The sequence below is a fragment of the Nannobrachium achirus genome (genome assembly GCF_963921795.1).
Source record: "Nannobrachium achirus genome assembly, chromosome: 8".
Classification (NCBI taxonomy): domain Eukaryota; kingdom Metazoa; phylum Chordata; class Actinopteri; order Myctophiformes; family Myctophidae; genus Nannobrachium; species Nannobrachium achirus.
In genome coordinates, this window is record NC_137817.1 from 55941076 (window position 1) to 56085254 (window position 144179).

The 144179-nt window shown below is 41.7% G+C and overlaps 6 protein-coding genes and 1 long non-coding RNA gene across 7 annotated transcripts; 3 read left to right on the forward strand and 4 right to left on the reverse strand.

Annotated features, from left to right (window-relative positions):
• Window positions 1-7088: 7088 nt before the first annotated feature.
• Window positions 7089-41408, reverse strand: LOC308289268 (transforming growth factor beta-1 proprotein-like). Its single transcript, XM_080730912.1, has 6 exons — window positions 40754-41408; window positions 16733-17005; window positions 12988-13234; window positions 11747-11897; window positions 10143-10253; window positions 7089-9316 (listed from the first exon to the last, which is right to left on the reverse strand). The coding sequence occupies exons 1-6, from the start codon at window positions 41085-41087 to the stop codon at window positions 9269-9271; spliced, it is 1164 nt and encodes a 387-aa protein (XP_080587038.1). The 5' UTR covers window positions 41088-41408; the 3' UTR covers window positions 7089-9268.
• A 9893-nt stretch (window positions 41409-51301) lies between these two features.
• Window positions 51302-54650, reverse strand: LOC308289744. The gene is made up of 3 exons (XR_013962256.1): window positions 54585-54650; window positions 52130-52171; window positions 51302-51332 (listed from the first exon to the last, which is right to left on the reverse strand). It is a non-coding gene; the product is annotated as an uncharacterized lncRNA (long non-coding RNA).
• Window positions 54651-68651: 14001 nt separating this feature from the next.
• LOC308289887 (serine/threonine-protein phosphatase 5-like) lies at window positions 68652-92070 on the forward strand (the record flags this gene model as incomplete). Its single annotated transcript, XM_080731655.1, has 13 exons — window positions 68652-68748; window positions 74209-74450; window positions 76378-76525; window positions 77083-77204; window positions 82129-82194; window positions 82552-82650; window positions 82966-83071; window positions 83651-83793; window positions 84173-84260; window positions 87244-87284; window positions 89444-89622; window positions 90992-91073; window positions 91724-92070. The coding sequence occupies 13 exons, from the start codon at window positions 68652-68654 to the stop codon at window positions 91784-91786; spliced, it is 1476 nt and encodes a 491-aa protein (XP_080587781.1). The 3' UTR covers window positions 91787-92070.
• Window positions 79714-81279, reverse strand: LOC308289413 (zinc finger protein RFP-like; the record flags this gene model as incomplete). The annotated part of the gene is made up of 2 exons (XM_080731103.1): window positions 79714-80292; window positions 80374-81279. The coding sequence occupies 2 exons, from the start codon at window positions 81277-81279 to the stop codon at window positions 79714-79716; spliced, it is 1485 nt and encodes a 494-aa protein (XP_080587229.1).
• Window positions 92071-99085: 7015 nt separating the features above from the next.
• Window positions 99086-107534, forward strand: LOC308289755 (uncharacterized protein). Its single transcript, XM_080731506.1, has 4 exons — window positions 99086-99266; window positions 102334-102517; window positions 104066-104823; window positions 106015-107534. The coding sequence occupies exons 1-4, from the start codon at window positions 99166-99168 to the stop codon at window positions 106055-106057; spliced, it is 1086 nt and encodes a 361-aa protein (XP_080587632.1). The 5' UTR covers window positions 99086-99165; the 3' UTR covers window positions 106058-107534.
• A 2861-nt stretch (window positions 107535-110395) lies between these two features.
• Window positions 110396-115585, forward strand: LOC308290231 (THAP domain-containing protein 5-like; the record flags this gene model as incomplete). Its single annotated transcript, XM_080732006.1, has 5 exons — window positions 110396-110469; window positions 111611-111794; window positions 112032-112747; window positions 114492-114678; window positions 115449-115585. The coding sequence occupies 5 exons, from the start codon at window positions 110396-110398 to the stop codon at window positions 115566-115568; spliced, it is 1281 nt and encodes a 426-aa protein (XP_080588132.1). The 3' UTR covers window positions 115569-115585.
• Window positions 115586-118049: 2464 nt separating this feature from the next.
• LOC308290232 (E3 ubiquitin-protein ligase TRIM39-like) lies at window positions 118050-120646 on the reverse strand (the record flags this gene model as incomplete). Its single annotated transcript, XM_080732007.1, has 2 exons — window positions 118050-118054; window positions 119341-120646. The coding sequence occupies 2 exons, from the start codon at window positions 120644-120646 to the stop codon at window positions 118050-118052; spliced, it is 1311 nt and encodes a 436-aa protein (XP_080588133.1).
• Between the last annotated feature and the right edge of the window lie 23533 nt (window positions 120647-144179).

The window sequence follows — 144179 nt, forward strand, 5'->3', positions numbered from 1 at the left end:
GAAGCAGGCACGTGCACACATAGACATCAAAGGGGGCTTGAGCCCCTGCCCTTTTATCCGTCTGTAAAAAAGTGCCCTCTCCAGACCATGAATGCAGTTTTTACTATGGTGAAAGAAATGCAAATGCCCTGTCCATGCCATACCTGAAGGCAGCATTCAAGAGAATTGCCTTGTTCAAAACTCTCCTGAACTTGACTGCAGCATCGTATACTGAAATAATTGCGCTTTCTGTGTAGAAATCCATGCCATTACGCCACATCTCTAGTATTGCCTTGATTATGTTTAGTTCAGTGTGGTATCAAGGATCGAAAATAGCCGAACTCCAAGCTCACAAGGTCAGCTTGCAGGTCTGCTATTTTCCATATTTTCACCAAAAGGCCCTTTTAGAAATTTCAGCCCCTGCCTCTCTAACATTCTCTGCACGTCCCTGGAAGGGAGGGAGAGAGAGAGGCTGTTATTTGCTGGGATCTTTTCCTTTTCACGTCCAAAACTGCCGCTGTCTTTGTGTGCGTCTTGCGTGTTTACAAACCAAATGTTGTATTGTTGGTAACGGGGAGGTTGCTTTGTGTGTGTAGGACTTCACGACATGCTCAGGAAGTTTTGAGTCTGGAGACCAATTTTCAATGAATTTGTTCATAGCTATCCATCTATAAATCCTATCCATTATATCAATTTGATCATTGATATATCCTATCCAGTATCCATTGATATATTTGATTATTCATATATTCTATCATCAAAAGTTGTTTCTTTTTTTCTTAAACACAGCTGATCTACATCCATTGATGTAGTCGATCATTCATTTGATCATTCATAATATATCTCACTTTTACAGAAACACAACTTTTAACCCCGTTTTAACTTGGTGCACAAAAAGGAGCGCTCCCTAGCTCCGGTTCAGCCAATCAAAAGCACCCATGGGCGGGGTTTGCCCAGAACTCATGTGCGTTTCCAAATAACGCGTCGTTGTGTGTTGTTTTTATTCTTATTTTATTTTTGCTGTAATTGTTTATGATTTATGATGCATCTTAAGCACTTTGTAACACTGCTTAAAAAGGTGCTATATAAATAAAGTTTATTACCGGTATATCCTATCCATTGACATATTCGATAATCTATACTGGATACCTTATCCATTGTTGATATCCTATCTGTCGTCTTGCATATACGGGACGCACGTGCGTGTGTTTATTGTGATTGTAGAATCAAACGTGGGTTTTGAAATGCACGTGTGCTCACTGAGTGCATGTGTTTCTGCTGTGCTCTGTGTGTGTGTGTACGCGCGTGTGTGTGCGTGCGTGCGTGCACGCTGTGCAGTGCACCTGGTGCAACAATGGCTTTGAGCGGCAGCAGCTGTGTGTGTTTGTGCAGGCGCGTCGCACCCCAGCAGGACATCAGAGCGTGTTATTAAGGCCGCAGCCAAAGCGCTGTCTAATTCCACAGGAATTACACCAGCTAGGCCACTTTACTGCCCTGCGCTTTAATGAGACGTTGTGGCCGACAGATCTGTGTCACATATAATTGCGAATGTCATACATCTCCTAATAAGACGGAGGAGGCCTTCGAATGTTATTTGGAGTCCAGAAAGAGGAGCCACCGTGACCCAGCTAGGCTCCTCTGAGCGTATATATATACACCATGATGGCTTTTCATTGTTTGCTTGTAAAACCAAACAATGAGCAAATGTGTAAGGCTTAGAGTTACATGGAGAAGAAAAAATAAAACTCACTTTTTATACGTTTAACAGAGAAAACCAGGCACATGGATGCTATTAAAAGGCCAATTATATGTCAACCCAAGTGCCTTAGTCACTGTGTAACAACAGGACAATTTTGGTGTTACTCAGTGGCACGTGGATGGATGGTGTTAGTGGTGAAACAACACCTGCAAGGCCTCAGGGCTTCTTATGACAGCCATAATGTCATTCAACCCATTTAGGCCTGCGATTATATTATGCTTTAGCTATTGAAAAATCGTGAAATATTTAGCAAGTCTTTGAAGCATGTACCGTTGGTGCCTATTGAGATCGGCAGATTTCACCCAGGTTTTTTCATCTCACTCACTTCTCGCAGTCTACTGTCTTCACACATTTAGGAAAACATAGGCATACACATAACATTAACCGAAAGTATGTAGGCTACTTACCATTGAAATTTGGAATACAAGACAGTAACAAGGCCGCAAATCGCAACTTCCCCTTAGTAGCGGACAGTGGAAAATCATCATCAGTATGTGACATGAGTGATCTGGGCAGCTTTTCCCAGGAAATGTGCCAAGCTCAATAGGCAACAACTGTGTATATTTTTTAAAGTGAACATTTGTAACTCAAATATTTGCTTCTGCATGGGGGGTTCCCCGACCTAAATATTTGGAGATGGGAGTCCATGGCCAAAATAATACATATCATTTTGGGGGTCCTTGACATGAAAAGGTTGGAGAACCAATGATTTTAGAAGAAGGATTTAGAAGACATTTATAGAATCGTGTCAAAACTATTCAAAGACTTGTACAAAATGTTCATGACTTTAAAAAAAATAGCAGACAAAGAAGCTCACAGGGCGGCACTCGGTGCTGCGCTGTGAGCTTGTATTAGTTAAAGCAGGGGCGTCAATTGGGTATGGCAGGGGTATGCAGCTGCCATACCTTGGGTCCAGGGGGGAAAATAAAAGTTACTTTTAAATATAAATCCATGAATGTCTCCTTGTCTATCTGTGCTGGTTATTATGTTGTTAAATTACAGTAAAATAACTACAAATGCAACATTTTACAAAATGGTCACTTTAACAAGGTATTATAATTATATTCTCCACACTTGTATTCTCCCCATCTTGACAAAATGGTATATTCCCAGGTTCTGCAGGTCAGCTGCACAGGTGTAATGCATTATTGTTAATTGTGGCACGTTTACTAACATGCCACGTTCAGCTGCACTTGAACAACCGTTCCAGGCTGCCATATCCAGCCGAAGAAACCAAGAAACGGGGGAAATAAATAAAATGTACTTCTTAAAATAAATGTTTCATGCCTGTTGCTAAGGTATGGCAACATGACTGGTGTATTGCAAGATACCAGTCATGTTGCCATACCTTAGCTTATTCTGAACTGACGCCACTGAGTTAAATCATAAAATAATGGTTAAAGTGGTTCAAATCTTAAGTGGCACAGATTTACGTTCAGGTCTAAATGGGTTTAACCAGCCTGGGCTATAGCTATTCTGGGCATGTCACAATAAGGGCGAAACTTGTTCAGAAATGTTTTGGAGCGTAGTTGATCTACAAGGCTATTTTTTGCCGCGCGACACCATCGTAGTGGTTTTTAATGGACTTCTTGTAGCTCTGTTTCTCTTCATGGTTCACCCATAAAGAAACCCTACCATAAAACAACTCTCTCCCAAAGATGTGCATTTGTTGCCGCTCGTCAAAAACGACACATTTCTTCCAAATGAAAAAAGTTGCCCCCCCTGTTTTTCCACATGAATGTACTTTGCCGTGTGTCAGTGTCGCTCACAGTACAACTTAGGTTTTTTTTACAATAAGGGTTCATGATAGTCATTAGAGAAAAAAGATGAGTGTTAAAATGTTTTCTATTACTTCTTTCTATCATTTGAGTGATTTTAACAATTTTGATTTGCATGCATGCCCCCAGGTTGGGGGCATGCAAGCAAGTGGCTAAATATGTATTTTTAGACACAATAAGCCCATTCCCAAGATGCACCGCAATCTTTCAAGGGCAGATGTGACTTGGGGGCTGGTGTAAATAGCAAAGAAATTGCCAGCTTATTGTGTCTAAAAAGACATATTTAGCTACTTGTACTTGTATGCCCCCACCCACTGAAATCAAAATACTAAAATCTCTACAACAATAGAAAGCAGTAAATCAAAACATTTTAACACTCATCTTTTCTTTTCTCCAATCTAAAATATGAACCCTTGTTGTAAAAAGTTAAGAATTAAAAAAGTAAAGAGTTAGTTGAAAAATCGTCCCTTTTCACAGTCACGCAACAAAGTAAACATTGGAGTCCTGAGGGCTGCAGCCATACGAAGCATTCTGCTGCATGAGAAGCAACACAGGTATAATGTCTTCAGAACGTCTTCCCTCGGGGCTCTAGTAACGCCGTCACCGTGATAGATTTACGAGTCCCCTGACATGCAGCTTTTGTTTGCTCTTTCTGTTTGCAAGGGAAAGCAAAACAGGTGGAAGTTTTCCTGGCAAGGCCGATGAAGAAGAAGAAAAAAAAAGGAGAGTTTAATGATCTTGTCTCCTGCCAGCGAAACTGTTGTTTTGTGCGTGTTTGGTTTCGATAATGAATCTCGTTCCCTCGGCAAACACTCATTCGAGCGCTTTCATCATTCTCCCTTATTACACGGGGGGGGGGGGAGAAGATAAGGCGGCACATTCTGTACCCTGGCACCGGTTTTAGGATGAAAACGCTGGCAGCGCATTTGACTGAATAGCACGGGAGGTGCGAAGGAGAGAAAGAGAGTGAGAGAGAGAGGGGGGATTCAATTATATGCCGATCGCGTTTCATGTTATTTCGCAGCATGTGCTTTTTTTTTTTATTATTTGCATTACAAACGCTGATCTATGTTGGCTCCTCGCACTGCACCGACCCGGAACATTCCGGGTGCTTTCCAAAAAAAAGGCCCTACTGTAGGTAACATGACGAGGCCGCGGAACATGATAGCACAGATCACTGTCACTGTGTGTGTGCAGCCTGGAGCATCTCCCTGAAACGAGCACGCACGCACACACACATACACACGCTTACATATGTCACTGTCGGACAGAAACCTCGTATCTCCTAGTTTCAAATGTTTACGTTTTTTTTCGTAATGTAAAGTCTTGCTTCATCATACAAGACCGTCGCACAAAAGTAGTGAAAACAGCAGGTCTACAATCACACAACGCCTCGCATCACAAGGCGTTGTGTGCTTGTATATCGGCTATTTTCACTAGTTTAAATCGTCTTTAAAATAATAACTAAACAAAAAAGTAAGGTTTTGGACATACAAGGTTTCCACCCACCAACGACGATATACACACAGCTTATGTAAGATGCTCTCTGCGTCGAGCTGCTCGAGCCAGCCACGGTTGTGTCAGTGGGTTCAGTGCACATACACACGTGTGCGTACGTGCGTGCGTGCGCGAGCGTGCACGCACACACACGCACGCACACACGCACGGGTTGTGTGTTTAATTTTCCATGCAGTCACCGCTGCCCTTAAGTCTGGGACTTACCAACGGGTCCAGGCCTGCTCCCTCCGTTCCCACTGCAGCCTCGCAGGGTTTTGCCAGTAATCCTTTGAGTACCGGGGGTGACAGCGTGACGGGGGCCGCGGTGGGGGGCGGGGCGGACGGATCGTAAAATAAAAACAAAACAGAAAATGCAAGAGCAGATATGAGTGTGTCGATCCCCACGGGGCCACAAAGGCATCGTGGGGTCATCGGTTCGCTGCGTCAGACGAACTCAAACGTCACGAGTTGGAAGTACGTTGTTTACTTCGTTCGGCACTTGCTGTAAAAAGGGCCGTAGGATGGATGTATATGACGTATACAGATCCATCGCATAAAATTAGAATAACAATCATTGCAGATGCCATAGCACCCCAAATCATAACTGACTTCGGAAAACTTCCCACTGGACTTCAAGCAACTCTGACTTCAGAAGGTTGACATTTCTCTATTATAAATCCTTGTATTGAGTGGTCTAATATTGTTATATTTTGAAATATGGACTTTAGATATTCGTGTGCTGTATGCCATAAAAATTCAAAGTGTAAACAAAAATGGTTGTGAATAATTCACTGAATGTGCAATGTATCTACAATATATGAAAGTTTCAAGAAATATATGAAAGTTTCAAGAAAATGTACTTTTACACAATATTCTAATTTTTCAAGATGGATCTGTAAATGATTCTGACATCTTGTGGAGAGGGTCACCGGACTGTGTAGCATGCAAATGGGCAGCTAAACACAGCCTCAAGGAGGTTGTGGTGCGTCCAGGAGTGTCATATCACCCCTTCAAGGATGATATATGTGTAGTTGAGTGCTCTTTTTGCACAGCAATAGATCTGTCATTTTCGTTAAGCGACACGACGTGGAACCATGTATAAATCAGGTATGAGCCCCCCTCGTGACGCCCGGGTCATGGTGTGCGTCACTTTGCCGCGAGAGTGAATTTCGTGTATATTTGGTGTTTATGTTTGTTATTAAAGGATCTCCATTAGAGACAAAGAAATAGCCTCTAGCCTTCCTGTGGTCCTGAACAAAGCCAATGCAATACAGATGTTCAACTAAAAATACCAGTAAGACTCCCTAATAGGAAGATAAGCGACCGTCAGGTCTGCCAAAAGTAACCTCACCGTGGCGCTATGTGAGAAATCAGGGGCGGTGGTTGTGGTTTGCCAGCCAAGGAGTGGGTAGAGAAACCGTCATTAGAACACAGAGGGTTCCCAGTTCGATCCCGGGCTCCCCCTGAGTTAGTGCCGAAGAGTCCTTGAGCAAGACTCTGAACCCCTAGTTGCTCCCGGTGAGCAGGTTGGTGCCTTGCATGGTTTCCTCCACCATCGGTGTATGAATGTGTGTGTGAATGGGTGAATGTAATGCACAATCTCTGTAAAGCGCCTTGGATAAAGCCGCTTTATAAATGCACCATTTAACATTTACCTTGAATTCATGGCGAGTTTTTAGTTTTTGTCGTATTACTGCTGAGCCAATTATTTGATGACCGGGTCATCGGTTAGAAGGAGACTCTCCGGCTGGACACTTGGCCGGTCATCAAATTATTGGCTTAGGAATGTGACAAAAACAAAGGAATCTCCATGAACTCAAGGATGTGGTGTGTAATTGATAGACGTTGAGTAATTACTGTATTAACATAAATACAGACACACACAAGCATCTGCACTGTAATATCCCCAGTGTTAATGTATCCATCTGAGCCTCATTTCCCCGAGTCATGCCCATCCCTGATAGCTTACTGAAAAACATATTCGCTTCCAATAAATCTTCCACATTACTGGGCTCATTTAAAACATCACCGTTTATTTCAAATTAAGATATTTACAAAGGAGGGAGGATGACAAGACGAATTAAGTGCAATATAAAAACATGGACAAGCGGATCCAAAGTGTTTGCGTTGTTTTATTGCTAATGCCGGGATCATACTGGCTGAACGAAACCTCTTCAAAGGGGACTGGATTGTGCAAAGAGGAGCATCGCACAACAACAGACAACAAAAAGCGAGGATAAAGTAGCCGATACTTCTTTGTACTTAAATAAAAGGCAGTAAATCGCCCCCTAATGTACTGTGGCAATGTAAAAACAGAGAGTGTGTGCACAGAGTCTGAATTGTGCTCCCTTAAAAAAAAGCCAAACACCACAGCCACATCCCCCCTTAACCCCACAGCCCTCTAAAAACAACAAGCTGGCCATAAAAACCAGAGGGAGAGAAAAACATGGTGTCACCGCGATCACAACCACCCATATATTACTCATCCAGCCGTGACAACAGCGGGACATAAGCTTGACATTCAGCGCACACGACGACGACACAGCACAGCCATGGCAAATTCACAAAACAACGTCTACTATTAATGATAATAATAATAAGCAAGTCAGAAGAAGAAGAAGAAGTGATGGACGATGCAAAGGAAATATTTGGGACAGGGAGAAGGTGAGAGGTTATGACTGAGACTGTGTTGGCTGTCTGTCTGTTTGTCTGTCTGTCTGTCTGTCTGTCTGTCTGTCTGTCTGTCTGTCTGTCTGTCTGTCTGTCTGGCATGGAGTAAGAAGTCCTTTATGGTAATGTTGTTACCTGGGGAAACACCTGGTCCGTTCGTAAAAAAAAAAAAAGAAACACCCACCCACACCGATTTCCCAGATTCAGCACCTTTTTCTTTTTTTTGCGGAAGCATGATGTGGCAGACAAACAAGAATGTCCTGTGTCTGCAGAATTGAACAGTTCCTTCCAGGGCAGGAATTTCATGGAGTCCATGGCCGCCGTTGCCCCTCAGTTTGGCCTTGTGCCCCTCAAAAGAATGGCATGACCCGAGGCCACAGTGGCCTTAATGCCCCAGCTGACTGTACCACTTTCTCCTCTGTCTCTTTCTTGTCAACATGTAGACAGTATACTTACACTGGTGTCTCTTTCTTGTCATGTAGACACCAGTGTTTTTTGTCGAAATTCTGAAATCTTAACTCCCCCATTTTTAAACCATCCAGTGTCTTTGATTGGTGCAGGGCTGAGCATGGATCAGATTGTAAATACCATCATGTATCTATTTCACTGCAGATTAGGTTATCATCCCTAACCCTTAAATTCAACAAATTATTTCAATGGGCTAAAATCATTTTATTTGATGGCCTTCCTGCACTGGCATTTGGCACCAAAGGGCGAAGTAGCCTTGCTCCTAAAATGACAAAATTCCAGGCCTGGTTCCTTCCCTCAGTTTGGTCCCACAGTCCTGATTCTGGTGTCAGAATATCAACCATTTCGTGATATAAGTCATGTTCTGATATACCAGCCATGTCCTGACACCCATCATGTTCTTCATCAATAATCATTCCCATCAACAACCACACATCATTCTACCAATCGATGTCATCGCTGCCTTAAGCCCTACTTTGTTGCGCGCCGCAGTCGTGGTGGGGAAAAAAAGGCGATCTACAAGATCACCAGTGCGAGCTTGCAGGTCGCCTATTCTCGGTGGCGCAATGTACGTCTCCGTCGCACGCTGACGTATAAATTAAGCAAATAACTGTACAGCTCATCAGTCCAAAGGAACAAATAAATTAATCTGTTCAATTCAAGAAGCATACATTCTGGGGCTACAACTAGAAACATGTATATATATATATATGTATATGTATTCACAAATGAAATATTATCTATATCTATATATAAAAAATAAGTCCCTCTTCATGTCTGCTTCAGAGGTCACATGACCGCATGGGGCTCAGTGTCGGAGGAAGGGAACGTCGAAGGCTGCTGTCAAGATAGCCGCGGTTTATATTCTCTTTTTGGTTGTTGTCTTTTTGCTCTTTCCCTTCGCACGTCAACCCCTCCCTCCCTCTCTCTCTCTCTCTCTCTCTCTCTCTCTCTCTCTCTCTCTCTCTTCCTTGCAGGGTGTCTTTTTCCGCCGCAAACATTTCCCCCAAGTTCCTCTACTTCAGAACGTGTTCATTCGATGTCTCTTGAGACGAGCAGCGACCGGATCCCAGACGAAAACACCCTGGAGGAGGCGATCGCTTCTTATCGCCCCTTTTTAGCTGCATTTGCAGGACTTCACGATCATGTTGGATAGCTGCTCCACCTGCGAAAAAAACAAAAAACAGGACAGATCATGAAATGTTTGTGAAAAGCTGTGAACATATCATCCGTGGTTCTCAAACTGGGGTCTGGCGGGGACCCCAGGGATCCTTAAGAAGGGTTACATGGGGTCAACTCCCTTGGGAAACTTTAAAAAGTTTTTACCCCTCACATGCTACTTATGTTCTTACTTTCCTTAAAGGGATATTCCACTTTCAACTGGGAGCAGTGGAAGGGCCTCTCTCCACATACACACCCATTGTAACTTCAAACTCCATTTTAACCATGATAGATTCATTAAAAACACCCATTGTTTTTTCTGGTGACTCAAACTACCCTCCTAATATGTGAGCAGGCCGTGTTTTTTCGACAACTTTTTTCATTTATTTTTAATAATTATTTGGAAAATGGAAAAAATAAAAAATAATTATTAAAAATAAATGAAAAAAGTAATCGAAAAAACACGACCTGCTCACATATTAGGAGGGTAGTATGAGTCACCAGAAAGAATAATGTTTGAAGTTACAATGGGTGTGTGTGGGGAGAGGCCCTGGGCCTGGAGGGCCTGGTAACATTTACATCAAATATCTAAATATTCAATCAAGCTAATTAAAAACTGTTCAGGGTATTCATAAAAGCCTGATTAGATGATAAAATTACCAAAAGCTATTTTGAAAGTGAAATATCCCTTTAAGTCAATGGGACCCCAACTTTGATTGGCTCCCACAAAGTTTCCCAAGGGAGTTTGGATGGGAACAATTTCAGAGCTGTAAACATTGGAGGTCAGCCTAAGGTTTGGATGGCAGGTTGCGGTGCGGTGGTGTAGCTACCTTGTGTTGCCTTCCCACGTAGTAGAGGATTGGCAGCGGGTCCAGGGCCTGGGGGACGCAGCAGGGCTGGGCAGAGGCCCCTGGGTTGTGGTGTTTATACAGAGCCAAGATCTGTGTGTGATTATGTTTGAGTGGGGAGGTGGGGGGGGGGGGGGGACAGAAAAAAATGCCAGAGAATTTAGCTTCAACAATTCCATCATTGTCACCTTGACCTCCTGCCAAAAAGGAATTGTAGCAGAGCGGGGCTACATTTCAGAGGGATAACATATTCGTCAAAAAAGGCAGAACAGAGAAGAGAAGAGAAGAGAAGAGAAGAGAAGAGAAGAGAAGAGAAGAGAAGAGAAGAGAAGACAGTGGCGTCAGTTCAGCAAAAGCTAAGGTATGACAACATAATTGGTGTCTTGCACATGCGCGAAGGCACGTGTGCAAGACACCAGTCATGTTGCCATACCTTATAGCAACAGACATGATGAATTTATTTTAAGAAGTACTTTTCCCCCCCCCTGTAGCCAAGGCATGGCAGCTGACATGAAGAGAATAGTGCACGCACATCCGTGGCCCAGGTGCTAGACAAGCAGAATCATGAAGGACAAAAGTTGTCCTGATGAAGATCTATTCAGATCGAAACGTTGACGAGCAATAAACTTTATGGAGCGTAACCAGTGTGCAGACTCTACTTGTCCTTCATGGCAGCTGACATACCTTGCCATACCAAACAACTGACGCCTCAGTCTGAGAAGAGAGAGAGAGAAGGAGAGGGAGAAGAGAAGAGAGAGAAGAGAAAGCCAGGAGGACATGGCTGTTATTTGCTGACACGCTGCTGTGACAGTGTTACTTCATCGCCAGCCTCCAACTGTCACACAACCAAGATAGGTCACTACCTCATAAGAAGTACCGGTACATGTACGCCACAGAGGAACCAAGGCCAAAGTCAAAAACAGCACTTTGGTAAACAGAGCACCATGGGAGCAAATTATCGAGAGACTGCTATTCCCACTGCAGTCACAGTAGCCTGAGCCAGTACAGTCACTACGTTACAACAAGGTGTAGAAGCGCACGGAAAGTCAAGTTCAGTTATTACTGGTGCTGCCTTGCTTTCAAAACATTTAATTCTCTCTTTAATTTTGCGCTTTAAAAAGCTATGCTCTTAATATATGTATTGTGACAGTTTCAGGTAATTATATGTTTAGTTGATAGAAAGTGTTTCAGTGGATTCATTCAAGTAGACATAATGATGTGCTTTCCATTCCCACCACTCGTCTTTTCGTTTATTTGGTTTTCATTTGGGCAGTTGTACTGCTGTACTGTATGTATCTCTGTTTCTGTCATGTTGTTACTGTGGTGTTTTTACGCATGGTGTGGGGACCAAGGATGGAAATGAGCTTCTCGCTAAATCCGGCAGTAGAATGGGCTTTGTCCCGTCTATTTAAACAAATAAAGTAAAGTAAGTAAAGTCTTAGCTAGCCCAATCCACGCGACAAGGTTGACAAAAGTGGAAATACAAAGTTGACTAAAATAAAAAAGAATAACCCCCTGTCAAAGAGCACAAGCAAACACTATGGTATAACAGCATGTGGACACACTACACACACCTGCTGACTCACCTGGGAGTATTTGTTCTCTGCGTTCCAGATGTAGGTACAGGAGCCCATGCAGTAGTTGGCGTGGTAGCCCTTGGGTTTGTGAATCCATTTCCAGCCAAGGTCCTTCCGGAAGTCGATGTACAGCTTTCTGACGCAGCAGGTCTCCGTTTTGCTGCAGCGGGAGGTGACAAAAAAAAAAAAAAATTTTTTTTCAGAAGACGAAACTTTAAGGGCCCCTTTACACAACGCCACTTTCACGAGAAAATGCAAAAATGAAATGTCAGATATGCCTTCAGTTCAGACGACAACAGCATTTTCGGGGGGTGAAAACGCACGTAAGACTAGGTTTTACAGTGGAAATGTTGACTCCGGTCTCCCCTCGCGTCACCGCCTGAACAGCAGAAACGCAAGAAACGACAAAATGTGATGTCATGGCTCATGAGCAGACTTAGTGCAGCCACGTTATGGTGAATGTAAACAAGGAAAATGGAAGCAGCGTTAATCGTCTATCTGTGCGTCACCGCCACCTAGTGACATGGCATGCACATTACATCATTTTCAATGCTGGTGCGTTTCCAAGTAGACGCAGAATAATACGTGAGAACGCAACGACATTTTGCTGTTTTCTGTCGTCTGCGCGGGGCATAAGAGGCGACCTGACTGTGAACCTCCGATTTGGTTGCAAGTTGTGACTGTTGAGTTCTTCTATACCTACAGTATGAATTCCAGGAATATCTCTGCGTCTACATGTCTGGTCATCTTTTCAACTGAGTGAACGTGGCGAGTGTAGTCACTGAGGATAACTCATTCTCACACCTGTTGGTGTCAAACAGCTGACGAGTTGGGGCAGGGTTTTAACCATGTGTCACCCGTGTGATGCCACGGGACTCCCTGCCCTGCGTCAGACCGTGATGCAACAGGGCTCTCCTCCTATCGTGTTTACAATTTACAATTTAGGCATTTAGCCTACAGTCTATGCATTTAGCAGACGCTCTTAATCCAGAGCGACAACAAGCAAGGTAATACATCAATACAATACCGAACTCTCATTCGGTCTACTACTTTTCAGAAGTCGCGAGGAATATAATTTTATGGTCGAAAAGGACCTTTTGACCGAAATCTTCGGTTTCGGTTGAAGTATGGAGAGTCCTTTAGGGTATGGGGACTGATCACGTGGAGAGAACGCGCCCCCCAGCTTCACCAGCGGGAATCAAACCCAGGACCTTCTAGTGAAATGTGTGAATAATGCGTGCGGTCCTTACTCTGTGCAGGAGTCCTCTGCGCCGGCGGCGGTGGCCTGGCGCTTCTTGCGTGAGGAGGAGGTGAGCTGGCTGCTGCTGTTCTGGGGGATGGACATGGCCAGGATGTAGGGTCTCTGCATGTTCTTGGCCAGGATGCCGATGTCTCCCCTGCTCTCGCCCATGCCAGAGATGGTGAAGTCGAACTTGTTGTCAAACGTGGACTCGCCACACTCACAGTACAGCCTCAGTTGGAGGGCCTGCTCCTCCGCTGTGGAGCGCACAGGAGATAATATACGTTCACTATTATATTACTTTACATAATCGCAATTATTTTGTCAGAATCGTCATAATTGTTTCCATGTTCATACATAAAAAAAATGTGGAAATAGCAGATCTACTGCAAGCTCACAATGCGCATTGTGAGCAGATAGATTGGCTATTTCCACTATCAATGTTTTTTTTTTAAAGAGGTGGTGCCATAGTTTTGTTCTTTTTCTGGTTTTCATGTGTCTATGAGGTTGACAGTACTTCATTAGACCCCCTGGTGTGGTTGTTATGAGCAATTATGTATTCTCTCTGTATTTTGGATTTCTTCCTGGAGGCTGACACCATGTGGGTCAAAAGTGCCGATCCAAAAAGAGTGATTAAATGACATCATATAATCATCCCCTCCCCTTTTACCATTCACCCAACACTGTGGGTGTGGCTAACTTCAGCTGGGTCACCACCCACCTGAACAACCAGGCATACTTAATGAACTGGTGGGTGTGGCCACATAAAAACCTAATTTTAACTCTTTCTGTACACTTTTGGAAAAAAATCCTCCTCCTAGTATAATCATAATACCTGATAATCATGTTTTAGGGGGGAAATAAATCATGGCAGTGCATCTTTAAGTATAACGTTGGTAATGTCATTGTATATTTAGGTTATGTGTCATATCTCCCATGTGCAACTTCAAAGCCTACAAGCCAAACAGAAATGTAATTGAACAAAAAACACTATTAAATCGTTAATCGCAATCATTTGAGTGACAATTAATCGCCATCTAAAATGTCATAATCGTGACAGTCCTAGAGATAATACGTTCACACACAAAATACTTCTGTCGTCTGACCTATCACTATGGCGGATATTGTCGGTGGGTGGAAATCCTGTTTGACTCCAAACTAAAGTGTGAAAACTTTTCAGAAATAGCCAATCTATGAGCTCAAAACATTTCAAAAACAGCGGTCTATATGAGTTCAATCTTGAACACATTGTTAAAACTTTTCAATGGTTCAATATTTTACATTATAAAACCCACAGCCACAACAAGTAACCACTTCCTACCCCTATTTTGAGCATGTCGTTCTAGGTGAAAAAATACAGAATAATGTTTAAGATTTTGGGATTAGTGACATAATATTGTATACGTACGTAATGCTATAGATGTCAATGTTAGTGCATACAATCGGTTACATCAATGTTTTTATAAAAATAAAGCCCTGACGTCTGTAACATCTGTAGGTTTTTATGGTCATAAATCCCCATAACTATTATTGAAACACCAAGAAATAACAGATACTCTATCACATCACATCCCCCATACAATACTAATGGTACTGCTAAATAGGTAGTAATTTGAGTCACTTTTGAGTTGTTTTCTGTGGGATTTGTTTTATCTTTGTATTACAATTATGCTGAGAAGTGTGTGTATACATATTTTAATTCCAAATGTTCCTAATGTAATTGTTGTTGTAATCTAATTCTATCTCATACCTGACTGCTGTAATGAATCAATTTGCCCTCTGGGGTCAACATAGTTTTATCTTAGGTTACATTATATAATATGTTATGTTAGTTTTAACAGATAAACACATCAATAAATCAGTGGTATGATAGGACAAGATACTGTCTCGTGTTATATGATAGTGATCACTGTAATTGCTGGGCGTACATAGGAGCATGGAACAGTCAAACCTCCCGACCAGTGGTGTGTTCTACCGTGATACGGGGTATATACGTAGTGCAGTGTTGTTTTTGACAGCAAATCTTGATTTAGTTTTAGTCGTAGTCTTTTGAATAAAATGTCATTTAGTTTTAGTCATAATTTAGTCATCTGAAAAGTTTTAGTTTTAGTCAAATTTTTGTCGACTAAATATAAGATTTTAGGCGGCTAAATCTACAGTTGATTTAGTCAACTGACATGTGTTTTGGCAGGCCTTGATGGCATCGTAATGACTGATTTTACACTGACTGATGTGAGCTTGTAGATCTGCTATTTTCAGCATGCAACACCTGAGAGAAACCAAATATAAAATGACTCTCTTCTCCATTAGTCCCTCCCTAACGTTTTTGTTGACGAAATTGTCAATATAATTTGTCTTTGTTTTAGTCATCACAGCTTAGTTTTTATTTCGTTTTCGTCAGTGAAAAAAACGCAGTCGACAAACATTTTTCGTCATAGTTTTAGTCGACAAAATCAACACTGACGTAGTGTGCTGTGAGGAAAATAGTTAGAAATAGCGTATGCCCTCGTGAAACTTTCAAAGTAGTGTATCTGATATACACTGGAGGAGGCGCTGGAAACAGGAATGGCAGCGGACCGTAGTTCCGAAGCGATCTACAAACATTAACTGACCTGACACCTCCCAGACTCACTTCATCAGTATATTCAAACTGCGCATCATATTGCACTGTATGAAATGCAAGGTAACTAACATTCGTCTATAGGTTCAGTCTATGAAGCATTTGTTTTTGCAGGTAGCTTTATGGATTTTTCCCCACTTCTTTTGCAAATGTATTTTTTTCTTTAGCTTCAGAGATGGCACAAAATACAAAAAAGTATTTGAAATACATATCAAAAATACTATGTGAAATACTTACCAGGATACTGTCACCAGGATAGTATCTATCCAAGTCAGTATTAGACCAAGTGCTGACCAAGTATTTAGATTTTTCTTTTTCTTTTTTCAAAATACTTTTTTTTGTATTTTGTGCCCAGCTTATTGTTATTGCTGCTGAAATGTGTGAGGACTCTGAGGAGCCAAAAGTAAAGGTACAAAAAGACAGAGTCTGATTATCTTTACATTATGGGCCACACACACACACACACACACACACCTGAAAACCTGGCCATGAATTATAGTATGCCCTCAAAAGAATTCTAGAACACACCACTGCTCCCGACCCCACAAAACATGTGTTTAGGGCCCTAGCTGCGATTGGTTCAGGGTCCCTCTCCCTTCAAGATAATAATTAGTACACACTTTCAACCTGGCCTAACCCTAAACCTAACCTTTTTGGCATGTCATTAAATATAATCAAATAATTTAGCTGCGGATATGCTGGGTTAAGTCAGTGGTTCTCAACCTGTTGGTCGGGACCCCAATGAGGGTCCCCAAATTATTGTGTGGGGTCCCCAGATGATTAACTTAATGTCAATTTTATTTCTCACTCAATGGTAAATGATCCAACATACAGTATAATTGTCTACGCACATTTATAAACTGACAATTTAAGGACTTTCAATACCTTTTTAATACCAAACTGACAAATATTAAGTAAGAAATAGGCGAACATTGTGAAAATAGCCGTTCTACAAGCTCACATCGTGAGGTTGTAGTTCGGCTATTTTCACAATATTTATCAATGGAACGCTAATGTACGCTAAATGTAATACCTACAATTCCAAGCACTTGTCAGGGTGGGGGTCCCCTTCGAATGATATGTTTATTTTGGGGGTCACAGCCTAAAAAGAGAACCACTGGGTTAAGTGACTCACCGGTCCCTTTGAGCCACTTCTGCAGGGTCTCGGTGACGTCGAAGGACAGCCACTTGTCCTTCATGCCGTTGTCGACGAAGCGGGAGGCCAGGTACTGGGCGTCCTGGCCCAGGCCCTCGTACAGCTCCACGCGCTGCTTGGACAGGATCATGGGGTTCTTGATGTACATGCGCAGCTCGGCGCTGGTCAGCAGCGGGTAGCTGCCCACGCTCTGCCGCATCTGGCTGATGTCGAAGAACATCTGGTGGTTCTGCTTGGTGCTGGTGCCGTTGCCTGCATAGCCGCGTGGGAGAGGAAGTTGGAAATAAATATCACAAGCAGGCACGTGCACACATAGAGATCAGAGGGGGCTTGAGCCCCCTGCCCTTTTATCCGTCCGTTAAAAAGTGCTCTCTCCAGACCTTGAATGCAGTTTTTACTATGGTGAAAGAAATGCAAATGTCCTCTTTCCATGCCATACCTGAAGGTGGCGTTCAAGAGAACTGCCTTGTCCAAACTCTTCTGAACTTGAATGCTGCATCTTATGTTGAAAGAATTGCCCTCTCTGTGTAGAAATCCATGCCTTACGCCACATCTCCAGTATTGACTTGATTATACTTAGTTCAGTGCGGTATCAAGTACTGAAAATAGCCAACCTCCAAGCTTGGAGGTCTGCTATTTTTGATATTTCCACCACAAGGCCCTTTTAGAAATTTCAGCCCCTGCCTCTCTAACATTCTCTGCATGTCCCTGTCTCACAGTAGGAAAAGTACTCCTCAAAAGTGGGGTTCCGGGGCAGGGACACCCCCAGGCAGGGTCCTTGAAGGGGTTCCAGGGGGTCCCCAGCGGGATGTGTTAATATGCAGAATCAGTATATGTATCAATATATCAGAATCAGCTGAACCACTTGAAACGTAATATATACATCAGCTATTTTCCAAAACTCTTGAAAGGAATTGAAGAATTTGGATTAGTTTTGAAACATTTCTTAAAATGGGTGTCCCTGGCACAAAACATTTTCAGATGGGGGTCCACCATCAACTAAATACAAATGTGGGGGTCCTTGACATATAAAAGGTTTGAGAACCACTGCTCTATAAGAATCATGAGGTTAAGGGCGCCAGCTGGCCTTGGGTCCTTTCGGTTGGATTTCTATATTCTCAGAGTTAAATTAACACACATTTTCAGTATAGATTCTAGTGATCAAATCATGGCCTAATAATGAATGCATATCACACTGGGGGCCTTGAAATTCAAAGGGTTTCAGTAAGACCCTGACCCCGACATGCTTGCAAACTGAAAGTAGCTCTGGATAATAATAGGCTCAGCTCTATGCTTCAAATGTGAACAAAGATAGTAGAAACCCCTAGAAAAACACTAATTGCACATCTATTTGTTTAACTACAGCATAGATAAGCATAGCTCTCTAAACGAATTAGGTGTATAGGCCTAGGGCTTGCTATTGAGAAATGACTCTGGAAAGATATTTGCTGAATATAAATCCTCAGCAACATAAACCTCTGCTTGAAAGTAATAGTCAATGGAGCAGTCTCATCTCATAGAGCCCTGACACTTAAGAATGCCTTGCCCGAGGAGATACAGTATAAAGCTCGCTGAATCTGTGCCCGGTTTAAATCCCTTCTGAAAACTCACTGCTTGCAACCCACAGCACTCTTCATTTTATTCCTCATTTATTTGTTGTTATTGTGATGCATTGTTTTTGTAATGTGGATTCTTCTGTCAAGCACTTTGTTCTTAAATGGTACTATAAAAATAAAGTTTACTATTATTACCCTTATTACTATTATTATTATTATTATTATTATTACTAGTAAGACGCCTCAGGGCGACATGCGACCTCGCTCTAAAGGGCGAGGTTGCGCCAATTCTTGGCCAGTGATGTATATCGGACCAGTTACCCATAATATGGAGACCCCTGCATGATAGTCAACAATGTGATGTCAGAACATGCCCATATATGGGCATTACCAAATATGGGCATTCCCAAATATGGGCATTCCCAGATATGCCCTTAATATTGATGAAATCGGGACAGGGATCTCCAAATATGGGCATGAAATGGACAAGAACGTAATTAATTTGCAAGTGTGACTCGCGATGACATCAGCGATCTCCATATATGAGCATAAAAGGGACATCAAGCCAGAGCGTGATGCAAGTGTGACTCGTGATGACATCAGCGATCTCCATATATGTGCATAAAACGGACATCAAGCCAGAGCGTGATGTCAGAGCGGCAAACCCATTCTGTTAAGAGTGGTTCCCATGACATCACAGCGACATCAGAGCATAATGTCAGAGCGATAAACCCATATAACCACAGACAAACCCATAAATAACCACAGTGTACATACAAGTCTACACACATGTCTACACGGACACGGACAAGCTGTGACATTTCTAATGGTAAACTGCAACCTTCAGTCGCAATTATATGATGAAATAGATTTGAACACAACCGATGCAGCGTTCTCATCCCTGCCGATTTCAGCTGTTATTTCCTACAATTCCCACGATGCAGTTTTGCATGTAAGCTATGGTTTAATTATGAAGTCTTTAAGACGGCACATTTTGTTTCCCTAGCCTGGAGACTGGAGTAGTCTCAGCTCTTCAAATAGTAGCTTGAATGTTAAAGTTGGTTATTTGTTTGATCATTATTTATGTTAATTGTTATGTCTGTGAATTGTTTTTGTTAAATGAAATGTAAAAGTGTCCTGTAAGTCCATATGGGCTGGGCTTCCATGGAAGCATGACACTAAAATAAAGAAAAATCAATCAAAAAAAAATATGGTCTATTCATTCAACTAGATTGATAATTTATGAAGTCAAAATCACACTGTACACGTATTTTTCACACATACATGAGACTCTGCGGGATGGTTGGTAGAGCCGTGGTGTAAAGAGCGGCCTCCTTATTAACCATACACAGCCATGTCACAGTGTCGTGTATGTGTGAACTACGTGTAGGCTACACGTGAGCTCCACAGGTTCCAGTGCTCCGTGACCGCATGTAGAGCAGTGGGTTCCCACACTGTAAAATATTGTTGCTGTCGGACAGAAGCGACCTTTCGTTTGCCAAAGGGTCTGAGCTACGTGTATCTATTCTGTATTTAGCTTAAGGCAAGACCAACATTCAGAGAGACATTTTTAAGGCAAATATTTGCTTCTGGGGGGTGCCTGGAACGAAATATTTTGAGATGGGGGCTCACATATAAATACCTTAACCACTGATATAGGCCGATTCTAGTCTAGACAGTTTACTGAAAACACTTATGTTGCTATATCAGTGGTTCTCAAACTTTGTCATGTTAAAGGGCGAGTTCACCTCTGGGACAACCAGATCTTATTTTATTGTTGTTTGGGACACGATCAACACAATCCTGAGTTATTTTTTTGTGTTCAATCTGTGTTTTGAGATATTTTAGTATTTCAGCATGAATGATGCAGCATGATGCATGATACAATAAAATAAGATCAGGTTGTCCCAGAGGTGAACTTGCCCTTTAAGGACCCCCAAAATTATATGCATTTGGCTGCGGACCCCATCTCAAAATATTTTGTTCCAGGGACCCCCAGAAGCAAAGATTTGAGTTAAAAATATTCATTCTAAATGTGGTTCTATTCTGCATCTATCTAGCTTAAGGCCTCAGACCCGCACACGACACGGCAGGCAGAAACCTCCTACCTCCATTCTAGCTTTCTGTGTTTTTTCCGTAAATGAACCTCCTACTTGATCATACTAGTGTCACACCAAAGCATAAGCAGTAGCAGATCTAAAAGCTTGAAATGCGGTGCGAAGCGACAACGTTTAGAGCTTGTAGATCCGCTACTGTTGATGCCTTCGACCGACAGGCAGTCAGGCACGATATTTTACTCTGTAACTATTTTACTAGTGTAACTGTGTATTAACTCTGATTATACAAATGTAACTTTTGTGGTTGGTTGCGTTTGTACACACTCAGAGTTACACTTACACCTAGATAAGAACTTTTACTGTGTAGGTGTTGCCTGCGGAAAGAGATTCAACGGCAACACATCAAACTCCTTTTATATTGAAGTGTTTGCCAAAAGGACTAACAAGGGTCAGTTTTTACAATCTCACACAAGCAACACACAGGATTTTGCCGTGTTTTACAACATGCTCTCACTTGCTAAACATCCGATGACGTGTTAAAATGAAGGCCAGAGGATTATGTCATAACCGTCCTATCTTTTCCATTACTTACTTATTACATGCTGGAATTCTTTCACTTGGAGAGAATGTGTGCGAGGAAAAACTATTCTATTCTACTATTTTCTCAATACGTTTGATAATAATGCAACTACATTAAAATAACTACATTATTATAATATTACCAGTAAGACGCCTAAGGACGAAAAGCGACTTCGCCCTAAAGGGTGAGGGCACGCAGGACAGAATTAATTTGTGATTGTGTGATTCGAGTTGCGGTTGGACAAAATATTTTCCCAAATATGGATATGACTGACGTCTGACATCATAGATGTCTTATGTTATACACACAATATGTCCATATATGGCATTCCAAGCTATGGGCTTAATATTGATGACATCAGGGATCTCCATATATGGGCATACAAGGGACAAGGACGGAATGTGATGTCACAATGTGATGTCACAACGATGTGGTGTCATAGGTCAGCTATAGACATTAGGCGTTACCCTCTGACAGGCGTTACTGACAAGATGTGTACGGTTTTCATAGTTAACTGCGACCTACATAGTTAACTGCGACCTACTAGTATAATAATGTATATTATTTATATATTAATAATAGTTAGTAGACAGTATTGTAGTAGTAGCATTTGGCCGCGGACCCCCAGAACAAAATATTTTGTTCCAGGGACCCCCAGAAGCAAAGATTTGAGTTAAAAATATTCATTCTAAATGTGGTTCTATTCTGCATCTATCTAGCTTAAGGCCTCAGACCCGCACACGGCAGGCAGAAACCTCCTACCTCCATTCTAGCTTTCTGTGTTTTTTCCGTAAATGAACCTCCTACTTGATCATACTAGTGTCACACCAACGCATAAGCAGTAGCAGATCTAAAAGCTTGAAATGCGGTGCGAAGCGACAACGTTTAGAGCTTGTAGATCCGCTACTGTTGATGCCTTCGACCGACAGGCAGTCAGGCACGATATTTTACTCTGTAACTATTTTACTAGTGTAACTGTGTATTAACTCTGATTATACAAATGTAACTTTTGTGGTTGGTTGCGTTTGTACACACTCAGAGTTACACTTACACCTAGATAAGAACTTTTACTGTATAGGTGTTGCCTGCGGAAAGAGATTCAACGGCAACACATCAAACTCCTTTTATATTGAAGTGTTTGCCAAAAGGACTAACAAGGGTCAGTTTTTACAATCTCACACAAGCAACACACAGGATTTTACCGTGTTTTACAACATGCTCTCACTTGCTAAACATCCGATGACGTGTTAAAATGAAGGCCAGAGGATTATGTCATAACCGTCCTATCTTTTCCATTACTTACTTATTACATGCTGGAATTCTTTCACTTGGAGAGAATGTGTGCGAGGAAAAACTATTCTATTCTACTATTTTCTCAATACGTTTGATAATAATGCAACTACATTAAAATAACTACATTATTATAATATTACCAGTAAGACGCCTAAGGACGAAAAGCGACTTCGCCCTAAAGGGTGAGGGCACGCAGGACAGAATTAATTTGTGATTGTGTGATTCGAGTTGCGGTTGGACAAAATATTTTCCCAAATATGGATATGACTGACGTCTGACATCATAGATGTCTTATGTTATACACACAATATGTCCATATATGGCATTCCAAGCTATATGGGCTTAATATTGATGACATCAGGGATCTCCATATATGGGCATACAAGGGACAAGGACGGAATGTGATGTCACAATGTGATGTCACAACGATGTGGTGTCATAGGTCAGCTATAGACATTAGGCGTTACCCTCTCTCTGACAGGCGTTACTGACAAGATGTGTACGGTTTTCATAGTTAACTGCGACCTACATAGTTAACTGCGACCTACTAGTATAATAATGTATATTATTTATATATTAATAATAGTTAGTAGACAGTATTGTAGTAGTAGCAGTGACAGTGGTAGTAGCAGTAGTATTATATCGTCTGTTGGGTGATTCAAATTTAATTACAAAACAAAACTCAAAATTACAAAACAATTATGTTGTTGTATACAGTACATAGCAACAAGAACAACAAGAACAACAAAAACCCCAACAAGGTTCCCTTCTTGTAAAAAGACCCAAAGGGAGTTCCCGTCCTAAATGGCAGACATACCCCTTTGAATGGAAATGTTTTTAACATGCAAGAACTCTATTGAAGACAAATCTTTGTTATTAAACTCATAGGTTTGATTATTTTACCACTATTGTTGTCATTATTATTTTTGTTATCATAAAGTAATGGATTAATATCAGCGGATGTCATGTGTTGATCTACAGTGACTTGGATTGTGACTGGAGGATGTAAACCTACAGTGCATTACTGTATATTGTATATGTTTACATACTGTCCAGTGTCCACAGGAATCACCAGGGAATTCAAAACTTCGATTTTATCAGAACTCTTGGGACATTTTGTCCTGTCTGATGAGCTAAACTAGTTCAGGTTTGGCAGGAATGTCTGTGTGTAAAAATGATTGTCATTCTTGGCAATATACAATAATATACAGTTTGTGACAAAACGGAATCACGATCTTATGCCGAATCGATTCCTCGCCTCCCCTACTAATTATGAGTGTTCATTTAACTGCTAGAGTATAAAATGAACCGGTAAGGTCCTGTGTGCTGTGCATGCACAGGGGCGTCACAAGGGGGGGAAAGTGGGACTGACTTACTAGGGCCCAAGGTGGAGGGGCCTTAATTATTTAGCTATTGAAAAATAGCAGATCTACAAGCTCACATCATGGCACCGCGATGTGAGCTGCGAGCTTGTAGATCTGCTATTTTTGAAACGTTGTGAAAATGTGTGCAAATCTTTGAATACCGGTACATGTATTTTTTTAAGCGAACTGCTTCTGCAGGGTCCCTGGAACTAAATATTTTGAGATGGGGGGTCCGTGGCCAAATACATATAATTTTGGGGGTCCTTCACATGAAAAGGTTTGAGCACCACTGACATAGAAACAGGTTTTTCAAAAAACCTTAGAGGATTTGAGACAAAAAAGAAAATAGCAGATCTACAAGCTTGCAGTGCCGTGCTGTGAGCTTGTATATCTGCTACTTTTCAATAGTTGAAGCACAAAATAATGCGTAATAATGCGTTCCTAGCCTAAATGGGTTAAACCCCCTCCCCCTATTAAGAACATTCATGGGGGGCCCGCAGTGAATCCTTGTACCCAGGGCCCAGAATGTGGTGCATTTCCCTTTGTGGGAGCATCATAACAATCCTTGCGGATCACACTGTAATAATGTTGGTCTGTGTTCAGACAGTGATAAAGAACCGGGCCCATTATAGAGGCCCGTCCACACCAATAACCATAGCTATAAACTATGAAAGCTATTACACTAAGATACACTAGGACAACTGATGTGGTTTGAAGAATCCTTCTAAATCAAGTGGAGGGCAGAGTCCCCGCCACAACTATGACAGTGACATATTGTTGGCAAATCCCTCAAAATGTACAGGGCTTTTACAACGTGTTGTTTACAGAACGCTAGAAGCTCACATCATTATTAAAGGAGTAGTTCACCCACAAAATGATGCCATAGAGAATTGGGTTCAATAATATTTTTTTTTATATGTGTCGCATTCCTAAGACAAAGATGTGATTATAGTAAATTTACCCTGATGGTTTCCCCATCCAGTGCCATGCATTCGGGTCCCCATCCAGGGCCATGCATTCGGGTCCCCATCCGGAATCAACGGGGTCAATTTACTACAATCACATTTTTGTCTTAGGAATGTGACAAATACAAAATAAATAATATTGAACTCAAGTCTCTATTGCATGAGTAATCAATATAGGAAAAAAGTAATTTTGGGGGTGAACTACTCCTTTAATATAGTTTGTTTTGATAGTTATGATGCTTGGTATGGATTAACCATTAATGGGTCATCCACACCAAGCAAGATAACTAAGTATTTAATAATAAAATCACACCTAGTGTGAAGTGAGCGGTGCTATTTATGACATAATTTCATCAAGCATCCCGCGCTAGCCAATCACAGCGGGTCCTGCGAGGCTTGGCCAATGGGACCAAGCCCCCAGAACCCTGGGGGCGCTTTGAAGCAAAAAGTACATGGTGGCCGTTTGAGGTACTGCAGTTGGGTCAACTATTCATACAGTTAGTTCAGTTGAGGCAGATAGCCCCCCGCTACCCCCGCCTCCCCGTTTCTCGCTCCCCGACCGTCGTGATTGGCTCAGAAGCCAAATAGTTGACCCAATACGTCACTTTTCAGAGGCTTTTCAAACGCGGAAGTACGCTTCATGCGCTGGGTGAGCAACTTAATGCAAGTGGACGGGCGGGGATATCAGTTGCCCTCTCTATTCTTATTATAACTCTATGAATGGGACCCTGGCATACAACAAACGTTGAGCGCCGGACATTTTTGAACACGTTTTTTTTTCCCCCAGCTTTTGACCAGACATTTTACAAAACTAACTTTGAGCCGTTTGTGCCAGGATCCAGGCCTGATGTGCAGATCTACAAGCTCACAACTCATCGCATCACATTGCGTTGAAAGCATATAGATTGGACATTTGCTGTCTTTTCTTTAAATCAGGCTAAAGTTGTTTTGTCATCTACAGTAGTTATTACGTTTATTAAATCATGCATCTGCTTCATAGTCATTGATTGACTAATGTCACATCACACACACGTGCACACACAGAGGCATGCGGGGAGAAGGAGTTCAGAAAGGAAGGAAGATAACAGGAAAAAGGGAGAGGAGGAGGAAAGAAAAACAGAACATGGCAAAGTGAAGTGAAGAATGCACCCGTATGAACACATCACATGACACACATGTGAATAATGTGAAGGGCGAAGGGGTACACCCTTCGCCCTTCACATTATTCACAGTACTATTATTCACATGTACTGTATGTCTATGCGTGTGTGATATATGTGTGTGTGTGTGTGTGTGTGTGTGTGTGTGTGTGTGGGTGGGTGTGTGTGTCAGGAGGTATGGAAACTGGATATGTGCACTGTATCAATGGTAGAGAGAGAGAGAGAGAGAGAGAGAGAGAGAGAGAGAGAGAGAGAGAGAGAGAGAGAGAGAGAGAGAGAGAGAGAGAGAGAGAGGAGAGAGATTGGGGTCTGGCTGGGACCCAGAACCTCCTACACCACTCAGGTCTGCTGTGCCCCAGCCTGTCAAAGCTAAGACACTCTCAGCGTCAATAATTACCTTTCTGACAGCAGGCCAGAATGGAGGCAGAACCACCACCGGGCTTAATGTACTCTTACTGTAGATAATTGTCTCTGCAGGGTGGCAGGACTCATAATGTACAAGACTACTTACTTTTACTACTGTTACTTTTCAGGATTCAAATTCAAAACGTAGCAATAGTAGCAGATCCACAAGCTCAGAGTGCTTCACTTCGAGCCGCGTTTCCAGCAGTGTTGATTTCGTCGACTAAAACTATGACGAAAAATGTTTGTCGACTGTGTTTTTTTCACTGACGATTCTTGACGAAAACTAAATAAAAACGAAATAAAAATTAAGCTGTGATGACTAAAACTAAGACTAAATGTATTGACAATGTCGTCAACAAAATAAAAACTAGACTAAAACGTTAGGGAGGGACTAGTGGAGAAGAGAGTCATTTTATGTTTGGTTGCTCTCAGGTGTTGCGTGCTGAAAATAGCCGATCTACAAGCTATCTGCTATTTTCAGCACACAACCAAGTGTAAAATGAGTCATTACGTAGCCATCAAGGCCTGCCAAAATACATTTTAGTTGACTAAATCAACAGTAGATTTAGTCGCCTAAAAACGTAATGATATTTAGTCGACTAAAATTAGACTAAAACTAAAACTTTTCAGGTGACTAAACTATGACTAAAACTAAATGACATTTTATTCAAAAGACTATGACTAAAACTAAATCAAAATTTGCTGTCAAAAACAACACTGGTTTCCAGCTTGCGGATCTACTTCTGAGGCTTTTGTGTGACGCACAGCAGTACGATGAAGTAGGGGGGTTCATTTACGAAAAAAAGAAACAGAAAAAGGTTAGAATATTGGAGATAGGAGGTTTCTGCCCGACAGCGACGATATGCTCCTTTGCAGGCTGATCCAGGCCGTACCAGGCAGCACTGCTGCTTTGCCTCGTTACCCAACAACATTCATCACATTTTATCTGTGTATATAGAAGTGATCATTTCCTACTAACGCTATGGTGGCGGGTTGGGCCGTGTGGATATTACGTGGAAGTGGGCCGCCAAATCATTGGCAAAATTCTTAAGAGCGTGAGATTTTATTCTGCTTTTTTTTTGTATGTTGTTCCTGGTGACTTCATAGAAATGGTCTGTGAAGAAACAGATTCTGTTATAATTTCTACCAGGTCAAAAATGTGCCAGTTTGCCTGCACTGTATAGACCCTGGTCCAGAAAAGGTTGAGAACAAAGGTAACCCTTACGGGTCCACTTAAATTTGAACACAGCCAGAGTTCAATTAAACTGCTCAAACACCTTCCAGAGTATAGGATCAGGGCCGAGCCAAAGGTAGAGCGAACGGTGCGGTCGCTCAGGGCCCCACCCCTGCAAGGGCCCCGCGCTAGGCTTGGTTAATTGATTTAGTTTTGTTTTCATATTAAATCTTCACACAAACCCACCGCAATCTGAAGGACGGAGACAGAGCCTGTCAACCGATTGGCTGTGATATCTCCCTGACAACCAGCAACAACCAGTGAAACGCTGACTGTCCCTTCGGGCTATGGGATTTAATGTATCTAGTCTTGAGACACGTACCGGGAGCGATCAACTCGATTCAGCGTTCCCTTCCCTTCCGTTACTTATGAGAGAGTTGAGAGAGAGAGAGAGAGAGAGAGAGAGAGAGAGAGAGAGAGAGAGAGAGAGAGAGCATTATATCTGCATGAGGTAAGGCCAGGGTAATATTCTACAAAGTTATGAGGAATCCCCTCATCTGACTTATCTGACGATCTTGTCAGTGTCTGATTGATAGCCAGGGCCGGATTTATAATAGCTTGATGTGGGGGCACCAGGGGGGCACCAGAGGATCAACTGTAAACAAAAGATATTCAAATGAGCTAAGCTAAGTTAAGCTAACGTTGCTGTCTGTAATGACTGGATACACTTAAGGGTTTTGAAGAAACATTAGTGGTTAAATAACTGGTGCACTATTGTGTTGGAGTGCCTCCATGCAGCCCCAGAGTTAAGGTGCTATCTATCCCTGATTGATTGGTTGGTTGATTGATTGATTGAAGACTTGAGAGGTTTGCATAGGAAAAGGTTCATGACAGTACAGTTCACTGGTACAAGGTCAACTAAAAGGAGATCCGAGTAAGCTTTTCGGCTTATTTGCACAGGAAACCTTTATGTATCTCATATAACAACTGAGACCACGCTATTGATTCATTATGCTATAAGTGAGCGGTGGTGTGTGTGTGTGTGTGTGTGTGTGTGTGTGTGTGTGTGTGTGTGTGTGTGTGTGTGTGTGTGTGTGTGTGTGTGTGTGTGTGTGTGTGTGTGTGTGTGTGTGTGTGTGTGTGTGTGTGTCCTCATAATGACTTTATCCGTTGTGGACAATAAAAGCAGCAGAATAAACATGCTACTGTCTTACCGTTTTAGAGGTAGAGTAGCTGCATAATTCCATTGCATTTATAGATGAGCAGCGACTGAAATTCGTGTGCGCATATACGCAAACAATCAACCTCGCACAGGACTTCGCACAGGGCCCCGCATTTCTACGGAACTGCTTGTTTTGTCTTTTTACGGGGTGAATGAAAGAATCCAATTCGACATTGAAGAGCCGCAGACAGAAGACAGTCTACTCTCTTGTGTGTGATAGATATTTTTGGTTGTAGTTAATATTATCCCTTGAATTCAATAAATATACAGTATATATTGTGCCATGTTTCCATGCTTACAGTATGTCACTGCTAGTGGAAAGTTACCAAGACCCTATACGTGTCTCTGTCTTGTTATGATCTGAGAACCAATCAAAGAGTCCCACGCCTAACTGTCATATACTGTATTCTTTTATATGAATGTCTGACCACCATCTTGTCAGAGAGAACTCCAACCGTGAAACGGATTGGATGTGTTTTTTGTACTGTTCAAATTTTGTCCGTCTCTCTCAAAATATAGTAAATTCTCCAATTATACACTGACTTCTCTGATGTCTTATTTATTTGAATTAAGGGAATAAGAATCTTTGAATTTTTCTATTAGTGTGTTGTGCTTTTGGCTGCATTGCTGTTTGTTTGGTGGGGTTTTCGGACAGTTTTCCATGTCGTTGTGACATGAGGTGAACTTTCACTTCTTTAAATGGCCAAGACCAAGCAAGTGAAAGGAGCCGTGGTCAAGCGAGCGCAGAAGGAAATGAGGTAGCTGACATTGTGCCGGATCCGCCCAGAGTGCATGATGAGAGAATGTCAACGGCAAGGACGTGCAGAGAATGTTAGAGAGGCATGGGCTGACATTTCTAAAAGGGCCTTTTAGTGGAAATATCGAAAATAGCAGACCTCCAAGCTCACAACGCGTTGCAGCGCGACACGTTGTGAGCTTGGAGGTCGGCTATTTTCACTGCTTGATACCACACTGAACTAAGCATAATCAAGTGAATTCTGCAGATGTGGCGTATAACGGCATGGATTTCTACACAGAGAGGGCAATTCTTTCAACATAAGATGCTGCATTCAAGTTCAGGAGAGTTTGGACAAGACAATTCTCTTGAATGCTGCCTTCAGGTATATGGCATGGAAAGAGGGCATTTGCATTTCTTTCACCATAGTAAAAACGGCATTCATGGTCTGGAGAGGGCACTTTTTACAGACAGATAAAAGGGCAGGGGCTCAAGCCCCCCTTTGATGTCTATGTGTGCACATGCCTGATGATGAGAGAATGTCAACGGAGAAATAATTAAATCAAAGTGAGGAGGAGGACAACAGTGGCAGTAACAACACTGACTAATGCTGGGCTCAGGGACGTGCTGGCCATTGGGAAAAGCGGGACAATTCCCGAACGGCCGGTTCATTCCCGCCCGGTCCAGGCCGGCCATTAGGAAAAAAATAAAAATAAAATGTCGGCCTTCGTTCCATTCTCCTATCTCCAAGTTTCAAATTTGTCGATTTTTTCGCAAAGCAAATCCCTGCTTCATCATACAAGGCCGTTGCACAAAAGTAGTGAAAACAGCAGATCTACAAGCATACAACGCCTCGCGGTGCGAGGCGTTGTGTGCTTGTAGATCAGCTGTTTTCACTAGTTTAAATCATTTTTAAAATGATAAATACAAAACAAACGGTTTTAGACATACAAGGTTTCCACCCGACAACGACGAAATATAACTCATGTAATTGGCCCACTGGCTTGTCACTTGTCATGATCTGAAATGGCAAATCTAATGAAGGCCTCTCCAACTCTTTTTCCCGGGCTGAATCAGGGGCCCAGCACGTCCCTGGCTCCTATACTACAGCCAAGGAAGCCATCGCCCCAAAGTGACGTTAGACAACACGAGAGATATGAGGTAGATACATCTGGGGGGTTGATGATGGAGTGTTTTTCATGCAAGCAGGAAATTAAGTCACTTCCTCCAGTTCCTCAAATGAAACCTTACCGGTTAGCGTTGCCCATAATTATTACGGCGTGACTTAGTAGCACTTATACTTTCCAATTAACTCAGCCCCGAATTGTTTCCGGAGGCCATGCTTTTAGTGGCATGTCTTGTTGAGCAAGCTTTCATAGCGGGAGATGGAAATGCATGGCCCGGAGGCAGCCCAGAGAGAGAGAGAGAGAGAGAGAGAGAGAGAGAGAGAGAGAGAGAGAGAGAGAGAGAGAGAGAGAGAGAGAGCGTAAACCTGGTTCCACATGTACATATAGCAGAGTTGCCAGATTATGTGAGAGAAATGAGCAAGCAGGTCTTTAAAAACAAGCCCAAAAGAAGTGACAACTACTGTATAGGCCAAATATGCACTTTAAACCTATTTGGAAATAACCGATCTACAAGCACACCTATTATTTGGAGGTCCTTGACATGAAAATGTTTGAGCAAGTCCAACAAACGACACTTAAAAATCAAGCCCAAAACAACACAACACACAATTAACTATCAATATTATATTTACAAGTAACTTTACAAGCCCAAAGTTGGCTTATAGTAAGCAGACATGGCAACACTGGAACATTTCTCTTAAGACTGGCTGACTGAAGTGGCAACACATGTGGCACTGAGGGGACTCTTGTTTAAATACACTGGGGGAAAGAAAGCCAACGGCTCTGTCCTTCATCACAGGCCTTTGTTATTGCACAATGGCGTTTGCTCAAAGTGGCGTAGAACTGAGCTTCACTTTGGTTTAACCCATCTTACCCTCTTTGAAACGTAACCCTTTATTAAAGACCTGAGGCTGATTCTGCAAATTAATTCTAAATCAGAACTTCTCAAAGTTTTTCCTTGCCGCTAACCGAATGGACATGGTCAACCAAAGTGCTGCACAACATACAAGAAAAAAAACAGTAGAACATAATATGCAATAATTACAGATAAAAATACAGTGCAAAGAAACAAAACAAAAAACATCAATGTTACACAAGTAAAAATGGGTCAATATGTGGTATATATACAGAATGTGATTTAAAAGGCCAGGGAAAACAGATACGTTTTTAACCTGGTTTTAAAAATGGCCAGGGAAGATGCTGTTTTTACGGTCAGGGGCAGGGTGTTCCATAGGATCGGTACGGCAACCGAGAAGGCACGATCACCTAATTTCAGGTTTGTGAATGGAACCTTTAGGCGCATAATGGTCTGCTGATCGTAGTGGCCTGGTGGAATCGGGGGGTTCGATGAGATTTGATATGTAGGGTGGTGCCAGGTTGAATTGGGCTTTTTGAAGGATTTTGAATTGTATTCTGAATTTGACTGGCAGCCAATGAAGGGTGGATAAAACGGGGGAGATGTGGTCCCACCTGCGGGTGCCGGTCAGGAGCCGGCAGGTGAGTTTTGAACCAGCTGTAGCTGTAAAGTTATATATGGGGGTCCTTGATTTTATTTTTATATATTTTTATTTTTGAGTTTGAGAAACACTTTTTTTTTTTAAGTTATACCATGTAACTTTTTTTTATAAAACAAATCTTAAAATTGTCCTAACTGTTAAACCGCTAAAGTTTTAGAGCACCCACTCCGTTATTTTCAGCTTCTAAAGCCTTCTCTTTATATGTTTTCTATGATCCTTGCCGGGGTCTGGTTTTCGTGGAAAAATAACGTCATCTGCGTCATCTGTATACGTTGTGTATACGTTGGCCAATCACATCGCAGATCATACACACATGATACACTACCGGCCAATCACAGCTCTCACAGGCCGTCTTCAGGAAGTAGCCTCGCTCAGCTACAGTGTTTACCATGGTGAAGGATTCTTAACCTCTTAATCCCCAAATCCTGGCCAGAAAATTACGTTCTACCATGCGTTCTACCTCTCCACGGATTTGTATCGGTCGCGGTGGTTTGCGGCGCCGCTCCTGTGGTCCGCGGCGGTGGTCCGCGACGACTCCGGGCGAAAAACGGCCGAAAAAAGCAATACCGCTACTGACCACTAGTTTAGCAACTTATAGCTTTAAGGCTATGTTCACCACTGGCAGTCCAAATCAGATCTATGGCCAATCCAGAATCAGATCAGGAATCGGGTTTGATCAAGTCAGAACTGTGTGCGGGCACTGTCCTATACAGCACTGTTTCCCAAACTTTGTGTCGGGACCCATTTTGTGGGTCGCAGACATATTGTTATGGCTCCCTTTGTTTTTTTTGTTCCTACATTATTATTATTTCAAAAATATTTTTCACAAAACATTCCCTAAAAAGCATTTTATTTTTTCATGAATTGTTTTCAGTAATTTCATGGAGAAATCAAAGAAAAATCAAAGAAATTCCATAAATTAGACAACAAATCTTTAAGAAGTAGTGAAAATAGCCACTCTGCAAGCTCACAACGTGGCGCGAAGTGACATGTTGTGAGCTTGTAGATCTCTGCTATTTTCACTAGTTTGGGTCCCAGGCAAACGTCTAATTTCTCTTTTGGGTCTTGAGCTAAAACGTTTGGGAACTGCTGCTATACAGTAAATGAGCCTCTATTCAGTAATTACAGTTGAAGGAAGGTGTTGTGTTTCCAGCAGTGTACAGAGCCTGCATGTGCTTCTAAATATCGTCGTTGTCGGGTGGAAACCTTGTATGTCCAAAACCGTTCCTTTTTTTATTATTTTAAAAAACGAGTTAAAGTAGTGAAAATAGCCGATCTACAAGCACACAACGCCTCGCGATGCAAGGCGTTGTGTACTTATAGATCTGCTATTTTCATTACTTTTGTGTGACACTTTTATATGATGAAGTAGGGCTTTAATTTACGAAAAAACATACAAATCTGAAACTTGGAGATACAAGGTTTCTGCCGGACAGTGACGATATGGGGGGATTAGCATGTGTGCACGGAATAAAGCAAAATAAAATCTCATGACTGAAAGTTTAATGATGATGTTTAGGTATTATCATTCTAAACCTATATGTTGCTGCTATTCTGCATACAACCAACCAGTTCCAGAAATCATAGATTTATTTGAGGTATTAACCTTTTGCTTTTATGACATTTCTGAGGCCAATGCCATTCATGTTTATGGAAGATGCTAGTTTGACCACTTCAAAAACGCTTTAATCTTAAAAATAACTAATAACCTGGAAATAGCCTGCGATCTTACAACATGTCGTGGCTTGCATATCGTGCTATTTTCGGTGCGCAACATGCTAGAAGACATATTATCTGGGGCTTCTATGGAATCCGAATGACTGAAATCAGTCATGGCGACTGAAGAACTTTAATCCGTGCATGTGCGCGGCGTCCCTGCATGCTAGCTATGGGTGTGGGGGGGATTTGTGTGTTTAATCAGTGCCTATCCCCAGGTAAGCCAGGGACAGCTGTTGTGACAGGCAGGGAGACAGCTCTGTAATTACCTAGCGGGAGGATCCAGATTCCAGCAACAAGCCTAAATACCTGCCTCCTCCAGTCCGTACCATCAGCTCCACCCTCCCATGCTGCACCACCTTCAACATGAACCCTACACCGGCGGTGTAGAGAGCTGATCTACAAGCTGATCAAAAAAGATCAATAGCAGTTCTGCATGCTCAAGGTGTTGGTTGACTGACGCACTTGTAGATTGGTGATTTTGCTGCTATTCACACCTTTGTCTGATTAAAAACAGAGCTCAAGTGGTTTATCATACAAATTGATTTTGTTGATTATAAAGAAAATGTGTTCGATTTTTTTATATAGTTTAGTTTTTTTTTAAACACACTTCTTGATTATTTGCTTAATTGATATACGGAAATATTCTATAAACGTTCATTCAGCCTTATATAATATTTCTAAATAATTGTATAGGTTCTCTCAGTTGAAAGATTGAAATATGCTTGGTTTAATAGCCCAAGGAGATGAAACTAGATGCGAGTAATTTGTTCACAGCAGCAGTGACAACAAGGCCACATGTCATTTTCAATGGAAGCCGGCGACATGAACATACAAAACTGGCGCCCGACACTCATCACGTCGTTGCGTGATGAACCATTAGAGCTACACAAAAGAAATCTGAGCTGGCTTAAAAAACAACTTCAGCGCACCAGTGACACGGTAAAGCGATCTCTCGTTTGACGCTCCCACGTGCGGATGCTATCTTGATGACGCCAACGAGTGTGTTTGAGCAACACTTTAATGGCAACTCAGCGATGCGCATCGTGCTGCTAGTGAACGCATGCGGCATAATTGGCTAATGACAGACCCCACACACTCACACACAAACCTTTTTCATCGCATGGTGGTAGGCCTATACAGTATATGCCGCGTCTTAATCTTCACAGATTAATGCTAAATAAAACCACTCTTCTCCCACGCAGAACCTGTTGCCTAGTTTCTCTCCTTTTTTTTTTAAATACATGAAATTCACTTGATTTTCGTCTGAATACTGAATAAGTCTATGTTCAAACAAAGTTGAATTAGCTTTCGGTCGACACGCCACATTCTAAGCGGGAGAGGTGAACTTGTGCGTGCAGCGCTTCGAGGGAAGGACGTCTCCATTCATCGGCTGGCAGGGATTTGATCTAATTCTAACTCACCGCACAAGCTGCCGTAACTGAGACAAAAAGTATTCAATTATAAAATGATCCTGCACACGAATAATGCATGCCTGCTAGGTTGCTTAGGGGCAAGCTGGCGTTTCTTCCAGGAAAATGAACAGAGATGACTGAGGGGGATGTTTTGACTGAAAAATACAATCCTCGTTCTGCCATTTGTCGCGCTCATTTGACAATGGAAATACTTTTTAGAATCGGTTTCAACTGGTTTGTGCCCCCCACACACACACTTGTCAGTCACATAATTCTCATGGAGGAAAATAATACTGCTTTTTTCCACCCACACTTTCTAAGAACTGACACACGTTACATGTCTTTTTTTCTTTAGAAAAAAAATTGTTCTACATTCTGATAATACGCATTGGTATAGTGTGTGTTCATTAGCGGTTTCCCCTTCTATCAAGCTCTTTAGTAAACAGAAAAATATTTTCCAGGTGGGACACCAATTTCAACCAATAAGCTCCAATTTCAGTTGTCTATCCAGTATCCTGTATTGAGTTCTCCTGATTGACTGGAGAAAATATTGCTATCCCGGCCCAGAAAATATGTATTTTCTTTTTACTAAAGCTGGAGAGACAGGGAGACCCCTGTTACAGAATAAACATATTAAAGTATAGCATGATTACAATGTTAACATAGAGCTATTTAACCGTTATTTTAACAATATTACCACTTACAGCACCTTTAACACTCTGGACTTTGGCAGTATGGTTCTCAAAGTGGATTTCAGGGACTCTGTGGGTTCCTTAAAGTTTAGGGGGTCTAAATTGACGTCTGTAACTCTGACAGTACACAAATGGAACCAAATGAACCCGTTAGAGTTGGAAGTTTGAGAAACACTGGTCTAGAGAACTGTTAGGGAAGGAAGGAGGGTTAAGGGGTTAAGAATGTGTTTGGTAAGACTGTGGTATTTGGTTCACCACAGAGATAGGAAACACAGGCTCCCTATGGGCACCGCTTACACCGGACCTGACTCAAAACTCAGCGGCTATCGCCTCGCCGGGCCTGGCCTTTCCTTCCTGCCAAGCTGCCATGTCACAAACACGCTGATAATAAGCTCAGGAAGATGGAGGAGGAGGAGGGGAGGGGAGGGGGGGACAAAGAGGGGAAGGGAGAGAGAGAGAGAGAGAGAGAGAGAGAGAGAGAGAAAGAGAGAGAAGGAAAAAAGATATTAGAAGGAGATAAGAGTGGAGAGGAGAAGTGACAGGGCGAGGAAGGGAGAACCCAGTGCTCGAGTTACAGGAAACCCCCCGGTTCCCCAGAGGGAAGGCCAAGGGGACGAGAGAGAACGAGAGAGAGACAGACAGACAGACAGACAGACAGACAGACAGACAGACAGACAGACAGACAGACACAGAATGAGGGCGAAGAAGGAGCGTGCTGCTGTCTTTCTCTTGTGTTCTTTGGCACCCATCAAAGCAGAACCAAACCATTGCCATCGTTTTCTGAAGGTTTCTTTTGTTGTTGGGCTTTTCTGTGCGCCCCCTGAGCGAGCTCTGTCCGCTTTTTTCTTCTTCTTTTGAAGTTGTGGTTAAAAAGGATAGGGATAGGGAGGATGCCAGGGTGCTGAAAGAGCTGCGCTCTATAGGCCTACAGCACTGGTTTCTCAACCAGTGGGCCGCGAACTGTGTTTTTGAATTATTTTAATAGATATATATCGTCGTTGTCGGGTGGAAACCTTGAATGTCCAAAACCATTGGTTTTGTATTTATCATTTTAAAAATGATTTAAACTAGTGAAAACAGCAGATTACAAGCACACAACGCCTCGCACCGCGTTGTGTGCTCACGATCTCCCGATTAGGGAGTCTTACTGGTATTAACATACTCTACCATACAGATTGTATACGTTATATTGTATTAACATACTCTACCATACAGATTGTATAAGTTATATTGTAACATACTCTATCATACAGATTGGACACAATTAAAATGTATCCATTTAAAAAAAATCACACCCGTGTGAACTGAGCGGTGGTTTACCCACCTAACTGTACTGTACATATTCTGTGTTCTATATCTATGAATTCTATGTGTTCTAGATCTATGAATTCTGTCACCTCCCCCCCCCCCCCCAGGCTAGTCTCAACAGCACCCTCTTACCCACCAACACCCCCCCCCTGTGTGTGTGTGTGTGTGTGTGTGTGTGTGTGTGTGTGTGTGTGTGTGTGTGTGTGTGTGTGTGTGTGTGTGTGTGTGTGTGTGTGTGTGCGTGCGTGCGTGTGTGTGTGTGTGTGTGTGCCTGGCCTGGCCTGGCCTGAAAACAGCGCCCCTCCCTTAACATGTGTGGTCATAAAAGGTACTGTAGGGCAGGCTACATACAGACCCACCCACATACACGGACACATACACGGATACACGGATACACACACGGCCACTCTATGGAGACGGTGTGACCACCGCTCAAAAATAGTTACATAGTGCCGCTTTGATGTCCTACTTGATCATAATCACACAAACATGTCAAAAGCAGCAGATCGGCATGCTCGAAACGTGGCGCGAAGCGACGCGTTCCGAGCTTGTAGATCTGCTACTTTTGCTGTTTTTGAATTTGAATCCTGAAATGTTAACAGTTTTGGACAGAAAGAACAAAAAAAATCTAACCAAGTTTGACGTGAGCGGTGGTGCGTGTGTGTGTGTAGCAGTCAATTTCAGGGTCTCGCGTCAGTCGCGTGTGTGTCTATGTGTGTATGTGTGTGTGACTCAACAGCGGTATATTGCAGCTCAGGCTACAAAGTAACATAGAGAGATAGTAACACACTGACAAAGTCACTCTAAGGAGACGGTGTGACCACCGCTCAGAGAAAGGCTGAGAACCACTTGAGAGAGTATTGCATATAGGCTGCACTCGACATGTCAGAGTACAGAAATGGAACCCAGCAGCTATAAAGGTGTTTAGTATAATACCTCCGAGAGCTCATTCCACAATTAGAGGCCCAGGAAAAGTTGGCCAAAACACCGCAAGCCAGCCGAGTAAACAATGGAGCAGTAAAAATGCCACAGATACCATGGGAGCCGTTGCATGTAGAACAGCATCACAACAGATGCAAGCCAGAGCCCTACGCTGACTGCATGCGGCTGTGATCTCTGATCCCCCCACCAGCTTTCTGCACGGTGGTGCGTGTGCGCGTGCGTGCAACACATGTTGAGAGCAAATTTACGGCCATATAGAATCCAATGGCAGTGACTGCATGTGGTGGAAGTGACTGTCTGTTTTGCATTACGCAGGTTGACTTCCAGCATCGGATGATACAAGACTTGAACCATGACCAGAGTGCCTTCTCGCGCTCCAGTGGCACACATGTGTGCGCGCGTGTTAGGGCTGTCACGATTATGACATTTTACATGACGATTAATTGTCGCTCAAATAAATCGCGATTAGCGATTTAATTGTGTTTTTGTCGTTGACAGTTTCTGTTTGGCTTGTAGGCTTTGAAGTTGCACATGGCTGATATGACACATAACCTAAATATAGAAACTTACAACTGACTGACAACTTTATTATACTTACAAAAAGACATTGAAGGTTGAGAAATAGCTGATCTACAAGCTCACAACACGTCGCATCGCGACATGTTGTGAGCTTGTAGATATGCTATTTACACTATTGTTTGAACATTTCTCAACATGTGAACGATTATGACAAAATAATTGCAATTATGTCAAATAATTGCGATTAGACGATTATGTAATAATTGTGACAGGCCTACGTATGTGCGCGCACAAGCGTGTGTGTGTGTGTGTGTGTGTGTGTGTGTGTGTGTGTGTGTGTGTGTGTGTGTGTGTGTGTGTGTGTGTGTGTGTGTGCCCCTCTTCGGATGAGTGGTAGGTTTTGTTACCATCCATGGATTTGAATCCAGGAGTTTACAATGTGGGCTCACTGCCTGCAGACCAGGACACTAATCTCCCTATAAAAAGAACAACTCATATGGCAACCCCTTTGAGTTTCTAATAATAATAAGGGAGGGGTGTTCCCCTTTGAAATAGCCGTGGTACAGTATATGTTTGGGTTACTGTGGTTCAAATCCACTTGGATGCAGGTTTTGATGTGCATGTCTGAATGCATAATGTGTGCATGTGCATCGCTGTATGTTTGCATACAATCATTTTCAATCATATTCAAGGGCTTTTGGAGAGAAATGAGACTCCAGTCACCTTTAGAGCAGAGTGAAGGTGTGTGTGTGTCTGTGTCCAGCTGATGCCAGTAAGTAGTTGACGGCCCCTCGTTAATGGATCAAGGCAATTATGTCTCTGCAGTCTGCACTGTCAACTGGCGCTGCTGTTATACAGATGCATACTTTTCAAGTAGACTGGTTAATTGGTTCTTAACTTCTTTTGTTTCAACTTTAAGGAGTGCATTTCTCATATTAAGTATAATAATGGTGGTATAAGAGCAGCAACAACGCTAGTATATCTGAACTGTCGCTGGAGTAGCGGCAATTTTCATGGCTACTTACTCAATTACTTGTAAGACGCCTCAGGGCGACAAGCGTTGTGCCATGTCTTGGCCATATGGCCAGTGATGTATATCGGACCAGACGTCCAGTTACCCTTATATGGAGACCCCTGGTACCCATATACTGATCCATGTACTGTTTATGGATATATGCTGTGAAAGCCCTGTCCCTGTCTGGAGATCCCTGTCTGCAGAACCAGCCACACAGATATGGGCTGTCTTGGCCATATATGGATTCTGTTAGTGTGGTATGTGGCCGCGATGTGGCCTCCATATACTGTATGGGCATTCCCTTATGAAGTCCTGCTAGATATGGGTTTACTATTGATGATGACATCGGGGATCTCCATGTATGGGCATAAAAGGGATTCTGTTAATGTGACATCACAGTGAAGTCAGAGTGTGATGTCAGAGCGGCCAAATTTGCCCAATGTTTGCCCCCACACAACTAAGGGGACTCAAGACTAAGGGGTTCTCAGAGTTGACCACTTGAACCCATATTCCCATATTCTGAGAACTGCGAGGCGTTATTTTCGGCTAAAGAGGTTTGGTGTAGAGGGGAAAAAGAGCAGACTAAGTACAGAATGAAAGGTCAAGTTTATTAAGTATTGATGCAGTTCAAGTGGTTAAATATCTGAAAACACAAATTGACACGAATCCAAAATACACTGACAATTATGCTGTCAAACGATGAAACTAAGCGGAATCTATGAAAAGGTCGTGGGTGTCCCTGCTTCATCTCTCTCTCAACTAACCCAGCGAGCACGGTCAGGACCTGGACCAATCAGTGACGTCTCGATTGGGGCCAGATCACAGCCCATATGGGGATGATCTTGACGTCATTACCAGGACGTCATATGGACTTTTTTGTTTGACAGGATTATTGTTATTGTTTGTATTATTAGTTGAAATATGATCATATAAGGTTATATTCTGGGACATATCTAACTAGTTATATTTATCTGGCCTAGAATATCACCTGATTTCAACCAACATCAATCCTGTCAAACAAAAACAAAATCAATCCATATGATGTCCTGGTAACGACGTCAAGATCATCCCCATGTGGGCTGTGATCTGGCACCAATCGAGACGTCACTGATTGGTCCAGGTCCTGACCGTGCTTGCTGGGAAGGGGTCCTCGGCCTGAAACCATTGAAGACCCCTGGCCTAAAATTGTAAGAATTTGTAAATTGCACCGAGCTCATCGTTGTGTGACCAAACTCACCTTGCTTCATGATGAACTTGTGCAGCTCCTTGGCGAAGTACTCCTCCTCCTCCTGCTGCGTGGAGACGGGCGGCGGCAGCGCCTGCTGCTCCTTCAGCATCTCCTCGGTGCTGTTGTAGAGCGAGAGCAGCGCGTCGGGCACCTTCTCCTGCTCCTCCTCCGCGTCGGGCTCCTTGGGCAAGCGCAGCTTGCTGAGGATCTGGCCGCGGATGGCCTCGATGCGCTTCTTCTTCACCAGCTCCAGGTCCAGCGTCTTGCACGTGGACATGGCGCTCGCATGGCCCGCCATGCAGCACACCGCCACCGCCACCAGCGCCAAGTAGGCCAGCCTCATTGTGATGTTAGAAGAGCCTAACCCTCTCCCTCTCCTCACTCGGCTACACAGGAATCGACTGTGTGTTTGCCTTTGCCCGGCCTTCCCCTCTGTCCCCCTGTGGGAACGGTGAATCACCGGCTTTGGGAGAAGGTGCGACTGACGCGACGAGGTGTTTACAGACGAAAAGGGGAAACAATCGGGGCAGTGTGGAGAGTCCCGGACCGTTTTTTTTTAGTGGCTCCCAGAGACTAAAACCGGTGCCACGGCTGTTGCTGCCGCTGCCGAGAGGAGAATCCCCAACAAGCGCTACTACACAAACTGTGACTCAGCGGCAGGTAACTCAATGTCCTCCCCCCGCCCCCCCCAGAGGCTGCTCTACGCCGAGCCTCTCCCCCTCCCCGATAACAGAGCCCCGTCCAAAGCAAACACAGCCTGAGCTGACGGTCTGCAGTCTGGAGCGAGCCCCCCGAAGTCCACCGGAGCAGCAGCAGCAGCAGTTCAGTTGCCAGAGCCCACGACCTGGTGTCAGAGTGGAGTCAAATATTATGTCAGTCCTGTCTCGGCCCAAGAACACCAATCTAGTGACAGTCTGGTCCAGCGGTCGGCTCACTGTGTAAATCACACAGCCGGCCGGTATGCGCTTTATACCTCCCTGGAGATGGTCAGAGTGAGTGTGAGGGGAGTTGCCTGTTTAACACTCACAGATCTCGACTCTCACTAGCGTCTGACTCAAAGACCACGGGCTTCCTGTCCTCCGTGACCCCGCAAGGCCTCCGTTCGGCTTCGAACTCCTTCCTATGTAGCTCAAGCTCGCTCGCTCGCCCCTCTTGACAGCCTCTTCTTCTCCGACAAAGGGAAATGAACAGTGCCGTGTCCTGTGCTCCGAGTGGGAGCGAGGAGGGTCCGTCCTATATCTCTGTGTCTCTCAAGTTTGATCAGACGACCTCTGGGCTTCCTCTGCCGGCCTGATAAATCTCTCTGCGGATTTGACTCAGCCCTGGAGTCGATCAGATAGCTGAGGGGCAGAGAGAGGGAGAGAGAGAGAGGGAGAGAGAGAGAGAAAGTAAAGTAATTCTGACCCTCAATTATTCTCACTTCAACTATACAGTTCAGCCCGGTAAACAAGAAGTCATAAATCAGTGAGCAGAAAGAAAGTCTGACAAATGGTGTGACTACCTCTTTTCGACGGTGCGAACATGTGATGAACGTCGAGCCGCTCGCCAAGAATCGCTTTCAACACCTCAAAGTCATTCTCACATCACATCGCATCACACATCTCTCACACACACACACGCGCACACGGAAAGGGAGTGAACTTCTTCTCACAAGTGTGACTATTTGCTCTTCAAATCCCACGCTGCGGGCGGCGTGATATGCTGCTGATAACGTTTCCACTATCTTTTGCACAGGGCCTGAGGTGGGAGAAGTTCAAACAGGAACAGCAGCAGCAGCAGCAGCAGCAGCTATCAGCACTAGAGGAGGAACCACCATGCAACCCTGCTTCCAGGAGCCACTCAGCCCAGCCAGGCACGCTCCTCGTGTAACAAAAAGTGAGAAGTTGAACACAGCCAGTGTCAGTTAGTGAGAGGCACCGACCAGACCCAAGCAGAGAGTTTCCTGACAGCGGCGGTTTATCAGGAGTAACTCCTCTCTCTCTCTCTCTCTCTCTCTCTCTCTCTCTCTCTCTCTCGCTGTTCTCCTGGAGTCAGATTGCAGCGCTCATCCAATCCATCCAATCCTCCTCCTCACACCTTTTCTCCTCTTTCTGCGGTCGCTCCTCTCCTCTCCTCTGACACAGCTCTCTTCTCACACTATCCCTCTGTTTAGCTCTCTCTCTCTCTCTCTCTCTCTCTCCCCTGTGTGTGCTCCTCTTTCTCTTCCTCACTTCTCGGTCAATTTCTCTTTCTCAGCAGCGGGGCTCTCTCTCCCTCTCTCTCTCTCTCTCTCTTGGTGCTTGTCAGAGCTTGCTGGTGACAAAGTGATTTGTGGAGAGCTGCTCTAGTCTGTTGGAGCTCAGGCTCAACTTTTCCCTCCCTCCCTCGTTCTCTCTCTCTCTTTCTCTCTCTCTGTTACTCTTGTTTTTTTCTTCTGCTTTTCTGGGTTCCTGTTACTGGTCTAATAGAGCGGAGGAGCTGCTCTCTCCGCCCAGGAAATGAGGGTAACGGCCTCAGTTGCAGAACATCTGCTGTTTAACAGCGAAGCTCCACCGCCTGTCCACACACACACACACACACACACACACACACACACACACACACACACACACACACACACTCACACTCACACACACTCACATGCATGCACACACACACACATGCACGCACAATCGCACATATGCACGCACAATCGCACGCACGCACACACACACGCACCAGGAAGAAGCAGCCAGTGGCAGAATGCGGTGAATGACTGGCTCAGTATAGTGCCACCGGTCTCCTGCTCCCCCTTACACACGCACACACTACACTACACTCACACACACACACACACACACACACACACACACACACACACACACACACACACACACACACACACACACACACACACACAGACAGACAGACACATGCACGCATACAGGCACACACGCACCCCTCCTGTCTGTCTGTCTGTCTGTCTGTCTGTCTGTCTGTCTGTCTGTCTGTCTGTCTGTCTGTCTGTCTGTCTGTCTCTCTCTCTCTCTCTCTCTCTCTCTCTGTCTATCTCTCTCTTTCAATTAAAAAAAGCAGAAAGTCAGTCAATATAATACAATCAAAATGAACTAAAATTTAAAGGGGTGGAACAGTTTTCATGTATCGAGATTACTCGATGCAGACAGATCTCGATCTTTCTCTCTCTCTCTGTCTGTCTGTCTCCTTTGTCTGTCTCTCTCTCTCTCTCTCTGTGTCTCTGTCTCTCTCTCTCTCTCTCTCTCTCTCTCTCTCTCTCTCTCTCTCTCTCTCTCTCTCTCTCTCTCTCTCTCTCTCTCTCTCTCTCTGTGTCTCTCTGTGTGTCTCTCTCTCTCGTCCGGCCCGTCTGGGCAGTGCAGCCGGGATGAGTGACATGTCAACAAGCCTTCCATGGGCACCAGTGTCTGGCCCAAGCGACCGCTGCATTTAGCAGGTGCCAGCCAAGGTAAACGGCTGCCCGGGCCAGGCCAGAGGGAGCGGAGGAGGCACAGCCACACACACACACACACACACACACACACACACACACACACACACACACACACACACACACACACACACACACACACACACACACACACACACACACACACACCAGCCATGGCAGCCCACACCGTTCTGCCCCTGAAAATAAATAAAAACAAGAAGCGGAGGGAGCAGTGAATTTCACAGCATGGAGAGTCAACAAGGCTGACCGTGTTGCTGTAGGCTTTTTGGGGGCCTGAGACTTAAGTCGATGATAATAATAAAGACTCTAATGGATCTGGTAGGAGACCAGGGGCGTCAATTGGGTATGGCAGGGGTATGCAGCTGCCATACCCTGGGTCCAGGAGGGGAAATAAAAGTTACTTTTAAATATAAATCCATGAATGTCTCTTTGTCTATCTGTGCTGGTTATGTTGCAATATTTAACAAAATGGTCACTCTAACAAGGTTTTATAATTATATTCTCCACACTTGTATTCTCCCCATCTTGACAGGTGCAATGCATTATTGTTAATTGTGGCACGTTTACCAACATGTTAAGTTTAGCTGGACTTGAACAACCATTCCATGCTGCCATATGCAGCCCAAGAAACCGTAGAAACCTGTGCAAAAAACTGACAAAACTTTTTTTGTCAGTGTGAAAATACATGCTCACAACGCCTCGCAGCATGTAGATCGGCTATTTTCACAATAGAACTGTGTTATACAAAATGTAATCTTTGCCATACCCTATAGCCAGTGATCGAGTTAGAATAGGGCTCCCATAGCTCTGGGGGCCCTTCTTTCGGCGGCGACGAAAAAAAATCGGGTAATTGCGGATATAAAGTCGCCTAAAACGGGTACTTTCCTATATTAAATCATATTAAATCGGGTATTTCGCGGATATAAAGTCGGCTAAAACGGGTATTTCCTATATTAAATCATATTTTTCCTTTCACAATATTAATTCGGGCTTCACATTGGCTATGTTGACAACTCCAGGCAGTCTTTTCTGTTCATATTAACTCACCATTATTGCTCAGCCTCCAGTTCCCAATTCCTCCATCTGATGATCTGAGCTCTGAGCCATCCAGCCAAAAGTTCCCGTTCTGGTAGCATAAAGTCGGCTAAAATGGGTATTTTTCTTTCTCAAAACAAGGCGGGTCGGGTTCATATTTATTTACTAAAAAAAACAATGTCACGGGCACAGGCTACAGTCTTGCTCACAAGACAGCGTTGTTTGGTTGTTTGTTGCTGTCCGAGTGTCCGCCTTCCTTTGCCATCCGGGCCGTGGCTAGAACAGACACTCGACGCAGTGGTTCCTAGCTTATGGGGAAAGAAAGCCTGGTAGGCGAGGTTAGGGGAAAGGTAGGAAGTAGGAACCATTGCAGCGAGTGTGTTATAACCCGGACGGTAAAGGAAGACTCACACCCCACATTAAATGCGCCTGATTTATAATAATAAAATGAATAGTAGGATTAAACGGTGTGATGTCATTGTTTAGTCTTACTGTCTAAGATGTTTATTTAGTATATCTAGTTAACATAAATAATATAAATTCTTCCAATGGAACATAAAAAAAAAGAAAACGAAAAAAATAAATAAAAAAAATACACACTTAGAAAAAAAGAGACCCCAAAGGGGGTTGTTGACTATGGGGTCCCAGACTTTAACTATGGGAGCTAAGCCCCTACTGGCTCCCACATAACTCGAACTCTGCCTATAGCTTTTGCTGAACTGACGCCACTGTAGGAGACACAAATGAGACTCTTTGTGTCTCCTATGTATCAAATTATGGGCTTAGGAATACGACAAAACCACAAAATATCCATGAATTCAAGCCTCCACGAGGTGAGTAATCGATAGAAGAAAAGTCATTTTGGAGATGAACTATACTCATTTAACCCACACATACTGTACATGTGTGAAACAGGTTTCAAAGTCACTATTTTAGCACATAAACGAATGCAAATGAAACAGTTTCTGCCCAGTGTAGTTACAACATTCAGCTCACTATTTGAAATAGGAAGAAGATCCGGACAGGATAGTCGCATCCGGAACAAGATCTTCAAATAGTAAAATCAACAGGAAGTTGACATTTTTATAAAGAAAGAAAGAAAGAAAGAAAGAAAGAAAGAAAGAAAGAAGTTTTTGTTTTGTTTGTGTTCCTTTATGTGCTAAAAGAGTGACTAAACCTGTCTCACAGTGCAATGTAACTAAAATACAGAAGACATTTCAGCAAGATTTTACGCTATAGGCTACATCATGGCATTAACTATAAACCCAAACTCCATACCAAAGCGGCCTTTTGCTTTAAATCCTCTGGATCCATTCAAGCTCACAACTAGGGGTGTAACGATACATTTTAATAGCGATTCGATACATATCACGATACATGGTTGACGATACGATACATAAACGATATTGGTTCTTTCATTATCGATACGATACGATTCGATTCATTGATTTAAAATCGATATAGTAACTATTTAGCAAAGAAATTTAATCTGTGTGAAAGGTGTGGATAGTGCAGGTTTTTAAGGGAAACATGTATTATTATGGATATAAATAAGTAAACACAGTGATTATCTGCCAAATACATGGATATTGTATATTGACAAACCTGCACCTTGACATGAACACCAAGATTACACACATTTATCGATAGACCAGTATAGTTATATGGAAAGGAAAAGTAATTAAACCCCTCCTTTTAATTTTTTCTTCCTAAAAATACTAAATACAATGCACAAGTAGGTAGTATCGATACAATCGATTCTTTGCACTGCCGATTCGATACGATACAAAATAAAACGATACAATTCGATTTTAGCTGTTTTCATTTCGATATACCTCGATTTTTTAAGTTAAAAACGATATTTCGATGCAGTTACTATATCGTTACACACCTACTCACAACACATCATGAAACACCTTGTGAGCTTTTAGAACTGCTATTTCTGAGAATGTTCGCCTATTATGATCAGAATAGGGACGATATGTTTTGTGAATGTGGTTAAGCCTCTATTGTGTCTGGTTTATGGTTGAGATCGACAACAAACCACAGTTTAGATGAGGAGGAAAGTTATCCAAGTATAACCTATTCATACATTTCTGGCAAACAGCTCTTAAACTCCTTAAAATACCAAAACACCACTACTACAGACGCTCTGAAAACATGTTTGACACAGTGACACAGTGCCGTTTATCACCGATTTTCTTGAATGATAGGAGGGTTGGATGTAATGAGGATGACTATCACATATCACCATTTGTTTACTTTTCGTTATGCAGGCTGCTGAGAGCTTTAACAGGTATGTGATGCCACATGGTGGCGAAAGCAAGGATTGTTGAAAACTAGGAACATTGCACACACAAACTCAGACTCAAAAAGGTTCAGTGAATGTGATAATAATAATACAACCGATCTCAAGAGTAAAATAAGACAATTTGATTGTTTTTTTTTATTTGTATGCTTCAGCTGTGATAATTTGGATTGGAGCATTTTCCATTTAGCGGGACTGTGCTGTGCACTGTACGTTCATCCAGGATTATATTGAATTGCTATGTTTGCACATAATAGAAGTTGTGTTTGTTGTCGTTGGTGCCTTACACTGAATAGCAGTATTATGAAATATTTACATGGTCAATTCTCAAATTATATAAAAGGAATGATAAGGATAGCAATGCAATTATTATGCAATATACAGTCTGATATGCGCAAGACTCTTAGATAACGTTTATGAATGATTGCAGTTGTTGTATTGTGTAGTCAGGGGTAAGCATCAAATACATTCACATAAGAGGTCTCAACAGATGGTGAGACACGTGTTTTAAAAGTGACATAACTCTTTAAGTGTAATTATAAAATAAATGTGAGAAAGGCCTCAGTACTTGTTGGATAGAAGGTGAACAATCTCTTTCTACACTTCCTCCTGTGTTCATCTGCACACACCAATGGTTCTCACACTACTTCAAGTCAACGACCCCCACATTAATATGACTGTATCATCTGAAAATACACATGAGCTGTGTTGTTAAAACCATTCACATTAATATGCTTTTATCATCTGAAAATACACGAGCTGTGTTGTTAAAACCATTCAGAAAATATATGAATATCTACAAGCTCGCAATGTGACGCATTGTGAGCTTTTAGATCGGCTATTTTATAAATGAGAAGGCCCGAGAAGGCCCGCCAAAAATATATTTAGTCGACTAAATAAACTGTAGATTTAGTCGCCTAAAATCCTATATGGTTTTTAGTCGACTAAAATGTGACTAAAACTAAATTAATTTTAATTCAAAAGACTACGACTGAAACAAAATAATAGTGTGTGTGTGTGTGTGTGTGTGTGTGTGTGTGCGTGCGTGCGTGCGTGCGTGCGTGCGTGCGTGCGCGTGTGTGCATGCGTGCGTGCGTGTTTGTTGGCTGTTTTTTATTTTTTTTTTATTTTTTTTTGGTGTGTGTGTGTGTGTGTGTGTGTGTGGGGGGGTTGTGGTCATGGTCTGAAAAGGCTGAGAACCAGTGGTCCACAGTACAGAAGGTCTACAGTGGGAAGAGCAGGAAGCCACTGAAAGAAGTGCATTTGTCTCCATCTCCAAACACTAGAAAACTGCCCCCGTGAGTGTACATTTTCACAACGTCTCCGGCATCGAGTGACAGAGTCGCTGCTCCGGCCGTGCTGTCGTAGTTTTGTTTACTGGGCATCTTCCAGGTGCTGACTTGAAGCCGGCCGTTCTTCACCAGCTGGGCCCCGGTGTAGTGGTTAGCCAAGCCCATTATCATAAAGGTGAAGTGGTACGCCCCCCTCCGTGGAGCAGTGAACTCACCTGAGACACAACATGGAATCATTAGAGCTCTGTCCGTTCTTACTGTCTTATTGATGAATTGAGTGCAATAATAATGGACCGCCATGGAAACACCCTAAAAAGGACTTATTTTCTATCAACTACACAGCCCATGAATCCATTAATTGATAGAGATTCATGTGTTTTTTTTGTTCTATTCCTAAGACAGTAATGTGATGACTGTCTCCTACTGAGTCTCCTGTTGATTAATGACCCGTCAACAAATGATTGTCTCAAATGAATGTGACAAAAACTAAGAATCTCAATGAATAAGTAATTTTTTGGGTGAACTACTCCTTTAATCACTTGAAACCTTACAAAATGTCAGATCTACAAGCTCTCAAGTTAGTGTGAGCTTGTAGAACGGCAATTTTTCGAGGTTTGGTTTGAAGGGAATAAAGAGCGAACCAAGTGGAGAGACAAAGGTGATGTTTATTAAGTATTGACGGTTTAGGTGGTTGTCTGCTTCATCTCTCTCAGCTATAAGGAGTCCCTGCTTCATCTCTCTCTCAGCTAAGGGGTCCCTGCTTCATCTCTCTCTCAGCTAAGGGGTCCCTGCTTCATCTCTCTCTCAGCTAAGGGGTCCCTGCTTCATCTCTGTCTCTCAGCTAAGGGTTCCTTGGCGTGAAAAACATCAAAGACCAGTTCTCTGAGGCTGTCAGTACCTGTGGAAGGGTTGTAGGCGTTGCCGTGGTTGATGATGACATCCCTGAACACTACGTTTTCACGTGAACCAGTAAATCTTCCACTTGCCAAAACTGCTGAAAAGGCCACTTTCGGACCAACTGAGGGCAAAGGAGAAAGAAAGCAGGGAGAAAATATTACAATTCATCATTATTTCACTACATTTCCTTTGACATTTGTTAATCCATGAATCAAGTTCAATCAGTGAATACCATACAAATAATCCAATCAGATTTGCATTTAGTCTAATCCATATTGTCTCCGGCCAGGTCGAGGGCATGGCCGAGACTGCACCCTGTCAGTGTGTGTGTGTGTGTGTGTGTGTGTGTGTGTGTGTGTGTGTGTGTGTGTGTGTGTGTGTGTGTGTGTGTGTGTGTGTGTGTGTGTGTGTGTGTGTGATTCCAGAAGTCTCCATGGTGTGAGTAATCAATAGAAAAAAAGGCATTTTGGGGTGAACTACTCCTTTAACTTACTTCCTCTTGTAACATCTCTCTTGAGGTTTCCCAGGTCTCTGTTGAAGGTGGTCAGTTGTGCTTCAGTTCCTCGTTGCTGTGTTGTCACCTTAGACGTGAGATCTGTGGACACATTAAGGCATATCCAGTAAAAAGACTTCGCTGAATGCTTTGTGTTGAAGCCCCACTGCACAGTGAACACTAAAATGATGCCTAACACGTTCAGGAACGTGATAAGGGTGTGGTGTGCCACGGCCCTGTTATCTCGCCAGCGACGAGTTAAGTTAACTGGTTACCATTGTTACCAGGTGAAGAGGTGCCGCGGTAGCGGCTGGTAAGCGAAAACACTACATATCCCATGATGCAACTCGGCCGCCAGCATCATGGACACAGATATAAAAAGCTAGATGCCTCATTCGCCTCTGCAGTTCATTGGAGCGACGTGCAACAACTGTAGTCCGGGCTTCCTGGAAAAAACTAAGGGACTGCTGCCAGTCAAGTGACTACTGGCAAATCACAGCTCATCTTTTCCGGGACTTATTCAAGGACTACAATTCAATTCAACAATTTACTGACTCACCCACCCACCCACCCACCCACCCACCCTCATGTCGGACAAGATGTGCCGCTTTTCATAGTTTACTGCGACGTATGGTCGCAAGAATCAGTGTTGTTTGCAAGTGGTAAAGCCCAAATGACTGTGCATAAGAACAATATTTCAGTAAATGTTAGTGGCAACAGAAATGTTTTTATAGGTTTTAATTAAAATAACTGAGAGTTACGAGTGATCTTTATTGTCACATCACAGGTTCACAGGTGGAAAGAAGTGGGTGAAATTATTAGTTTTTGTTCTAATGTTTTGTTCTGCTGCCAACATGAAATGATAAATATTACTAAGTAATATTCACCTTATTCCTCTCCAGTGCGCCACCATTGCATTCAACATCTTTTCACTTCCTCCCTAGTAAGTGAACAGGGAATCGTGTGTTGCCAGATTTTGCCAAAGAAACAAGCTGTTTTACATAATTCAAGGGTGCTGAATCTGAAAAGCCGCCTAGACTGGGGCCGTAACAACACGTTATTCTAAGATATTAATTCACCTGAGTTCTGTGTCTTCAGGGCTGACACAGCATTCTTCAAGGCTGACACAGCATTCTTCAAGTCTGTAAACACATGAATGAAAACTTTTACATTAATTTCACATTTATATAGTAAATATAATCTAGGCCCCATGCCAAAAAGTTTGGATGCACATAATGTTTCTACTCTTCATACTTACATTTTGATACCAACTCAAGTATATTTTTAAAAGCAGACCTTTACTTCTACATTGCAGTATTGATACTTTTACTTAAAGAGGTGGTGCCATAGTTTTGTACTTTTTCTGGTTTTCATGTGTCTAGGAGGTTGACAGTACTTCATTAGGCCCCCTTGTGTGGTTGTTATGAGCAATTATGCATTCTCTTTTCATTTGGGTTTTTAGCTGGAGGATGCCACCTGCTGGGTCAGACGTGCCGTTCCAAAAACACCCATACTTATTACATCATAGAATCAACCCCTCCCCTAATTACCATTCACCCAACACATGTGGGTGTGGCTAACTTCAGCTGGGTCACCACCCACCATGACAACCACGCATACCAATGAACTGGTGGGTGTGGCCACATAAAAACATAATTTTAACTCTTTCTTTTCACTTTTTTGGAAAAATTCTTCCTCCTAGTATAATCATAATAGTAGATAATCATGTTTTATAGAGGGGAAAATCATGGCACCCCATCTTTAAGTAAGAAATGTGAGTATTCACTTTAATAAAGATCAATCTATCATATATTTATATTCATTGTCTGTGGTGCTTTCAGGTTCTGACATTATACATAAAGTTTTTAGTAATTATAGAGAACCCACATACATTTATTACACATCTATTAAAGTTTACCTGAGTTCTCTCTCTTCAGGGTTGACACGTCATTCTGTAATGCTGTAAACACATGAAATGAAAGGTTTACATTCATTTAAATATTTGTATATGGTAAATAGATCGAGGTCAAAAGACTGTATACACATAATGTTATTCTCAGCAGAACCATCTATATAAAGTGTATGTGAGATCAATCACCTGAGTTCTGTGTCTTCAGAGCTGACATGTCATTCTGCAAGACTGTAAACACATGGATTCAAACCGTTATAGTCATTTAAACCCAGTGGTGTAAAGTAACTAAGTACATTTATAGTACTGTACTTAAGTACAGTTTTGAGGTATTTGTACTTTACTGGAGTATTTCCAGTTTTCAGTTCTTTTAATTTTTCTCCACTACATCTCAGAGGCACATTTTGTACTTTTACTCCACTACAATTATTTGAAAACAATAGTTACTAATTTTATTCTGTGGCCATTTGAAAATAGCCGATCTACAAGCTTACAAGGCGTCGCGATGCGACGCCTTGTAATCGTGTGAGCTTGTAGATCTGCTATTTTCAAACAATTTGTACTTTTACTTTTGGTACTTTAAGTATATTTTGATGCCAATACTTTCGTACCTTTACCCAAGTACATTTTTAATTCCAGACGTTTACTTGTAACGGAGTATTTCTATATTGCAGTATTGATACTTTTCCACCAAACCAAACAAACATAGCGAGGAGACACATTAAGCAGATCATAAACAAGAAAAGTGAGCTCTTTGGAATGAATGTCTCCGCCAGGCCGGGTTGCCTACGCAAGGCCCACATAATTGGAATGCCGTTAGACAACTGAAATATATGAGGGGAAAAGGTGTTTTTGAAGATAACCATTTTGTGCCAGACAAGATTTCCTGCTAGTGCTATTTAATGGCAGGAAATCTAGTCTGGCACAAATGGACACAGCCTCTATCTGGGAGTTGTGTCAAGATCTGAAGTGGGCTTTTACAGCGCCACCATGAGGCTGATTTAAAAACGTTGAGGTAATACTTGTATCCACAACTTTCCAACATCCCATCGTGCAATGTGCAGAAGGCGAGCGGCATTTCCGGTGTCGCAGCCGAGTGAGCCGTGTGATCTACAAGCTCACAACGGTTGCATCTGCGACGCGACGTGAGCTTGTATGTCTGCTGCCCTGCAGATAATGCTACAGTAAAGTCTTAAACAGGTGGATACAGTTCACATAACAGAGCAAGCTCACAGGCTTTATTCTCTGTCACCTTTTACCCGCTGTTCGTGGGTTTAGGGTGAGGATAAGGGGTAAGGCAACTTGCCTATTCCCTAAATTGTATTTTGGGGACACTATATCCGCTACCCATTATGCCGACTCCTTTATTTGCGCATGGAGTTGTGTCCGTGGGTGTGTTGTTGCTATTTCCCTAAAATTTGTATTTTGGCAACGCAGATTTAGGAAAGCGGATTTCGGATGATAAATTCAGCCGCTATCTATGCCACACGCTCTGCCGCAATGGAATACACAGGCGCGCTGGACATTCAGAGGTCTCCCTCTGACCTAATTATCCACAAATCTAAGTGGTTCTATTTTTACCATAATCATCAGAAGTAAGTGTCAATTCCTTTTGTCATTTGTGTTATAGCATGTAAAATGATAATTTAATATTAAAGACAATGATTTGCGGTGCGCCTCGGCATTCGCTCTGTTCAGTTTGATTAATTCTTCATTATGCAGGATATAAAGACCTGATTACAATTATATAATGAAAGTAATCGTGGGAGGTGATAGCTATACCTACCAAATATGGTTTTATATTAAGCCAATCAAAGCTCAGAGCTTTTAGAATCAAGGTCGGGAAATGGCCACTTTGTAAGGGAGCGCACTGACGCAATGACAAGTTGGTAGATCGGCTATTTTTAAATAGCCAACGTTTAAATATTTATAGATTTATGTGCCGGCCAAGGTAATGGCATCTGGTACGGTGATTGGTTTGATTGTTGTAACGCCCAAACCACACCTATCAATAATGTAACGGGTAGCACAAGTATTTTTAGGGATTCAGCACGTCGCCAAAATAACAACTTCTTCGTGGGAACAACATCCTAAATACCAAACCCCAAAATCTAGGAAATAGCATCTCCTAAAACCCAATCGCCAAAATAGACCCCCACATGTCACAAAGACTGGATACACGTGTTACGACCCTGGGGTCTTTGTAGCCTTTGTAGCCTATGTAGCAACAGTAATATTTTCTAACCTTCTTTCTACCTCAGATGATCTGCTGAGAGTGGTGTGTGTGTGTGTGTGTGTGTGTGTGTGTGTGTGTGTGTGTGTGTGTGTGTGTGCGTGTGTGTGTGTGTGCGTGTGCGTGTGCGTGTGCGCGTGCGCGTGCGTGTGTGTGTGTGTGTAACCCTAACCACCTAGACTGGGGCCGTAACAACACGTTATTCGACTTAGACAAACTTTATGAATTCACCTGAGTTCTGTGTCTTCAGGGCTGAAACATCATTCTCTAGGGCTGACACAGCATTCTTCAAGGCTGTAAACACATGAATTAAAACTTTGAGATTTATTTAATTAATACATTTATATAGTGAATATAATCTACCGGTAGGTCCCATGTCAAAAACATTGGATACACATAATGTTATTCTCAGCAGAGCAGTGGGGGTGAGAATGAGTTGACACAGACAAATATACTTTTACTCCACAACAATTATTTGAAAACTTTAGCTAACTAGGACTACTAGTTAGCTCTTAGTTATTATTACAAAACATACATTTACCACTTCTGCCCTGTATACATTTGGCCATTTGAGCCGATTTACAAGCTCATGATCTACAAGCTCATAATGCTTAGTTGTGAGCTTGTAGATCTGCCATTTTCAAATGATTTATGAATGTGAAAACTTGTGTGAAATGGGACATTCTGTATAACAAGTACTTTCTACTTTTTAAGAATATTTTGTCTGTGGTGTTTTGGGGTTCTGACATTACAGTTTTTAGTAATTATAAAGAACCCACATTTGTTACACATCTATTAAAGTTTACCTGAGTTCTCCCTCTTCAGGGTTGACACGTCATTCTGTAATGCTGTAAACACATGAATTTAACGTTTTGCATTCATTTAAATAATTTCATATAGTACATCATACCAGTAAGACGCCCTAAGGGTGAGAAGCGGCTTCGCCAAAAATGTGCTTCGGCGTGTGCACGCATCTGAGACTGACACAATATGTCCATATATGGGCATTCCCAGATATGGACTTAATATTGATGACATCAGGGATCTCCATATATACCGGTAGGCATAAAAAGGACAAGGCGGAATTAATTGGCAAAAGTGACTAAAAGGGATTGTATCAGTGTTTGGGAATGCCCATATATGGACTTAAAATTAACGTTTTTGGGCCCGGGTAGGGGGCGTAAAATGTATGCTAATTAGTAAGGCCAGACGGGGCCTCGGAGTCTCGGACGGCCCAGTCATAACGAGTAATTTTGGTACTTGATAATCGACTTTTAATTCTTTAAAGGAGTAGTTCACCCCCAAAAATCTGATTCGAGTAAATTTTCCCCCATTGATTCCGGATGGTGACCCGTTTCAAAACGGGTCACCCATCCGGAATCAATGGGGGAAAATTTATTGTTATCACATTTTTGTCTTAGGAATGTGACAAAAACCAAAAAATATTATTGAACTCTAGTCTCCATGGCATGAGTAATCAATAGAAAAAAAGTCATGTTGGGGGTGAACTACTCCTTTAAGTTCATTTAGATAGCAAAACTTTTGGTTTTTCTACTGCAATTTCTACATTGCAGTATTGATAGTTTTACCTAAGTAAGAAATGTGAGAACTTTTCCCACCATAAAACGGCTTTTTCAGTCAACAACAAATCTCTTTTTGCTCGGGTCCCACGTCGTCATGTGCACCCCAGTTCCCCTTGACTGGGGCCGTAACAACATGTTATTCTCAGACAAACTTTACAAGTAAGACTCCATAATCGGGAGATAAGCGACTGCCATGTCACATACACAAACTTTAGAAGGCAATCATAGCAAATCAGGAGGGAATATGGTAAATGGGACAGATCCATGTTGATGACACGACTTTAGAGATACTGTGTACCGCTTTGCGTGATTTTTGGCCAAAATCGGTAGGAGCAGTGTCCAAAAATGTGTTTTGCAAAAATCGGCCTGATGGTGGTGCTAGAAGAGGGCCATGTGAGAAATGAGAAATCAGGGGCGGAGGTTGTGATTTGCCATCCAAGGATTGTGTGCGCGCAACGTTTGTCATCGATACGGCCAACGGAGGCAGAGATAAGAGTAGGGGCAAAAGTGTGACGTGACTTGATGGACAGACGAATGGACGGAGGGAGGGGCCTTTCATAGTAACTTGCGACCTGACGGTCGCAATGAATTCACCTGAGTTCTGTGTCTTCAGGGCTGACACATCATTCTCTAGGGCTGACACAGCATTCTTCAAGGCTGTAAACACATGCATTAAAACTTTTACGTTCATTTAAATAATACATTTATATATAATCTAGGTCCCATGTCAAAAACATTTGATACCCATAATGTTATTCTCAGCAGAACCATCTTTGATGAGTATGGATGAAAAGAGACAAATATGCTTTTACTCCACAACAATGATTTGAAAACTTTAGCTACTAGTTAGCTTTTGATTATTATTACAAAACATACTGTAACGACCCTGCAAGAGATAGGGCCGTAACTCGCTATGCCAAGTGAGCTAGCTCTCTTGGCGTTGCGGGTTGCTTGCCTTATCTGCTGAGTGGGGGGCTGGGGTTCGCTTCCCGGTTTGGAAGCAAACTTCCTCACTCAGTCTGCTAAACTTTACATTGGTGTCGGACGGGCGGACCTGTGGAGTGTGCCCTCGCGTGAGGGACGTGAGGGACTCGGCCGTGGGCAGTGAAGCGCGGGGGCACACTTCTGTGAGGAGGGGGTAGTGTAACAACCCTGCAAGAGATAGGGCCCTAACTCGCTATGCCAAGCGAGCTAGCTCTCTTGACATTGCGGGTTGCTTAAAGCTTTAAAGCTTTAAGTTATTGTCATTTACCGAACACCATCTGCTGCAAACACATATATATTGGAAGCTTTACGTTCATTTAATTCAACACTTTTTTCCCCTCCATAATAGTAAATATAACTAGAGCGATTGTGAGGTCACGAAAAGTGTAATTCTCAGCAGAAACATTGATTAAAGTTCACCTTGATTCTGTTGGAAAGCTTGATTCAAGCGCCCCTCTTGTGTTGTAATGACACATTAATTAAAACCGTTATTGTCATTTAATAATAGTAAATATAACAAGAGAAAGGTCATGAAAGTGTAATTGTCATCAGAAACATTGATTGAAGTTCATGTTCATGTGTGAGATAAATTCACCTGCGTTCTGTTCCTTCATAGTCGTCATCTCCTTCTCTAACGCTGTAATCACACATTAAATGAAACATTTACAATCATTTAGATTACTCCTTGATCATAACTACAGTGTCACACAAAAGTAGCAGATCTACAAGCTGGCACTTGTAGATCTGCTACTTTTACGTTTTTTGAATTTGAATCTTGAAAAGGTAACGGTTTTGAACCCACATTTATCACACATAGAGGTCAGATCCATACGGAGATCTCTAAGTGATCTAATTAAAGTTATTATTGTCATTTACCGTACACCATCAGCTGCAAACACATACATTGGAAGTTTTACATTAATTTAATTCAATCATTTCTTCTTTTGTTTTACACTAGTAAATATAACTAGAGCGATCGTGAGGTCACGAAAGTGTAATTCTCATCAGAAACATTGATTAAAGTTCACCTTGATTCTGTTGGAAAGCTTGATTCAAGCGCCCCTCTTGTGCTGTAATGACAGATTAAATAAAACCTTTTATTGTCATTTATACACCATCATCTGCTGTAAAGATATACATTGAAAGTTTTACATTACGGTAATTTAATTAAGTTTATTATTATTATTATTATTATTTTATATGTTATTAAAGTTCACCTTGGTTCTGTTGGAAAGCTTGATTCAAGCGCCCCTCTTGTGCTGTAATGACAGATTAAATAAAACCGTTATTGTCATTTAATAATAGTAATTATAACTAAAGGGAGGTCACGAAAGTGTAATTGTCATCAGAAACATTGATTGAAGTTCACGTGAGATAAATTCACCTGCATTCTGTTCCTTCAGGGTCGTCATCTCCTTCTCTAACGCTGTAATCACACATTAAATTAAACATTTACAATCATTTAGATTACTCCTTAATCATGACTACAGTGTCACAAAAAGGTGGAAGATCTAAAAGCTGGAACTTGTAGATCTGCTACTTTATGTTTTTTGAATTTGAATCCAGAAAAGGTAACGTTTTGAATCCATATTTATCACACATCTATTAAAGTTTATGTGAGATCAATTCATTCATTATGAGGTCTCGACAGTGATTCCTTAATTTGGACTAGTAGTGGACAATCTTAGTCTGTTACATTTACATACTGTAAATGTTGTTTAAAACATGCAATGAAATTGCTGGCCAAAATGCAAAACCTCCTATCTGCAAATTTCATGATTTTTGGATTTCACTTGAAATGAGGACAACAGGCTATATGTTGCATGGTCAGTCTCTCTGCAAGATCGTTCTGCCCCTCATTTTGTAAAAGATGTATTGTTACTAGAACATAACATTTGACTGGTTTGCAAAAGTGGCAAAATGTTGAAGCTCAAAACCTCCTATCTGCATTGCCTTGTTGATTGCTAATGAATGGTGTCAGGTAGTGAAACTTTTACCACACCTGGCACACCAAGATACATGTAACAGACCTGTAAAATGTCTTGATCTCAAAAAGAGCATAATTAAGTGCTGTAAAAAGTGTTATTTGACAAAAAATAGCCTGACTATTTCTAGGTTAAAATATCCTATAAGCATGTCGTCGACTGCAGACAGGAGCTTTTTATCTAGAAATAGTAGAAATAGTAGATAGGAGGTTTTGGTGTTGAACACACATTTTTCTTTTTCCCAACAAAGTGAATTTTTCAGATAGGAGGTTTTGCATTTTGGCTACATCCATATCAGGGTACAAAAACCCACAGCATATCTATCTATCTATCAATCTTATCTTTATATTTATTGTCTGTGGTGCTTTCTGGTTCTGACATTATACCTACAGTTTGTAGTAATCATAGAAAACCCACATTTATCAAGTCTCCCATGAAATTCCCAATCACAAGAGATCTGGTGGGAGGGATTGTGTTTGACTTCCCCCCTCCCCCTCCCCTCTATGACAGGCATCAAACAGGTTGTTGTCTTTGATGCTAACGAGGTGTGCACAACCACCCTTTGAAGTTCAAAGGGAGCAATTAAGAGCTTTGGCTGAGCTCTCCCTCCCTCCACTGTTTCTGTTGATTTTCAAAAGTTAGACACACCCCCTCCTCTGTCTTGCATTGATTTCATTGGCTGGTACGCCAAGACACCATATCAAGTTAAGCGTCATATGACAACACCAGACCAAGTGAACCCGTCTGCTCAGAGAGTGGGCGGGTCTATGGGCTGGAGCCAGGCAAGTGAACTTTCCCTTGAAGTTTGCATGCGATTAATTTACCTTGGTTCTGTCGGTTTGCTGCGGCCAAGCCCTCCTGCAGTGCTGTAAGACAGTAATTAAAGCTGTTATTGTCATTCAACGTACACCATCTGCTGCAAACACATACATTGGAAGCTTTACATTCATTTAATTCAACTGTTACTCAACAATGTATTATTTTGTTTTATAATAGTAAATGTTACAATTGAGCGATTGCGAGGTCATGAAAGTGTAATTAATTATCATAAGTTCACCTTGATTCTGTTGGAAAGCTTGATTCAAGCGCCCCTCTTGTGCTGTAATGACACATTAAATAAAACCTTTTATTGTCATTTACCGTACACCATCTGCTGTAAACACATACACTGCAAGTTTTACATTAATTGAATTACTTTTTTATTGTATTTCCTTTTTTATAATATTAAAGTTCACCTTGATTCTGTTGGAAAGCTTGATTCAAGCGCTCCTTTTGTGCTGTAATGACAAATTAATTAAAACCATTATTGTCATTTAACATACACCATCTGGTGTAAACACATGAAATGAAAGGTTTACATTCATTTAAATATTTGTATATGGTAAATAGTATAAATAGATCGAGGTCAAAAGACGGAATACACATAATGTTAGTCCTAGCAGAACCATCTATAAAGTGTATGTGAGATCAATCACCTGAGTTCTGTGTCTTCAGAGCTGAAATGTCATTCTGCGAGACTGTAAACACATGGATTCAAACTTTTAATTTAAACCAAACAAACATAGCGAGGAGACATAAAAGTGTAATTCTCTTCAGAAACATTGATTAAAGTTCACCTTGATTCTGTTGGAAAGCTCGATTCAGGCGCTCCTCTTGTGCTGTAATGACACATTAAATAAAACCGTTATTGTCGTTTAATAATAGTAAATATAACTAGAGCGAGGTCACAAAAGTGAAATTGTCATTAGAAACATTGATTGAAGTTCACGTGAGATTAATTCACCTGTGTTCTGTTCCTTCATAGTCGTCATCTCCTTCTTTAACGCTGTAATCACACATTACATTTAACATTTACAATCATTTAGATTACTCCTTGATCATAACTACAGTGTCACACAAAAGTAGCAGATCTACAAGCTGGAACTTGTAGATCTGCTACTTTTACGTTTTTTTTTATTTGAATCCTGAAACGTTTATGTGAGATCAATTCATTCATTATGAGGTCTTGACACATCATTCTGTAATGTCACTCTCTAATGCTGTAAACACATAACCCTAACCCACAAATAATCAGGTTAAATAGTAAATATAAACAATGGGCGGTAGTGGCTCAAAGGTAGAGAAACCGTTATTAGAACACAGAGGGTTCCCAAAAGGTTCCCAGTTCGATCCCAGGCTCCCCCAGAGTTAGTGTTGAAGAGTTCTTGAGCAAGACTCTGAAACCCTAGTTGCTCCCGGCGAGCAGGTTGGTGCCTTACATGGTTTCCTCCGCCATCGGTGTATGAATGTGTGTGTGAATGTAATACACAATCTCTGTAAATAAAAATAAAAAAATCTCTTGGATAAAAGGCGCTATATAAATGCACCCTTTACCATTTAGTGAAACAAACCGATGAAAACGATTGGATGGCCATGAAGGTCCTTCTCAGTAGAAAGTAACATCTATTGAAGTCTATGTTACCTTCAGCCCTGGTCTCCAGTGATTCCTCCATGGTTTCAAGCCTAGTGTAGATGTTCTTGCCGAGCTCCATCCATTCGGTGGAGGACATGGCTTCTAACTGGGCGTGGTCGATGCCCAGCATTCCCATCATCAGAGACCACAGCTCTGGCCTGGTGGACTCTGAGTCAGAGTCAGAGACACATTAATTAAACATTTGCTGTACAGTCATACGATATATGCTGCAAACGCACACATTGAAAGATTTAGATGGATGCATTCTTACTTGGTGGGGAGGAAAAAGATGGTGGAAGTCAACGAGAACTTCACAATCAAAGTAGGTGATACTGTGATAACAAGTAAAAACGTCATCTCCTACCTGGGTTGCATCCTGGAGGCAAACCTATCCAGTGAAAAAATGACTACCAGGGTAATCAAAAAAGTCAACCAACGAATTTGTTTCTTGCAGAGGGTCGCCCCGCTGATAAATAGCAAAACACGAAAGACTCTATAGGAGGTGCACTTATTGGGCCCCTCATTGATTATGGAATCCTCGTATGGTATCGCGATGCCCCAACTGCCTTAAAGCTCCAAACAGCCCAGAACAAACTGATTAGGGTCCTGCTTGGCCTTCCTTCTCGTGCCCACCTCACCGCTTATCACTACATAAGCGTGGGGTGGCTCACAGTAGCTGACAGAGTACAGCTTCTTGCAATGGGCCTGGTGTACAAGATACACTACGTACACCACCAAGATTACCCATGTACCTGACAAAATACTTCCTAAACGTCAAGGATGTCCACAATCATAACACCAGAGGCAGCTCCACAAATCATCTTCAACCCAGATTTAACTCTAAAAAAGGCTCTAATTCGTATCTCTGTCTGTCTATAACGCCTGACACTGTGGTTCTATAGTGTTTGTCACTCTGACATCACAGCTCTGATATCATATCATGCTCTGACGTCAATGTGCTATTAGTTTACCTTGGATCAGTTGGTTTGCTGCCGCCAAGCCCTCTTGTAGTGCTGTAAGAAATTGTAATGGTAATTAAAGCTTATTGTCATTTACCATACACCATCTGCTGCAAACAGTAAATATAACTAGAGCGAGGTCACGAAAGTGTAATTGTCATCAGAAACAAGTTCACGTGAGATGAATTTACCTGCGTTCTGTTCCTTCAAGGTCGCCATCTCCTTCTCTAACTCTGTAATCACACATTAAATTAAACATTTACAATCATTTAGATGTAATAATCATAACTACAGCATCACACAAAAGCAGCAAAAGTAGCAGATGGAGCTTTGTAGATTTGCTACTTTTGAGTGAACACATGAGGTTTCCATCCAAAATAGATGGTAGCATATAGGCTATATATATATATATATATATATATATATATATATATATATATATATATACAGTCTCAGTCGAGACATGTATTATAGTTGACGTTAAATACCTCCATCCAAAGCATCCATCCCTGTCCCTCCCTGTCCCTGAACCAATGTCCCAGACAGACACAACAGCACCACCAGGTGGAGCAGCAGAGTAACAGCAGCCTTCATCCTCTTGTGAATGTGAATGTAGCAGACAGGATGGTTCAGCTTTATATACTGTAGCTTAGCAGCACAAGGTCATGAATATTAAATCTTTGTAACAACGTGTCTGTTCTGTGTCCTCCAATAGTCTTCAGTAAACATGTTCTGACAAGCTGCCACATAATCCATGGCTCTTCAATAGGTGTTCCTGGGCCCCTAGGGGGTCCTCAGAGTTTCCCTCTACCACAGTGGGACACCAAGTTTTTCTGTAAATGTCAAAATTCAACATAATAATATATCTGCAAACAGCGATAACGGGGCCAAGCTATAGACTAAGGCATACAGGGGGAAAAAAAGTAACGCAATGTGCACTATAAGCCATAGAAACATGGAAGATTGAACTTGAGAGAAAGCAGACCTCACTCACCCTGACTGCACCTCCATCCACTTTCACCCACCCCCACTCACACCCACCCACCCACCTCCACTCACACCCACCCACCCCTAGACACCTATTACACTATTACACTTATTACTTATTACACTATCCTAGCCAGCACACCCAGATGGGTCCCATATGGTTACAAGGTGTATGTATGGGTCCCTATGTTCGCCGGATCCACATGGGTCCCATCTGGGCTAGCCTCTATGTGCTTTAAGTGGGTTCTACCTGGGCCCTAGGTAGGCAATTCTACGTAGGAACAATATGGGATAAATGTGGGATCCAAGTGGCTCGACCTTCATTCTGACTGGGCTTAGATGTGCAATGCTTCCTTTCCAACGTGGGTCCTAGGAAGATTTAAATCGTAGACTAAACAGTGTTTGACATGAACAGTGTTAATTATTTAACACCTGAAATACGTTTTGCAAGTATCGAAATAGATATTGCACGCACGCACGCACGCACGCACACACACGCACACACACACACATGTTTGTATGCATGCATTACGGGGACCAACCGCGGACGTATGTATGCACACACACACACACACACACACACACACACACACACACACACACACACACACACACACACACACACACACACACACACACACACACACACACACACAGTCCTCAGTATATAAAGTTGTGATATTTAACCCTCTGTACGTTCTGTAGGAAAGATAAGATGAAAACATGACTTTAAGTGTGTACAAATTGTGCTGAAATTAACTTTTTGTGTGTTAACAATGGTGAAGAACTGACAAAGAGACAGGCAGGCAGGCATTGTCGTGGAATTCTGGGTCGAGCATTAATCGATGAGGCAATTAGGATGCAGGCCGATATTCTATGTGGTGATGGTTACGCTTTATGTTCACGATGTCATGAGGAGAAGTACAATAACACTCATGTCAGTGGTACAGTAGTTCTGCTCAGAGCACAAGACAGAGTTCACAGTTCTACTGTCGCTGCTTCAAGGACGAGGTGAACCATAACAAGACATACTGTAACATAAACATAGCCATCAGGCCTATAGTGGAGACATTTAGACTCTTACAAGCTATCAAATATCATAATGTGTTGTATACGTATTAGTCGCGACAAAGCAAGCTGTTGAAAAAGCCTTGGTGACCCTTGGTGATAATGAGGTCTCATCAAACAGAGATATCAGCTGTGCTGGTCGCTATCATTGTTTTTAGGCGATGCCTTAAAAGCAGCTATACTCTAGCAGTTTCATGTGTTCAGGGGGGGACATAGGTCTATAGCTAAATGTGTCATTAAAAATGTTCACATTTCTATTGCGCTGGTTTCACACTGGAGTTTAATATAAAACACAACAGAGTAATCAAACATATACTGTAGGTGACACATTGTTGCGACACACCTTATTAATTTCAATAATAATGTCAACAATTCAGTCATGCCTGGTTATTAATATGTAGAGTTCTTTGTAAACACAACTGTACGACCTTTTATTATGTGGGATGCTGTCCGTGTTGTAGACACGCACACACACAGTCCTGATAAAGTGGTCATTTAACCCCGTCACTCTCTGTACGTTCTGTGGGAAAGATAAGTTGACGACATGACTTTATCCGTCCAACATTAATAAGAGACACGAGGTGGTTTATTAAGACTAGCCCTTACCCGTTCAAAGATATGAGCTCCAAAATGATGTGCAGTGTGTGGGTTATGGGATGTGCACTGTGCATACAGTATATGAGGGATGGAAAGTAACTTTAACTGGTGCTTGCATGATAATATGTAGGAGCATCAATGTAAGAAATACCCGTTTCGTTTAATGTCTACCCCCCCCCCCCCCCCCCCCCCCCCCAGCCCGCCCGCCCACCCGCCTGCACACACACACACACACACACACACACACACACACACACACACACACAGAGCTGGTTAAACGTTTTGCCTCATGCTAGATGCAGAATAGATGTGCCTCATGCTAGATGCAGAATAGATAGTAGATACACCATAAAAATGCTAATATACAGCATACGATTTGTGAAAGTGACAAACGGGCTTCACAGTTATGTCAGGTGTGTTCATATGCTAATTGTGATGCAATTTCAGATCAATTGCTCCAGCCACTGAGGAGAAACACTGTTTCAGACACTCACTCACTCAGACATTCGCAAAATTATAGTATAGATGAAAACATGACCTTATCTCTCCCATGAGAGAGAAAGAGCTAATCCGTTTAATCATGCAGCAAACGGTAAAAACACAATGGTCGAAAATCACGCCTTTGTGCAAAGCCCTTAAAGGAGTAGCCTAGTTCACCCCCAAAATGACTTTTTTTCTATTGATGGAGACTTGAGTTCAATAATATTTTTAGTTTTTTTGTCGCATTCCTAAAACAAACAATTGATTATAGTAAATGTACCCTGATGGTTACCCCATCCAGTGCCATGCATTTGGGTTCCCATCCGGAATCAATGGGGGTAAATGTACTATAATTAAATCTTTTGTCTTAGTAATGCGACAAATACAAAAAATATATTATTGAACTCAACTCTCCAACTCTCCATGGCATGAGTATAGAAAAAAAGGCAATTTGAGGGTGAACTACTCCTTTAAGAGTTAGGAATTACATTTTGTATAACACGTTCTATTGTGAAAATAGCAGATCTACATGCTCACAACGCCTCATGTTGCAAGGCAGTTGTGAACATGTAGATCTGCTATTTTCACAATTTCTGCTCAATGACAATTGTTTAATTTGTCATTTCAGAGGTATTAAAAAAGTCCTTAAATTGTCACTTTAGAAATGTGCAGATACCCTCTAGTCTATGGGTGGGTGACGTGACGTAACGTTTTCGCTGTCCTCGGTGTCAAACATGTATAAATAAAAAATATATTTGTCAAAAACCTTCACATTTCATTCCTCATTTCTTCAGAATTTTCAACCAAACATGGCAAAACTCATATGGTGTGACTGTCCTGACCTTGTTTCTCAAAGTGGGAACTTGAATAAAACTAAGAAAAAGAATTGCTAAAAATCATTTGAAAATGAATTTAGGCTAAAAAAATGTCTATTTGTGAGCCTATATCTTTTCAAAGTCAAAGCATAATGTTTTCAGTCATTTCTGATCAAAAACATTTTGTCCCCCAAACCAAAATCATTTGGTCTGACACTAGTTTGGACAAATTAAACAGGCAATTATTTGGACACCTATTGGCTAGAGAGGTCCTTCTTCTGTAAGGCTATTCAGCACTCCCAGCACAACTGCAAGACAGGTGTCTGAGGTGAGTTATGATTTTAACATTTTCATGAAATGCCATCTTGTTGAAACTTTGACAAACTCACCACTTTGGATGTCTGTTGGTGTGACACCTTTTCATTAAAATTTGAAGTTTTGGTCATATTTCCATGTAGATCTAGGTTGCTTTGTTATAGCTAGCATGCTGTTAGCATGCTAATGTGTACATAGTAGCCTCAAGGTAAACCTAAATGCAGAAAACGTAATATGGTGTGACACTTAATCATAATGGTGTGACATGTCTGCTTGTCACGCCATATGACTTGATTGTCACACCATATGATTTATACTGTATTTAACTACAGATATAACAATAAATAACAAAGTTCCATGTTTCTTTTGTACATTTAAACATTTGTTTTAAACATTTTTACATAAAATGTAATTTAGCTTCATTCAGTGATACTTCAAATTCATCAGACAGAGCAGAAACCCCTTCACAGAAACCTTAACATATTGTTTCAATCTAAACAATATTTTCTCTTTGTCTTAAACTATACATTCCATTTTCTTTTGTCAGCTGGAAAATGACAAGTGCTGAGAGAACGAGAAAGTACAGGGAGAAACTAAACAATGACCCAGCAAGGAGAGAGGAGCCAAAGGGGCGAGACTGCATTTTCTACGAAGAGCAGGAGGTTGTCTGTGGCATAGCAGAACCGCAACAAGGCAGCCGGTTTGCTACCCTCACCAAATACGACTGGCTGATGTACAATACAGTCTAAATGTATAATCTAATCTGATCTAATACTTTTGTACTTTCACTCACTGGACTGGACAGTGGACAGTGTTAAGGTAGGACCCGAGACAAAACTAGCGAAAATAGCTGATCTACAAGCTCTCAACACGTTGTGCTGCGAGAGCTTGTAGATCAGCTATTTTCGGAGTTGCGCAACCCAGCACTCTTTAGCTAGTGGAGATGTGGTGTAATGTCATGATTCCTCATTACATTTGTTCAACACAAAATGCTGTGTTCAAGTTCAGGAGACTTCGGAAAAAAGCAATTTACCTGAATGCTGAGTTCTGTTTCCACTAATTGGTGTTAATAAAATGTTGCCTTGGCTCCAAGTGTGGCTATGCGCCTTATTGTCTCTTTAGGATCCTTCTGCCGTGGGCCGGCAGAAGACTTAGGTGTGCGTAGCATTCCTGTGCACATCCTCATCATCCATCTACTACTACAATTCTTTCTTATCCCATGTTAAAGCCCTACAATAATATCCTGTTCAGAAATATTAAGGCCATGTTATCCTGGGTAATTGTTTAATCAATCAGTAAAGTTCAGTACTCACTAATAGGTAGGTTAAAACACAGTTTGCTTTGACACATGAAGATATGATCATACGGTGTGACACTAAATCATTTGGTGTGACATTCCAAATAGTGAAAAATCATACCTTTATTAATGATTAAACCAAAAAAATGTTTATGGATTACATAGAGAATATTATCAGGAAGAGTCACACATATTTGTGTAATTTTAGAGAAAGTTTTGACAGAATACATTTAAAATATGTTGTAAGATCATGAACATGGGCCTCACACAGAGTGTCGATTATGAAAAAAATATACAGATATAATTAATTTTCAAAAAACTATAGTGGATCACTGGTTAGTTATGATAAAGGACTTTGATAAAGTGAGTAACTTAAGAAAGATCTACTCCATTTTCATTTTATGAACAATTATTTTCATGTCACACCATATGACGATTTTAGGCACAAGTACAACAAACTGCTGAATAAAGTCTGATTCCAATAAAATATCTAAAAACAAAATGTATTTCCATAAGGTTGAGAGTGAGTAGAACAAAAGTAAATAACTTTTATGCCTGCAATTTAAAGTTTTTTTAAAAACAAATTTTTTGGGGCGTCACGTCACTGACCCCTATATACACTAAACTTCATGTTGGTTTGTTTTTCTGTTGAGAGAGAAAACATTAAGTTAATCATCTGGGGACCCCGGCCGTCCCACAGGTTGAGAACCACTGCCGTAAAACACCAAAGAAGAAAAGGTGGAAAACAAACTCGGTGCTTTGCGACAGCCGAACCAATGGCGCATGCGACGACAGACGGCAGCGAGAAGAAGATGGCGGAGGGGGATAAAAATGCAGAGCTACTCAAGGAGAAGGCGAACAGCTACTTTAAAGGTAATTATCGCTGCGTTTCGTGGCTGACAGGCGCGCGTCGCGTCCCGGCGGAACGGAGGGGCTAGAACCTCGGCCGTGCGTCCGCGGCGTGGTTCGCCGCTGACTCTGGCTTTAATGGAAAAGCAGAAAGCACGCAGGTTGCTAACGTTAGCCTAGCCGAGCAATGCTGCTGCTAACTGGAGGAAGGAAGAGCGTTCATTCATTGGACGCCGTTACACCGACACCAGCGGCCTATCGAATACTGTGACCAGCAGAGGGCAGTGCAGTGGTGGAAAAAGTACTCACATTCTTCTTTTATCTTTACTTCATGGAGTAGTTGTTTACATGGAGACTTGAGTTCAATAATGTTTATTGGGTTTTTTTCTTCACTTTTTTGTTCCATTCCTCATTCATTACAATAATTGTACCCAATATTGATTGTGGATGGGGACCCAAATGCCCATCCGGAATCAATGGGGGGTACATTTACTATAATGACATTTTTGTCTTATAAAGGTGACAAATACAAAAAATATATAATGTTTTTGGGGGAGAACTAAGTAATAGTATCAATACCTAAATGTAGAAATACTCTGTTAAAAGTCAAGGTCCTCCTGAATTCAAATTTACTTGCATAAAAGTATAAAATCAAAATATTCTTAAAGTACCAAAAGTATAAAGGTAGTCATGAATGTCCCATTTCAAATAAAAAAAATAATCTTTTGAGCAGATCTATAAACGTAATATGCGTCATTGTGAGCTTGTAGGTCGGCTATTTTTCAAATGGCCAAAATGTATAAGGCAGAAGTGGTTAATAATGTATAGTTTGTAATAACAAGAATCAAAATCTACAAAGTAACAAGTAAGCTAAATTTTCAAATAATTGTATTGGAGTAAAAGTACAATATTTGCCTCTGAAAATTGGAAATACTCAAGTAAAGTACAAATACCCTAAATAAATGTACTTGGTTACTTTACACCACTGACTGGCTGCCTGAAACTGCACAAGACGCAATCGCAGAAGTCACATAATTCGATAGGTCACACGCGTCCATGTAACGGATGCCTTAATGATAGAAGGAAGCAGCTAACGACTTAGCAATAACTGCATGAAACCAACCACAACATGACATGAGCCACCACGCGTGTTATAGAAGCATGATTTGTACAAACGTCATTGTGCTCGCCTAGAACAATACGTTAATGTTTCATATGCAGTTGAATGGTTTGGTCAGTTGAAGATTATGTTTTAAAGGAAGACCATTTCCTACCAATGTGATGATATGTCATGATGACAAACTTTGGCATAGTGTCTGAAAACAATGACTCAGTAACTCGTAATGAATGACCCAGTATATTTATGTAGTAGGCCTATCTCAGTCAGAATGATGATGGTAACACAAAATAACTTCTCAAAAATAATGAGAAACTATATCAACGTATTATTATTTGTAGATGCTACTGTAGTAGGTCTTTAGTTTCAGATATGTCATTTAAAGTTTCACACTATTATTTTTTTGGGGGGAGTGGTGTTATTTTAAGTTACTAAGCCTTTATTTTGAGATTATATGAAAAAATGTTGTTTTAGTTAATTTTTTTCTTTTTCATCACATGGTGAAATTGGCTTTATAAAGCTCCTAGACAGAGGACACGTGAGGCAGTGGTTCTCAACCTGTAGGTCGGGACCCCCTGGGGGGTCCCCAAATTAATTTGGTGGTGGGGTGGGGGTGGGGTGATCCCCAGATCCCCAGATGATTAACTTATTGTGCAATATTGTTTTCTCACTCAAAAGTAAACAAACCAACATAAAGAATAAGTGTATAGAGGGTATCTGCACATTTCTAAAGTGACAATTTAAGGACTTTTTAATACCTCTAAAATGACAAAATACAAATTAAACATTGGCCAAATTGTCAAACATTAGTGGCAGAAATTGTGAAAATAGCCGATCTACATGCTGCTATTTTCACAATAGAACCGTGTTATACAAAATGTGATGCCTCAACTCTTGGGTGGGTGGCGGGGCCTGAAAAGTTTGAGGACAACTAACATGAGGAACAGCTGCAACCCACAGTCAAAGTATTCAAAATGTAATCTTTTGTTATTATGCTTCTGTTTGCTTTTTGTTTGAGCTAAAGTGTGTTGACTTTAATGTTAATGACCCACTTCTGCCAGCTCTGTGTTAAAACATGAGACTATGAATACAGTAGCAACACCGACCAAGTTAAAATAAATTTTTTTTGTTTAAATTTCACTAGAGGATAAGCCCCTTGAGCTGCAGCATCTCGTTTTTCAGGGAGTCCTCAACATTGCATTGCTGATTCAACGTTACGCAATTTTCAGGACGTCACACGCACAACGCTTAACACCTATTATACAGGTCTATTGATGATATGAATTGCATACAGCAGTGGTTCCCAAACTTTTTTGTCTCAGGGCACCCCATGAATATTTGTTTAATCCGAGGCACATTATAATTTTCACTCCCAGCACCTTATATTTATAGCATATCGTCGTTGTCGGGTGGAAACCTTGTCCAAAACCGTTCGTTTTGTATTTATCATCTATAAAATGTACTAACCTAGTGAAAACAGCAGATCTACAAGCACACAACGCCGTCACGGCACCCCAGGGTGCCCCGTCACCCACTTTGAAAACCCTTGGCATACAGGCTCGTTTCTTAAAACACCCTGTTGTGACACTAAAGCGTTGTTGAGTAGTGAACTTGGGGGTTGTTTGGCATCAATGTATGTCCGTGTGCATGAGAGGGGTGACACTGGTCAGAACATATATGGGTTGGTGACTGCCTGCCTGACCAGAGCAATACAACACTGGTCCTCAAAGGCTTTCAGGATGTCTTTTGAGCTCTTCTGTTGGTCAGCTAAATGCAGTTTTTGAATTGCATTTCCACTTTTAACGCATTATTTATTTACAGCTGATTTAGTTTAGTTTAGTTTAGTTTAGTTTATTTGCACATTTTTGAAAACATATGAATCAACAAAATAGAAAAAAACAAAACAATACATCATAAAGAAATAAACAAGACAAAATAAAATAAAATACAATAATGTGCCGGAAAGGCCCAAAAAAAACATGAAGGGCTTGTCGAGTGGCCTTCCTAAAAGCTATCATTCAAGCTTAGAATCATCTTTACAATAAATTGAAAAATAGTTATTACTAATAATACAAATTTATGAAATACTATAAGTATTCATTTTTCAGCACGTATATAGTGACCATCCGTGAAAGCAGATATTATCCAATATCAAACAGTTAATATAAGAAATGGATAATTAGACATATATACATACACATCCCATACACTGAATATAAGCCCACACAGAACATACCAGTATCAAATGCAAACAACCATGTCCATAACTAACCCACGAATTTGAACTCTAGATGGCTGCCATTTTCATTCAGGCCGGGAACACAATTTTGTGTAGTACAGTACATGTACAGTATGTAGCAACATATTTGTTTTTGTAATTTTTGAATTTTTGAACAACAACACATGACTTGACTTAATGCACTGGGGGTCCTTGAAATTAAGAAGGCTGAGAAAGGTCTGAATATGGAGTTAAGAGGTTTCGCCCCGACAACGACAATATGCTACGGGGTAGGGATTTGAGAATAGACGATATGTTATGGGTATTGGGTAGGCAGGGATTTGAGGATAGCAGGGCCTCTGTATGCACATGAACAGGACTGACATTGTGTCAGTGACAAGTCAAAGCAGATGCAAGAGACAGACATTCTGTCAGTATGGCGCGCCTTGGCGCGGGGTCTCCCCTCATGTCTGTCGGATATATCAACACAATAGGCAATCACACACATTACATGTTGGCAGCAAAGAGCTCTGCTCATTGTCTTGACATAATTAGGCATTGTTATGCTTGGGTGAGCAGCAGCAATGGTGCTGGGATCGATAGCTTAGCCACTTAAGCCCTAATATTTTCCCTTACAGCAAACAATCCTATTTTTGCTTTTTAAAATATTTGTTTTTATGTGGAAACATTTATTCCTGTAATGATAAGCCCAACATAGGGACACCATATCTCTGGGGCCCTAATCTGAGAACAGTATTGTGTCGGGCATGATTTGGTCCGATATAGTCTTGGTCCAGAATTAAATTACTGTTTATGTTCTGTAGGTATAGGGAATCAGGGAGAATGTATGTCTGTCTAGCACCGACCTACCTACAGTTACAGTATCTAGCTACCGGCAGGTATAGAGATGACAGTGATCAAAATCACATTGCTTGCTATAGTTGTATTTACGTGTAATAACAGTGCTGATAATTAACTTATCAGCCATTTAGCCATGAATCTCCTGGAACGCCCTCAAGGACCCCGTGGCTCCTCTGGCCTCATCGAGAACCAATGTCCTCCTTGAGACATCTGTTAAGTTCATTAGTTCTCCTGCTTTGGCTGGTCGTATTCTATGTTACAGTTGATTAGTAGTACTGACTGAAAGGATGCTTGCTTAGATAAGCACTTAAGCCCTATATACTGCGTTAATCGTTAATCTAAATCAGTGGTTCTCAACCTGTGGGTACGGACCCACATAGTCCCTAACATGATTCAGCGAGTTGTGCATTCCAAGACGTGCTTTTCAGTGTGGGGGGTCCCCAATTCAAATATGATTCTTTCGGGGTCACTGCCTGTCAGTGCCTGAAAAGGTAGAGATTGAAAACCTCTGATCTAAATCTACAAGCCAATCTACAAGTTCACAATGCACCGCAAGCTTGTAGATGTTTTTTTTTTTTGAGATTTTGGAATTGTTTGTAAACATTTGCCTATAATGTAAAATGCCCCAAATGGGGAAACCAGGTTCAAAGGAGTGAAAGTAAAAGTAGCAGGTTATGAAACGTAGTAGCCATGTAGCCATGCTTGAGGTCAAAGCGGGTGAATATAACGGAGTAGCCCTGCCTGAAGTCAAAGGGGGTGGGGGATTCCATCTTTGGTTGAGCTCTGAGTGTCTGGTTGTCTGTCCACACATAGGGGGAAACCGGGGTTTGAATTCTATATGGTAACACTGAACAGTTTGAAAGTCACAGTTTTGCTAGGGCATTATTGTTTTATTTTAGGATTATTTTTAGGATTATTTTGGCACATACACCAATAATGTGTATGAATAATGTTTGAAGTTCTTTGAACACTTGGATGTGACAGCAGTTAAAACCTGGTAAAACGTACGTGTACGTGTGTGTGTGTGTGTGTGTGTGTGTGTGTGTGTGTGTGTGTGTGTGTGTGTGTGTGTGACATATGTCACATGTTGGTCACTCTGTGCCAGTTGTCCTCAAAGCGACCCCTTGAGAAGTCTAACTCAAAAACATTTTAGTCTTAAGTTCCTCTTTAAAGAGGGATGAATAGGGGAGATGTCGGCCTGTAATTATGGAACAATCCACTGAAAGTTTGTGTTTCTAATGAATGCCCAGCAATGATGTGACTGTTCTTTTGTTTTTTTTGTTTTTAGACAAGGACTATGAAAATGCAATCAAGTACTACACGGAGGCGCTGGAGCTCAACCCAAACAATGCCATCTTCTACAGCAACCGCAGCCTGGCGTACCTGCGCACCGAGTGCTACGGGTACGCCCTGGCCGACGCCACCAAGGCCCTGGAGGTCGACAAGAACTACATCAAAGGCTATTACCGCCGCGCCACCTCCAACATGGCACTGGGCAAGTTCAAGGCGGCACTAAAAGACTACGAGACGGTAAGAGGCCCAGTTTGTTCTCACTCCGCTTTGTAACGGTTTTGATCGATCTGTTGTTTTTGAATTTGTATCCCGAAAAGTAACAGTTTTGGACATGAGGTGTCCACTCGACAGAGACAATATTCTATATTTGAATAGACTGAATACTACTGTATATTTGAAATTGGATTAAGCTTTGTTTTGTTTACCTCAGGTTCTGTCGCAGCCCAATTATGAATCGGTAGGCTTTTGCTTAAAGGACAACTTTGTTTTTTTTACTACACGGTTAATTGTTTTCATTTACTGCTTTCTATAGTTTTAGCAATTTTAGCAAGTTTGATTTCAGTGGGTGGGGGGGGGGGGGTAACTGTCTAAACATTTATTTTTAGACACAATGAGCCGACAGATTCTTTATTACTATTTACAGTAACACTACTAGCCTAAGACTAAGTCACTCCTAACCATGAAAGATTGCGGAGCATCTGCGGAATGAGCTTATTGTGTCTAAAAAGACATATTTAGCCGCTTGTACGCATGCCCCAAACCACTGAAATCAAACTCGCTAAAATGGCTAAATCAATAGAAAGCGGTAAATGAAAACATTTTAACACTCATCTTTTCTTTTCTCTAATTACAATCTAAAATATGAACTAGTGGTGCGCAGGCCGACCCGGTGCCCCCACCCGCCTGCCAACCCGCCCGCAAGCGGGTCAAGGTTTCAGACCGTTTCAGGCGGGCGGCGGGCGGGCGGGTTATCACCACTCTCACGTGCAAAAAATAAATAAGAATAATCACCTGTTCTTATTTGCCTTTTATTCTTAATAAGGGTAGGCCTATAAGAATAAGAATACAACGTTTGAATACGAGCACGAGCGAGCGAGTTTTAAAATGCGCCAGAGAGGAGCGAGGTTTCTCCTCCGCTCCTTGGTGCGAGGACCGTCCCAATTCCGCTCCTGTTGGGGCCGCGAACCACTTCTTGCCAACATTTGACACAACGTGAGCACAGCAGAGAAGATGCACAAACAATTCAGCGCGTGTCGCTGATCAGGATTTCACTTATGTCTCTCTCATCCACACAAGTCCGTTTATAGCTAAATACTTTCTGTCGGTTAAGTTATATAACCAGCCAGTCAACGGATACGATTTGAAACACAACTTTCGCAAGTGAGGCGGATTTTTTTGACTGAATGAACCAACCACGCTTACCTCGAGTCGTCCCATCTCTCCAATCTGGTGATTAATCAATAACCAACAGGATTTAATATTGTCCCTCTTTTGCTGTCTGTTTAAAGTGCGAGGCGCTGTATAAATATGATTGACATAAAACCGCCATTCTTACCCCGACGATGACCGGCGATTTAGAGAGAATGAACGTCTTTGAATGAATGTCTTTTAGGCTAAACCCCAATTTGAACAACAAGTTTGTTTATTTAGCCCATGACAATATTGTGCTGCTGTAAACGTTTCTGTAAAGCGACTTTGGGTACTTAGAAGAGCCGTATATAAAGATGAGCTATTGTGGAGATGATATACCATCTTTTTTTTAAATGTGGGTTGCGGGGCGGGCGGATTCGTTGATTTGTATATTGTTCTGTGGCGCGGGCGGGTTACGTTCCGTGCGGGCTGTGGGTCGTGCGGGTTATGAAAAAAACCTCACCCGCGCATCACTAATATGAACCCTTAGGGCGCCCGCTGGCCTACCGGTCCAGGTGCATATCACATATGCTCAGTGTAGCCTGATAGCGTGTCGCTGGTTCGAGTTTCCGATCTCGACTGCCTTTGCTGCGTGTCACTCCCCATCTCTCTCCCCATTTCCTGTCAGCCTACTGTCCTATCAATAAAGGCATAAAAGCCCCAAAACATATCTTTAAAAATAAATGAACCCTTGTTGTAAAAAAACAAAGTTGTCCTTTAAATATTGGAGTTATTCCCTTGTTTTGGTGAACAGGTAGTGAAGGTACGACCCAACGACAAGGACGCAAAGATGAAATACCAGGAGTGCAACAAGATTGTAAAACAGAAGGCCTTTGAGAGAGCCATCGCCAGCGACGAGATCAAAAGATCTGTCGTGGACTCCTTAGATATCGAGAACATGAGTAAGTGCCGTTGTTGTATACTGACGTAGTAACTGCATAATATGCTAACTATGTTCTTAATTAAGTAACAGCATTCCTGCTGTAACGCTTTATTCTGGTCAAAAACAGAGATGCAAGGTTTTTTATTTCATTTTATTTTTTACCTTTTGCCATACATTAGTATGCTACATTGGTTAAATAGCCTCTCTACATTATTTGTCTTTGCATATGAATTCAATGGATGTGAAGCAAAAACAAAACATAGAATTAATACATAATTTTTACTTGATAAATACATTTCTCTACATTCTCTTATCTATGCTTATGTTTGAATTCTGTGACAACAACCCGATGTAATTAAACAGTCAAGATAATAGTTTCAGGATGTTTCTGTTTGATCAGAATTCACTCAGTTAAATAGCTCTATATTATTCTGACAGTATTCTTGCTATCGAGTGTTTGTTCAGTAACAGGAGTCTCCATGTCTCTCCGGTATGATATGGTATGATACTAATCCCATATATACTGTGTATCTCATTGCTTGTTCTTTTTTGTGTGTCTCTGATCTTGTAATGCAGCGATTGAGGATGAGTATGCTGGACCCAAACTGGATGACGGGAAGGTAACGTTGACGTTCATGAAGGAGATGATGGAGTGGTTCAAAGAGCAGAAGAAACTGCACAGAAAGTGTGCTTATCAGGTATGTGTGTGTCTTTTATTAAAGTGTGCTTATCAGGTGTGTGTGTGTGTGTGTGTGTGTGTGTGTGTGTGTGTGTGTGTGTGTGTGTGTGTGTGTGTGTGTGTGTGTGTGTGTGTGTGTGTGTGTGTGTGTGTGTGTGTGTGTGTGTGTGTGTGTGTGTGTGGCCTAGAATTATTCTATCCCTGATTTCTCACATGCCCCTCTTCTAGCACCACCGCAAGGTTGCTTTTTGCAGACAACATTATGTGACCTGATGATCGCTTATCTCCCGATTAGGGAGTCTTACTGGTAATAATAAACTTTATTTATAAAGCGCTTTTTCAGAACATGCTACTGGTTACGAAGTGCTTTACAATGGCAGAATAGAATACAGTGCAACAAGGTAAAACGACAGCCATTATTTAACTAAAACAAAAGGAAAGTAAAACTAATACATGAACAAATCCAAAAGCCTTGCTGTAAAGGTGGGTTTTCAGCTGTGATTTAAAAGAGTATACTGAGACCTAGCTAGACAACAGACCCACCCTCTGCCTCCTGCAGAGCCATGCTGTAAAAAGACTGAACTATGTTCAAGGTTCAAGGTGCTATTATATAGTATGGGCATTTTATGGATTCTAAGCCAATTCTCAACCAAATTGCAACAGAAACACTTTCAACTCTTTTTGTTTCATAAATATGTCAGTAACAACATATCAAAAGTCCTAAGAAATCCGAGTTGTGGAACATATTGAAAAAACTGCTGAAAGTCTGGACCCCATTAACTTTACTATACAGGAAAACAAATTCAACAAAATAAATCTGCTTTAAGTAGCATGTGAGGGGTCAAACTAGGGTTTTTTCTTGATTCTGAATCCATTGCAAGCATGTTTTGCACGAAAAATATTCCTTGGGATAACAAAACTATGGTTTAGTGATGAGTCATCACTTTTCACAGTTTTGTGTGAGCCGTTGGTATCGAATGGGTGGCCTAATGCATATCAAATTCAAGGGGTTCCTTAAAATGTAAAAGATTGAGAACCACTGCTGACAACCTGTGGGAATCATGTCCCCATATGATTTTGGGTCGTCCCCAGATGACAAGTGACAACTTTTGAGACCTTTTTAATACAAAAAAAATGAAAGGAAATGAAAAAAGACCATTACCACTATACTATAAACTGGTCAAACATTGGCCAAATCTTCAAATACTATAAGGAGGCAAAACATAATGAAAATAGCCGATCTACAAGCTTTTAGATCTAGTATTTTTTTAAATATCTTATCAGTGGGAACGAAGTCAGTGGGAACGGAGTCGAACAAAATGTAATGCCCTCAAATCCTACAATTCCAAGTGCTTGTGAGGTTGGGGGGTCCCCAGTTCAAATACGATCATTTTAGGGGGTCCTCGGTTAAATTTGATTATCGTAGGGGGTCCCCAGTTCAATTATGATTATTGTGTGGGGTTCCCAGTTCAAATATGATTATTTTGGTGCATTGCGGCCTGAAAAGTTTTTTTAATTATTTTATTTAACCTTTATTTAACCAGTTAAAAAAAATTGTCCGCTTTGGTGGTTTCCAGTTCCATGATCACGGTAGAAGTTATCTAGTCCCATGTCTCAGAGTAGATGACAATCTCAATCCACATATTTATCTTCAGTCTCAACTCCCAATCAGAGGCGTCAATTGGGTATGGCAAGCTATGGCAGCTGCCATACCTTGGCTACAGGGGGAAATAATAAAATGTACTTTTCATTGTGCCTGTTGCTAAGGTATGGCAACATGACTGGTGTCGACACCAGTCATGTTGCCATACCTTAGCTTTTGCTGAACTGACGCCACTGCTCCCAATCTTTTGTTTGCATTTCCCTTTGTTGTTTCCATTTCCCTTCGTCCGCGTAGCATCCCCACTGACCAAAAGATGTGATTAAGGTGATCAGAAGCCCAGTGATCTGACATAATACTATATCCAAAAGTGTACTATGGTCATACACTGTAATCATTGCCAGTGCTGATGGGCTTAAAAGAAGAAAAAACAAATACTACATTTATTGTATACATTACAAAAAAGAATAATATAAAAGAAAAAAATATTTAGTATCTCAAGTGTCAGTGTACTTGTCACTTGAGACAGTTTTAGTGACTTCAGCCTTGAGAGCACAGTGAGCACTAAATACTGCCTGTTTTTGTTTAGTTTTTTCACGATTCGGAAACCAAATGTTATTTATGTGGCAATTTCTGTTTTAATATTTGGCTGGGTTGATTAACAACCTTTTATTTTTTTTTTATGTTCTGTGACCAACTCAGAATACATAGGCCTACTGTTAACGCTTTACAGGGACTTTAATTACATACACTGTACACACTTGTCTTAACTAAGCTGATGTACAAGCTTACACGTTGTAGGCTATTTTAGCTATTTTGTTTATTTTAAAGTTTTTTTCCATTTTCTTTTTAAAGTTATGCCTACAACGACATGCCAGGTTGAAAGTGTTTAAATGACAATGACTCTTTACATGTAAGAGTCTAGAATCTAATTGACAGGAGAGATGATAAGCGGAGCAGAGTTATTGCCATTATGAAGATGAGGACATAAGTATGGATATAGTTTCTCCGTGAAAGTACAGCCAGTGAAGGAGTAGATATGATCTCTGGCCTCCACGTCATAAAAGGAGACCAGGCCCTCCTCATAATCCACAAAGACTCCCACTTTCTGGAGCTTGTCTTTTACAGGGAGGAGGACAGGGGGGTCGGTGCCAGCCCAGTACACATGTTCATCCCTCAGTGACATGGTCCAGTAACCGTTGTTGGGTCTAAACGCGATCGATCCCTTCCTGTTGATGGACTCGCTGGCCATTCCCAAATCCCAGTCTGTCTTCCCTTTAACCTGAACCTCATAGTAAAACCTTCCAGAGGAGAAGCTTTGTTTTCCTAAGACACATGGACACGGGTAGAATCTCTCCTTGTTGTCTGGGAGATTCTGCCAGAGGCCATGATTCACTTGTTTTCCATCCTCGGACAGGATGAGATAACAGTGTGCCGTATCAGGGTCCAGAATGACATTCACTGCATGTTGCTGGATGCTCCTCAGCTCAGCATCATAAAGCTTCTCCATCTCTTGACTGATTGTCTTCTCCAGCTGAGCCACGGCTGTCCTCACTGTCCCCTCGTATGGAGACGATTGGACGCTGACATTCGTCCAGTCCTTGGTGGGTGGAAGGGCGTTGATGGATGTGAACTTTTGGAGGAGGTGAAAGTGGTCCTCCGTGTACGAGTGGTGCTTCATCTCACAGCTTCTTTTCTTTAACTCTGCAATTTCACTTTCCAGCTCTTTAATGAAGCCTTCCGCCTGTTTCTCCGTGGTTTTGTGCTTTTCAATACAGCTCCTTAGAGCAGTGAAGAACTGCGTGCATGTGTCCGCTATCTCTTTGTCTACCTCTTTCTTGCTGAGCTCTACCGAGTGTTTGACCTCCTGGATCTTCTGTTTCCTCTGCTGGGTCATCTGCTGAATCTCGGCCTCTGTCTTTCTCAGCTCAGCCTTCTTTCCCTCACACTCGTCTTTCAGAGATACCGTTTGATGTGACTTGTGGTCCGACTCGGTGCATACCTGACAAACGCACATGTGGTCAGTCTTACAGAACAGCTCCAGAGGCCTGTCGTGTTTCTTACAGATGATGTCCTCCAGGTTCTTCACAGGGTTGATCAGTTTGTGTCGTTTTAAGGCCGTGACCGTCTGGTGACGCTCCAGGTGAGTCTCACAGTAGGAGGTGAGACACACCAGGCAGGACTTGGAGGCCTTGTGCTTGGTCTCGGTGCAGACGTCACAGGAGACCTCGTCTGGTTCGGCAGGTTGCTGCTGTGACTTCCTGAACTGATCGGTCATCTCGGAAATCAAAGTGTTGATGGAGACCTCCGGTCTCTTGTAGAACGTCTTTGCACACAGTGGACACTGACACACGTCGTTGGTGTCCCAGTAATACGTAATACAGGTTTTACAGTAGTTGTGGCCACACGGCGTGGCGATCGGGTCAGTGAATACATCCAGACAGATGGCACACCGTAACTGCTCCTCAGATAGATAGCTGCTCAAACAGGCCATTTCTACACACTGAAAAACCCACAGTGCTAAATGCCCACAATACGTGATCTACACAATAAAATGAAAAATCGTGTCAGGTTTATTTGTGAAGACTCCTTATCAGACCACGTCATACTGACAACATACAGGCGTGCAACGTCATCACAGAGATGGATGTGAAACTCTGAGGCAGAAAACTCATAAGATAAGAAAATATGAACATAAAAGGAAAAAGTTACAAAAAAGGTTTAATAAAGAAAACCAAAGGAAGAGAAAAAGTCTATGGTATTTGTTACCAGAAATCATCAGCCTTAGATACCTGATAATAAATGTAAAATCTCATTCATAAAAAGATGATAAAGAATACATATGAATGTAAATTAAGTTGAGAGTTCACACTGCACAAATTCGTCATGATGCAACAAGATGTGAGCTTGTAGATCTGCTATTTTTGTGAATGTTGAATTTGCTAAAACATAATTCTGGGAGAAATAAAAACATTTAAAGAAATGCTGAGTCACTTTACTGCCACTGAGCAGCTCCATTTGACTGAAACTAAGTTCGAAATTAGAATTGACACACAGAATAACAATACGAAGCAACTGAATTAAAATGGTAGTGGATGGAGTGTCCCACCAAGACACAGCAACCAATGGGTGTGAAGAGGGGCAGGACAACGGGCAGGACTTGACAAAGGGTGAATTATAATAATAATTCTTATTATTGTAGCACAATATGGGTCAAAACATTGATGTATGCTCCAGGACTCAACAGGACCAGCATCAGACCCAGTAACCTGGCATTGGTGGAGCTCTAAACAAAATGTTGCAGCATGCAGCTTTAAATGAAATGCTTTGTCTGTTGTTGCAGATTTTGGTCCAAGTCAAAGAGCTCTTGTCCAAACTTCCAAGTCTGGTTGAAATCACATTAAAAGAGGTGAGTGTTGACTGGTCATGTTGTGGATTGGTTTGTTGCTGGAGTACAAGACATTTAATTAAAGACTACAGGTATCTTCCAAAATGGCATTCCTTAACCACTTAAACCCCATATGGTTGAGCAAGCAGAGTGCTTTATTCTAGTGTATTTTCTGTTTTCTGTTGTTGTGGGGAAAATAGCGACGCGTTGTAAGCCTGTCGACCTGCTATTTACTGTGAAAGCTTTCCCACAATACGGATGCTGGATTTTAAGCGGTTAAAGTTATTCATTTTTTTTATGATGAAATGTTATTTTATTGTACTGTTATTACCTTGAATTTAACTGTAATAATGGTGTTTATCTTTTTTTATACCCTAGACAGAAAAGATAACAATTTGTGGCGACACCCATGGGCAATATTACGACCTCCTCAATATCTTTGAGCTGAACGGCATACCATCAGAGACCAACTCTTATGTATCCTTATTTTGTTGTTCAGAAATCTCATTGTTCGCATTTTGAACAATGAACATGTGTGCTGTGTAATGTCACTCTACTCGTGTTTTTACCCATCTGTGTTTGATAGTGTCCATTGCTTTGCTGCATAAGTTGTCATGTTACAAAGCTGCAAGCACACTGATTTTAACCACTTTAACCATTATTTTATACTTTGGCTATTAAATCATTTACTGCCCCAACCCGGACATACAAGTATTGTATTTTGGACATACAAGGTTTCCACCTGACAGGGAGGATGTTGACGGTAAATCCTTAACCAACCACGCACTGCAGCTGTTTAATGGTGACTTTGTGGATCGTGGCTCCTTCTCCGTTGAGGTCATCCTTACACTCTTTGGCTTCAAGCTGCTCTACCCCGACTGCTTCTTCTTGCTTAGGGGTGAGTGCACTCTCTCACTGTGTGTGTATTTGTGCAAATATGTTGCTCAAAAGCTGTGACAGGTTATGTTTATGCACCAGCCCTGATTATTCCAGCATTCAAGGCACAGTAAGCCCAGGATATCAGATGGTAAATTCAGGTCGGTCAGGCAGGCAGGCAGTCAGTCAGATATCCGATGTATCTTTATTGCTGCCAGGCCGGAAGGTGGCGTGGGGTAGAATATGTTCAGGAGATATTATATATATATATATATATTATATTTCACTTTCAAAAACACTTTTGGTCATTTTATCGTCTAATCAGGCTTTTATGAACACCTAAATTGCTTGATATTTTGATATTTGATGTAAATGTTACCAGGCCCTCCTCCAGGGCTTCTCCCCATACACACCCTTTGTAACTTCAAACTCCATTTTAACCATGATAGATTCATTAAAAACATCCATTGTTTTTTCTGGTGACTCATACTACCCTCCTAATACGTGAGCAGACCATGTTTTTTTTTTGATAACTTTTCTCATTTATTTTTAATAATTATTTGGGAAAATGGAAACAATTAAATACAATACCCCTTTATAGGTAACCACGAAACAGACAACATGAACCAGATGTATGGATTTGAAGGTGAAGTGAAAGCCAAGTACACAGCCCAGATGTTCCAGTTGTTTAGCGAGGTCTTCCAGTGGCTCCCTCTGGCACAGTGTATCAACAGTAAAGTTTTGGTAAGTAAGAGCTCTTTACAGATGAGATTTCTTTCCTGAGATTTCTTTCCTTCTTTCCTTATTTTTTTCTTTCCTTCTTTCTTATATTGAATATTTTGTTCTTGTTGCACAGTCTTGTGGAACATGTCACACCAACCTTTCACTGCTTGTACCTGTATGATTGAATGACACATGCTGTAAGCCCCTCTTTGATTCTCTTGAAAATCTTGTTGGTGACAAAGTGTGTGTGTGTGTGTGTGTGTGTGTGTGTGTGTGTGTGTGTGTGTGTGTGTGTGTGTGTGTGTGTGTGTGTGTGTGTGTGTGTGTGTGTGTGTGTGTGTGTGTGTGTGTGTGTGTGTGTGTGTGTGTGTGTGTGTGTGGGGGGGGGGGGGGGGGTCAGGTGATGCACGGGGGACTGTTCAGTGAAGACGGCGTCACATTGGACGACCTCAGGAAGATAGAGAGGAACAGACAGCCTCCAGACTCTGGTAGGGTTGGAAGCATCATGTCCCGTACCAAAATAGATCGGCTATTTTCAGCTATTAGTTATTTTTTTAAGATTAAAGCTTATTTCAAGTGGTCAAACTAGCAATAGAATACATGTTCAGGCGCATCTTCCATATACAGATCAATCTAAAAAGATTTTTCTACCACTTTTTCGAGTCACGTGTTCAAATACTGGATTCTGATTGGCTAAATTCCAGAGGTTATCAGAGGACAACTGCCGCAAAGTTGTGTGTCCGAGATCAATGCGCCTCAGTGTACATCCGGGGACTTCAGGAGGTCCTTTCCCCCAACCAACAAATGACGGTGGCAACGGTCCTATGTTTACTAACGTGCATGCTATAGTCGCCGATTTATTTGGATCCAATGCAATCCGCCAACTTTAAAGCCCCTTTTCTCTGAACCTATGCCTTTCTGGAAGCGAACAGCCTCTATTTACGGCCGGAACGGTACTTCTAACTGACGTTAGCTTAGCTGTAAGCTAGACGCATGGATTAGTATGGAGTTGGCGCCATCTGTTGGTGAGTAGAAGATGTTGTTTGTGGAACTATCTGCTGTCTCGCGGAAGTTTTATAGGCAATAATGATTGTAACTTAAGATCCTTGCAAGTTACAACTATGTGTTTTCTTTCATGTATACGGGAAAAAGTGGTAGAAAAGCTATTTACCACTCGGGGTCGGACATTATGCTCTCATAATGTCCTGAGTGATGGTGTTATCGGACTCGGCTGCGCCTCTTCCGATAACACCATCACTGCGGACATTATGAGAGCATAATGTCCTCTCACTCGGGGTAAATTGCTTACATATATATTTTGTAAAAGTAGATTTTCTTGAAACTTTCATATATTTTTTGAAACTTTCATATATTCTAGATCAGCGCTTCTCAACCCGCGGCCCGCGGGCCGCATGCGGCCCGCACCGCCTGTCTGTGCGGCCCGTCATGACCATACCAATAAAAATATGATTTTTCTAAGCCTGGCAAAGTTAACGCGCAACGCAAAATGCGGTGATGTTTGAGCCTCAGTGGACTCCGTAGTCAGGAAGCGAATGCAGTCAATGCACAGAACACAGCCTGAACACAGCAGTGCGGAGATGCTGGCGGCTACACTATGACACTATCTATTGTACAACGAGACGGTCAGACAGACAAACCTGCGGAGATTTTGCAGCAGACAACCACAGTCGGGCTCACTGGAGTGGAGACGCATGACGGTCGTGCGATATGAACGCTCGCGACCGTCATGTTTTAGGCTAGTGAAGACGTCCTTGTCTGTGCTTGTCTCTGCCTCCGCGGCTCCGCCAGTCAGCACCGACATACAGTGCACACATTCCAACAGATCGTAGCAGCCAGGGAACTATGCTTGTACACCAAATGGGGAAGTTTTCTCATGCCAATAATGCTCCTTTTCATTAGACGGATTTAAAATAAATAGAAGTTTATACTTCTTATTCAATCACTCAAACCCCAGCATCCCTATTCTTGGGGGACATTCATCAAAAAATAGCCGATCTACAAGCTCACCACAAGATGCATTGTGAGCTTGTAGATCGGCTATTTTTGGTTAAGAGTTGTTGTTTTATGGAAAAATAACTCAAGTAAAGTTCAACTCAGCCAGTTGTACTGTACTTGTAAAACATTTGATGCTTTGAGCTTTGTAATTTAAACACAACTAACTGCTCATTGAAGGAGATTGACCAAAAATAGCCGATCTACAAGCTCACAATGCATCTTGTGGTGAGCTTGTAGATCGGCTATTTTTGGTGAATGTCCCCCAAGAATAGGGATGCTGGGGTTTGAGTGATTGAATAATAAGTATAAACGTCTATTTATTTTAAATCCGTCCTATTAATGAAAAGGAGCGTTATTGGCATGAGAAAACATACCTTTACATTGCCAAAGTTCACTAGCCTTGCATACCCACTTACCCAGACACAGGGGCGGTTACAAAACGATTGAACCAGTTCTGTTAATTTTCACTTCACATTTTGTGAATAAAGCCTAATTTGATCAAATTCGATAATTTCTTCATTCCATCCATAATCTTTTGGTTCAATGAGGTTTGGCATGGCTTATATAGATGGAAATGTGGCTGTTTTCTGTGTGTTTGCTTAATTATTAAGCTTGTCATGAAGCCTGTTACAAAATCATTGTAAACGTCCAAAATAGGACCGTCATTTTTAGGTTGCGGCCCTTTGGACTTTAGGTATTTTGCTGAGTGGCCCCTGAGCCTTCCTAAGTTGAGTAGCCCTGTTCTAGATACATTGGACATTCAGTGAATTATTTCAAACCTTTTTTGTTAAAAATATATATATGGCATACAGCTCATCAATATCAAAAGTCCATATTTCAAAATATTACTACATTACACGAGACCACTCAAAACAAGGATTTATAATAGAGAAAAGTCAGAGTAGCCTGAAGTCCAGTGGGAAGTTTCTTCAGTCGGTTTATGATTTGGGGTGCTATATGGCATCTGCAATGCTTTTTTTTTACACAATATTCATTTTTTTAGATTGATCTGTACTGTCTCGGATATTTTAGAGGAAAAGGTTTAAGTCTCAGTCTTTCATTTTTTAAACTGTTAAGCGGTGTATACAGCCAACCGCAAGGACATGGGGTTGGAATCATAATAACCACAAGATAAAAATCCTAAATTTTGTGTTAACTGTTTGTAGGGAACTGAGCATTTAGTGTGGGGGTGCTCCTTCCATGCTGTTTCCCTTCTGTTTCGCAAATAGCAGATCTACTGTACATGCTCACAACGCCTCGCACTGCGAGGCGTTGTGAGCATGTAGATCTGCTATTTGCGAAACAGAATGGATGCACAGATAAGGAAAAAAATTCAATCATGAGGTTTTATTTTGCTGTATCCCATGCAACCTGAATGCACCCATGTGTCGGTGACTAAACCCCCCAGAGGAGAAACAACCGCCCTTCAACGTTGTCCTCTGTTCCCCTCCTCAGGTCCCATGTGTGATCTTCTGTGGTCGGACCCGCAGCCTCAGGTTGGTGCCCTTGTGTTTGGAATAATACAAATCCACACATCAGCATTGCGCCGAACAGTGTTTTGTGCAGATTCTCTGTTATTCTAGACTGTTGCTCTTTATCCAGCACCAGCGACAACGTACGTTTTTTACATTTACATTATTATAAATATATAAAAAACATTCCTTGTGCTACAAACAGACCCACAAGACTATGGTTTAGTGATGAAAAGTGATGAGTCATCACTTTTCACACTTTTGTGGGGGCCATTTTAGCCCAAGGAATGTTTTTCGTGCAAAACAGATGCTTGCACTGGATTCAGAATCATGAAAACTCCCTAGTTTGACCCGTCATATGCTACTTAAAGCAGATTAATTTTAGCTTTTTTTCCCCTGTAATGTAAAGTTAATGGGACACCGAATCTATCGGCTGATAACATCAATTAAGCTGGGTCTCAGAAAGGGTTATCATACCAAAACGTAAACTCAAGACATGTAGGAAGTAAAAAAAATGTAATGTAATGTCACCTTGGGTGGTACCAATTTGTGAAGATATCAGAATTGGCCCCTGGCCTATGTTGATGACATGACGTTAGAGGTACTGTGTACCACTTTGCGTGATTTTTGGGCAAAATCTGTAGGAGCAGTGTTTAAAAATGTGTTTTGCAAAAATCGGCCTCATGGTGGCACTAGAAGAGATCGAATGAGGGCTGGAGGTTTTGGTTCGCTGGCCAAGGAGTGTGTGTGCAAAGTTTGACATGGATAGGGGCAAACAGTGCCAGAGATATGAGTAGGGGCAAATGACAGACACACAGCTGGTGGAGATTTTGATCATTTATTTACATGATACGCATCTATTTACTCCGAAAGTTAAGAAATAAGAACCTGGAAAAAGTATGGCATTTTGAAATTCCAAATGTGTAGGAACCCTTTTCAAATGGGGGTTCAGCGGGCTAATATTCGGGGGTCCTTGACATGAAAAGCTTTGAGAACCACTGCTCCTCTAGTTCAGGGGTTTTCAAAGTGGGTGAGGGGGCACCTTGGGGTGCCGTGACGGCAGTCCAGGGGTGCCGCGAGATAATTTGATAATATTTGGAATTTATTTGGACACTTGAAAAAACATTTTAAACTTGAAGTACAAAGTTATTTTCAGTCAGTTCTAACCAAAATGGCTATTATCTCAACGTTTTCCTCGCAACATAATCACTAAAATATCGCCACTGTCGGGCAGAAACCTTGTATCTCCAAGTTTCAAATGTGTACGTATTTTGGTAAAGCAAAGGCCTGCTTTATCATACAAGACTGTCGCACAAAACTAGTGAAAACAGCAGATCTACAAGCACACCGTTGTGTGCTTGTAGATCTGCTATTGTCACTAGTTTAGTACATTTTATGGATCATAAATAGAAAACGAACGGTTTTGGACATACAAGGTTTCCACCCGACAACGACGATATGCTACAAATATAAGGTGCTGGGAGTGAAAATTATAATGTAGGGGTGCCTCGGATTAAAACAATATTCATGGGGTGCCCTGAGACAAAAAAGTTTGGGAACCCCTGCTCAGGGTTATAATAGTTTTGGATTTTTCCATTAGTTTTTATTTTTATTAGTTTTGAGGTTTTGTTTTCAATTACAGTTTAGTTTTAATTCGTTTTTAAAGTGAGGTCGCTAGTTTCGTTTCGTTTTTATTTTTTGAAAATGCTTAGTTTTAGTTTAGTTTTTATTAGTTTTAGTGTTAGTTTTAGTCTTTTACGTAATATGGGGTATTTGTCAGGGGTGAGATTAAAAAAGCTCCGGAAAAAGTATTGTCTAATAAAGAAAATCAACAAAACATCATATTGTTGAGAGTGGCAGGAATGTTGAGAAATACAACTTCTCTCTTTGACCTCACCAACTGGTGTTTTTTATTTTCTATTTCCACTAAAGACAAAAGACGAAAACTAAGGAGATTTTCTCTATAATTTTATTTTAGTTAGTTTTGTAAACACACAATATCGTTTCAGTTAGTTTTCGTTTTTTTAAAAAGCTTAGTTTTTATTTTTATTTCAGTTAACTAAAATGTTTTTCCATTCTAGTTTTCGTTTTTTAGTTAGTTTTCGTTTACTATAATAACCTTGCCCCTGCTCTAGTTGTTCATCATTGTTGTGGCGTGTGTGTGTGTGTGTGTGTGGTCGCAGAGCGGGAGGTCGGTCAGCAAGCGAGGCGTGAGCTGTCAGTTCGGGCCGGACGTCACGGAGCGCTTCCTGGAGCAGAACCAGCTGGACTTCATCGTGCGGAGTCACGAGGTGAAGGGTGAGGGCTACGAGGTCACCCACTCAGGGAAGTGCATCACCGTGTTCTCCGCGCCCAACTACTGGTATGTTATTTCTTTAACCAAACCCATTTAGGCCTAGAATTATTGAACGCTTTTAACTATTGAAAAATAGCAGATCTACAAGCTCACAGCGCGGCACCGAGTGCCGCGCTGCGAGCTTGTAGATCTGCTATTTTTGAAAAAGTTGTGAAAATGTGTGCAAATCTTTTGAATATGTATTTTTTTTAAAGCGAACGTTTGTAACTCAAATTTTTACTTCTGGGGGGTGCCTAAAACAACATATTTTGAGATGGGGGGTCCGTGGCCAAATGCATGTAATTTTGGGGGTCCTTGACAAGAAAGAGTTTGAGAACCACTGACGTAGAAACATGTTTAAAAAAAAAAAGAAAAAAAATTAAAGGATTCAGAAGAGCCTTATAGAATTTTTTAAAAAATGTTCAAAAATAGCAGATCTACAAGCTTGCAGCACGGCGCTTGGTGCCGCGCTGTGAGCTTGTATATCTGCTATTTTTCAATAGTTAAAGCATAAAATAATAATACACAATAATGCATACCCGGTCTAAATGGGTAAAAAGTATTATTGCTATTTTATTGCGACCGTAGGTCGCACTTACTATCAAAACCTGCACAAACTGTGAGTGAGTCCGTCAGTCAGTCAGTCAGTCAGTCAGTCAGTCAGTCAGTCAGTCTGTCCGTCTGTCTGTCACACCTCACACGTCACACTATTGCCCTGCTCATATCTCCGCAACCGTTGCCCCGATCCATGCCAAATTTTGCACACACGCTCCTTGGCTGCCAAACTACAACCTCCAAGGACCCCCGGAGCTCCAGGGACCCCCAGGTCCCTGGGGGACCCCCAGATGTAAAAAAAGACCAAATGTGCAAAAATGACCAAATGACCACTCCAACATGGCTGCTCACGGGGAATTCCCGGGGACCACCGACTCCTGGTGCTCCAGAACGGATGCCAAAGTGGTGGCGCCCCCAGTGGAGGACCCCCTCCACTGCAGCTCACATAAAATGCCGTAACTCGGGCTAGGAGCGTCCGGGAGAGCCGGGGCCGGTACCTATTCGTCCGCCAAGGCAACGCGGAGACCCCACCCCTCATTTCTCACATGGCCCTCTTCTAGCGCCACCATGAGGCCGATTCTTGCAAAACACATTTTTGGACACTGCTCCTACAGATTTTGCCCTAAAATCACGCACATCGGTACACAGTATGTCTACACATTGCCCACACAACTAGGAACCAATGGCAGTTACAGCCCTCTTTGTGTGTACATGTGACCTACGGTCGCTTATCTCCCGATTAGGGAGTCTTACTGGTTATGGTAGTGGTTGTTAATATTGATGCATTTCTATTTCGAAACCTTATGACGCGTCTATGATGGTGTATTGTGTGTTTCAACAGTGATCAGATGGCAAATAAAGGAGCCTATATTCACCTCAGGGGATCTGACCTCAAGCCAGAGTTTCACCAGTTCACTGCTGTGGTAAGTATCCAAGCACTATAAAAAGCTTTTTATTATTATTATTATTAATAGAGAAACGTCAACCTTCTGAAGTCAGAGTTGTTTGAAGTCCAGTGGGGAAGGTTCCGCAGTCAGTTATGATTTGGGGTGCTATGGCATCTGCAATGCTTTTTTACACAATATATATATATTTTTTTTTTTTCTTTTTAGATGGATACACCGTCTCCTTTTTTTGTTGATTTATTGCTTAATATCTTTTTGTACCGCAGCTTTTTAAGACATACAGTTGTGCTCGAAATTATTCAACCCTCTCTGAAAAAATAGTTTATTATTGTAGCCACTGTTCCTTTGATTTGGAACTCGTGAACTATGCTCAAAACTGTACTTTTTGGAACATTCAGTGTCTTTGCAATTATTTTATATCCTTTTCCTTTTTTGTACTAAGCAATAATCTCTTCTCTGAACTTTTCTGACAATTCCTTAGATTTAACCATGTTTCTAACTGCTCTAATCAAAGTCAACAAGTCAACAAACTTCTAGTCAGGCCAGATGGCACATCTGATGCAACTATTTAAGCCCTTGATTATTCGATTGCAGTTGATTACAGATGTTTTCAGGTGTAATTTAGAGTTTTTAACCTCACCCCCTGCCCACCTCCTTCCTTTTCACAGCCTCATCCGAATGTCAAGCCCATGGCGTACGCCAACACGCTAATGCAGATGGGAATGATGTAGACTGTAGAGGGACAACCCACGACGACGACCTCCCATCTGACCTGAACCCATCCCTACATCACTCCCTCCAGTGCTCTCACATACACACACACACTAGGGATGGGACGATATGAAAATTCCTTGTCACGATTATTGTGACAAAATAAATCACGATTTACGATATTCAAAATCCATTATCCTGAGGCGGAACATTTGCAAAAAAATAGCTGATCTACAAGCTCACAACACGTCGCGTTGTGAGTTTGTAGATCGGCTATTTTTTTGCAAAGACATTTGATAGTGGGAAAAAAAACTCTATCAAGTACCTAAGTACCTTTTTACCAATTATAGAGGGTTTAAGTGGTACCGGATATGCAGCTCGGCAAATAAAAGGTGAATTGATCCCAGTGCACGATGGAGGACGATATCACGATAAATTAAATCTCCTCTTAAGATTATCACGTTTTTTTGTTTTTTATCACGATCAACGATAAATATCGCTTATCGTCCCATCCCTAACACACACAATATCAAACAAGCTCTTGTTCCGTCTCTCTCCACCCCAAAAAGAAAAACTGCCTCCGCTTAGTGGTGTCAATTCACAAGTACACCATGATGTAGTGATCACATGGGAAAGAGATCAATGTAAAGCCTGCAGAATACTCCAAACAATGTTGAACCTATTTATTTTATTTTTCTGCTTTGGTAGGCCTTGCCGGAACGATCACATTTCTCTGAAGTGGTTTTTATACACGTACTCCCTGCGGCTCAGTTTCTGAGCGTTAGACCACGGCCACTGTAGTCTAGTGGTTCCCAAACTGGGGGTTGTCGGGACCCCCCAGGGGCTTCCACAAATTATTTTGGGGGGGGGTCCCCAGATGATTAGCTTAATGTGCAATATATTCAGCCCATCCCAGAGTGACAAAACAGGGTTTATACAGGTTATCTATCTGCACATTTCTAAAGTTATAATTTAATGACTTTTAACACCTTTTTAATGCTAAATTGGCCAAATTGTCAAATATTACATAAGAAAGAGGCAATCTTTTTTCACTATCTGTGGAACCTAGTCAAACTAAATGTAATGTCTACAATTCCAAGTGATTTTCAGGGTGGGGGGGTCCCAAATATGTTTATTTTTTTTGGGGGGGGGGTCACGGCCTGAAAGGTTTGGGAACCCTTGGAATAGATCAACCTCTGAAGTGCTCTGACATAATTTGTCTCAAAGAGACAGTGGACCAACGTGTGTGCTATCGCTCTCTATGAATCATTTACCATCGGGTTATGTTTGTAGTCCCTCAGAGAGTGATTATATAGCTTTGTACTGTACATATAACTTCCTCTGACAACCTTTCTTCAAAACCGTCCACGGTACGTGGCTGGCAGATTGCGGAAATAAAAACAAATATATAAATCATGATCGATTGATTGAATGACGTTTATTTTTCGTTGTGGTCCTTTGAGCGCAAATGTGTCACGTGTTAGGGGGTTGCAGAGACGTACAGAAAAATAAAATCAATAACGAATAGACGACTGAAATAGCTGCTGTTGAGCAGTCAGCTTGAAAACATTTAAGTTAGTAGCAACAGAGCTAATCTGTGACTTGGCTGCTGGTAACCCTTTCGACGCAACTGCTGCAGAGGGTAATAAGTTAATTTCTGTATCACCTTTTGTGGAGTGCTCTGTGGAGTTCCCTCGGGGAATAACTGCATATCGTCACTGTGGGGCAGAAACCTTGTATCTCCAAGTTTCAAATGTGTATGTTTTTTCGCAAAGTAAAGCCCTGCTTCATCAGACAAGGCCGTCGCACAAAAGTAGTGAAAACAGCCAATCTACAAGCACACAACACCTTGCGGTGCGAGGCGTTGTGTGCTTGTAGATCGTCTATTTTCACTAGTTTAGTTCATTTTTTTTAATGATAAAAACGAACGGTTTTGGACATACAAGGTTTCCACCCGACAACGACGATATATCATTAGAAAACGAATGGACTAGATATGTGGGTACCGCCTTGCTTTACAATCCTCTGATCCTTTATGTGTGTACCTCTGCAGTGACGTTTAACTAGTTAGTAAACCCTGGAGGTGCAAGAGCTGCTGAAACAAACTTTCGGCAAAAGCACTGTGTTGGTTTTGTTTACAACAACATACTTTTGGCCCATATTGACCTGCCGAAGTTTGGTGGAAAAAAGTTTGGACTTTGTGTGGAGTATGCTGCAGGCTTTAGACCTTCCTACCTGGTGAAGAATTGGACGTGTTCTTTGTTCCCTCTGTCCCTCCATATGCTGTGTTCATGCAATACCAGTGGCTACAGTATCATGGCTGTAAATGCAGTCATTCCTAGGACCCTGCGCTATGCCAGTAGCTGACAGTTGCAAGTTGGGGTGGGAAGCAAGCAACCTGGCTTTGCCAACGGGTCTGAGGCCCTAAGCTATATGCAGAATAAATATTTTAAGACCCATATTTAACATTTTTAACTCAAAAGCTTTGCTTCTGGGGGTCCCTTGAACAAAGTATTTTGATATGGGGGTCTGTGGCTAAATACATATCATTTTGGGGGTCCTTGACATGAAAGTTTGAGGACCACTGATATGGCAACATATGTTTTTTTTGTTTTTTTCCCAGAGAACTGTGGATTTAGAAGACGTTTATCGGTCTGTAGTTCTCAAACTTTTTCATGTCAAGGACCCCCAAAATGATATGTATTTGGCCATTTTAAGGACCCACAAAATTATATGTATTTGGTCCATGGACCCCCATCTCAAAATATTTTGTTCCAGGGACCCCCAGAAGCAAAGATTTTAGTAAAAAATGTTCACTCTATATTTGGGTCTTGGAATATCTATTCTGCATCTAGCTTAGGGCCTCAGACCCGTTGGCAAACGCCAGGTCACGGGAAGCAGTCATCTATTTTGAAATTGCACATAATGTAAGACTTGACGATGAAAGTGAATGAGACATTGAGTCGAGGATCGGTACTGCACGATTCCCCTTCTCCTTTGTTTGTCGACCACTTTTCAACCTGGCTTCCCTAAACAAAATAATCTAAAATTGTGAACCATAACCAACATACAAGCTCATAACATGCTGCGACGCAGGGCGTTGTGAGCTTCTAGGTTACAAAACGGAGCGTAAGCGTTTATAACTGGAAGAAAAAGGAAAATCCCACCATTCTGCCGGTTCTTGTATTGGCTGCATTGTGGGACAAAGAAGGATGCAGACATCTGCCCCGTCGGAGCTGCTTGTTTTTTGTTTGTTTTTTATATACTATATGACTATAAATATACTCATCAAGTGGGACAAAGTTGCTGGTTATGTACCAAAGACCTGTAATGGAATTGATTTGTTTGTGTTTCGTTTTTTTTTACAAGGAGCAGCAGCTTTGATGCTAAAAGCCTAGAATTGTATTGGCTTGTGTAACACAGCATCTTGACTTGGGGTTGAGGGCAGCATGATCATGTTTATCAGTATTTTTCTCTTCTTTTTTTTTTTTTTTACACATGAACCCTAACATCCCTATTCTTGGGAAACATTTGGTGAGAATAGCCGATCTCACAACCTGTTGCAATGCGGTGCATTGTGAAGTTGTGGATACGCTGTTTTTGGCAAAGACATGTTAGTGTAGTGAGAGAACAGGATGGATTGGGGGGGGCTTTGGTGTTCCGGTCAACTAAGTATACTTAGTTGTTTATAGGGTTGTTTAACCCATTAAAACTGGGAGAGCATAGTGTCATTTTAGATTTTAGTGTTGGATATTCAAAAATAGCAGATGTGCAAGTGACGTGCGGCGAGCTTGCACATCTGCTATTTTTGAAAGAAAGACTGGTTTAGAAGGCATTTGTAGACTTGGCCGCGGGTCTTAATGGGTTAAAGGACCACCTCACCTCTGGGACAACCAGATCTTATTTTATAGTTTGGGACACGATCAACACAATCCTGAGTTATTTTTTGTGTTCAATCTGTGTTTTTAGATATTTTAGTATTTCAGCATGCAACAACTGGTCATATGATGCAAAATGCATCATATGACCAGTTGTTGCATGCTGTTGCATGCTGAAATACTACAATTCTGGTTGTCCCAGAGGTGAGGTGGTCCTTTAAGTGGTTAATTTCCCCCTACCGGTATGACAGTCTATGTTAGTGATTATTTATTTTATTTTGTATTTTTTTCCCAGGATTGCAAAAGATTTATACGCCCACAAAAAGAGCAGGAAAAGTATTGAGAACCTTCAAGTCTCCATCCTGATTGCCTCTCTAGACTAGTCTGTGAAAAGTGTTGTTCAACCATTAGCCGTGTTGTTGGACGGTTTCAAACATGCAACTGATGATGTTTTGCACTGCTGCACTCCTTCTCGATAGAGGAAGGTATTGCTGCTCTCTCCACAGCTCCCTGTCTGTTCATTGTACCGCCACTCATCTGGAAGCTCCCGCCTGTCCTTCCTTCTGCACAATCTACTCTTTTTTTCCCCCCCCCCAGCAAGCTTTGCTGTAAAGCAGGGGTCTTCAACAGGGGGTCCGGGACCCATTGGGGGGTCCTCACTGCTTTCTATATTAACCACTTAAACCCTAGTGTCCATATTCTGAGAACTTTAGCCAAAAATGGCAGATCTACAAGCTCACAACGCCTTGCGCTGCGAGCTCGTAGATCTGCTATTTTCGGCAAAGAGGTTTGGTGTAGAAGGGGAAAAAAGACGACTAATTACAGAGTGAAAGGTCAAGTTTATCAAGTATCGTCGGTTAGATATCTGAAAACACAAATTGACATGAATCCAAAATACAGTGATTATTGTGCAGTCAAACAATGAAACTACAGTATATGGAATCTATGATAAGGTTGTGGGGGTCCCTGCTTCATCTCTCTCTCGACTAAGGGGTCCTTGGCCTGAAAACGTTGAAGACCCCTGCTGTAAAGACAAGCAAGCGCTGGTAGCAAACGTCGGTCTCCACCAGTACATGTTCGACAGCCTGTGTCAACTTAGCCCATTTGTGGATTCCTTCGCCACCCACACAAGATGTCCAAAAAGGAAAGAAAAAAAACAATCCTGTCTCTCTTGAAGCGCACATGGCCCTCAACTTTTTAGATAAGCAAAATACACAGGACGTGTATGTATATATATATACTGTATCATTTAAAAAATTCCGTGTACATGTTTGGAAGAGAGAAAAAAGATATTGAATAAAAAAAATGCAGTCCAGTGATTTTAGAAACAGCTTTGTCTCTTTATTTCTTGTGCAGATGTGGATTGGTAGCTCGATTTATAACTCAAATAATAGCCCTTGTGTCCATTTTGGGAAACGATTGCCTTTGCACTTATATTTGCCACATTATGTCCATGTGACACTTACCCCTAAACTTTATAGTTAACCGCATACGATAATTACATTTAAACACCATTTTGTGAAGGAATTGGTATCAGTTAAATGTATTACTATTTACTAGAATTCTAGCACTTAAATCGGCACTGTAACTTGTTTTTAAACAATGTAATTTTATCCAGTCTGTATGGTAGAGTACGGTATGTTGATACTTGATAGAATAGAACTTACACAATTGATGTGGTTGTATTTTGTCTCCCTGCTCTTCCATTGAGTCATTTAGATCATGTCATTTAGATCAAGGTCATGTCTCAACTATGGACACAGCATCTGCCACGAATGTTGCCCTGATGGTCAAGATTCAAGTTTATCCCCTGAAAAAGCAGGCATGCTCTATGGTTAAAACAAATGTCAGCAGTCAGCACTTGCGCAGCAAACCACTGCAGGTTCAAATCTGGTGTAGAAGAGGCAAGTTAAGTAGTGTGGCTTTTTAAGTACTTACACTACTCAAATAAATTAAGGGATCAAAATGTTCCCTTCAGTATTGTAGTGCTGCTCAAATAATTAAGAGTACATTTTGATCCCTTAATTTTTTTTAGCATATTTGCCATACAGTGTTTGTATGTCTGAAAACTTTGGATACCACCTCATCCCATACTAATAGCTCTCCTTATGCCAGTTAGATGCAGATGTATGTTGGTTACTTTTTCACATCATGTTATAAGATAGACATTGCCAAAGCTGAGCAGCAAGCCAGCAATCTTATTATATTAGTATGGAAGAGTATTGTAAACTATATACACGACCTAGCACCACAATGCCTCTAACATAGTAAAGCAAGTTCCTATATGAGGAACTTATGGAATGTGTCTTGCAGCAGGCACCTTTAAACGTAGACTAGGACATTGAAATAGCCTAATGTGCATTATGTTTCTTTTGGAATAATGTGACTCGTTTATTTCTTCTTTTTTTGCCTATTATACAATAGGCCTATTGAAAAAGCAACTTAACTGGAAGGCAACAATAAAATGGAATCAATTAACCAATACAATTGTGTTATTAGTCTAAAGTAGGCCTATGTGCGTGTGTGTGCTGTGTATGTAGGCCTACTGTACATTGCATAATTATGCAGATATGGATTATCTGATATAAACACATTATGTGTAAATTAAATATAGTTCCTTTACGGATATTCACAATTTATATATACCCTAGGCTACTCGACTCGAACTTTAGTGGTTCCTAGGATCTCATTATTCCAAAAGAAACATAATGCACATTAGGCTATATAGCATTCAGAGATTGTGGAATAGTTGTCTGGCTACGCGAGACTAGTGATTCCTAAACCTTTTCTCTTCGGAGATGAGTAAGCCTGGCTACGCGAGGCTAAAACCCACCAGGCTTGAGTTAAGACAAAGACCCGCCTCGCGGAACTTAACGCGAGGACTTCCAGGAGTGGCTGAAATCCCTGCCTGACGGACGCGTGATTCCTAAACCCACCAGGATTGAGTTAAGACCCGCCTCCTCTCGATAATCTTAAGTATAAAAGTGCCCATGAACGTTAGTGCTGCTCGCTCAAGTGCAAAGTACCTACTACCTACTGATCCATTACAATAATACACGCAGAATAGGCCCAAAGCCATATCCAAACCATAACAATTTAACTGATAATCAGTAAGCGTTTTTATCTTGAGCACAGTAGTGACAAATTAATAGCTTTCTCAGTACGTTTTTCTCTTTAGCAAAGTTACAAAGTTTTCCCTTTATTATAAGCGCATTACAATTAAGTCAGTTTCAAGTTTTTTTTAGCACAGTTTATTTTGAGCACTGTAGTGAGAAATTAATAGTTGTGCATTGTGCAAATGCAGGCTTTTCTCAAGTAAGTCTTCATGCCTCTGACTTTATCCACCCTCCATGTGTCAGTCAGGCAGGGATTTCAGCCACTCCTGGAAGTCCTCGCGTTTCCGCAAGGCGGGTCTTAACTCAAGCCACCAGGCAGGGTCAGACCACCTGCTGCTGCTGCCACCACACGAGACCAGGGAGAGGCGACAGGTCGAAGAGGTGACAGAGTGACAGGAGGACAACATGGCCATGAAGTATTGTTGCGTTTCTCACTGCAAGAATGACTCGGTGAACAACAATAACGACGACGCCGACGATGATGATGAGAGGAAAAGCTTCTACCCGTAAGTAACAAGCAACAAGCATGGACAGACACGCATAGAGACGCGACCTTTCGTTTGCCAACGGGTCTGAGCTGCGTGTATCTATTCTGCATCCAGCTTAAGGCAAGCCCCAAACTCAAATCTTTGCTTCTGGGGGTCCCTGGAACAAATACATATCATTTCGGGGGTCCTTGAGATAACAAAGTTAGAGAACCACTGATATAGGCCGATTCTACAGATGTATTCTAAATCCTAAAAGTTTTCTGAAGAAACTAAACTTATGTTGCTCGAGGTTCTCAAACTTTGTCATGTCAAGGACCCCCAAACTGATATGTATTTGGCCGCGGACCCCCATATCAAAATATTTTGTTCCAGACCAGGGACCCCCAGAAGCAAAGATTTGAGTTAAGCCCTAAGCTATCTATTCTGCATCTAGTTTAGGGCCTCAGACCCGTTGGCAAAAACGAGCACGCCACAGGCGAGAGACACTGTTGTTGAACGATTAGGCACTGCTAATACTTTAACCCTGAGCGTGATTAACACATACAGGCTGCTGCGTCCAATCCATGATGTTACTGTAACTGTACACGTTGGACCTTTCATTGTAGAATCCGACTTTACACCAAACAAACTACTTCCAACGGCATAAGAACATTATTATTACACTATGACAGTGGGTCTCAAACAAATGTTGGATCCCCCAATGTACACAAACATAGTGCTTTGCTTTCCTTGGGGTTAAATCCTATCTGAACTGTACTGTCTGCAGGGTTGTCAACATTGGACTGTCAGAATCCAGGAGATTTATTTTTGGGGGGTGCGCGGAACTCCCCAACCGGGGTCTGGGGGGTCCTCTCCCCAAAACTTATGAATAGATATATTTTCCTGTGTTCTGTTGAATTTTGTGCATGTTTGATACATTTATCAGGCTTACTTTACTAGCATGTGTACAATTTCAGCCTAATATGCCAAATGTAGGAGTACAGATCTGATGACAAGCAAAAGGACATCTTTAATAATGATTTCTCATCTTTAAGTCATTACTTAAGTGAATATCTGTATGATCTTTCTTGCATGCATTGCCCCCACCCCTAAAGCGGGGGGTCTGGGGGTCCTCCCCCAGAATATTTTTAACATAGCAGATGTAATTTCCTGTGTTCTGGTGAATTTTGGGAGTTTGATACAAAATCCAGGAGAAATCCAGGAGATTTGCCAATCCAGGAGACTCCCAGGAGAGGGGTTCAACATCCAGGAGACTCCTGGGAGATCCAGGAGAGTTGACAAGCCTGACTGTCTGTCTTGTGCTTTTCCTAGGCGAACTGCTAATAAAGTATTCGTTCAATCAATCAATCAATTCAAGGACCCCCTCATAACTCTTAAGAGTGTACAAAAAATGAATGTGTACACTCTCAGAGTTACACACCTGCAAAGGAACCCAGATGGTCCCTGGACCCCACTTTGTCTAACTCTGTAACCAAGAAGTCAATATTTGATGTCTAACTTCTGAGTATGACATTTTTCATTTTCCTGTTCAAAGCAGAGGCAGTTAGTTAAGTTAGCGTATAGGGTTTTTTCATGTGGTTTTAATGTGTATAACATGAACAGTGTATTTTGCTGTTCAGTTAGTTGAAATGGCAGCATGTATTATGAGTCATTCTTTATCCGCCTGTGGATTAAAAAGGCGGGTCACTTGGCCTAAGCCTCAATGCCCTTGTGTGACTGCTTTCACCCAGGCGTCACTATTTTGGTCATGTCATCATAGCCAAACATTTACAGTAAGCAAATGTCCTTATAATTGTTTTTATTTATTTTTCTCTCCCCCAGATATAGATATTTTTTAACCATTTTTATTTAGTTAGTTATTTAAAAAATCTACAAACGGGTCAAATCACAATGCTTGTCAAATATTTTAAGTGTACCATAATACTTACTTTCCAAAAAAACTTTTGGTCACTTTATCATCTAATCAGGCTTTTATGAACACCACCCTGAACAGTTTTTAATTTACTTCATTCAATATTTAGATATTTGATGTAAATGTTATCTGCCCCTCCAGGCTCAGGGCCTCTCCCCACACACACACTCATTGTAACTTCAAACTTCATTTTAACCATGATAGATTCATTAAAAACACCCGTTAGTTTCTCTGGTTACTCATAGTACACTCCTAATACGTGAGCAGGCCGTGTTTTCTCAATAACCTTTTTCACTTATTTGTTATAATTTTTTGGTAAAATTAGAAAAATGTAATACAAAACAAAATTATTAAAAAAAAATGAAAAATGTTATCGCATTAGGAGGGTATTATGAGTCACCAGAAAAAATAATTGGTGTTTTTAATGAATCTATCATGGTTAAAATGGAGTTTGAAGTTACAAATGGGTGTGTATGTGGAGAGGCCCTGAGCCTGGGGAGGCAGACCCAAGCAAGGCAGAGTTTTTTGAAAGTGGAATATCCCTTTAAGTGGTTCAATTAGTTCAATAAAGTAATGCAATGCACAGACCCACACTCTGATGATGCCGGTGACAAGTGCCAACCGTTCACAGCTCAGTGCCCCACCCTTGACTATGAGTAAACAGTCAGTCAACTCTGTTTTGCAGTAGATATGAGGGGAAAGTAATAAGTATCAAGCTCCACTAAACAGAAGCATTTATTATATGTTGCTCAACGGAATGATGAAAGCCTGGGTCTGTTTTTCAAAATTAACACATGTTAAAAGCCACTCAAATACATCGTTCCAAAGTACAAAATTCACCTGTTTTTTCATCTGCCAAGCAAGACCATATTTGACCACCAGCCCCCTTCAAAAGATACAAGCCACCACCGGGCGAATTGACTCGAGACATTTCATGAAATACAAATATTGTATTTCATGAAATGTCATTGTATTATAAAACGAAATCTCTAAAACCAGTTATTGTCCATTTGTTGGCAGACAGTACACTAAATTATCAAAGGAGTCCCAATATTTAACTGTGAATGTGAACACAATGTGCTCTTGTATATTATTTGAGTTCTTTAAAACTTGCTTTTTGTGGTCGATGTCATCCCCTTTCTAACTAAGTGCGTGATCTCCACTGTGTTGTAGGTTCCCTCTACATGAGCCAGAAAGGTTACAACAATGGCTGAGAAACATGGGTAGAGAAGACTGGACTCCCTCCCGACACCAATACATTTGCCATGAACACTTTGCACCGTCTTGCTTCAGAGTACATCAGGGAATCCACTACCTTGAGAATGACGCAGTTCCTACAGTGTTCAAGGCGCCCGAGGTAAGAAGAGAATGAAAGATGTATTTACTGTATTGTGAAATTACTCCTAAATGTATTCAAAATTGAATGTCAAAAAAGGGAGGAGACCAAAAAAACGCCTTAAATTAATAGTATGGCTAATGCATGGCAAGAATTAAAAATGCACCTACGCTTTATGCTTTCATCAAGGTTCTTTTATTCTGTCCACCACGATTGCCTCGGTTTCTTACCTTTTTTTGCCATTTAATTTTGTCACCCATTTGTACCAAAGAACACCTTGTGTGTCACCTGAGTATGGGTCCTACAACTTTGACATCTGTCTTTGGTAACGTTCAAATATCGCCTGTAAATCTCTAGAAGAAACACTATGGTTCCTCAGTGAAGCAAGGGTGAGGAACCGGTCTTCTTGCAGTGTTGTCTTCCTTTGACTTCACCGGTCTCACAGAACTTCGTCCTTCGTTTGGAAATGGTACCAGAGCTGACACCAAATAATGCTGCCACTCTGCGTAAAGAAACACCAGCTTCCACTTGCCCTATTGCACAGGCCTTATTTTGAACAGACAAACGTGGCATCTTTCCGTGGGGAGCAGTGTTGCTGCATGGGGGGCAGTGTTGCTGCAAACAGCAATACTGTACCAACAGAAGCATTTTTATTATTATTGATCAACGTTTCCGAACTTTTTGTACACATGTGACAAAACACCCCAAGGAGTGGGGACTATTCTTTTCTATTCTATAGTGGCAGCTTCCTCTAGTCTTGGCCTTATTTCTTCTTGGTATGTTTCTCAGTCCATATATTATAGTAAAAATTCCACTCGCTCCACTTCCTCATTGTGACGCAGTTCCTCCTGAAACTCGGGAAAGGAGGGACATCACACTGGGAGCGGCTGGGAGGAATTTGATTTGACGGTCAAAAAGTAGGCAGGCCATAACTCACTGAAATCACAGGAGACGGACTCCCCTCCTCTGCTCGTTTATAATAAAATAAACTCTGACATACAGTGCTACTAGTCTGTCCCAGCATTTTGGTCGAAAGAGAAAACAATGAAATGAAAACAAGATGTGCACCCAAAAAAGGCGATTCTCTGCATGTAATGTGACTGACATGCGACTAAGAGTCGCATAACCGGCATAAGAGCCGTTGTTACATCGACATCATTGAGCAATCGAAACCTGTGCAATCACCACAGACCGCAAGGCAAGTCACCTATTTTCGGCTCGTCACCTATATCTGTGTAACTGTGTGAACTGACACTGGGCGGCTTTTTTGACACCTGGGTCTACCGCCCCATTGTTGAAGTTGATTGACGCAGGCACCTGTCAATCATTCTCACTTCATGGATTATTCATTCGGTAGATCTGCGTCATCACGCATTACGTTTCTGTATAGGGGCTGGACTTGGGGCTGTAATTGGTTTGATTATAATACACAAAACTCGAATTTTTAATTTCTTTTGGCATCCAGTTATGGGTATGGCCAATGGTTATCACAGATATGCTCTAAAAGTGTGAAAAAACATGTTTTTGATTTCACTGGGTCTTTAAGTGTGTGTTTGTCCTCATTTCTAGAAACGGAAGAGCACAGATCAAAGTGGGAAGAAAGCCAAGCGGCTCAGACGCAACGTTAATCTAAGGACACCTATGGCAGACAACGGGACACAGCCAGTGGCCGCCACTGCACAGCTGAGCAGCAGCAGCACTGTGGAATCAAGTGACACCGTTGATTTTCTGATGACTGACTTGCAACCGCCAACATCGGTGCACCGATTTGACACGGGAACCGATTTCCCCGTGACCTTACTCCAAACCGTGGAGGACGTAACCGGTCTTGACAGCGGAGAGAACACAGCGCTGGTCGTTGTATCACAATGTCCCGCTGCTGAAGAGGAAGACGACTTGTTGAGCGGGATCACCGCTGCCATCCTAGCTCAGCACCGAGGAGGACTGGTGGTGAGCGACTCGCTGACGGGCCACGCCGCGGACACTCAGAGCGCTCTGTGTGTGGAGAACGTAACTCCAGACGTGCTGGAGCTGTCCGCCGTACCCAGCGTCGACCACGGAGTCATAGCGTACTTTGAGACGATCCCCAACGTCATGCCCTGTGTGCCGCTGGCCATGCCGCCGTGCGCCATCTCCCCAGAGACGGTGCTGTCGTCTGCCCTGGGCTCCACGCCCATCGTGTCCACCGTCCCCATAGTGTCCAAACACACACCGCCCTCCTCGTCTGCACTGGTCCTCACCATGGAGACTCTGGACACAGAGGGAGAGCAGGACGCCCCTGAAGAGGACAGCACTGAGCAGCAGGAAAACCAACTGGAGGAACACTGGTGAGTGGAGGAATGCACCCCTACGGTTGACTAGCAACAAAATATATTAACCTTGTGTGTCATTATTAAACTCCATAGAAATACCTTGCAGTTAAATGTAAAACGAAACACCACTGCAAACAAGTCAATGTTCTTTCTAATGCAGGCATTGACGCTAAGGCAGATAAATAAAACCTTCGGGCAGGTGGAGTTTGCTTTCAGGTTGCCTGACCGGGCAAGTGCTAGTTTGAGAGGGGGCGCAACTGTCTATAAACACACCACGAGATATCTGTCTAAACACCTGAACGTGGCCAGCGCTCTGTCTTCTGGTCTGTGGAATGTAAAATAAAAGCACTGTTGACCTATAATGTGCTGTTTTCCCTGTTGCAAAAAATATTCAATCATATCTATGTAGGTATTTATTTGGATAAACATTGAGGTATAGGTATTGAGACAAAGTGTTAAATTGAATGGTAATTCAAATTTTACTTATCGTTTTCTAATGGACGATTTACTTTTCGGGCAAGTGGGCAAGACATTTGGGAGAAAATGACCTGCATTTGCCCGACGGGCAAGTGCCTCTGAGACCTTAGTGTCAACCCCTGTAATGTCGCACATGGTCACAACTCCCATTTTGAATTAAACCTAAATTGATGCCACATGTTGCATTGCTGCCACATGTTTCTCCGTGTCCTACCATGTTTCACAGTGTAATATATTCTCCTGCTCACAGCTACCACAAGAACAGCATAACATGACAAGAGATGAGGTGATTTTTCATTATCACAGTATCAAGGGAAAAGTTTCACAGTTGAGGTGATTTGTCATTATCACAGTATTAAGGCAAAAATGTTGTGCTTGCATGCATATTGTTGTCGGTGTGTGTTTTAGGGATGGGAATAAGCGACATTATCGTTTATCATGATAAAAAACACTCTTTATAATCGTGGAGATTTATCGTGATATCGTGCTCCGTCATGCACTGGGTTCAATTCACCTTTTATTTGCTGAGCTGCATATCCGGTACCGCTTAAACCCTCTATAATTGGTAAAGGGTACTTAATAATATACGTACTTGATACAGTCTTTTTTTCACTCTATCAAATGATTTCTTTTGTCACAATAATGATATGATATGATATGAAATTCCATAGCTAGTGTGTTTTGACGTTTGTGAACTCATCCCCACCTCCTCCTCTTTCCCTTTCACAGCCTCCTCAGAACAACAACCCTGTGGCGTACACCAACCCGTTAACGCAGAAGGGAACCATGTGGAGACCGAGGGACCGAGGTGCTGTGACGATGAACTAACCGATGACGATGAACTCCCATCTGACCTGAACCCACCACATACATCACTCCCTCCAGTTCTCACAGACAAGGGCTGTCCCCCTAATCACATACTACATACTAACAGCTTGTATGCTATTTTTCAGCAGTACATTTAATATACGGTATCGTTGCTGTCGGGTGGAAACCTCCTAATATGTCAGATATTGGAGAAACAAAGCAAAGATTTCAGACTACTATACTAATGGGACTACACAGAAAGTTAGGAAAGTACCCCATCTTGAGACAGAGCAGAGGCACTGTATGTACATGGATGTTCCTGTTTCAACCCTCTGGCGTCTGGCATTTTGTTTTAAAATGCAGGTTTTGGTGGTATGGTATGGCATCAGTTTCAACACATAACTACATTCTACATGTGTTTAACAGAAGAATAATTGACCTTACGACAGAGGTTTTTGGTCACTGTCTACCATGTAATTTCTGGTCTGTTGACGCCAGTTACCACCATTGCATTGTGGCACATTCATACAGCGTAGTGTCCACTGTTACATGCTAGAACATTCCCCAAATTTAGTGTGCATCTTGCATACTATTGAGTGGCTACTAAGCTTTCGGACATACTAAAAAGTATCATTTGGCGTACAATATAATACAATAGTATGTTGGTATGTGATTTGGGACACAGCCATGCTCTCCACCACATCCCAGAAAAACCTTGTATTAATTTGCAGTACACTGTGATGTAGTTTAGATGGGGAAATGGATCACTTAGACAAGTGATTCTCAACCTGTGGGCTGTGGACCACAAGTGGGCCCCCGAATAATTGGCAAAACCCAAAGGATTGTATTGACATGAGATTTTTTTATACGTATATATTTTTGCTTTAAATCCTTGAACGATTAGTTTTCATTGCGCTGGGTTAGTTCCACTGATTCGAGCTGGAACAAGATCGATTGATTGATTAATAAAATAAACATGCTCTGAAAATGCATGCGGCCCACTCACCGGACCACCACTGGCTGCCGTGTTAAGTGGTCCAGCTGAAGGCTTTCAATATTTTAAAGTGGGCCCTTACCCAGAAAGGGTTGAGAACCGCTGAGCTACCCAGTCAACAACTAGACGTGTACTTTCTTAGAAGAACTAGGAATTAAAAAAAAAGACCCCACGATTTCTGTTTTCATTCTTATCTGTTCAGACAGTTTGATAACTGCTAGCCTACCCAGTGTTTTGCACTTCTTCCCACAGAGGAAGGTATTGCTACCCGGGCAGTCGTTGTGGCACTCATCTGGCAGCTCCCGCCTCCTAGCGCACAACGCTACTGCTAGCTTTGCTGTAAGACGAGCACTAGTAAGCAATAAGCACACACACGATTGTGCACACACACGATTGTGTATGTACATAGTCTACGTACCTACTATTTGAGAGGGTTAAAATGTTTGGAAATAAATATTGATTAAAAAAAAGTCTAGTCAAGGGATTCGTTTTTTTTTTCTATAGAAAAAAACGGCTTTATATCTTTATTTCTGTGTTGATGTAAACTGGCAGCTTGATGTATGACTCAAACAGCCCATGGGTTCCGTTTGAGAAGTGAGGTTCTTTGCACTAACATTTGATCTACGTTTAGCCCTATTGTTGACATTAAAGCACACTTAGAATTATATAAATAGTTTGAACGAAATTGCTTTGCTTATTCTGAGATGAGATGACAAGCATCAGTGGTGGATCCCCGAGAGGGCCCAGTGCCAGGGGTCCACAGGTCAGGGGAGCCTTCTAGAAAAACGGGCCGACTGATATCCACTGTTCCAAAGCCCAGCCCTTTAATTAAATTAAAACTAAATGGACCCCCACACACAGAGCCCCCATGGCCTGAGGGCTCATTCAGTCAGTCAGAAGGGCCCAAGTCACAAGAGTCTCAAGAGACGACAAATTCTGAACAGAACTGGTATCTTTTTTTATTTTTTATTGGCCAGTTAACTTGTGACTGAGTTTGTCGCTGACCACCATCTATGAAGATGACAATTGACAAAAGTAACAAATATTAAATATCATTAAAACAATCATTCATTAGTGGGCAATAAGTGTTAAATGGCTTTATATTATGAATAGTAGTGTAAATCATTGTCTTGATTGTTTAAACATGATGTCATGGGCCGATATGCTCGATAACAAGCTTGATAAGCCTTAAGGCCTGTCCATACTTTGACCGAAACCGCCGTTTTCGGTCAAAAGGTCCTTTTCTACCATAAAATTATATCCCTCGGGACTTCTGAAAAGCATTGGGCCGAACGAGAGTTCGGAAATTTGCACGTCGGAAAACACAACTCACCGAACATTTCGGTCGAAGTATGGAGAGGCCTTTAAGTTATCGAGTTTGTAGCGGACCCTTGTTTCGAGCTCCATCCTTAATCATAAGTGGTGGAAAGTAACTTTTAAAAAGTAAAAAAAAAAGTACATTTACTCAAGTACAATATATTTCATTCATTTGAAAACTTGTGAAATGGGACATTCTGCACAATGGGTACTTTCTACTTTTGGTACTTTAAGCACTACAGTTTGTACTTTTACTCAAGTGCATTTTTAATTACAGACATTTACTTGTAACAGAGAATTTCTGCATTGCAGTATTGGAAGAAAATGTGTTTTGCTTTCCTCTCTCGGTGCCAGAGGTCCCTGCACGTTCTGCATATTGTAGTACAACTCAGCCCCCTGATGAATGCATATTATCTTAATAATGTGAATAAAGCAATAATCGCTGTTCTAATATCACTGAATTGCGTGTTGCTTTTATAAGGGGGTTGGTCTACTTGGCAAGGTTCCATAAGATAAAACAAACACAATTTATTGTTTATTGATACAAATATTCTCAGGCCAAGCAACGGTCGCCAGGCAACACACAGATGCTAAGGGAGTGTTTGGGAAAAGGTAAACATGTGAAACCAGCTGTTATTGTAGGTCGGACAACCTCTGAGGCCCCGGTGCTGCATGAAGTTTGTAGAATTGATGCTACATAATTAATACAAAATATAATGCCAGTGGCCTACTTAAACCATGGCCCAGGAGTCTTGTCTACTAGTCGCTTTTTCCCCTCCATTTTTTCCCCTCTAGCCCAGAGGTGGGTTTTCCTCTATGGGGGTCTAAATTGACCCAAACAAGTCTACCTCTGACAGTGTACAAATGGAACCAAATGGACCCGAGTTAAGGGGAGGCCTTGAAATGTAAAAGTTTATATATATATATATATATATATATATATATATATATATTTTAAGGCTGGGACTTTAACTGACACCACAGAACCTTCAGTTTCGGGCATAACGATCATAGCGATGCACCAACCAAGAAGAGACAACAAACGCAAAGGGAGAAATAGCCGATCAGAGCGCTTTTCTTGGCCCAGTGGATGCGAATTTTAGATTAAAAAAAACTCACTTGTTGATTCACTCGTACAACAAAATGTGTTTTACTTGAAAAAAATGCTTCTCTGGTCAAATATTGATGTGCGATTAAAATGCGATTAATTAATCACAGAGCCTGTAATTAATTAGATTAAAATTTGTAATCGCATCCCAGCCCTAATATATATATATATATATATATATATATATATATATATATATATATATATATATATATATATACTCGGTCTAGCTACGTTATTTTTTCCTAAATTGATATATCTATGATGTATTGATGCATTACCTTGCCTATTTCATTGATGTATATGTCTCCTTTCCGACATGTCTCCATTCCGACACTAACCCTATCTCTACCCCTACCCTAAACCTTAGGCCCATGGGGAGTGTCGCCACTCCGACAATAAGAAGTCCATTTCGGAGTGCCCACTGAGCACGCCGTCTAAAAGTGGTCCAAATTTCCAAATCTATACGTCTATTAGACCACTTTTAGACGGCGTGCTCAGTGGGTGGCGACATGTCGGAATGGAGAGAGCCTCCCTAGTAGGGGGCCTACCTGCTTATTGTAAGTCGCTCGCTCTGGATTAAATTGTCTAAATTGTAAATTGTTCGTCTGGGTAAAGTAGGGTGCTGTCTATGGTCCTGAAACACTGTGGTGGTGTTTGTGTCACTGGTCCTACTTACCCCAAAGTCACCGGCCCTGCGAATTGGGTAGAGAAAGGCAAAAATGTACCCAATGTTTTCAAATGACAGACTGACAGTCGCGTGCAGTTTGCGTCACCGGACAAACAGCTGATCATCGTGTCTATGGTTGAAAGCTGAAAGGGAGACCGTTCTGTTGCCACCAGCTAGACCACAGTGACAGCGACAAGGACAGATACTGGACGACATGCCGAAGTATTGTTGTGTATCTCACTGTAAGAATGACTCTGCAAACAACAACGAAAGAAAAAGCTTCTACAAGTAAGCATGAACACAGAACACAGCTCTGAAACGTGTATGTCACGACCGTCATGGATCCGGACTGCATGGTTTTGCGGTGGAGCGAGTGGCTCACACATGTCTAGATAGTGTACGTTCTACTAGAATTAGCCGTATTCTTTAATAAGAAGCCTTTTTATCCGATAGATTTCTGTTTTCCCTTCTATTTCCGGACCGGAAATGTTTCAGGGCTAGCATGAACTCTCTCGGCTCTGAGCCTCTCTGACACGTGTTTTTGAACGTTTACTTATTGCTTGTATAGTTACAGATACTTAACTCTGGACGTGATTTACAGCTGCATAAGGCTGCATTCTGTTAATGTTGACGTGCTCATTTGTGCTGTTTTCGTACGAAAATAAATACGCTGTCACTCACTGCTGCTCTGACATAAATGACGAAGACCACTAGAGGGCAGCAACAGAGACTGCAACATGCAGTGTGTTGGTACTGCTGAGTTGATTTTTGGTGCGGCTTATGTTTATTTTATTTATATATGAACATTTCTATGAAGCTTAAAATCAAGGTGGACAAAACAACAACAAGAACAATGTCTTCACCATACCAACTTAAGATATTTCAAAAAAGTTTATTAATCTTTTCACAGAAAAAAAAAACACAAAATCAGCATTTTTCTTAAACGCTCATTCAAAATAATGATACTATACTACTACTACTACTACTACTACTACTACTACTACAAATAATAATAACAATGCAGCCTAGTTATCTGGCCTGGCTAAAATCCCTTTGAACAGTGTGGTTAGTGTGAGGTAATCACAGGTGTCAAATGTGTCAATTTGTGCCACTGTGCCCAATATACCCATGTGCTCACTGAAAAGTGATGATAGTTTTATTAAATATTAGGTTTCTGCAAGAACTTTAAGAAGGTATTGAGAGTTTGCTGACAAGAGCTGACACACAGAGTGTGAAGAATTCGAATCAGAGGTGAATCTCCATGAAATAGCATTGTGTGTTCTATGGCTGTATATGGAATATAGGTATGAAGGATGATATAGTATTGATAGCCAATGACAATGGTCATTCAACTATATGTACATTTCATACACTGCGTCTTCACTCCTCTCTGAATAAGTGTGTGATCTCCACTGTGTTGTACTTGTAGGTTCCCTCTACATGAGCCAGAAAGGTTACAACAATGGCTGAGAAACATGGGTCGAGAAGACTGGACTCCCTCCCGACACCAGTACATTTGCCATGAACATTTTGCGCCGTCTTGCTTCAGAGTACGTTGGGGAATCCGCTACCTTGAGAATGACGCAGTTCCTACAGAGTTCAATGTGCCTGAGGTAAGACATGGGAATATAAAATGTATTGTGTTGTGAAATTTCACTCCTAAATTCATTCAAAATTGGTTTAAAGTCAGCAAAAAGCCATTAATTCCTGTTCTCCTTCTCTCTCACGCATCTTAGTTTTATTTAGTTTAAGCCCAATGTTGACCGTGGCAGCTTCCACTAGTCTTGGCTATATATTGTCTTGTAATGGTTCACAGTCAATATATTAAGCATGTTTGTCCTCATTTCTAGAAACGGAAGAGCTTAGATCAAAGTGAGAAGAAAGCCAAGCGTCTCAGATGCAACGTTAATCTAAGGACAACCATGGCAGACAACGTGACACAGCCAGTGGCCGTCACTGCACCTTTGAGCAGCAGCAGCAGCAACAACTTTGACTTTTCCACATCGGTGGACAGATTTGACACAGATTTCCCCGTGACCTTACTCCAAACCGTGGAGGACGTAACCGGTCTTGACAGCGGAGAGAACACAGCGCTGGTCGTCGTATCACAATGTCCCGCTGCTGAAGAGGAAGATGACTTGTTGAGCGGGATCACCGCTGCCATCCTAGCTCAACACCGAGGATTGGTGGTGAGCGACTCGCTGGCGGGCCACGCCGCGGACACTCAGAGCGCTCTGTGTGTGGAGAACGTAACTCCAGACATGCAGGAGCTGTCCGCCGTACCCAGCGTCGACCACGGAGTCATAGCGTACTTTGAGACGATCCCCAACGTTATCCCCTGTGTGCCGCTGGCCATGCCGCCGTGCGCCATCTCCCCAGAGACGGTGCTGTCGTCTGCCCTGGGCTCCACGCCCATCGTGTCCACCGTCCCCATAGTGTCCAAACACACACCGCCCTCCTCGTCTGCACTGCTCCTCACCATGGAGACTCTGGACACAGAGGGAGAGCAGGACGCCCCTGAAGAGGGCAGCACTGAGCAGCAGGAAAACCAACTGGAGGAACACTGGTGAGTGTGATACCACTCACTGTCAAGTAAGGGGTAATGAACAGTGAGCAGTCATTATAGAGAAATTAACCCCAACGGAGTGTTAAATGGTACATTTATATAGCGCCTTTATCCAAGGCGCTTTACATAGATTGTGCATTACATTTACCCAACATTATAGATTGTGCATTACATTTACCCAACATTATAGATTGTGCATTACATTTACCCAACATTCACATTGTGCATTACATTCACCCAACATTCATACACCGATGGCAGAGGAAACCACCAACCTGCTCACTAGGACCAACTAGGGGTTCAGAATCTTGCTCAAGGACTCCTCGACACTAACTCTGGGGGAGCCCGGGATCGAACTTGGAACCCTTCGGGAACCCTCCGTGTTCTAATGACGGTTTCTCTACCCATGAGCCACTGTGGCCCCAGTGTTCTACTCAGCCACAATCATGAGCTACTCACCATTTATGGTCGCTTTTATTACAAAGTTACTTACTTGAGTTGAGAAATCAATAATTTGACACAAAATATAAGAACAAACAGTTTTTTGTTGATTTAAAAAAGGTTTTCATTGCCCATGGTCATAAAGTGGTGCCATGTTGCAACACTTGAGTTTGTAGATCGCCTATTCAGCATAGAGATTTTGTGTAGGAGGGAGAAAAAGGAAGGGGCCAAATGACAGACACCTGGGAGACCTGAGTCAACAAGGTATACATATATATACTGTAGGTTTTAAGTGGTTCCAGCTAAACAGATGCGTCATAACATTTGGTGACAAAAGTTGCGTCGCTGTCACCTACTATGTTTCAAACTGCGACTTTTCAGCATTCAAAGGTAGCAAAGGTAGCAGATCCACAAGCTCAAAACATACCACGTTTGGAGCTTGCGGATCTGTTGCTTTTGGATTTACGATATTATCGCGATGAATTATCCCCAACATCCATTATCCTGGGGCAGAACATTTGCAGCTCCACAAGCTCACAACGCATCTCGTTGTGAGCTTGTAGATCGGCTATCTTTTGTCAAAGAGATTTGGTAGATAGTGAAAAAAGACTGTATGAAGTACGTATATTATAAGTATGTTAAGTGGACAGATATACAGCTCTGCAAATAAAAGGTGAACTGATCCCAGTGCATGACGGAGGATGGAGGATATCACGATAAATTAAATCTCCACGATACCATTATTGTGAGTGTTTTTGAAGCGGTTTAATTACCATATATGGTGATCTCAGGCCAGAATGAACAGGGTTTTTCAAAAACACAATGTATGTCACCTCATGTCCATATATGGTCACTCCAGGCCAGAATGAACAGGTTTTTCCTGTCCCGTACGTGCAAAATATCAGTCCAGAATGAATAGGCTTTTTCAAAAAGCAAAATGTGGTCCCATGTCCATATATGGCCATTTCAGTTCAGAATGAATAGGCTTTATCTGTCCTGTACGTCCAGAATATGTGTGCGGTGTCCCTCCCGGTCAGATGAATGGATACTTTGAGGATTGGTCAGGCTTCACATGATAATTTGGCCTTCAGGTTTTATCTGTCTTGCAATAGGTCTCACCTATTGCAGCAATGACAAAAAGCAGCATAAGAGCAAAAGCAAAGGCACAATATCATACCGGCTCTCCAGACAATTCTATACTAAGATTCACCGCTTCACTTCGAACCGAGGTTTGATTTTTTTATCACGATGAACGATAATACCGCTTACCGTCCCATCCCTATTATGTTCTTTCCTCTCACAGCTACCACCAGAACGGGTTGAGCAAGGAGCAGCTGGAGGCCATCGTAGCCGAGCTGCAGAAGAAGGTGAAGGTTCTGCAGCAGCGGCATCGACGGCACCTGGAGAAGCTTCTGGGTCTGGAGAACACCGTGAACCAGCTGAGACACAGCAACCTGCTCCACCAGGAGAGACTGCAGCTGCTGGAGAGGGTGAGGCAGCACCAGCATACTGTGTCTGTCATTTCTCGTCATAACATAACATACTAGATTCTGACGCATGCCATGATATATGGGTCCCATGCTGATGTCGACTTTGGACTTGTAGACCAGTGGTTCTCAACCTTTTCAGACCGCGACCCTCAAAATGATCATATATGAACTGGGGACCCCAGAGTTGAGGCATTACATTTTGTATAACATGGTTCTATTGTGAAAATAGCAGATCTACATGCTCACGCTGCGAGGTGATGTGAGATGTAGATCATCTATTTTCACAATTTCCGCAATTGTCACTTGTGCAGATACACTCTATACACTTAAACTTTATGTTGGTTCAGGATCGTAATGCGTCTAATCAACACTCTATGCGAGCTATCTCAAATGTGCCTCTCTCCACTCGCGTGCGCACGCAAAGCGCGCATGCGATTGTTGCGGCCTTTGGCGTGATTTTAGTCGGTTTTGGGCCGGTTTGGGTCCACTCCCTCCATTTCGGCACCTCCTCTAGGATGGTGCTCTAGGCGGCCGCTTAGCTCGCCTATAGCTAAAAACGGCCCTGTGTTGGTTTGTTTACTGTTGAGCGAGAAAACAATGTTTCACATTAAGTTAATCATCTGGGGACCCCCTAAAATAATTTGGGGACTCCCCTGGGGGTCCCGACACACAGATTGAGAACCACTGCTACTGTCTAAATGTTTTACATTGGATTTGACAAGCATTTGAAGAAACGACTACATGTGCTGTTGTTGTCTGTCCTGCACCAGGCTTACATCCAGGCGAGCACAGCGGGGTCAGACACCGGGGACACGGTGACTGTCATCTACGAAGAGGACGACGGTACTCATCTTTACACCCCGGTGCACGAGGGAGAGCTAGAAATATGAACGTGGACTAATAGAACTCACCCTTTACTAATTAATTTGGTGACTAATGTCCCTGACACACTGAAACGCGACGCGAGGGTCAATGACTGAATAATTTAAAAATTGACTTGTGAACTTTTGTTCATAGAACAGTCAAACTGCGACTGGACCTCCCTACAGACTGTTAATATACTGTATACTGAAACTGACTATCATAACGTTATATTGGAAAATATGTTCAATTCAACAATAGTGCTAAAATATATTGACAATACTGTAGATTCATTGACTTTTAGGCTTTGAAGTTACACATGGAAGATATGACACAATATACAAAGGAATGACTGGCATATTTAATACCTTTATAACTTAAGAAAAATGTATAGTGGAAATAGCAGATCTACACTCACAACGCATCAATATGCGATGCGTAGTGTAGATAAATGCATCTCCCAGATCACAGACAAAATACATTTTCTTACTTGGGTACTTAGATTGCCAGGGTTAGGACACCTCTTAGATGGATATAGTAGGGTTTGGCGTTTTGTTCCCAAAGTGCAACATTGGTCAAGTCATAAGCTCGAGATACACATGTATTCAGAGCGATCTACATGCATGCACGCAATGTGTCACATTGTGAGCTTGCAGATGTGCAATTTTCTGTATTAGTATTATTATTATTATTTATTTTTTGTAGAGGAAAGTAATTGTCTGTGAAGTTGACATTACTCCTCTAGACCACCCGGTGTGGTTCAAATGTGATTTTTAAGCTGCAAGCTTCTAAAAAGGCCAAATAGAAACCAGTGGTTCTCAATCTTTTCAGGCCGCGACCCCAAATTAATCATATTTTAACCGGGAACCCCCCCACCCTGACGAGCACTAAAGAGAGTTGCGGCATTACATTGTATAACATAGTTCGATTGTGAAAATAGCAGATCTACATGCTCACAACGCCTCGCAACGTGAGGCGTTGTGAGCATGTTTTCACAATTTCTGCCTCTTATATTTGACAATTTGACCAATGTTTAATTTGTCATTTTAGATGTATTAAAAAGTCCTTAAATTGTCACTTTAGAAATGTGTATATATCCTCTATACACTTAAACTTTGTTGGTTTGTTGTTGCACATTAAGTTAATCATCTGGGGACCCCCCAAAATAATTTGGGGACGCCCCTGGGGTGGTTCTCACAGGTTGAGAACCACTGCGTTACACAAATGGCCTGTGAAAAAATATCATCATGTTGATGATATGTATTGTTGTATTTTTTTTCTTTTTTTTTTTTAATGAAATGAATATATTCGACCACAATGGAAATAAGTCCCTATGACTTTCTTATGTTATCCTTTGAGCTTTAATGTCCTTCTGTACCACGTGCTGTTTACATTTCTGACTATATAAAGTATTCAATCAATCAGTCAAACACACGCTACACACATACACAAAAGTCTGGGTAGATGTTAAGATGACCCCAGAATGGTTTTAAAGTCTAATCCCTGGGACCACAGTAAGGTCACAAGCTTTTTTTTGTTTGATCCTTTTGACAGATCTGTACAATATGTACAAGAGATACTGTATGTTCATGTACTGTATACGTGCATTTTGTCAATAAAAAACTTCAATCGTGCCAAACGTTTGTAGAGCACGTCAGGTATGCACAGATACATTATGCTGGTGGGAACTGGGAAGTAACTAAGTGCATGTACTTTAGTACTGCTACTTAAACAACTTTGAGGTATCTTTACTGAAATATTTCCAGTACTTTTACTTCTACACTACATCTCAGAGGCAAATATTGTACTTTTACTACATTTATTTGAAAACCTACCAGTTAGTAGTTACTTTGGAGATTTGAATTGTGTTTTGTAATAATTCAAATCTCCAAACCTCTTCAGCCCTATTTAAACCTTGGCTATTTGGAACGTGTCGACGCATTGCAAGCTTAGATCTGCAATTTTCAAGATTTGTTTTATACACAGCAATACTACAAGCTCCCAATGCGGCGCGAAGCGACGCGTTGTGAGCTTGTAGATCTGCTCTTTTCACTAGTTTGGGTCCCGAGCAAACATCTCATTTCTCTTTTGGGTCACGGACTAAAAGGTTCAGGAACCACTGCTGTGGACCTATTGAAAGAGTCCTCGCCTGACAGTCAATACTTAGTTACTATTAGTTACTATCGGGATATTTGTAGGGTTTATATAAGTATATTTCAGTTTAAAATAAACACGTTACACTTACATTAATGTAGTGGTGGAAAAAGTACTCACATTTCTTACTTTAGTCAAATGGCTGAAATGTATATAGGGCTGAAGTGGTTAATGTATGTTTTGTAATAAATCTACAAAGTAACTAGGAACTAAAGTTTTCAAACAATTGTAGTGTAGTAAAAGTACAATATTTTTCTCTGAGATGTAGTGGAGCATAATAAGTAATAAGTATTGAAAATACTCAGGCAAAGTACAAAAGTACAGTACTTGAGTAAATGTACTTTATACCACTGCATTCACACTGGCAGATAAAGACAACGCTACACAGCATGTAGCTTTGTATCGTCTTCTTTTTTTTTTTTCTTACATTTTTATCCCACGATTTTGTAACCCATTTTTCACCCGGTGTCAATTATCTAATGTAGTCCTGGGCGCTACACTCCCTCTGCCAACCTGGGGAGAGCAACGGACTGACCTCATACTTCCTTCTATGCATGAGGAGCCCAAGTTGCTACTTTTCACCTGACAGGGTGGAGTTTCCCCAGTTGGATGTAGTGGAAGGAACATGTTATTACAGCCAGTTCCCTTCCCCTCCATCAGGTGCCCCGGCTTGCCAGGGGGAGGCATTATAGAGACCAGGACTACTGCATGTTTTTTGTGAGGGTATCTATCTACCCTAGGGGACACGGGGAGAACATGAAAACTCCTCACAGAAAGGCCCTTTTGCCAACCCCACCAAGGGTATGGGCACTGATGACAGAGAGAACACGCCCACAGTGTCCCCAGTGGGAATTGAACCCAGGACCTTCTAGCTGTGAGGCGACAGCACTACCGACTGCAACCGTGCCCCCTGTATCTTCTTGTATTGTTGTATATTCATCTCACTGTCTTACCCTCCTATATCATCAGCATGAGTAGGAATGGGACAATAATTGTTATCATTTATCGTAATAAGCAACACTCGCAATGCGACACGTTGTGAGCTTGTAGATCTTCTATTTTTTGGCAAATGTTCCACCCCAGGATAATGGATGTTGGGGATATTTTGATTATCGCGATAATATCGTAAATCGCTATTTCTTTGGTCACAATAATCGTGACATGACATTTTCATATCGTCCCACCCCTTAGCAGAGAGGCCATAACACTTGAAAGGGACACTTTTCATGTAAGTATTAGACTGAGGCTGCCTGCAACGATTGATTATTTACTCTTTTGATTAATCGAATAATTGGGACGCACACATTATTTATATATATATATATATATATATATATATATATATATATATATATATATATACATCAACAAATCAATTACACTTTGTTACACAACAGTGTCGTTCAAAGATTTGGAAAATTGCCAATCTACAATTATGAATGTTTTATTTTTATGTTTTTGTACCTTTTGCGTATAATGACAAGCCAAAACTATGCATGGATTATCTATCAATCAATTATTTGATTAAATGATTGATTATTGTTTTTTTTTATAATTGATTAAATCGATTAGTTTGATTAAGTTGCACCTCTATATTAGACTGTATGTGTTTGACAGGTGAGACGATCAGAGGAGCAGAGTTTTTACCATGATCATTAACACCAGGGCAGAAGAGTGGATATAGTTTCTCGGTGAAGGTGCAGCCGGTGAAGGAGTAGATATGATCTCTGGCCTCCACGTCATAAAAGGAGACCAGGCCCTCCTCATAATCCACAAACACTCCAACTTTCTGGAGCTTCTTTCTTACAGGGAGGAGGACAGGGGGGTCGGTACCAGCCCAGTACACATGTTCATCCCTTAGTGACATGGTCCAGTAACCGCTGTTGGGGTTGAGTGTGATGTCTCCCTTCCTGTTGATGGACTCTCTGGCCACTCCTAGATGCCACCTATTCTTCCCTTTAACCTGAACCTCGTAGTAAAATATTCCCGAGGAGACTCTTTGTTTTCCCAAGACAAAGATACACCGAGAGAATCTCTCTGTGCTGTCTGGGAGTCTGTTCTCTGTGCCTCCATAATTCACTTGTTTTCCATCCTCGGACAGGATGAGTTCACAGTGTGCCGTATCGGGGTCCAGAGTCACATTCGCTGCATGTCTCTGGATGCTCCTCAGCTCAGCGTCGTACAGCTTCGCCATCTCTTGACTGATCGTCTTCTCCAGCTGAGCCACGGCTGTCCTCACTGTCCCAACGTAAGACAGATTGACCTTTGTCACGTCCTTGGTATGTCGAAGGGTTTTGATGGATGTGAAGTTTTGGAGGAGGTGGAGGTGGTCTTCCGTGTATGAGAGGTGCTTCAGCTCACAGCTCCTCTTCTCTAACTCGGCGATCTCATTTTCCAGTTCTTTAATGAAGCCTCCCGCCTGTTTCTCTGTCGTTTTATGATTTTTAAAACAGCTCGTCAGAGCCGTGAAGAACTGCATGCATGTGTCCGTTATCCTTTTGTCTACCTCTTTCTTGTTGAGCTCTACCGAGTGTTTGACCTCCTGGATCTTCTGTTTTTTCTCCTTGATCATCTGCTGGACCTCAGCCTCTGTCTTTCTCAGCTCAGCCTTCTTTCCTTCACATTCTTCTTTGAGAGTTACAATTTCATGTAACTTGTGGTCCGACTCGGTGCAAAACTGACAAACACACATGTGGTCAGTCTTACAGAACAGCTCCAGAGGCCTGTCGTGTTTCTTACATATAAAGTCCTCCAGGTTCTTCACAGGGTTGATTAATTTGTGTCGTTTCAAGGCAGTGACCGTCTGGTGACGCTCCAGGTGAGTCTCACAGTAGGAGGTGAGACACACCAGGCAGGACTTGGAGGCCTTGTGCTTGGTCTCGGTGCAGACGTCACAGGAGACCTCGTCCGGTTCGGCAGGTTGCTGCTGTGACCTCCTGAACTGATCGGTCATCTCGGAAATCAAAGTGTTGATGGAGACCTCTGGTACGGACACTTCTGGTCTTTTGCCGAATTGTTTTGCACAAAGTGGACACTGACTCAAACCATTAGTATGCCAGTTATAGTTGATACAGCTTTGACAGTAGTTGTGGCCACATGGAGTGGCTATTGGGTCAGTGAATACATCCAGACAGATAGCACACCGTAACTGTTCCTCTGACATATAGCTGCTCATATAGGCCATTCCTACACACTGAGAAACCGAAGCTTGTCAAGTCAGGTTTATTTGTGAAGACTCCTTATCAGACCACGTCATACTGACAACATACAGGCATGCAACGTCATCACAGAGATGGACCTGCAACCAGGACGCAGAACAGCATCACATTTGTGGTGCTCCTCACCACCCATATGGCACTCCACATCCTGACTCCCCCTACCTAGTCTCGCGTGGCCAGACTGTTGACCCCCGCGATTTGCAAATGCTCCCGTCATACCGTCTGGGGCAACGGAAGTCTTATGATGAGTATGGGGTAAAGTGAATGTGACGCACCCACTCCCTTGGTGCAGTAGCGATAACAAGTCCTACTGGAAGCGTTGTTTTCTTTCAATATATATTTGGGGCCGTTATTTCGTCTTTGTTGTGTGTTGTGTGACTTCCACAATGTTTTCAATTGTTTTCTTTGGGGGCCCTCAGGACTACACCAGTGACGGAAGTGATATGGCCATATATGGAGATCTGTGTCAGCCGTTCATTTTGGCCACAGAGATTTACAAAAATATTTATATCAAGAATTCTAAGCCTAGAAGCAGGGCATCCAGGATCATGAGCATCAAACTCCACAGTCCAACCCCATGTGTCTGTGTGAGTCTGACTGTCCATTGAGTGATACTGCTTCAGATGGGGTTCCGCAGCCAAATTGGTATCAACATGTTTGAGAATCATTGTATTTTTTAGACTGTTGGTCGTAGCTCAATGGATAGAGTGGCTGCCTAGTAAGCAGAAGGTTTTAGGTTCTAGCCTCGGCTCGGGCATGATGTGAAAGACACATATTCACAATGAATTGCAGTGATGTATACAATGTAATACTGCCATGATACACAACGTAATGTAAGCTGTGACTATCCACAGTGATGCATATTATTAGCATGAGGTATACCACTTCTTATCTCCTTGTTTTATTTTAAGTATTCTTTTTTTCATGAATTAACAGCCTACTTGATCATACTGTACAACAGTGTCACTCAAAAGGTAGCCGATACACAAGTTCAAAACGTGGTGCGAAGCTATGAGTTTTGAGCTTGTAGATCTGCTGCTTTTGCCATTTTATTTACTTGTCCATTTATTTGTTAAATCCAAAAAATAAACAGTTTTTGGACACATGAGGTTTCCATACCATATGAGTATGACAGAGGAAATTTAAAAGCTTACCTTTCCTTCCATCTGTATTAGTCTGGGCTGACTGATGAGTCTCCAACTTCAATACATTAACATAAACGCCCAACCCAATACCATGCAATGGCCCTCAACCACCACTAAAGGTCAACAGACACCAGACTATATCACCAAATCGCTCCCATAATCATGACAGCTCTGTGTTGGCAGATGTGACTTATAAGGATTGGAATGTGACATGAGGGCAGCATTCTGTGCTGAGTCATACAACATCATGATTAAGGGAGAGATTTGGTGATCTATGGTGTCTGTCTGTATTACAGATAATTAATCAGATTTACTGACATCAACAGACGCAGGTGTTTAGTGCAAGGGATTTCAAACTCAGGGCACCCCTGTAAACAACATTTTCATCCACGGCACCCCTGAATTACACTGTAAATCTTTTGAATCTTATGTCATATTACGCAACAGTAAATATGCACATCTTTCCATCTGAGATACGGAATGCTTTGTCACAGAGAAATATCCGTTTCCTTCACAACTGACATTATACTTTACGTTTAACCACTTGAACCCCAGCTTCCCAGCTTGTAGATCTGCTATCTTTGGTGAAGAGAGTTGGCCGTAGATGGGAAAGTCATCAAGTACAACAAACCCAAGAATATATTCAATAAACTTCAAAACAATCAAACATCTATAATCTCTACATCGAAGCTATACACACTTTCTAAAAGGGTAAAATGGGTTCTGCGGACGACGAAACAACGTCCGTCTTCTTGCAACACAGTTCAGGCTCTCCTTTTAGATGACCTTGTACCAGTGATTTGTGGAAACTGTACTTTTTCCTATTGCATTGATTTAAAGGTGAATGCTTTGCTAGTTGAGCACCTAGCACACTACAGTAGGCCTACATATTAAGAAAACAAAGGCCAAGTATGTGCACACAAACAGTGGGTGGCAGCAATATGCCAACGGGTGTCTAGTCGGGTAGCAGGAATGGTGGGCACCAAAACATGGGCACTAGGAACTGAAATGAATTTATTATAGTTATCCATCAAACTGCATCTCTCACACCACCTATTACAAATTAGATTTGAACTAGGTGGTCATAACTGGATTTGAACCAGCACAATCCTATTATGGATATCATGCAATGTATCCATTACCTCATCTTACAAGGGCAATTCACTATGCTTTCTGTTCTCCTTTCACATTGTTCTTCTGGTATTCAGCCTGTAAAGAAACGCTTCAAACTAAGGTCTAGACTAGTGAGATTCAAACCTTCCACCATTGGATCTTGCATGCATCATCTCAACACATTGAGCTATCTACTGGATGCACCTATGACAGATTTCTTTCTGATTAGATTTTCTATCTATTCTCTCTCAAACTAATTTAGTTGGAGGTGACTGGATTTAAACCAGTACAATCCTACACCGTATTATATGGATATCATGTGATTGATCGATTGTCCCAACTTATCAGGATGATCAACTCTGCTTTCTGTGTTCCTTTAAAGTTGACCTTCTGGTAGTCAGACTGCAAAGGAAAGCTTCAAAGTAGAATCTAGAATGGGATTCGTACCCTCAACCTCTGGAATTTGTATACAGCATCTCTTAGTATCTTAGTATGGCTGCTAACAGGCCTCTTTTTTGAGCGGTGGTCACACCGTCTCCATAGCGTGGCCGTGTGTGTATCCGTGTGTGTCTGTCTGTGTGTCTGTCTGTCTGTATGTAGCCTGTGGTGTATGTAGCCTGCTATACCTTTTCTGACCACACATGTTAAGGGAGGGGCGCTGTTCAGGCCAGGCACACTCACACTCACACACACATAATACACACACACACGCACGCGCACACACACACACACACACACACACACACACACACACACACACACACACACACACACACACACACACACAGCCTCCACCGCTCAGTTCACACAAGTGTGATTTTTCTGAGCTTGATGGCAGAGACTAACGCAGCACCCTGGGAGCCTCAGCCTACAGTCGTCCCCTCTACCTGGAAGTGCGACCACGCGTGCCAGCAAGGGGCTAAGCTTGACTGAAACCGGGGGGTCCGCGTGCGACTCATGGGGAAACTGTCGTCGACACCCGCTTGCCAATTTGCCATAGACCCCCCGGTTTGCCATTAAAAAAAAAGGTTATTTTTTGCAGATCTTGGTTCTAGAGAGTCCAAACTATGAGAAAATGATGGGTGCCAAATCCTCCGGACCCCCACCCCCTTTCTTGGGGGTCATCTATTTTGGGACCTCCCAGAACAGTACGCCAGCCAGTTAATGTCCAATTTTCTTAATATTAGAGTTGTTTTGTAAGTTTTAAAACATTCTGGGTTTATTTATTACACATTTAAAGCAGCCAGAATAACCTTTATGACTTTTTGTTTGCGGTCTTTCCTCACCTGGGACCCTCCAGACGGACCCCTGTGCCTATCTCAGTACTCGCTCTGCTCCAGCTCCAAAACAATGTCAAATTAGCTCATAATTGAAGCATAAAGGTTTTTGCAGCTTAATATGAGTGGTAGCAAATACCAGGGGTCTTCCACAGGGGGTTCGGGACCCTTAGGCGGTCCTCAGAGTTACTTCATAGTGTAATACGAATTGTACTTCTAAGGATGTTTTTGCTAAAATGTATATATATATATATATATATATTTTTTTTTTTTTTTGCTTTAGGGACCAAACTGTCAGAAAATGATGGATGTCAAAGTTTCCCGACCCCCGTCCCCTTTCTGCGGGATCATTTATTTTAGGACCTATACGAGAACAGTACGCCAGCCAGTAAATGTCCAATTTTCATAACATTCGAGTTGTTGTGTAGGTTTTAAAACATTCTAAGTTCATATATTGCACTTTTGAAGCAGCCAGAATAACCTTTCTGACTTTTGGTTGGGGTCTTTCCTCATCTGGGACCCCCGGAATGACCCGTGCCTATCTCAGTACTCATTACAGTCCTTGCTCTGTTCCTGCTCCAGAACAATGTCAAATTAGATCATAATAATTGAAGCATAAAAGCTTTTGTAACTGGGCTCTGATAACAAAAGTAGCTAATACCAGGGGTCTTCCACAGGGAGTCCGGGGCCCCCAGGGGTCCTCAGAGATACTACATGGGGGCCAGCCAAATTACTATTTCTGCAATTTGCTACCTATTTTTTTGAATAACATTAGAAACTGTATGTTTTATGCATCCTGGGTTTATGTAGTGTACTTTGATTCTGAAAATGGGACTTGAGCATCAAGGGCTGGATTGGGGTTAGTTCTGGTCCAAAGTGTCAGCTGCACTGATGCTCTGACAGGCGGCTGGCTAAAAGACCAGGATTTCTCAGCCCCTACGAAGGCTCAAATTCAGACAAAATAAACTAAACTACTTCACTACTCACCTAACCAAAGGTAGTTTTGCGTTGTTGAAAGTCTCTTAACCTCTCAGCACCCCACCCACTCTGTAAAATACATTATTTCCCAGCGGCCACCGTAGAGTGCAGACAAAACCTTTAAGAAGTTCATTGACAACTTTCCAAGTGGACCTGATGTCTGACGATTCTCTGAATTTATTAGAAAAGTACATTTTCTTTGACATCCTCAATCGATTAATACATTTTTGTATATATTTTTGTATAAATCGCAGAATTAAGCGGAGTGGGATTAGTGAGGAATTTCATTTAAATAGAGGATTTCTTGAGACCTGTATTATACCAGGATTTCAAAAGACCTTCACCAGCTTTCTTCCTGGGTTTAACCAAGGGAAAGCAGCGATTAAAATAATTAATGAATGACTGATAAGCATGCTGCGCAGAAGAATTTTCATAAACATCATCCCAGGAAATGTCAATCAACCTCCCAAACTGATCTGAATTATTGGTGCTGTTATTTGTTTCCACATGTTCATTTTTATTTGGCAAAGAGAGATGGAATACAGGAAAGTGATCCGATATATCCGTTAGTAGAATACCTGATTGCGCTAGGTCCTACATCGTTCAAAGAATTTGTAAAGATGTTATCAATAAGAGTGGCACTCTTGTTGGCCTGTAGAGTACATGGTATTTAGGAAATCAGCAATTGTGACATGATCTTTTTTAAATAAATCTATGTTGTAAATAAACAAATAAATAAATCTAGTTTTAAAGAAATATTTAAAAAAGAAAAAACATCAAACAGTGAACATGAAGGTATTTCAATAGAGACTCCACATCAGTTGCATCATGACGCTCGAAAGCAAGATCATCTCATAAGTTTGAAGCCTGTTATGAACATACATTGGCACACCACCTCCCACTCTCTCTGATCTATAGAAGTGAACAGCATTATATAAAGACATATCATATAGATGTTTTGTTGATTCTGAAAGCCATGTTTCTAAAAGAGCAATGATAGAAAAGTCCCGATTCAGTGCTAAATTGTCTGTTGTTCAAATGGCAGTGTAGCCAAACGTGACTTGTCAGTTCCGACCAGGGGTGTTGTTGCCTGGATTATTCATGAAGCTTTCCCAGAAGAGAAAGATCCCATGATTGGCCGCAAGTTGCGCTGTTTTCCCCCCGCGAGGTACCAAAACGATTTTTTCTCCACTGGACCCCATTCATTTTCCTCTTTGATTTTCACCATGATATGTGTTTTGTGCAAATATGGTCCCATTTATGTTAAAATTGATGATAAAGTTGCGGGGGGCGTGGCCAACTAAACTGATACCAGCCGGCTGTGTTCTTCTTCGTGTGCTGTATTTCGGGAGGCTCCGACCACATTCTCCCATGTATCCCTGCGGTTGCACGTGACCGTTGGCAGCCAATAGCATTCCTTATGATTCCTGGGGTACCATTCAAACAATGATGGCGACACCCATACAAGGGACAAAAAAAGCATAATTTTCACCACATAGAAACCAATGGCTTGGCACCGTCCATATTTCTTTTACAGTCTATGGTTCCGACCCCTTCTTTCTGTATCTTATTAAATGCTTCTAATCTTTATTCATTTCCAGTGTTTACTTTACATACTCACATTGAAAACAAAAATAAAACAAAAAATTTAACACGCCCTAATCAGGAGCAATACACACGCCTACTCGCAGGTGGCTCAAATGAAGTCATCATCACTTCATCAAGAAACAACTCTGCCTCACAAGTGGATAGTGCAATGGTGGGCTGCTTTTTGGTCTTCCATGAAACCAGTGTGTCATTTTGGTTAGGCTCACACAATAACCGGTGGTAATGCACCTGTCATTTTCAGCTGCCCAATCTGCATCACTATACGCTTGTAGACCTAAAGTATCACATTTCTTGTAACAAAGCTCTTTGTCAATTGTACCTTTAAGATACCGGAGAACATGTTTAACTGTGACCCATTGCTCATCAATTGGCTCTGAAAAGTACTGTGACAGCTTGCTTACAACAAAACTCAAATCAGGTCTCGTACAAACAGATAAATAGATACAGTAAGGTTACCGGCTGCCTCTCTATACTTTCTGACGTCATTCATCATGTCGGCACTGTCAGTATAGTTGAGTTTTTGTTCACAAGGTGTAGACCTTGGTTTACAATCCTGCATTTCAAATCTTTCCAGGATTTTCTCAACATACTTTGCTTGTGATGACATTTTCACACAGCTATCAATCTGGTTAAATTACTGGTTAGTCAGATAATCATGCAAAACTTTATTCCAATTTCTGCCTGGTTTGTCTGAGCTTAAGGCACCTTTAAAAGTTACAAGTATGTTACAAGTGACTCTATAACAGTAATCTATGTTACTTTGGACCTGGTCAGTTTCCTCAGCATACTGAGAAACATTGTCACGTAGGTAAAATGGCTTCCTTCTCACTCTAAGAATGGTGCATGTTTGGCTCATGCTTAGCTTCAACTACTTTTGGTTGGCTACTCTCTTCAGTCTCAATGACTGGAATTGCATCGTTATCATCATCAGGTGAAACATTAGTTTGTTGCTCAACACTGACTAATCTGTTTTGCTGCACCTTCCTGCTCTCAGGAAAATAGACAAGGTATGCTGGACTGGTTTTATTGTACCCAATAAAAACACCTTTTACAGCCCTTGGGTCAAGTTTTCTCTTGTCTTGTACATGAGCAAAACACTCTGAGACAAATGTTTGCATTCTGGACAGGTTGGGTTGTCTCCCAGTCAACGCCTGTACTGGTGTCTGCTTTGTGCGTTTGTTAAAACACCGGTTTCTGATCACTGCGGCTGTCTGTACAGCATAAGGCAATAAACCTTTTGGTAGCCCACTCTCAATTAACATGCATCTAGCCATATCAAAAAATGTGCGCCAATTTCGCTCAGCTGTCCCATTTTGATGTGGAGAATATGGGGCTGAGATCTCATGCCGAACGCCATCTTAACCATTAAAGATTTGAATCTCTTAGCACTTAGCAGTGTACTCTGTACCATTATCAGATCTGAGACGTTTAATTTTGCCATAAGGGGCTACATCGTACAGAAGACGCTCAGTGGCTTGTACTGTTGTACTGTAATTTTCATGCCCTCTACAACAGATTGCAACCTCAGAACTAAGGATGGGACAATATGAACATGTCATATCACGATTATTGGGATAAAAGAAATCGCGATTTACGATATTATCGTGATAATCAAAATCCATTATCCTGGTGGCGGAACATTTGCCAAAAAAGCTGATCTGCAAGCTTCACAAGCAAGCTTGTGATGTGAGCTTGTAGATCGGCTATTTTTTTATGAAGACATTTGATAGAGTGAAACAAAGACTGTATCAAGTACATATATTATAAGTACCTTTTACCAATTATAGAGGGTTTAAATGGTACCGGATATGCAGCTCGGGAAATAAAAGGTGAATTGATCCCATTGCATGACAGAGGACGATATCATGATAAATTAAATCTCCACGATACGATTATCGTGAGTGTTTTTTATCACGATAAACCATAATATCGCTAATCGTCCCATCCCTACTCAGAACTTCCTCATAACTAGAAAATATTGTTCCTTCGAAACAATTGTGGGCTCGCTTCAAGCCAGAAAACAATGGCTATAAATGTACAAAATGTCAAGATCGCAGGCAGTGCTCTCTTTGACGTTACTGACGTCAAAGATTGGTCCATTTTGTTCCAAAAATGTGTTGTGCAAAAGTTGACCCGCTGGTGGCGCTATAACAGGCTTATGTAAGAAGGGTGGTATCTGCTCCTTGACTTAAATGTGCTTGCAAGATTTCACGCACATTGCAGGCTGTGTTCATGATTTGAGGTGTTTTTGGCTTTGGCCACTTTATTGCTGCTTGCAGCTATATTTATTATTATAATTTTTTTGTGTGGGTGCACTTCATAGGCATATTAGATAAAGGTCCTTAGATTGTGTGTAGAATGTTTCATGCCAATGGCTAAAAAGATCCTAGCGGGTTTAAGCGTTTCACAAACTGCTCAAAATGATATAGCGCCCCCCTTTGGCCAATTGGAGTAAGATTGGTTTTAGTGATATTTGGACTAACACTCTACATCTTTGCCAAATGCCATGAACATGTTACTTTGCATGTATGATTTAGAGGCAGAAGAATAATTTGCATAAAACTGCAATATTCATTGAATTATTAAAAAAGCATGTTTCAATTTTTTTTTTATCCGATCTGACAGATCTTTAGATATTGGTCCAAAGTTCATGTAAAAAAAGTTTTGTGGACGTGACGCGAAAATTCCAGAATAAAAGCGGGTTTAAGCGTTTTACAAACTGCTCAAAATGGCGGAAAATCAAAGGGCGGAGCTTACTTAACAAAGACACAGATGTCTTCCGCTCGAGTCAAAGCACGCGTGTAAGCAAGTTGTATGTCTTAAAACGAAACGAGTCATGACTCATGCCCGTTTGAAGTTTGAATTTTCAAACGCTTCGTATAGCGCCCCCCTTTGGCCGATTGGAATAAAATTGGTTTCCGTGATAATTTGACTAACCCTCTACATCTTTGCCAAATGCCATGAACGTGTAACTTTGCATGTATGATTTAGAGGCCGAAGAATAATTTGCATAAAACCGCAATATTGATTGAATTATTAAAAAATTATATTTCACTTTAAAAAAAATCTGGTTTATCAATCTGACCGTATTGGTCCAAAGTTCATGTGAAAAAAGTTTCGTGCGCGTAACGAAAAAAACCCAGGAGGAGATAGATTTTTACTGTTTTTCATATAATTCAAAATTCTGGGGGATCTAAAGGTCAAAGGTCAAAAGTCAGAGCGTAAAAGTTGTTCGGCATGAGGAGACGCATACGTGTATACAGGTTTCATGGCTTCACCTCAAACACAGCATGAGCTATACCTGTTCAAAGTTTGCACTTTCGAAGGCTTCCTACAGCGCCACCATTTGGCCGATTGCTGTATAAAATAATAGCACACGTCGCCACTGTAGGCTGAACACATTGATGTTTTTATTTTCATTTTCTCACTAAGTATGTAGGAGTAGAAAGGTGCCAAAGTATTGAGAACTTGATATAGTATAGAAACTAGAAAATGTGCAATTTGGGAAATTGCAAGTGTGGTTGCCCGCCCCGCCCCGGCGCGAGCGGCGGGGATGCGCCTCCGGGACCCCGAGGAAAACGCCGGGGCCCGAGGGAGAGGACGTCGGGACGGATACCGTCGGGGCCGCGCGACGCGCGATTTGAAAAGGTGCCGTTGGGTTCCTGCGTTCTTGACGTAAGGGTACGGTTTCTTGTTTTAAATAGGCTCCTCCCACGAGTTTCGCAAGGCGATTACGTTGTCGCGTCGCTCCCGAGATCGTTTGTGTTCCGTTTTGAGAGGGTCGTTCCCCCCGAAAAACGTGTTTTGGCACGAAACGGTTACGTTTTGCGCATTTGTGGCACCCCCTAGGGGTCGAAGTGGAAATGCTTTTGGGGATTTGTTGAATATCCCACCCGCAATTTGTGGTTAAAATTTGGTGTTGACTGGATGTTTCGTTTGAGATGTATGGCTATTTTTGGCGAAACGGGCCCCTCTTGCAAAGTTTGGAAGCCTGTTACGGACGAACGGTATGGACTATCGAAATATCGCTTGATTATGTTTATCGCATGGGTCCATAGATCATGTGTACCGATTTTTGTGACATTTGAAGAAAATATGTAGGAAAAGGAGCAAAAAGTGTGTTTTGAATAAAATTCAAAATGGCGGAAAATCTATCCTGACGCAAATGGGCGTGGCCTATATAGGGAGATGCGGCATGACCCAAGGAATCCAGGGAAAAAATAATTTTAATTTTCCGACCTACGGTTCAAGAGTTATAAGCCAAAACGTAAAGTGAGTTGTTATAGCGCCACCATGAGGCCGAATGATGTAATCATTTTTCAGTTAATCCTTGCATGCATTATGAACCTCCTCTCCAAGTTTTGAAACTGTAGCCCCAATGGTTTGTGAGAGAAAAATTATTGAATGTGAGTTTTTGTGATTCCCATTATAAGTCAATGGGGAAAATTAATTCACTAATAAATTAATATCAATTAAACGATACAACCTTTCTCTTAGCAAAATGATAGCACACGATTCCCGATGAAGCCGGTCGATTTGACATATGGCGCGAGTGTGTGGCGCAAAAACTGTGGGCCGTGAAACGCGCCGAAAAAAAAGTTTATCTAGAATAAAGAAGAAAAACTAAAGTTTCCCTAGGACTATAGTGTGTTGCCCTGTAAGGGCAACCACACTAACTAGAAAATGTGCAATTTGGGAAATTGCGAGTGTGGTTGCCTGCCCTGCCGCCCCCTATTGGTCGAACTGGAAATGCTTTTGGGGATTTGTTGAATATCCCACCCGTGACTTGTGGTTAAAATTTGGTGTTGACTGGATGTTTCGTTTGTGATTTATGGCTACTTCTTACGAAACGGGCTCCTCCCGCTAACTTTGGAACCCTGTTACGGAAGAACGGTATGGACTATCGAAATATCGTTTGAATATGTTTATCGCATGAGTCCATAGATCATGTGTACCGATTTTTGTGACATTTGGAGAAAATATGTAGGAAAAGGAGCAAAAAGTGTGTTTTGAAGAAAATTCAAAATGGCGGAAAATCTATCCTGACGCAAATGGGCGTGGCCTATATGAGGAGATGCGTCATGACCCAAGGAATCCAGGGAAAAAGGAATTTTAATTTTCCGACCTACGGTTCAAGAGTTATAGGGCAAAACGTAAAGTGGGGTGTTATAGCGCCACCATGTGGCCAACTGATGTAATTATTTTTTTATTAATTCTTACAATTATTATGAATCTCCTCTCCAAGTTTTGAAACTGTAGCCCCTATGGTTTGCGAGAGAAAAATACATGAATGTGAGTTTTTGCAATTCCCATTATAAGTCAATGGGGAAAATTAATTCACTAATAAATTAATATCAATTAAACTATAAAATTTTTCTCTTAGCAAAATCATAGCACACGATTCCCGATGAAGCCAGTCGATTTGACATATGGCGTGAATGTGTGGCGCAAAAACTGTGGGCGAAGAAAGCCGTCAAACTTTTGGTTACCCTAGTTAGTATAGAAAGAAAGAAACTAGAAAATTTGCAATTTGGGAAATTGCGAGTGTGGTTGCCCGCCCCGCCCTGGCGCGTGCGGCAGGATGCGCCTCCGGGACCCCGAGGAAAACGCCGGGGCCCGAGGGAGAGGACTTCTGGACGGATACCGTCGGGGCCGCGCGACGCGCGATTCGAAAAGGTGCCGTTGGGATCCTGCGTTCTTGATGTAAGGATACGGCTTCTTGTTTTTAAGAAATAGGCTCCTCCCACGAGTTTTGCCAGGCGATTGCGTTGTTACGTCGCTCCCGATATCGTCTGTGTTTCGTTTTGAGGGGGTCGTTCCCCCCGAAAAACGCGTTTTGGCACGGAATGGTTATGTTTCTCGCGTTTGTGGCGCCCCCCAAGGGTCGAAATGGAAATGCTTTTGGGGATTTGTTGAGTATACCATCCCCGACTTGTGGTTAATATTTGGTGTTGACTGGATGTTTCGTTTGTGATTTATGGCTATTTTTGGCGAAACAGGCCCCTCTCGCTAACTTCGTAAGCCTGTTCCGGACGAACGGTATGGACTCTCGAAATATCGCTTTAATATATTCATCGCATGGGTCCAGAGATCTCATGTACCGATTTTTGTGACATTTGGAGAAAATATGCGGGAAAAGGAGCAAAAACTGTGTTTTGAAGAAAATTCAAAATGGCGGAAAATCTATCCTGACGCAAATGGGCGTGGCCTATATGGGGAGTTGCGTCATGACCCAACGAATCCAGGGAAAAAGGAATTTTAATTTTCCGACCTACGGTTCAAGAGTTATAGGGCAAAACATAAAGTGGGGTGTTATAGCGCCACCATGTGGCCGACTGATGTAATTTTTTTTTTATTAATTCTTACAATTATTATGAATCTCCTCTCCAAGTTTTGAAACTGTAGACCCTATGGTTTGCGAGGGAAAAATAATTGAATGTGAGTTTTTGCGATTCCCATTATAAGTCAATGGGGAAAATTAATTCACTAATAAATTAATATCAATTAAACTATACAACGATTCTCTTAGCAAAATCATAGCACACGATTCCCGATGAAGCTGGTCGATTTGACATATGGCGCGAGTGTGTGGCGCAAAAACTGTGGGCGAAGAAAGCCGTCAAACTTTTGGTTACCCTAGAAAGAAATAAAGTTTCCCTAGAACTATAGTGTGTTGCCCTGTTGGGCAACCACACTAATAAAGTTTCCCTAGAACTATAGTGTGTTGCCCTGTTGGGCAACCACACTAATAAATAAATAAATAAATAATGACAATAAATATTATTACAATAAATAACGCCTTACAGGCGAGCCCACAATAATGACAATATCTAAAGTGTGCGAGCACACTTCACCTGGACCTGCACCTCCTCTAGCGGGCCTCGCTGCTCGTTGTTCTCGGGCCGTCATCACATTGTCCTCTGTGTCCGGAGCATACATCTTTTATGTGTCCTGACTGTCCTCAAGAATCACCAGCGTTACGTTTTTATCATCCAGGAACAGAATTAGCTCTGCATATGCTTCCTCATTTTTAACCGCATCCTCCAGCAGAGCTTCTTCATCCTCAGTCTCGGGCAAAATAGTCTCTTCTCCCATAGTTCATAATTATTTTCATCCCCGGCAAACAGTAGTCGTGACCAGCGGCTTCCACTCGGCTCTGCTGACTTTTGGCTATGTTGCTACGACCCGGCGTGCTATGGCTCCTCACAGAGTCTACACGTGCCTAGTCTTAAGTGTTCGTTTTTAAAGGTTTCTGCTGGTTTTACCAATGTACTTGATCAGATGATACATGGTGGTAGTGCAACAATTATAATTTTTGTGCAATGGACCTTTCCCGGCTCCGCCCCCTCCAAAAGCTGCGTCCGACCACTATCACAGCGCGCCGCTATTGGCTTCATTCACTTCAATGGGAAATACGGCGGATTGTACACACATTTTACACATTAAATACTAATTCAGTGTTGGACCCAGAGCTTCGAAATCTCTTCCAATCCATCAACAAGGCCTGGATCTGCATTGGAAAACATATTTAGACCTTTAAACTTTTAAAACAATACGACATAGGAATATATAAGGTCGCAGCAGAGGAATAAGGAACATGTCCATGGTTGCTGGACCACAGAAAGCCGTTTCAAACCAATTTAAATATGAATGGACTGTATTGGCCTAAACGACAATAACCCATGACTACAAACACCTTATTTGTTATGCTAAATAGCAACTGATATGTAATGTACGTCTGTGAATGTCTGAATGAACAGGGGTAGCGACGCGAAGTGTTGTATTTCAACTCTGCTTTTGACTGCAGGCTGTGGGTAGGGGCGTCACAAGGGGGGGAAAAGTGGGACTGACTTACCAGGGCCCAAGGTGGAAGGGCCTTAATTATTTTAGACTTTATCGATTGAAAAATAGCAGATATACAAGCTCATAGCGTGGCACTGAGTGCCGCGCTGCGAGCTTGTAGATTTGCTATTTTTGAAATCCCACGATGAAGAACATTCATGTGGGCCCACAGCGAATCCTTGTACCCAGGGCCCAGAATTTGGTGCGACACCCTTTCCTCTCCCTCTGCGTCTCGGCAGCTAAACTTGTCAGGAATCGCGAACATTTCACGCCAGAGATATCAAATAAGATTTATAAGCAATCGGCATGATAAGAAACAGGTAGCCTACATTTGAAGCAGTTTATTCTGGTTGGTTGTTTGTGTAATGGAGAGTAATAGCCTCTAAACAAATCAGTGAAAAGTGAAAACGGCTCTGTAGGTCCAGCAGACAGGCGATTTCCTCATTCTGCTGTTGCGTCCTTATATATTCCTTTGTCGTATTGTTTTAAAAGTTTAAAGGTCTACATATTTTTCCAATGCATATCCAGGCCTTTGTTGACGGATTGGACGAGATTTCGAAGCTCTGGGTCCAAAACGGAATTAATATTTAATGTGTAAAATCCGCTGTATATCCATTCAAGTGAATGGTGCGGCTGTGATTCTGGTCAGAGGTCTCGGCGGAGAGGTGGGGGCGGAGCTCCCGGGAGTGGTTCATTGTACAAGTCTTGTACTTGCCAGGAGGAATGAAAATATAAAATAGTGTTACGGGTTTGTAGTTCTTTCAATCAAGGGTCCATGTTCTTGGGTGGCCATCTGGAACAGAGAAGTGAGAAAGATAAAGGGAGAGGAGGAAAGAGAGGATGGCTTAGGTCAAATATTTTAGTCATATATATTTCTACAGATTTGAATGTAGACAAAACCCTACAGTATACAAATAGTTAAGGAGATTCATTTTATGAATAGGAAAATGGAGTGCAAGGAAAATAGAGTGGGGTAGAGAGGTGTACAGAAGTAGAGAGAGTGAGGGAGAGAGAGATGCAGAGAGTGGGAGCTAGAGAGAGGGGGGGGGGGGTCGAGGGGGAGACAAATTCATGAGCCATGATTCATACTCCACTTTTACGTTAAATAATAACAATAATAAACAATAGACAGGCAGGCAGTACATACCATGTATACACCATATCCATCACTGTTGTATCATCTCAGTCATTTCCATCTCTTTAATACACACACACACACACACACACACACACACACACACACACACACACACACACACGGTTTAAAGGCATAGATGACATTCCTCATGGAGAAAATTACATTTTAGTCCTCCTAAACCTTTTTTTTTTCTCTCTCTCTTAATGTAAATGTAAGACTTTAAAGACCCATGGTCACTGTCAAATAAGAAATAATGTAAAAGAATATATTGTTAAAAAAAGTCACTTCTGCAATAGATAGAAAGCATTACCTTCTTCTCCTGGACTCTTCTGGACTCCTGGAGAAAAATAAATAGCCTACGGTCAAGTTGAGAAATCAACACTAACTCTACCTTCAAATACCTTCTATCTTTATATAAATGTATTCATGAATTCATTTTCTCCTTTGACTTTAATTGAAAATAAACCCTTCCAAAATATGGAGATGACGACATCATAGACCACATGCGACTGACACTCCAAGATAAAGGCTTAATATTGATGACATCAGGGATCTCCATTATATGAGCATAAAAGGGACAACACTCATATATGAAAATTCAAATGGTAAGACGGAATTCATTTGCAAGTGTGATTCGCGTCACGGCAACCACACTTGCAATTTCCAATTGCATCATTCAAGTTTCCCTGTCATCCTTGTGTGATTTGAAATGTGTCAGGTTTTAGCTAGCCCTGTATGTGTTGTTGTTTTTTCACAGTTTTGTCTTGCTTTAATGTCAATTCTGGATGTGGTTCATTTTCTTAAAAAACTGAATGTTCTGACAGTAATACATACATAAAATATAATATAAATGTAGGCTACTTGCCACTGCAGATTAGAATCATAATTTACAAACCTAAAGAAGCTCTGTGGGTGTCCATTAAAAAAAAAAGAGTCTTTCATTGTCAGGATGAGACTATAACACACTCACATCCTATGAGGCATCGCTTTTTGTTATGTAATGGTCGTCCATATAGATGTTATTTTCCTAATATATATAATCTAACCATTAAAGGAGCAAACTCACACTCTAACGCTCTAACTCACTCACTCACGCTCTAACGCTCACGCTTATCTACGTTTATCTATTCACTCGCTTCAGCAACTGATCCCAAAGTTCACATGGTATTGGCCATTAGCATAATACCAACGGTGACGGAGCCCGAATTTCATTTCTCCCAAATTAAAGCTGTTTATTAGCGTTTTCTTAGCCTGTTGTCAGGGTTACGGTCCGTTCCTCCAGGCCATGGGATCTGTAGCCCCACACACACACACACACACACACACCTCTCTCAGGAATGTGCATTCTCTCTCTCTCTCTCTCTCTATATCTCTCCCTCTCTCTCTCTCTCTATCTCTCTCTCCCTCTCTCTCTCTTTCTCTCTCTCTCTTCTCTCTCGCTTTCACCAGGTGAGTTTGATGTGTGTCTCATCTTCCAACGGGTATGAAAAAACGATGTGGAGCAAGCGCATTCATCCCCATACTTCTATTCACCTAAATTTGCTGTTAAATTATTTGTATCCATCATAAATATACACTCCTCCATGAGCTGCTCCTTACATTATGATGCTCCCACATATTCTCACGCACGTACCAGTTACAGTAACTTTCCCCACAGCCCACACTCTGCACATATTTTGGAGCACATATCTTCGAACGGGTAAGGTCTAGTCTTTTATAATTATCATTATAAATTGCTTGGAGTTCAGCTCCAGCCTCATCACAAAGGACTCAAAGAAGGTTCTCCAACTCACTCACCTTTAGCACTCGACCAACACGGAAAACACTTCTTGATAGGATCTGAGATCAAATTCAAACACATAGATAAGAGGCTGAGATACCGCTTGACTGGACATGTATGTACACACAGCATAACATTGAAAGCAGTATGTGTAACAAAATTCAGTGTTTCTGGATGTATGATAATTATCATATTTCAATGTTAATTTTACCTGCTTTAATGATCTGTAGGATCATTAAAGCAAAAGTTCTCAAATATGATCATAGTTCCATGAATAACTCGGGAATGTACTAAATGCTCTAGCTGCTGAATCAGGATCCTTTTCACAAAACATTTTCAGCAAAGCCAATCAGATCCTCCTACTGGAGTCATCAAAAACACAGGCCGCGTTTTTTCCAGTCCAATAAATCACGAAAAATAAAATCACGCAAAGCGGTACACAGTATCTCTACAGTCTACAGTCATGTCATCAACATGGATCTGTCCCATTTAGCGCCACCATCAGGCCGATTTTTACATGCGACCTGACGGGCGCTGATCTCCCGATTAGGGAGTCTTACTGGTTTACTGTCTGTAGAGTATATGGGCGTAATGTTGTCCATTCATTGCGACCGTCAGGTCGCAAGTTACAATGAAAACCTCCACCGGCTGTCTGTCAGTCAGTCCCTCCATCAGTGCCTCCATCAGTCAGTCCCTCCGTCTATCCGTCACGTCACGTCACACTTTTGGCCCTACTCTTATCTCCGGCACCGTTGCATTAATGAGTTCTTATAACAATAATTATAAGGTGTTATAAGCTGAATATAATACATAAGTATGTGTATAATGCATCATAGACATAGGATGCATAGCAAGTGTTTTTTTAATTTTGCATACAGTATACTATAGCTGGTGAGTAGCAAGTATTTTTCAATACTTATAGGTATAAGTATTGTAAAATATAATTTACACCACCTGCAAAATCTGTAGAAAAACTTACCAGAACATATCACACCAAATACCAAACCAATGAGTACTCCAATGAAGCCAACTGCTTAGGAGAAAAAAATAAGACATTACTTTACATTAATTCTTTTCAAGTTACCGGTTAATTAGATCTGATTGTTTTCTCCTTTCCCTCTTCATTTCTGTTTCTCTCCAAATTCCTGCCCCTCTTCCAGAATAGAGGGTATGCACTTGATGTCATCGTCATACCTGGAATTTATGCGGGAATGCCTACTGAGTGGCAAAAAACTACTTTCTGGCCTTCACAGCCCATACATCCAAACAGAAAAGTCCTATACTGATTGCATTAAATGACGTTAAACAACATTAAACTCACTTTGCCATTGACTTTATGCATGTGCATACCCTCTATATGTTAATCTGTTCATCTTTCTTAACAAAACTGTAAAGACTGTGGTGCGATTAGAACATTTTGATGAGGAAAACAGATGTTGGCTGTGTGATCAGGTAACAGTTAAAATTCTTCCCATCCAACAGGCGGCAATCCTAGAGATAGTCTCCAATTTATTTATGCACCCCTAGAAGTTACCATGGCTGAAGGAATAAACTAGAAAAGTATGTGTTCCATAACTGAATACAAGAATTGTCACTCCAAAACACAATGACAGAACATTCGGCAAGCGGTCTACTCAGAAAATGGGGGCGAGCGTGTTTTGTGGCGAGGCTTCCGATTACACTGTAACCATAACAGTGTGTCCCTGTAGTACCTACTCTATACACATCTCCATTACAATAACTAAGCTCTGTTCGATGAATTTACAGTTACAGTAATTAACAATACTTGGAGGCATCCAGACCAAAACACGTATGCAGTTTTTTTTTATATACATGCCCCTGTTCTGCATTTCTCCCCACCCCCCCACAGCTAAAACGGGGGTATTTGACGAGTAGTCTACTCATAATTTCTGCATGAACGGCTGCTAGGGAGGGACAAACAGTGCATCTGTGAATCTCATGAGACGATAAATACACGATCCATTTAAAAAAAGGGGTAGTTTGGAGCGACAGAAATAGCCGCATTAGCGAGTAGCTACCTCTTCAAATACCCCCGTTTTAGCTGTGGAGGGGTGGTGAGAATGCAGAACAGGGGCATGTATATAAAAAAAACAACTGCAGCATGTATGATGTATATAAAAAAAACAACTGCAGCATGTATGATGTATATAAAAAAAACAACTGCAGCATGTATGATGTATATTAAAAAAAACTGCAGCATGTATGATGTATATAAAAAAAAACAACTGCAGCATGTATCGAGGGCTTCATTCTAGATCGTTTTCATCATCGTTTCATCTATTTTCGTTGTGCTCTGTTGTAACGCAACTCTGTCATGATGAATATTCAAATTGGACTGTATGCAAGATGTTATCCAATCCAGTAAGCTAACATTACCAAATCATTGTCGACATTCTTTTGAGAAATAGAACCAATTAAAAGAAATCATACAAAATAGCACATACAAACAGTGATCATTCTGTAAGTTGAGGGAATATTTGATTACAGCTGAATAATAAGATCAATAATACTGTATCTCATTTTGCTCACCAGCAGCAAGGATGAAATTATGGAGATTGTTGTCTGGCTTGTCACATGTCCCTCCTCCAGCCTGTCCCTTCTTCAAGGGATCATGTGTTGCTGGTGCTGGAGCTGGAGAATAATATAATTTATGTCCACATAAATACAAATACAAGATATAAAAGGACAAACCTGTTGAGCTGCTACTACCAAATCATAGCAGATACTGAGCAATATCTTGCTAACTGCTTGGCCCTTCTCTTAGGGAGACTGACCATCTGAAGACCCCTAACAACTAACATGTATAAACATGACCTTTGCCTCAGACCACAGGTCTCCGTGACACCACCAGGCCTGAAAATCTAGGATGGCAAATGGTGCGTGCAAAGTTTCACACCGGTCGGTCCAACGGTGCTGGAGATTAGTTGCTCACAGACACATACAGTACACACGCGGACCGAGAGGAGCTGGGCTTTGGCCAGCCAGCCTGCCGGAGACAAATAAAGGTTCTCACATTATCTCTAGGCTGTAGTCAACTGTACAGCCAACCACCTCCAGAACCAACACTTCCAAAGCTGTATGACCTGACCTGTTGGAACGGTGTCTCCTCCTCCTTCGTGATGATCCGGGGGGCAGTCTAGAAACACAAGGCCTAATTGTTAATACTTAAACTTTCAATAATGATCCTTCCATTAACCCTCTTCTGAGAACTTGTACAGATGTGTATTTACATTTTTTAGGATTTATAATGAACTAGTCCTTACCCGTTCAAAGATATGAGCTCCGAAATGATGTGCAGTGTGTGGGTTATGGGGTGTGCACTGTGCACACAGTATATGAGGGATGGAAAGTAACTTTCTGGTGCTTGCATGATAATATGTAGGAGCATCAATGTAAGAAATACCCGTTTCGTTTAAAGGCTACAGAGATACTGTGTACCGATCTACATGACAACATCTGAAAGAGGGCCAGCCAACACCCCCCCCCCACCCCCCCCAGCCAACCACCTCCAGAACCAACACTTCCAAAGCTGTATGACCTGACCTGTTGGAACGGTGTCTCCTCCTCCTTCGTGATGATCCGGGGGGCAGTCTAGAAACACAAGGCCTAATTGTTAATACTTAAACTTTCAATAATGATCCTTCCATTAACCCTCTTCTGAGAACTTGTACAGATGTGTATTTACATTTTTTAGGATTTATAATGAACTAGTCCTTACCCGTTCAAAGATATGAGCTCCGAAATGATGTGCAGTGTGTGGGTTATGGGGTGTGCACTGTGCACACAGTATATGAGGGATGGAAAGTAACTTTCTGGTGCTTGCATGATAATATGTAGGAGCATCAATGTAAGAAATACCCGTTTCGTTTAAAGGCTACAGAGATACTGTGTACCGATCTACATGACAACATCTGAAAGAGGGCCAGCCAACACCCCCCCCCCCCCCCCCCCCCCCCCCCACCCACCCACCCACACACACACACACACACACGCACACAGAGCTGGTTAAACATGTTGCCCCATGCTAGATGCAGAATAGATATGCCTCATGCTAGATGCAGAATAGATAGTAGTTACACCATAAAAATGCTAATATACAGCATATGATTTGTGAAAGTGACAAACGGGCTTCACAGTTATGTCAGGTGTGTTCATATGCTAATGGTGATGCGATTTCAGATCAATTGCTCCAGCCACTGAGGAGAAACGCTGTGACAGACAGACAGACAGACAGACAGACAGACAGACAGACAGACAGACAGACAGACAGACAGACAGACAGACAGACACTCACTCACTCAGACAGACATTCGCAAAATTATAGTATAGATATGATGAATGTATGAAGTACAACACATAACTGTAATATTTATCCTTCACAGGACACGCACACAATGCATACTTACTGTTGTTCACTTCAACCTTGTAAGTCTCCTTCTGCACTCTGTCGTTTATGACCACAGAGTAGGTTCCATTGTCTTGTTTTGTCATTTTAGAGATGGTCAAAATTCCGGTTGTTATATTCAAGTGTGTGCCCTCACGTTTTTTTAATTGTTTATATAATTCAGGGTTAGGACCCCAAATGTTTGCATATTCTGCTACTTTATCGGTACCAAGTTTCCATAGGATGTGGGTGATATTTTCAGTAACAAAACTAGATGTAGGCTTTGGTGGCAATTTAAGGGTTCCATTCAATAGTACGCAGAGTTTGACTTCATCAGGGTCTGTGTGGAGAGAAATTAATTATTTCAGTCAAGTTGAACAGTTAACAGCTGCTAATTAGACTTATATAGAGTGATGGCTTTAGCCACAAAAATAAGTAGCTATACCACAATAACTAAACAAATATGTGTCAGTGTCAAATGTATTTAAGTGACCTATACCTGATGATGGTGTGGGGCCGCCAGCCTTTGCAAACACAGCACAGGAGACACAGCACAGAAGGAGAAGCTTCCACATGTTGACGACCAATTATGATAAGAAAGACCTATCAACAACACACATACTGTATGACAGAAAGCACACACAGACGTTAATTACACTAGTTATAATAGGGTTGCCACTAGAGAAGCCAACCACTGACACCTCTATATCTGTGCGTATAAATACGTCTATCTGTCTGTCTGTCGGGGTATGCCCCGGGGAGTGAGCCACTGAAAACTATTTACAGTTATTTGAATGTTGGTTTGATGAGATATATGAATGAAAGGAAAAACAATAAGAGAAACGAAACTAAACAAACTGCTTTCGCACTAGCAGCATGCTGCCCTGAGGGGAGAATAATAGATTTTATAAACACAAATTACATTAAATGTATGTAGAAAGGTAGGGGATAATAATCAAAATATCAATTGCAGTTAGAGTTAGAGAGAATAAAGAAAGGGATCCATATATACACCGGTATATATATATATATATATATATATATATATATATATATATATATATATATATATGTATATATATGTGTGTGTGTGTGTGTGTGTGTATATATATATATATATATATATATATACAGTATATACATACATACATACATACATACATATATACATATACATATATATATATATATATATATATATATATATATATATATATATATATATATACATATACATACATACATATATACATATATATATATATATATAAATATATATATATATATATATATATATATATATATATATATATATATATATATATATATATATATATATATATAATTTAATGACGAGTGGGGCGGGCGTGGGTTGTCAAAATTGGACCCGTGCAGGGCTCTGCCCTCTGGGCATGTGTACTGTAGCAACATGTGTTTTCCCAGTTTCACACAGACATTCACAATAGCCTACGCTCCTTTGAAACAGAGTGCCTCCACACACGCACGCACGCACGCACGCACGCACACACACTTCCATTCATTTTTATGCAAGTCCTGTGGCCTTACCCTAACCTCTATCCCTAAACCCCTAACCCTAACCGTTGTGGGGACCTACTATTTTGTCCCCACACTGTCAGAGGTCCCCTGCAGGTGACTGTGTGAACATGCGTTTAGTCCCCATAAGTATAGCTAGACACACATACGCACGCACGCACGCACGCACGCACGCACGCACGCACGCACGCACGCACGCACGCACGCACGCACGCACGCACGCACGCACGCACACACACACACACACACACACACACACACACACACACACACACACACACACACATTACCTGACTTTCGCCAGATGGTGGCAGCATTGCGTTGCATTGCTTTACCATCTGGGCTCGGTCCGCCAGCGTTGATAACACTCGTAAAGTCCCGGGCCGGACCAATCAGCGGCAGCTATGGGCGGGCTCTGAGCGGCTCTG

Bases quoted from the DNA above. Each gene is read 5' to 3' on its own strand.
- LOC308289268 (XM_080730912.1), bottom strand. From the start codon at position 41,087: ATGAGGCTGGCCTACTTGGCGCTGGTGGCGGTGGCGGTGTGCTGCATG. The intron at 17,006-40,753 runs GTGAGTTTGGTC...GCGGCTATGCAG, and splicing joins CAAGTTCATCATGAAGCAAG to GCAACGGCACCAGCACCAAG. The intron at 11,898-12,987 runs GTAAGGACCGCA...CTCCCGCTGCAG, and splicing joins GCAGAGGACTCCTGCACAGA to CAAAACGGAGACCTGCTGCG.
- LOC308289755 (XM_080731506.1), top strand. From the start codon at position 99,166: ATGGCCATGAAGTATTGTTGCGTTTCTCACTGCAAGAATGACTCGGTG. The intron at 102,518-104,065 runs GTAAGAAGAGAA...CCTCATTTCTAG, and splicing joins CAGTGTTCAAGGCGCCCGAG to AAACGGAAGAGCACAGATCA. The intron at 104,824-106,014 runs GTGAGTGGAGGA...TCCCTTTCACAG, and splicing joins AACCAACTGGAGGAACACTG to CCTCCTCAGAACAACAACCC.